At 39.8% G+C, this 121,896-nt stretch overlaps 1 protein-coding gene across 1 annotated transcript; it reads right to left on the bottom strand.

Annotated features, from left to right (window-relative positions):
* Window positions 1-369: 369 nt before the first annotated feature.
* Window positions 370-100,192, bottom strand: WARS2 (tryptophanyl tRNA synthetase 2, mitochondrial). The gene is made up of 6 exons (XM_019956719.2): window positions 100,073-100,192; window positions 55,725-55,982; window positions 26,482-26,562; window positions 22,559-22,644; window positions 8,483-8,601; window positions 370-6,318 (listed from the first exon to the last, which is right to left on the bottom strand). Exons 1-6 carry the CDS (start codon window positions 100,160-100,162, stop codon window positions 5,870-5,872), a joined length of 1,083 nt encoding a protein of 360 aa, XP_019812278.2. The 5' UTR covers window positions 100,163-100,192; the 3' UTR covers window positions 370-5,869.
* Between the last annotated feature and the right edge of the window lie 21,704 nt (window positions 100,193-121,896).

The raw sequence follows: 121,896 nt of genomic DNA, 5'->3' as shown, positions 1-121,896 counted from the left end.
CCCTTCTGCCTGGTTCATGGTGGGAACACTTCTATCCCCAGGTCTGGCTCCCATGTCACGTCTGGACAAGCCACAGAGTTAAAAAAAAAAAAAAAAAAAAAAGATCACCAGACCTCCTTTTGGGGTAGAGGCTGCTGCAAACTCAGGAAACTCTCTGGACAAACTATTTGAACTGACAGTTGCTCTCAATGAGCTTCCTCGGGGGCCAGGCTAGTGTGGGATGTGGTTGTAAATGCCAGGCCCACGCACATCTTCATCCTGTATTCACAGATAGGACCGGGGACATGGCTTTCTTCCCAGGAGGAGTCTGTACTTCAAAATCTTATTGGAAAAAAGGATTAAGTTGGATATGATGAGTAAGACAGTGACTATGTAAAATCAGATCACTTTATTCTAAATAGAGTCCTATAAAGTAACATCATCTGCTTTTTGGAAACACTTCTAGAAAATGATGACCATCAGCCTGTTTTACAGTGTATGTGGGCAGGACTGGAAAGGGAATATTTCAAAGAACTACTTTGCATTCCATAGAGCCAACATGGTTAAATATCAAATACTAAATATTCTGTCTGAGAGCCACTGAGTACAACACTTAGAAGCCATATTTCAAATAATGCCTTAGTTGATATACCCTGAAGATATACAAGACTCAGAAGACTTTGGTTCTAGTTGCTTGTCTGCCTCTCACTGGCTTTCCATGCTCATCTCCACAGAAGAAACAGGGACTCTGAGGGTAGGGATTGTGTCTCATTTCTAATTCTTGGCCTATTCTAAGCAGATAGGGCCTGAAAAACAGGCACTCCACAAAGTGCTTGTTCATTGGACACAGTGGGCAGATCCACATGCAACTTACTGCCAGTTTTGTTGGTAAAAGTAATCCAATAGTGACAGTTTCCCATGGTTCAATCTCATATTTGCATTCTCGTTTTGTTTATATACTGTATAGCGTTGCTTTTCCCTAAATGCAAATTTCATCTTTCTGGGTCATTTCCTAGTTGAGATATGAAAGTCCTTTCTCTTATCCTATATCTGTCTTATTTCTTCCCTAAACATCTTGGTAATTGTTCATTTCTATGCTCATCCAATATTTGCTAGCTAGTATCTCTGTGTGTGGGCTCAGTGGTAAAAAAAAAAAAAATCTTCCTGCAATGCAGGAGATGCAGGTTCAATCCCTGGTTTGGGAAGATCCCCTGGAGGAGGAAATGGCAACCCACTCCAGTATTCTTGCCTGGAAAATCCCATGGACAGAGGAGTTTGGTGGGCTACAGTCATAGGGTGGCAAAGAGTCAGACACGACTGAGACTGAGCCCGATATCTGTGTGTCTTCCTCTACATTATAGGCACATTGCATTTCCCCTGTGCCTTTCACAAAGCAGGCCCTACATAAACTTTTGTCATAATGTTGAATCTCATATCCGAGGATAAGTCACTAATGCTCTGAGCCAGTTTCCTTCCTGGAGAAATAAGATAATCCCAGCCTGGCCAATATAGCAGAACTGTTGAAAGTTAACATATGAGGGCTTAAATGATTAACAATAAAGCCTCCAGGTTGACTGTCTATGGGGGTGTTTGTTACATGCTAGCAATAGGCAATCTGTTTTCAGCTCAATTACAGGGAAAAGTTGACTCTTCCCAGCCAAAAAAATTTCCAAAGTCCCCTCCAGTTGACAGAGTGAAAAGAGAACATTCGTCACACAGGGAGAACACATAGTCAATGAGAACAGACACAGAGTCATCATGTTAAAGAGACCAAGTGCTGCCCCACAGTACAATCCCTTTACCTAGTAACATAGGCACACGGTGCTGGACAGAGTGGACTGCAGGGAATGAAGGTGGGGAGAAATCAGCCTAAGGAACACCCTGCGTGCACAAACTAAGACCTTTAAGGGAATTATTATAAGAGCACTTAAGGAAGAAAGGAAGCAGGGAAGGAGATGTGAAGACTAAGATAATGGGACATGCAGGAGACAAACAGAATCCAGAGTAGTCAAGAAGGGGCATGCCACTTCCTTGGGCACACTTAGAGTTAAGAGGTTCCACTGGGTTCCCAACTAGAAGAAACTACAGACTAATGGCAAATGTACAAGTCTAGCCAAGTTACTGAATCTTCCTTTACTTATTTGAAAAAGTAGCACTAATAGTTTCTGTCTTATGACATAAACAGTAAATGAGCTATTTCATATAAACACACAAAGTACCCAGCAGATAGCAAGTACGTATGTATTCTTACTATCTAAGAAACTATAAATACTAAGTTGTATCTGTATCTTCTGGGAAAGACTGAAGTCAGGAAGAGAAAGGAATGACAAGACAATGGTTGGATGGCATCACCGACTCGATGGACATGAGTTTGAACTAGGTCCAGGAGTTGGTGATGGAGAGGGAAGCCTAGCATGCTGCAGTCCATGGGGTCCCAGAGCCAGACACGACTGAGTGACTGAACTGAAGTTTGGGAAACTTATCAGGTCTGTCATTCTCACCTAATCGCTTTGCTATCTGCATGAATTCTCCAGTTGAAGAATTCTCCAGGGAGAGTCCTCAACTGTAGGTGCTTGACGTCAACTATTACAAACAAAATCAGTAAGCTGAAGCCTTAAAGCAGCAGTGTCCAAGAGACATTCCTGTGATGACTGAGATACTCTCATCTGTACTGTCCGAGATGCTAGTCACTAGTCACTGAGGCTGTTGGGCCCTCGAAAGTGCTGCAGAGGAAATGAATTTTTTATTTATTAGTTTTAATTAAATTTAGATGGACATATATATCATATTGGACAGTTCAGCCTCAGAACATGACCCCAAACACACCAGAAGACATTGTGCAGGATCCACTGTGGCCTAGCAGCACCCTGGATCAGATGACCTGACTCAACCCTTGGAAGCTGGACTCTCTTAGGCAAATTACTCAACCTCCTATGCCTCGGTTGCATCCTTAATAATATGAGACTGACAATAGTTTCATTTTATTGGTTTATGAGAGCTAAATGAGAGAATTCATATAAAAGTAGTTAATTCTAGCATACATCAGAATTCCCTAGAAGGCTGTTAAAAGGGATTGCTGGGGTCATCTTCAAAGTTTTGCTTCAGTAGATCTGGGGTAGAGCCAGAGAATCAATGGGTTCCCAGGTGATGCTCATGTTGCTGAGTCAGGGACCACATTTGGAAACATACTGTTCTAAGATGTTGAGTGCCTGATACAGAGTGAGGACTCAAGTATTAGTTCTTGTTTTATGATTAGCACTTTTATGGTCTGCATTAAGAAGGTTTCTGAAAAAAATATCCATACTTCATTAAGACTCTCTAGCCCATGTTCTGACATTATTTGGATAGATGTTTACCAGGCACCTACAAAAGGCAAGATACATCCACTGTATTCTGAATGACAGTCCCTCAACATGGATTGGAAGTAGGGCTTGGCAGGGGGCAGAGCTACAGAGCACTAAGTTACCTGAACATTATCACCATCATCTAAATATTTTTCATCATTTCAACTCTCCCCAAAACATACAGGAAAACAATTAAAATCACCTTCTGAGAGAAGCCACAAGTTGGATTTCGCTCTAATTTTTCATCTTGATAAAAAGATTATGTAGAGGCCTGTAAATGCTAAGTGGAAGGGATGTGAAAATAAATCCAGGTTCTAGCCTTGGCTCCTTTATCAACTTACTGAAATCAAGGGGTCACCTCTCTCAATCATTATGGACTTGGCTATTAGATGTGATGAGTCCTCAGGTCACTTTCAAAGAATAACAACAGGATTCTCCCGAGCCCAACCTCATCTGCACAGGGATTTGCTCCTTAAAAGTTATCACAAGTCTTCTAGTTTTTCTCCTCTGAGATTCTTTCCATGGTGCCTTTAGTTCTTTGGATAAAAGATGTGTTAAGGTGGTTAAAAAAAAAAAACAAAACACAGACAGTTTGAAAGATCCACCTTTAATTTAGTCATTTTTCAGGATTCATACTAGGATTTCTTTTAAAGGCAAAAAAAAAAAAGAGCCTTGGATAAATATGCCAGGAGGCTGTAAGACTCTAGACACCCCCTTTTCAAGTAAAGATGCAAAAAGGATCTTTTAATTCGGATTCTGGGAGGCAGTGTTAGGTTTATTAATATCTACTCTGATAAAAAGACCACTCTATTTCCTTCTCTTTAAGAAACGCGAGTAAAGATTGTTTGCCCAGCATGCTCATTTCTCATGTGTAAATGGTGATCATGGTACTCACTGACAAAAAACTTACAATCAATTTCTGTTACAAAATCAATCAGGCCCTGGTGTGGTGAATCACAATTATCATTTCCATTTTCAGATGTGGGAAAGGGAAGTGCAGAGAAGCTAGGTTTTAGAGAGACTTGCTACTACTTAGACTGAAGCAGATGTGAGATGAGAAGCTTCCACTTAATGGGAAAATCCAACTCATCGGGCCAACTACTTTTTTTTCGGTTGTGCCACATAGCACGTGGGATCTTAGTTCCCCAACCACGGATCGAAACTGTGACCCCCGCAGTGAAAGTTTGGAGTCAACCACTGGACTGCCAGGGAATTCTCAGGCCAACTGCTCTTGTAGTCAGGCAGAATATACTTTGAGGTATTTCTGAGGTAAGCATAAGGAGACAAAACTTGGGACCTGCGTTGGGGATTCTGAGCAGCAAATGTGATCAAGTTTGGCTGAATCCAGATTTAAATCTGGCAGCTATTAGTTGATTTGCTGATATAAACAGTATCAGTAGTTCAGGTCTGTATTTCCAGTTGTTGTTTATTCACTAAGTTGTGTCCAGCTCTTTTTTGACCCCAAGGACTGTAGCCCACTATGTTCCTTTTTCCATGGGATTTCCTAGACAAGAGGGTTCTTTACCACTGAGCCACCTGGGAAGTCCTATATTTCTAGTTCAGTTCAGTTCAGTTCAATCTGTACTCATCTTCAAAATAAGAATGCTTGGGGTCTCAAACATGCTGGGGTTTCAAACATGCTCTCTATGTGTTCATGAAAAAAGCACTATTTAGGAATAAGGAGTAAAGGTTTTGATCTTGGATTTGCTTCTTACTTATGGAGAGATACTGTACAAGCTAACAGTACTCTCTGAGCCTCATGTTCCTCAGATATAAAATGGCAATTCCTCTCCTATAGATTTCATGATGGGTTGATGACATTAAATTGAGGGACAAATGCAAGGAAATACATATCAAGAACATAATCCATGGACCTGGGCTTTAGTACAATAAATAAATCAGGTTGAAATAATTCAACCTTCTCAGAAGGTTATATCATGTATCTCTGAATAAAAAACATAATAATAATGCTTTCTAGAAAAATCAGTGTGGTCTCTTGGGAAATAAGCAGATTAAATACAATAAAGCAGGGATCATCTCAGTGACAAATGACTTATTTTTATGAGCTCTGATATGAGATCTGAACACAAATTGGTCCAAATGGCATCCCAAGGATTATAAGTCTAAGACTTCTACATATTACTTTTTAAAAAGGTTGGGATAGATATAGGGAGCACCTGTGATGGTAAGGACTCCAGAGAGACAAAAAATGAAACACCCATTGGCCAAATTAACTACTACTTACCTCAATCATATTTGTGTCAATAAATTAAGGCCAATGAGCATGCATCAAATAATTGAGGATTCAGATAGTTATGCCTTCTGGGTGTTATTTTATTTCATTTTTTTTTTGCTAGAGAATTTGGGGTTCGGAACACTGCTTTATTTGAAACCTACAAATCATTATTCATCAAATGAAACCAATGATCAGATGTACCAAATTATGTGTTGCTAAACTCTAATTGTTTGCTTATGAGAAAAGCTGCCTTTATCGGAGTGCACAGACCACAAGATAGAAAAGTCTTTTTGTGACTCACTGAAACTTCTTATAGAAAGCCCACCAATTTCTTCACCTCCTGGCACACGGGATATGCTAATTCTTTGGCTCTTGCCGACCCAACTTGCAAAACTTTCTCTAAGTGGTCCTTGTTCATCTTCAGTTTTTCAATCTCACTCTTAATTGGAGCAAATTTCTCAATCACAGCATCTGCCACCACCAGCTTGTAGCGAGCAGTGTCCATCCCAGCGCTGCGGCGGACCACCTCCTCCACGGGGAGCCCGGCCACCGCTGCGTGAATGGCCACCAGGTTGGACACGCCTCCTCGGCTGGCGGGCTCGTAGGTGACCTCCGAGGTGAAGTCTGTCATAGCCTTGCGGAACTTCTGCACTATCTCCTCTGGGCTGTCGGTTATTCTGACAGTGGCCAGTTTATCGGGGTCTGATTTCGACATTTTGGCAGAGGGATCACGCAGGGACTTCACCTTCTTCATTGATGCTAGGTAGAAACACCAACACACATCCCAGGGGAAAAAAAAAAGATGTAAACAAAATAACAAAACACCAATAGGAATGTCAGTGTCTACATCTTAAAAAGCAGTGAGAACATCAAATAGCTTCATTATTTTTATCTGATTAAATAAATAACAAACATTCATTGTAAAAAATTCAAGCAATTTGAGCAAGCATGAAAGTAAAGGTGTACTATAATCAGAGAAGGCAATGGCACCCCACTCCAGTACTCCTGCCTGGAAAATCCCATGGATGGAGGAGCCTGGTAGGCTGCAGTCCATGGGGTCACTATGATACAGCTTATCGTATCTGAAGTCGGACACGACTGAGCAACTTCACTTTCACTTTTCACTTTCATCCATTGGAGAAAGAAATGGCACCCCACTCCAGTGTTCTTGCCTGGAGAATCCCAGGGACGGCAGAGCCTGGTGGGCTGCCGTCTATGGGGTCGCACAGAGTCGGACACGACTGAAGTGACTTAGCAGCATGTAATAAAATGTTGATATTTTGATCATATTTTCATGCATCTTTTAATGTATATATACACATAAAAAACATATAATTTTATACAAGTGAATTTGTATCAGCTATACCGTTGTGCCATGCACAGTTTAAAAAGTATCCTGTTTCTTTCCTCTCTGCTCTTCCCTACTGGCTAATCACCCCCTGCCTACAACTCCTGCCCTTCCTACCCCCATGCCAGTTTTCACAACCTATGGCATCTTTCCATTTCTTTACCATTAATTAGGTAAGTAATTACCAACACACACACAAACACACATGCACGCGCACACACATGAGAGTGAGAGAAGTGACGTTATTGCTCTGATAGAATAAAAATGTTATGCTGTGCTTTATAAACCAGTATTATTAATAATTGCCTAATTTATGGCTATTACAGAAACATATAAAGTTTATATAGATAAAGTAAAATTGACCAAAGCATGAAAATAGTCCTTATTGCTAAAAGAAGGTTGATTTCAATGCATGGGGGGCCCTAAATATATTTGTGTGAACTGTTGGAATACCTTAGGAATTTATATCCACCTTCTGCTTCTAAATTGATCCTAGGCACATGTTATATTCTTTAAAATGAGGTCAGCTTAATAAAGAGGGGCAGAGTTTAGGTTCAGTCATCTCTGATCCTGCCATAAGTTAACACTGCTACCAAAATATTGATACCTCGATAAGATTCCAGACTAGTATAGCCTTGCAAGCCACAGGTGAGGTTTTGGACTCAGTAGGCAGAACTGTATACTCCATCTCAGTTGTGCATTGTGCATAAGAAGGCAAAGTACGAGGATCATCAGCACCTTCTTGGTTTATCTAGATTATGATCCAGTGGTTCTCACTCTTAGTACTTTTGTTCTACTGTGAACAGAGAAGGCAAGGTCAGCTGGCTTTGGAACAAGAAGAGCTTGGTGTAGGGTCCAGCTTCCCAACCAGCTAGAAACATGACTTGGGCACAAAGCCAGCCTTGCCAAACCTGTTTCCTCATCCACAAGATAGGGAAAGATACCTCTCAACCAAATAAGATGTGTTTAGAAATACATATATATGTATGTGTGTGTGGTGTGTGTGTGTGTGTGTGTGTGTGTGTATATATGTATACATATATATATATATGGCTTCCCAAGTGGTACCAGCAGTAAAGAATCTACCTGCCAATGTAGGAGATGCAAGAGACACAGGCTCAATCCCTGGGTTGGGAAGATCCCCTGGAGAAGGAAATGACAACCCACTGCAGTATTCTTGCCTGGAAAATCCTATGGACAGAAGAGCCTGGTGGGCTGTAATCCATGGGGTTGCAAAATAATCAGACACGACTGAGTACACACACACACACAGACACACACACACATATACCCATGTGTATATATACATATGCTATTTTATAATGAAAATGATTATTTGTAGTTTCTAGTTTCTCTTATGCTTTTCAAACTTTCTTGGTTATTTTATTCAATAATCCAATGAGGCCTACTAGTCCTACATTACAGAAAAAGATGGGATTCTTATTACAAATCTTGAAGTCTGTTCATGACAAAGCCAAATATAGTCCCAAAAAAGTTCCAAATCTCTTATTCCATCATCCAATCCTCTCTCTTCAAAATGCAACCTGATTTGACAATCTCATATTTGCTACTTACTCAGAATGGACTTGGGTACTGGGAAGAACTCCCCATACTTCTTGTTAAAACTTTGTGCTAGATCCTGAACTAGCTCCATGTGCTGGACTTGATCCTCCCCAACAGGAACATGTGTGGACCTTTAATAAAAGACAGACAGAAGAACTCAGCAAGGCTCCTGCTTATAATGAAATGATACTGCAAGCAGCTGCATTTCCTGTGCCTATGTCACTGTTGGTGTTCAACAAATGTTCACCAGCTACAGAGGGAATGTTGAGACCCAAGTCTTTATCTGTGTATCAGACAGATGCCAAGGAGATGTTTGTCTACTCTAGTTGTATGTCTTCCATATCTGAAGAATACAGACTTCAACACCAGCGTGATAGGATCTTGCTGGGAGGGAGGAATGGTATCCTAAAGAGCATGTGCTCCAAGCATAATTGTATTTTAAACCACTCCTCTTTCCCTCACCCAGTCAGCACATATTATCCTAGCTTTGACCAGATGCTTTTTACTTCAGGGCTTGCACTCACACTAGAAAGACACTCCACTCCACTCTTCAAATCAAAGATGGCAGAAAGTTCTTCAGGCAAGAGTTTTCCTCCCTGTCACACAGGGAGTGACTCAAAGTCTTTTTTTGGAATATTGTCTGTTTTTATGTAAATTGCAACCATAGAACAATCAACATGCTAAGGGAACTTGAATAAAATCTATTAGTACAATGTAGACGGATCTCAAAAACAATGTTGAATGAAAAAAGCAAGTCGCAGGAGACATGTACAGTACACTGACATTTATCTTAAAAGTACATATGACAATATTACGTATTGGTTATAGATGCATATATAAATATAAAAACATACTAGAAGCTTCTCCAAAGATTCATGATCATAGCTGCTTCTAAAGAAGGAAAGAGAAAGGGTCTGGGGAAAGGAACAAAGGAGATCTTGATTTTATCTGCAATATTTTATTTTTATTTATTTTTAAGAAATAATTTATTTGATTGCACCATGTTTTAGTTACAGCATGTGGGATCTTTGATCTTTGCTGCAGCATGCAGGATCTTTTTTTTTTTTTTAGTGTGACATGTGAACTCTAGGTTGTGTGTGGCATGGGAGATCTAGTTCGCTGACCAGGGATCGAACCCGGGCCCCCTGCATTGAGAGGACAGATTCCCAACCATTGGACCACCAGGGAAGTCCCTGTAATATTTTGTTTTATTAAAAAATGAAGATGGGACTTTCCCTGGAAGTCCAGTGGTTAAAATTCTGCCCTTCCAATGCAGGAGGTGCAGGTTTGATACCTGGTGGTGGAACTAAGATCCTACATGTTTCATGGTGTAGCCAAAAAAAAAAAAAAAAGAAGAGGTAAGATGAAAATTATCAACATATAAAGACATTGTTTATAATTATTTTAATCCCATATATAAAGTTTGCTGTGTTGGAACATAAGGAGGTATATCAAACAAAGAAAGATGAACCATTATAGAGAAGTCCTGACGGGGAAAACATACTGAAATATTACTAAGGAAGGAGACAGGTGATTTTAAGTATGTAGTGTTGGGCTGGGAGTTGACATTTACAGCTAATAAAGTGTTGTAGTTTCTTGATCAAGGACGTTTAATATTCTGCCTGTGGAAGCATCAGCCTTAGAGTACACTTGAATATTTAAATGACAATTGTACATATGAGTGGAAAAATAACAACTTTTCAAAACAGCCACAGAAGAGAAAAACTGCTAGAAAACTATGGTACTTTGTTACAGAGAGAATCTACTAGCCTCGTGGTTAGTTAGTGGTCCCTGAAAAACTGGAAAATTTTTTTGCGCATTACTCTCCATAGGCTACTGGTTTATTTGAAAAAACTGTCTAGAGTATGAGGAAGTGAAGGTAGTTTTGACTAGCATAAAGACTAGGTACTTTATCCCTGATGTAAAGCTATATTACAAAGCTACAGCAATCAAAACAGTATTGTACTGGCACAAAAACAGACACACAGATCAACGCAGAGCAGAGTCCAGAAATAAGCAAGTGCATGTACAGTCAACTAATCTATGACAAAGGAGGCAAGAATACACAATCGAGAAAAAACACTCTCTTCAGTAAATGGTGTTGGGGAAAACGGACAACTACATGTAAAAGAACCAAACTGGACTGGTATCTTATATCATATTCAAAAATTAACTCAAGATGGATTAAAACCTTGAATGTATGACCTGGAACCATAAAATTCCCAGAAGAAAACATAGGTGGTGATCTCCTTGACATTGGTCTTAGGGAAATTTATTTTGGATCTGACTCCACAGGGAAGGGCAGCAAGAGCAAAAATAAAGAAATGAGATGGCACCGAACTAACAGGCTTCTGTGTGAATGAATTAAAAGTAAAGTGCTGAAGGTGAGAGACAGAAGCAGAATGAAACCTGGGAGCAGGCATCCTGGTGACTGTTCTTTTTCGTGTAATACATCTGCTCAGAGAATGAAGGAGCCAGGCAGGCAATAGGAGAAAATCTATCTAAGGCATCACTACTAACCTAGTTGAGCAACACAAGCAACTGGGCTGGGGTGCAGCACACGATTCTGCCCTCCTGCTGAATTCTGAGCAGGGAATTCAACTAGCATCCTAGTAGACAGATGGCGGACACAGAGGCCTTCACAGATTTTTGTCTGCTGGCAAAACACTATTTGAATATAGTTTTCTTGTTCTGATATGGATTTTAAAAACCCAACACATAAAAATGAATCTATGAGGACTTCCCTGGTGGCCCAGTGGTTAAGAATCTGCCTGCCAATGCAGGGGACATGGGTTCGATCCCTGATCGGGGCAGATCCCACATGCTGAGGGGCAACTAAGCCCGCACACCACAACTAGAGAACTAGACTCTGCTCCCCACAACTAGAGAAAAGCCTGTGCAGCAACAAAGACCCAGTTCAGCACCCCCCAAAAGAGAAAGAAATCAGGCAATCAAACAAACAAGTGAAAGACCCCAATACAAGGCCTATGAAAAATATCATGGAACGAAGGAAAGGGAACTTTACCCTTCAGAGCCTGAGCAAGGTCAAACATTTGAAAATGAACTTTTACAAGAAACAACTGTGTGTTGTTGGTTTTTTTTTTAAAGAAAACTGCTGTGTAACCTCAATAGGATTCAGAAGGGCATAGCTGTTATTACACATGAGCAAGAAATCACAATAGAAGAAAAACAAACATAGGTGGTGACAGAAAACAATTCAATGAAGAGAAAGTAAAATGATGAAGGAAACCAAACAGATAACAGAAGAATTGGGAGCAGTAGGAGCAGAATCCTAAGGACAGGATGTATCAGTGATCTGGCAAAGAAACCTGAAGCTCTCCAAGAACTCAGAGCAAGAGGAGAAAGAGAGAAGCATGACACGCAAATGACAGGCTGGAGGGCCATCCTCTGACCTGGAATATGGTCCTCCTCAGGAGGACATCAGGACCACGTGAACAGAAGAAATAACCTAAAACAGAAGGAGAGGTTAATGAATTAAGAACAAAGAAGTAAGCAAACAAAAATGAGTATACTTACTGAAGGAACACAGCAAGTTTCAATTATATTAAAAAAAAACACCTGGGACTTCCCTGGTGGTCCAGTGGTTAAGACTCCACATTCCCAGTGCATCAGGCATGGGTTTGATCCCTGATCACAGAAGATCCCGCATGCCTGGTGCGGCAAAAAAAAAAAAAAAAAAAAAGGAAAAAAAATCCTAGAGAATCACACCAAAACACAATCCAGAAAAAAATTTTAAATTATAAACTTAAAGAAAAATCCTATAAGCCAATAGTTAGAAATAAAGAGGGACATAAGATTGATAATACAACATTGAAACCATGTTTATAGGGTTGTGAGAAAAAAGTATTAAAAAACCTAGCCAAGCTGTGTTTTATATGTGAACTATACTAATAATAATTGAAGACTTCCCTGGTGGCTCAGATGGTAAAGCATCTGCCTACAATGTGGGAGACCTGGGTTTGAGCCCTGGGTCAGGAAGATCCCCTGGAGAAGGAAATGGCAACCCACTCCAGTACTCTTGCCTGGAAAATCCCATGGATGGAGGAACCTGGTAGGCTACAGTCCATGGGGTCACAAAGAGCTGGACATGACTGAGCGACTTCATTTTCACACTAATAATTGGGTTTTCCTGGTGGCTCAGATGGTAAAGAATCTGCCTCAGTGCAAGAGACCCAGGTTCAATCCCTGGTTTGAGAAGATCCCCTGGAGAAGGGAATGGCTACCCACTCCAGTATTCTTGCCTAGAAAATCCCATGGGCAGAGGAGCCTGGTGGGCTATAGTCCATGGTGTTGCAAACAGTTGGACACAGCTCAGCAACTAACACTTTCATAATAATAATAATGATGATGATGATGGTGATAAAGTAACTGATAGCTATTGAACACTTCCTATATGCTGCACACTTTGCTAAGCACTTTTAATACATTCTTATTGTACATAAATCAATTTTACAGATGAGGTAAGCTGAACAGAAAGAAATTCTCAGGCTGGAAGAAAAATTGTAAAGGACTGGAAAAAAAGTTGAAGTAAATCTATGGACTAAAGAACTCAGAAATGGAGATGCTGAGGTATAAGGACTGGCTAAAAAAGACTAAGAACATAAAGTCTAAATTTTGGTTACAATTTGAAATAGAAAATGATGTAACCTGAAATCAAGTCATTTATGTAACAACAGTCAATTGAAAATCCCAGGTTAGTTTACAAATCAAAAGCAAGTATGAGTATAGACTCAGGATCTGCAAGTGTAATGAATAAGCCATCTTAACCACACAGTATCACATTTTTTACTTGAAAAGATCAATGAAAGAGTCAAAAATATATTTTCAAAAAGATACAAACTGGTATACAAATGGACAATGGTCAGACATTCTATAACCAAAAATCTCTGACCCAAAACCTCTGGAGCAACCAACCAAGGAAGACAAACCAGTCTCTGCAGGAATGGACCCAGCATGGTCAAGACTTGGTTAATAACTGCCAACATCCCAATTCTTCGTCCAACTTAGGACCAACCAGAGAAAGTCAAATATGTTTCCCAAACCAATCACATAAGATGCCCCATTTCCAGTTAGCCTCCAGCTTCCCCATGGCAACAATGTCTAAACAGAGCATCCCTGAAGACTTCCTTTCCTATAAAGCCTCTCTACTCCCCCACCTGGCTGCAGAACACAAGTGATGGTGGCTGAGTCTTGCTGTGGCAAGCTCTGAAAGCCTATTTGTTCTTATTTGGGTGGTTTTTGTTGAAAGATAACCACTACTAGAACTAAAACCAGAAAGAACACCTTCCAAAGCACTGGAATAGATAAAAGCAAAGAAAACACAATCTCTCTATAGAGCAAAAGGCCCAAAACAAAGAAAACATTAAAATCATTAAAAACATAAAATATTTAATGATGTGGAAAAACATAAGACCAAAAAACCCACTCAGGATGCAAAATTTTTGGAAAATATATATAATGTGCATTCAGATAAAGAAGAGGCCATAGTGGTTAGAGTGGGTGCTCTGGTGTTAGGCTGAGATCAGGTTCTTGCTCTGCCACTCAGCAGCTGGGTGTTCCCGGGTGAGTTGTTTAAACTAAATCCCTTTTTAAAAATTTTTAAAGCTGACTAATAATAGTTCCTACTCACAGAGTTGCTTGAGAAATGAGTAAAATAATGCATGCAAAGCTCATAGTTGGTGCCTGGTATGTAGTGTGCAAACAAGGAATGTCAGCTGCAAAATATGGTTTGGAGGAAATGGCATGTGTATGTGTGTGTGTGTGTGTTTGTGTGTGTGTCTGTGTGCATGTGCTCAGTCATGTCCAACTCTTTGCGACCTCATGGACTGTAGCCCGCCAGACTCCTCTTGTCCATGGAATTTTTCCAGGCAAGAATACTGGAGCAGGTCACCATTTCCTACTCCAGGGGATCTTCCTGAACCAGAGATTGAACCTGCATCTCTTGTGTCTCCTGCATTGGCAGGTGGATTCTTTACTAACACCACCTGTGGGAAATGTACCAATATGTTAAAAAGAATAGAAATAGTAGAAGTGATTTCTCACTTTTTCCTGGTTGAATATAGAATGTTTAAATTATATCAGAACATTGAAATGAATTTGTGAGAGACCTGACTCTCCTGCTACTGAACTCTATAAAGACAGAAAACAAGATGATGAATCCTGGGAAGTTTATAATTCAAATATTTAAGGCAGGGCGCTGGATCTATTGAATGTATTGCTCTTGTATTCTACTAGAATGTTCCTCCCTTAACTCTTACCGGTGCCTTGATTTCAGGTCTAAGCTTAAATATCACCTCTTTGGAGAAACCTTCCCTAACTCTACTCTCCAAAGTTAGCTTCCCTGTTATTCTTTTTCACAATATCTTATTTATTTTCTTTATAGTGTTAATCCTAGTCTAATAATTTTACTTCATTTGTTTGCTTATTTAATTGTATCTTGCTTTCTCTCCTGCTAGCAAATAAGCTTTTTGAGACCTTGTCTTGCTTTTCAATCTATTTCCAACAGTGTCAGACTTTATCTTTTTGGGCTCCAAAATCACTGCAGATGGTGACTGCAGCCATGAAATTAAAAGACGCTTACTCCTTGGAAGAAAAATTATGATCAACCTAGACAGCATATTGAAAAGTAGAGACATTACTTTGCAAACAAAGGTCCGTTTAGTCAAGGCTATGGTTTTTCCAGTGGTCATGTGTGGATGTGAGAGTTGGACTGTGAAGAAAGCTGAGCGCCGAAGAATTGATGCTTTTGAACTGTGGTGTTGGAGAAGACTCTTGAGAGTCCCTTGGACTGCAAGGAGATCCAACCAGTCCATTCTGAAGATCAGTCCTGGGTGTTCTTTGGAAGGAATGATGCTAAAGCTGAAACTCCAGTACTTTGGCCACCTCATGTGAAGAGTTGACTCATTTGAAAAGACTCTGATGCTGGGAGGGATTGGGGGCAGGAGGAGAAGGGGACGACAGAGGATGAGATGGCTGGATGGCATCACCAACTCGATGGACATGAGTCTGAGTGAACTCCAGGAGTTGGTGATGGACAGGGAGGCCTGGTGTGCTGCAATTCATGGGGTCGCAAAGAGTCGGACACGCCTGAGCAACTGAACTGAACTGAACTGAACTGAACTGAACAATCAGAATGAGTTAAAATCATAGCTCCGTTAGCTACTATTGAGTTATCATAGCCTAGTTTCTCACTGTTCTAAAGCCTCCGTTTCCTCTATAAAATGAGGATCATAATGGTGCTGACCTCTTACTGTTGTTTCAAAGATGAGATAAGCTAATCAAGCATAGTCCTTGATAGTAAGAGCTCAATATACACGGGCTATTAGTATAATGTAAACTCATTAATATCTGACAGCATGAAGGACAAAATCATACAAGAATGACAATATTGGGACTTTGATGTGTGGTACGTTTTGACTTTTTTCAAACCAGGATCGTTTTCCTTTTTGATAGCAGACTCATACCACAAACATACATATCAACATAGAATCCTTGAGACAGCCACAGACCTGGGCAGCAATCCTGATTTGGGTAGAAGACATATTACAAACTGGCAGTTCATATATCTGATTAGGTAATCCCCAAATATAAATGGTATGATATAGGACTTCTGAGGAGTCTTTTAATTTAAGGAAAATAGGGGCAGGATAATGAAGGGAAAGGGAAAATCCAGGGACCATGACAAAAGGTCAGGAAGTCATTTCTCTTCTTCGAAGGTCAGTAGATTTATTTAGGAAATTCTACAAAATCATGTCCCGTGATCTTCTTTCACAAAGCCTGGAGCAGAAAGTTACTGACTTAATGAGAAATGAAAACAAAAATCTTCTTTTTTATGTTTCCTGCAGTATCCACAACCCTGAACATGCTCCTCTCTGAGGTGTACATGTACTCACCACACCTTCCTAAATTTCTCTTCTGTGACTGGACTTTGCACTCCCGCCTTGTAATTACAGTAAGGCTGACTTGCAGAGGTCATCTTGACTGCCCCAAACCAAATTAGCCCACAGGGTAGGTTAAAAAGCAATTACAGTAGCCCATAGGAAATCACAATGGACTGCAACTAACACAGAAAAAACAATTACCATAATCAATACACTTTAAGCACATCAAAATGAATATTTCCACATGTCAAAATGGTTCCAGATTCACAAAGCAACCAAACTAAACAGAAAACACATTTAGTTTTCATAATGACTCTGCATAAGTCTTTGCCTTCTGTCGGATCCTTGCCTCTTTGCTAACAATCCTGAGAGGTTTTGCTTTTACAAAAAGGGATTAAAAATTTTTTAAATTTTTTTCACCTGGACTGATTGCTCCACTTGGCTTTTTCATCTGACTTTGGTTTGTTTGTTTCTAGTCTTTCCTCCCTCTGCTCCTGCTGCTCCTTTCACCTCCTATAATTTATCTTGGCCCTTCCTTCGCATCCATTGAGTTTACACTTTACATTAATTCAGCCTGTCTTTGATTCTGCCCACTTATGGGGCTTATTCTCTTCACATTTTCAACCTCTCTCCTCACAGTCTTCCTTTCACTTCAAATAATTTACTGCTGTTCTTTTAAAATTTATACCCTACATAATGATCTCCATATTAATGTCTTCTCTTTTTCCCCATTTTCTTTTTTTCTTACCCTGACTGTACTTTCTTAGACACAACATAAAACAAAAGTCTTTCATAATTTTGATTGTTATAACTTCTGTCACACAACAATGCGTCTGATCTTCTTTGGTGACTAAACCATGTTTCTTTTGCTTAGTTCCTTGTTGCATCTACATTCACTTGGGACCCACCCCACCCCTAAGGCAGAATTAGTGTCCAGATGAATAATCATTGCTCACAGAAATTTGTTCCTTTTTTTTTTCCCCCTACTTCTTTGGCTGTATTTGTGCATTTTCAGCGCTGCTGCCTTTAACCAACCTGGCTGGAATAGGGGTTTGGTGCTGCTTGTCCTTTTATAAGGGATGAAATCACCACCTCTGGTAATGACTCCTTAATTTAGCAATTATTTATTGAAGATCGATGATGTGCAAGGCCTGGTGTCAGGACTATGAGAGACATAAAGGTTTTAACTTCTAGGGAGTTAAAGCTTCCAAGAGAAGAGAAAACACCACATGAAGTTATAAATTCTTCTGGCTAGTCCTTCTACAGTATTCCCTATCTCAATGAATGGCAACACCATCATCAATCCTGCTGTGTAAGTCAGAAACCTGGGGACATCCCTGATGGCTTTTTCTCATACACATCCAATCCATTATAAAGTCTTAGCCATCTTACATCCTAGAATCTTTTAAATTTGTCTCTTCTCTTCATCTTCACTGCCACCTTTGTGGTCTAAACAGACTAATGAAAGAGCCTCTTAGTAGCCTACCGACCTTGGCTGAGCCCGACCTTGGCTGAGCCCCTACGACTCATCCTTTGCATATCAATCAATTCTCTTTTAAAAGTATAAATCGGATCATTTCACCCTGTTCTTAAAAGTGCACAAATACCTTCCCCCTGCTTTTAGGAGAGTATACTGAATTGTCTGGGGCTTCCCAGGTGGCTCAATGGTAAAGAATCTGCCTGCCAATGCACGGGATGAGGGTTTGATTCCTGGGTCGGGAAGATCCCATGGAGAAGGAAATGGCAACCTACTCCAGTATTCTTGCCTGGGAAATCTCACGGACAGAGGAGCCTGGAAGGCTACAGCCCATGAGGTCACAAAGAGTTGAACATGACTGAGCAACTAATACTTTCACTTCACATTCTCAAGCTTAAGATGGTCTCAAAACCTCCATTCTTGGGTTCCTTACCAAGTTCTCCCAAAACACTTACATAAATCTTTCATACAGTTATCTGGAAAACCTCTTTTCCACTGCCTTCCCTCATGTTTGTTCTCTAGCCCATCATGGGCCACTCATCCTAATGCTGATTTTGACAAAAGAAACATGAAATCTATAATAGCTCTCCACATCAACATATTATGAGGGGCCACATATAGATTTGCTTGTGAGAAAAAATATGAATTTTTTGGTATATAAATATATTTTTGTATTTATTTATATTTATAATGTATATATTCATAAACATTCTAGTTACCATATTTTTCAAAATTAAGAAATTTCTCAAAAAATACCCCAAGTGCTTGAGCTGCATTGTAGGGAAAACAATGGTACAGGCTGAAAATCAGACCTGGATGAGTTCTGCCTCTGCTACTTATTATCAAGCAATTAGGAGTTTCTAAACTTTGGAACACTACTCCAGTACTCTTGCTTGGAAAATCCCATGGATGGAGGAGCCTGGTAGGTTGCAGTCCATGGGGTCGCTAAGAATCGGACACGACTGAGCGACTTCACTTTCACTTTTCACTTTCATGCACTGGAGAAGGAAATGGCAACCCACTCCAGTGTTCTTGCCTGGAGAATCCCAGGGACGGGGGAGCCTGGTGGGCTGCCGTCTATGGGGTCGCACAGAGTCAGACATGAATGAAGCGACTTGGCAGCAGCAGCAGCAAACTTTGGAAGGAAGCACAGTAAGACAGATGAGAAATGTATGTCAGCAGAGTAAATGCTGTAGTAAACAGAGCTGAGTTTACTGTACTTGTCTGCACACTTTGCAGGGGCCCAAAGGACACACATGCCCAGGAATGGGGGATGTGCATAGTGCAGCAACAGTACTCCTGGGAATAGTCTGAAAGAAGATGGCAGGAGAAAAAAATCCAAAGGAACAGAGTCTGTGAGCTGGAGTATGCGTGGCTGGTAGCAGGATGTCTGGCCTGAGACCACACAGGACAGAAACATAGGGTTGTTTCTCATAAGAAAAGGAGCATGCAGCTCCACATCTTTGATCTGATTGTGGCGTTATAGGTAGATAGTTTGTAGGCTAAGGTAGGAGACAATCATCTTGAATATAGACAATTACTTTGGATTAAAAAATAAATTTATTTCTTTATTTTAGCTACCCTGGGTCTTAGCTGTGTCAGGCAAGATCTTCGATCTTCATTGTGACACGCGAGGTCTTTCAGTTGTGGCATGCAAACTCTTGGTTGCGGCATGTGAGTACCAGTTCCTTGACCAGGGATTGAACCCAGGCCCCCCTCAATGGGGAGCACAGAGTCTTAACCACTGGGCCACCCGGGAAGTTCCAGTTCCTAGTTTTATGGAAAAATACTTTCATTTAACAAATTAATATAGCAGAATCCTGATAGGAATAGGCAAAAATCTGCCACCATAATTTTCCTCTCAGAAAACAGGAAAAATGAAGGAATCTGATGGCATTCTTAGTGTATATTCTAACCACTAAATAGATCAGGAAGAGTTAAGGAATATTTATAGTATGGGATTTTTTTTTTTTGGCTACAGGGGAATAATTGAGGGTGGAAAAGAACTACTAATTTTTAAGTCTTAACCAACTGTGAGAACCTGCTGACGTTGGGCAGAGTGAGACAGACAGGAAGCTACCAGAAAGCTCTTGGTGTTTACCTGCCGCATCTGAAATAACTATTGTTTTATGTAAGAAAAGAGGACATTTTCAATCTCACACTTGGGTTGAAAGAAAGGTAGATGATGTGATAAATTTGAGGATGTTAAGGAGCTAATTTTGCCAATGTCAGTCTTCTAAATTGTTGTTTGTACTCTTAAAATCTCTGTTTTGAGTATATACTAGGTGATTTCAATTTACACAGAATTTAATAAGCCCCCGAGCTATGTACCATTAACCAAGAAACTATAGGATTTTTATCATTCTGCCAATTATATTTTTGGGCAACTGATGAAAACAAATTCATCATCACTTTGGTGTAGGTGATCTCATACTGCTCTGGTTATTCATGTGATGATCTTGCCTCCTAACATAACTTACGACTGGCTCCTTAAGGAGGGTGAGCACTGGCCTCAGGAGACCATGATCACACCCCGAGCCTCCTCTGTCCATTGTCTGGCTCCACAGCTTTGGACAGATTGCTTAGCCTGCCTGGGCCACATTGGTAGAGCAAGGGATTTGGAGAAGAGGCCCTTTAGAGCTCCCTCCTACTCTCTGTTCCATGGTATTACAAAAAGGTCAATCATTCTTGTTCAAGTTCGCTTTTTTTTTCATAGCCCTGAGTTCAGAGGACTCTCCCATGAGAGCTCTTGAACTACTAAAGAAATCTGCTGTGCTTGTGTGCTTCCAAATCCTGGTGCTGAAAAATCAGCCTCTGGTTCTATGTAGAAGTAGCCCTTGAAAATGGAACTAGACATAAGGCTGTGATAGTCAGAGATATCACCATCAAGCATAGACAAGGGACGTATTTCATTATAATCCTTTAGGAAGGATTTTTCTGTTCTTTACAGGTGACAAAATCAAGGTTCTTTGTAGAACCTTTCTAAGTAAATATGCTACTTCAGTGGGAAACTATATTAGTAGATCCTTCTTAGACTTTCATTTGCAGCTTCTGGAGAAAAATGTTCTAGATTTTCCAGGATAAGTCCAAAGTTACTTATTATAAATAATAAATGCTATTAGGGGCCCAGCATCCAAGTTAAAATAGCAAACAGAGACATAATCATAACGTGAATCAAACTTAAATTTAATGAAATGAAGACAGCTTATATGTACTAATGGACATTCCTTATACGTAAAGCTGAGCAACTATTTTTCTGGCTGTTTCCACCATCATTGCACAAAGGCTCTGGGGTCATGTCACAAGGAACATACACTATCATCTCCATGCTATTATCACATTTATATGCAAAGAATTCCAGTTTTCCCACAGAAGAGGCACTTTTATGGGGGTCAGGGCTTTAGGGGAAAGGAGTAAAAAACACTCATCGAATTTATCTTTTTCCTCAGAAGCTTTCACTATAACAATGCTTGGCTATGAGCACCTGCTGACTGGGAGGCTTTATCTCTAAATGGCCAAATAGGCGTCAAGGGAGGTGATGTGGGGATAGCAGGGAAGAACGGGAAGAGGAATGGGGTCAGAAGCCCTGGCCAGTCCTACAGAGAGTGCAAGGCATTGGCATCCTCTGGTTGTATAGTCTTGAGACCTGTAAGTGGCAGGAGTAGCTGATTTATAGATTGTGGGTTCAAGAAAAGTGAGGGCACCTTATAGCATGTTGAAAAACTTGCTCTCCGGTCCAATACAGTAGCCACTAGCCACAGGCAGCTCTTTAATCAACTAAAATTAAAGTTGAAATTCAGTTCCTGTCAACATTTCAGGTGTTAACAGCCACACGTGACTAGTGGCTCTGGTCTTAGAGCAGATAGAGAGCATCTGCATAGCTGCAGCAAGTGCTATGGAATAGCATTTCTTGGGAGGCTAGATTATCTGAGAAATCAATATTCAAAACTCTTGAAGTGAACACTATAACCCATACTGTTAAGAACACAGACTCTGTACGTAAACTTTATAGGCGCAAATCCTAGGTCCAGGCCTTGCTGTCACCTGACCCCAGACAAGTTACTAACCACTCTGTGCTCTGGTTTGCACATCTGTAAAATGAGGATGCTGACAGTACAGATTCTTAAGGCTGTTGTGAGGATTAAATGGGTTAATGTATGTAAATTACTTATGACTGCTTGCAATCCATAGTAAGTGCTATTTAAATGCTACTTCTTAAAATTATTGGTTTCACATTTAAACATACTTCTATTTGTTGTTGTTCAGTTGCTCAGTTGTCTCTGACTCTTTATGACCCCATGGACTGCAAAATGCCAGGCTTCTCTGTCCTTCACTATTTCCCAGAATTTGCTCAAACTTATGTCCATTGAGTTGGTGAGTTGGTGATGCCAACCGACTGTCTCATCCTCTGTCGTCCCCTTCTCCTCCTGCCCTCAATCTTTCCCAGCATCAGGATCTTTTCCAATGAGGTGGCCAAAGTATTGGAGCTTCAGTTTCAGCATCAGTCCTTCCAAAGACTATTCAGGGTTGATTTCATTTAGGACTGACTGGTTTGATTTAGCATTATTACTGGGGAATAGATGCAAATGGATTCATGTGCCTGCCCCTTGCTGTAACCATCCTTCCCCGTGGGCCAAATTTTCTAGAGTCAGGTGACACTCTCTTGTCAGCATGACTACATTTAGGGCTGGGGTGAACTCTGCTCCTTACTTGTACAGCAGAATGTCAGCTGCCTGGAGCACTGGGTATGTGAGCAGCCCCACGGTTCCATTATGCTTCTCCTTGGCAGTCTTTGCCTGTAGGGTGAAAAGAGAGGAGAGAAACAAATCTGACATGAACCTAATTATAATGCTAAATTAAGAAATCTTAAAAGCAAGCAAAGGGTGATCTGAAGCCACCTGTAACAACATCCTGACTCAGTCCCTTTTAGCAAATCTGGCCGTCTTCTGGCTGGCTTGCCTCCACAGTCCCGGCTTAGGCAGGAATAAGGTGAATCCGCTTCCCCACTGTCCCTTGAAACAATCCTGCACTGCCACTGTTTCTTTTCCATTTTATTAATATAAAAGTCTAAGATTTTCTAGACTCCAAATCAGATAAATTCCAGATTTCATGGGGAAGGTCAGAAAATATCATGACATTATATTAGTTAACATCAAACTGTTTGTGGAAACTTTCCAGAAGTCTCATACTGTGCTATTGACAAAACTGTAATGCCCCCTTAACATCACATTAAAACAAAACCCTGAAAATCATGGTGTTAAAAAACAATGAAACTAAGAGAAATTTTCATCTTACCAATTCTAATGATCTGTCATGATCTTTAGGTGGGAACGCAGTGAGAGTAAAGTGATTCCAATGAACAGTACAGGTTGTAAAAACCAAAATATTTCCTTAACAGGGAAGCTAATGGAAACACCGGAGGTGATGTTAGAAATATTTAACAACTGGTGAGTCCTGGGTGCTGACTATAATAAACTACTGGTATGCACACCCCGAACATCAGCCCTAGTGGTACTAACCCCCTTGCTACAGGAAATTTGGCTTTCTGGGTAGAGTTGCTTATTAGCAGGGACTATTGTGTGCAGTTCACTGGTAACTGCTTCCAAGGTCTAGGTATATCATACGTGTAAACTGATAAATGGGGCTTCCCATGAGGCACAGTAGTAAAGAATCTGCTGGCCAATGCAGGAGACGAGAGACATGGGTTCAATTCCTGGGTCAGGAAGATTCCCTGGAGGAGGAAATGGAAACCCACTCCAGTATTCTTGCCTGGAGAATCCCACGGACAGAGGATCCTGGTGGGCTACAGTCCATGGGGTCGCAAAGAGTTGGACACAACTAAGCATGCACGTTAAATTGATATTTTGGTGTGTAAATAAGTTTTGTTTATCTAATATGAATTACTTCTCTGAAATCCAGTGATTCCTGAATGAAATGAATAACTCAATTTATAAACTTGCATGATTCCGAGAATCAGGCTCACACATGGCCTCACAATTCGGGCTTCCTAAGCCAAAATGCAGACGTACCTTTTGAGGCTGGATCTGAAGACAATAGTTTCTCCCTTTAGTCGTCTTAATGTTCCATAATTTAGTTACAGGCTTTTCTGGTTACTTCCAGCAATTTTTGGCTTGTTTTTGTTGCTTAGTCTTTAGGTCATGTCCAACTCTTCTGCGACCCTATGGACTGTAGCCGGCCAGGCTCCTTTGTCTATGGGATTTCCATGGCAAGAATATTGGAGGGGGTTGCCATTTCCTTCTCCAGGGGACCTTCCCAACCCAGGGATCAAATCTACGTCTCCTGCATTGTCAGGAGGGTTCTTTACCACTGAACCACCAGGGAAGCCCAGTTTCTGGCTTACAGCACTATTACTGCTATAGGGCGTTCATAGGAAATTTCAAAGTTGACCATACAATTCCTTCAGTACATCTCCTTATTATAATGTCCATGATAAAGGCCAGTTTGCACTGATTATCAGGTAATTCTAACAAAAATTTAATTTGGAAACAAACAAATGAGAAAAGAACCCAACTTTTAAAAATTGCTACTGCATTAGATTTATGTCTTTTTATATTAGAATACTAGATCTTGAAACTACAAAGGAAGTGGGGAGATGTGGGAAGTTCTAATATTTATTGGGTGCCTATTATGGGCCCCAGATGCCTCACACCTGTGTTATCTCATCAATCCTCCAAATAACCTTGACCTCAGCAGCCCTGATCCTATACTTCTACCCCACTGTTTTGCCCCTCACTGCCCCAGTCAAAACCAAGCTAGGGGTTCTTAGATCTTCCCATAGAATTGGAACCTTGTCCTCTTAAAACTTTGCATACTCTGATTTTTTGTTTAACTGTGCATGCATGCTAAGTCACATCAGTCGTGTCCAACTTTGTATAACACTATGGACTGCAGCCTGCCAGGCTTTTCTCTCCATGGGATTCTCCAGGCAAGAAGACCAGAGTGGATCGTCATGTTCTCCTCCTGGGGATCTTCCTGACACAGGGATTGAACCCACATCTCTTAAGGCTCCTGCACTGACAGGCAGGTTCTTTATCACTAGTGCCACCTGGGAATCTGTTCCAAAATAGACTACAAACCTCATGAAAGGTGCTGCATCCATCCATCTTGGCGACTATGATATCTCCAGTACTTAGCGTGCTATGAGATTAGAAGAAGGCATCATCTGTATTTGTTAATCAAAGAATGACCCTCAAAGGCAGTTTCCAAGCTCCAGGATAAGACTAGCTTTGAAATTCATATTTTCCCCACAAATAAGAAATCACAGACTAGTGGAAGGCTTATTCACGTTGCCTGGTAACACTGGCAACATGTTACCAGGAGATCCTTAGACACTATTTTAAAGTGGGAGCATTTCCCATTAAATCAGTTCTTTTGGAGAAGACTCTTGAGAGTCCCTTGGACAGCAAGGAGATCCAACCAGTCCATTCTGAAGGAGATCAGCCCTAGGATTTCTTTGAAAGGAATGATGCTATAGCTGAAACTCCAGTACTTTGGCCACCTCATGTGAAAAGTTGACTCATTGGAAAAGACTCTGATGCTGGGAGGGATTGGGGGCAGGAGGAGAAGGGGACGACAGAGGATGAGATGGCTGGATGGCATCACTGACTCGATGGATGTGAGTCTGAGTGAGCTCCAGGAGTTGGTGATGGACAGGGAGGCCTGGTGTGCTGGGATTTATGGGGTCACAGTCGGACACGAGTAAGCGACTAAACTGAACCAAACTGAAAAGTATTTCAGTGTTCAGTTTAGCATTACCATATTATGATAAAATGGGAAAGTCTTGCCACAAACCAACATATGATAGAGAACATTATCAATTTTGTTTCTAACTCCTGGCAGGTAATGATTCTACAGCACCACCAGTATGCCTTATTCAGGTACTGCCAGTTTAAAGCTCTGTTTCTCTCTGTAGTGTATGTGCAGCCTTCTGAACAAGCTTTTAAGGAAATCAGTGGCCCTGAAAATATGCTACAAAGAAGCTTGAAACTAAAATTAGTGTTGATGTCCTGGAGGGCTACATACCTTCAGGTGTGATCCAATTGCAAAATTACATGGGAATACTATGAATTACCCAATTTATATTTCTCAGTTGAACTTCTTAGAAAAAGAACAGACTTAATTTTTCTGTGAGTTTGAGTTGTTGCTTAGACTCAATTTGTTTAAATATGGAATAAAATATGTAGTCTCTTCTCCCCACAATGATAACTTTCAGGCCTTAACAGCCAGTTAATTCTGGTGGAGGCAACCTCAGGGTCTAGTAATCCAGAAATGGTGATTGTTTGTTAGTTAGAATGTGGCACATTCAAAGTCTTACCAAGTCTAACTAACAGTCACTAAGGACTGACCATGCATAGATAAAATCAAATAATGAATAAGCTGGATATTTGTAACTAGTTTTTTAGTTCGAAAGAATCTTGGAGAATCCTTCTATTTTCTCTTTCATACCCTGAGGCGATGAGGTTAAAGATACTGGTCTTGCTAGCCACTGGTGCATAGCAAGCCAGAAAACTCAGGATTCCCAGAGCCTAACACAAAATAAACAGAGAGGGGAAAAACAGCTGCAGTGGGGACTGAACTTCTTTCTGTTTATTAATCAGATCAATGGCATTTACCTTCCACTGGTGTAAATGTTGTAATCGAGGTAATCTGACCATGCAGGTAAGGATCCAACTTAATTGTGTGTGCTCAGACACCTGAAGAAATAAAATAGAACATTAACAAAGGTGGTCAATATCATCTTGCATATAAGGCAAAACGAAATGGACAATAGGTATTACCTTGACTAAAATATCCCAGATCATGGTAATTTAAAAAATCAAGGGAGTTAATTCATAATGCATAGAATTTTAGATGCAGAAGACATCTTAAAAACTACCCAATACCATTACTAGTATAGTATTTCAATCTTCTTCACAACATCCCTAGCCAGCAGCTGACCAGACATTGCTTCAGCATCTTCATTGAGGGGACTTCATTATGTCCTGAGCCATTTATTTCAGCACAGGGGATCTAGTCAGGATTTTATAATAACTTTGTACGGGGTGTAATCTATAAAAATATGGAACCACTATGCTATATACCTGAAACTAATATAATAAGTCAATTATATGTAAAAAAAATAAAAGCCAAAGAGAAGATACACCCATGCATACACACAAACACGCATACACACTGGTCCAATCCTCTAAATATATGAAAGCAGCTGTAATATCTTTCATGGCAAAAAAAGGTACTGGACTGAAAATTAAAGACTGAGTCCTTTAGACCCAGAGTAGTTTGAAATTTAAGAGTCAATTTATCATCTGAAAGCGTGTTTTTATAGTTTCTATTTTTTCCTTTTTTTTTTTTTTTAAGAAGAGGTTTAATCAACAAGAAAACATAACCTTCTCCCAATTTGTTTCTGTTTTAACCAAATTAAATCAAGTCACCAAATCTGGCAACAATTGGGATGATTCTTGGGTCTGGGCCAGGTTCTAACTGGTCACCGAGAATTTAAGGCCTATGCATCCCGTTTCAGGACCCTGGGGATTCTGAGCCCTTCATCCATTGTGGCTTTGTGTGTGTGTGCCCATCTGATTTCCTTAAAAAGCAGAGACGGTTGCCAGCTCTGGAAAGTGGCCCCAAATGTGTTCTTTGTGGGTTTTGCAAATGGAACATAAAGGAATGAAGCTGAATCAGCCCAGGCCTATTTTACTAGCAAGGAATCGCCATCTGGCATAAGATAGTTTCTCTTTTTTTTTTCCCTCAAGTCATGGAGAAGGAAGAGTTGTTTTTCACATGTTTGACAAGGAATCACTTTTAAAGTTTTGCAAGTTGCTGGGCTGAATCTGTCATCTTTCTTCCAAGAGGCATTTGGGGTTCATTGAGGGCAGTGACTTTGACAGCACTGTCCATGCAAATTGCTAACTGCTGCTGTAAACAAACAGCTATCAGACAGAAACAGGAACCCTGCCTGGAAGCAAGAGGATTATAGTCGCTTCCAGTCACCAGCAAAAAACATTCCCACTTGAACTAATAAAATAAGAGCTGTTTTTTGACATGAAAAACTAGGAGAGATTTTTTTTTTCTTTACTGAATTAGGAAAGGAATAAAAACACAGAAAATAACCATGAACATGTGGAAAGAGACAAGATGATCCCTTTCCTTCAACTAGGGCTCAAGAGCTCAGCTTTTGATATGCAAACAGCTACCGTGAAGTCTCTATAAAGTCAAGTATTTTCCTTGGAGTAGCTTTATATTTGGATATATGGAATGAGACCTATTGAATATTCTGCAGAGATCTTCCTTGTGTTTCCAAATAATGTGGCATAAAATTCAATTATTCTTATATAGAAAAACAGTAACACTTTTTGGTCAAAGGCAAATAATTTTCATAATTTATCATTAATAAGTACATCAGAAGGGTACTATACTTCAGGATTTGGCTCTCTTAATTTATTCATATTCATGGCTACTGCTTGGAAGTGATCAGATTTCTATCTGGAGAAAATGAAAATGGTATTAAATATAGTACATTCTGACTTATGTTGTGAAATCACAAACAAAATAAAAATATAACCTGTTTCAGCCACAGAAAAGCAAAAACACGGAACAATAAAGTGGTCTGTTGACCATCCACAAACATGTCAGCAGTGATTTAAGATTTCTGACCTCTTAATCTTAACAAGTAAAGACATGTATTCTGCAGTTACAGTCATTTTGCCTACCCTGTCCACTGCTGTAAAACAAGAGTCTGGCACACTATAGGTGCTCAGTAAATATCTGTTGAATGTATCTGTTGAACAGTAACAAAGGCTGCAGAAAGAATGGTTGGGACCAAAAAGAATCCCTTGGTAATCCGGCCAAAAGCAATTTCAGGGGAGTGACTGGGATGAATGCTGAACTATAAAGCGGTGGTTGAAATGTGACTAGGAGGCAGCATATAAAGACAGATGTACAAGTAAAGCATTAAGTAGAGTTCCTTGTGCTGCACAGTATGCTACACAGTTTGTTATTGATTTTGTATATAGTATCAATAGTGTATATGTAAGGCAACTATATGCCAGTAAAAATTAATTTAAAAAAGAGTAACTAAACAAAATGTATGGCAAACACCTGTGAAAATATGAAATGTCAAAGTAGTATCCATTAAGTATGGAACAAGAAAAAAAAGGAAATAGAGCAGAGTTCTTAAGAGTTCTGTCTCTGAGGTTAGGCCAGGGTTTCTGAATGCTAATTCTGCCATTCATGAGATGGGTAGCCCTGTATAAATGACTTAACCTCTCTGTCCCTCAGTTTTATCATGTATACAATGAGATTAACAACCGTGTCCACCTGACGGTGCTTGGTAGAGTACCTAGCATACAGTAAGCACTCAATAAATGATTGCTGTTCTTGTTCAGTCACTAAGTGGTCTCTGACTCTTTGTGACCCCATGGACTGCAGCACACCAGGCTTTCCTGTCGTTTACCATCTTCAGAAGTTTGCTCAAATTCATGTCCATTGGTTCAGTGATGCTATCTAACCACCTCATCCTCTGTCACCCTCTTCTCCTCCTGCCCTCAATCTTTCCCAGCATCAGGGTCTTTTCCAATGAGTCAGCTTTTTGCATCAGGTGGCCAAAGTATTGGAGCTTCAGTTTCAGCATCAGTCCTTCCAATGAATATTCAGAGTTGAATTCCTTCAGGATTGACTTGTTTGATCTCCTTGCAGTCCAAGTGACTCTCAAGAGTCTTCTCTAGCACCACAATTCTAAAGCATCAATTCTTTGGTGCTCAGCCTTCTTTATGGTCCAACTCCCATGTCCTTACATGACTGCTGGAAAAACCACAGCTTTGACTATACAGACCTTTGTTAGCAAAGTGATGTCTGCTTTTTAATACACTGTCTAGGTTTGTCATAGCTTTTCTTTCAAGAAGCTGGCATCTTTTAACTTAATGGCTGCAGTCACCATCAACAGTGATTTTGGAGCCCAAGAAAATAAAATCTGTCACTGCTTTTACTTTTTCTCCTTCTATTTGCCATGAAATGATGGCACCATATGCCATGATCTTAGTTTTTTGAATGTTGAGTTTCAAACCAGTTTTTTTAGTCTCCTCTTTCACCTCATCAAGAGGCTCTTTAGTTCCTCTTCATTTTCTGTCATTAGGGTGGTGTTATCTGCATATCTGAGGTTGTTATTTCTCCCAGCAATCTTGATTTCAGCTTGCGATTCAGTCATTACAATTATAGAAATTTCAGAAAGAATCTTTTAACTTTTTAAGCTGAGATAATTATAGATTTACTTATAGTTGTAAGAAATAATACTACTGAGAGATCCAGTATACCCTTCACTCAGTTTCCCCCAAAGGCAACACCTTGCATAAATACAGTACAACCTCACAACCAGGAAACAGAATTTGATACAATCTGTCCACCCTATTGAGATTTCACCAGTACTACATGCACTCATTGTGCGGGTGTATTTAGTTCCACGCGATTTTATCTCGTGTGTAAGACATTTCTTTTTTAAGGAGGATAGAAACAAAGGTAAGTGGTAGGGACTGAGAACAAAAATTTTGTTTTTTTTTTTTTAAGGTGGGATAAACCTATATCTTCCACTGAAACATGAGGAAGAGAAATAAATACAGATGAGGATCTATTTTGTGAGATAACAGTAGAGAGCAGAAAGTGAGAGAACTTCAACTCTAACGGGCTTCTTTATCTCTGAAAACAGAAGACAGGGGGATTACAAACAAATGGGCTAAGAAATATACTCAATGGAATTGCTGGGCTTGATAGGAAGGGAAAAAAAACTATTCTGGAATAGAGCTGTATAAGACTTGATTCTCTGCTGGTGCTTTTGTGAATGAAAGAGGACAATCATCTTTAAAATACACTCATGAGGAAACACTGGTATTCAGGGTTGGCTAAAATTTTTTGCCTAAACATTTAAAAAAATTTGTAGGAAAAAAACCCAGTTGATTGCATCTTTAATTTCCTTTGATCAGTAAGAATTTTTAATAGGATCTGAAAAGCACTAAACAGCAAAAATCTTGATAATTGAAACTACATTAAAACTAATAACATATTTTTATCAAACACCACTATAAAAAGGGACTTCCCTGGTGGCTCAGATAGTAAAGATTCTGCCTTTACAACGCAGGAGACTCAGGTTTGATCACTGGGTTAGGAAGATCCCCTGGAGAAGAAAATGGCAACCCAGTCCAGTATTCTTGCCTGGAGAATTCCATGGACAGAGGAGCCTGGCGGGCTTCAGTCCATGGGGTTGCAAAGAGTCAGACACAACTGAGCAACTAATACTTTCACACTGTGTGCTTTGCTTGGGAATTCTTTTCAGGCAGTAAATTGGAGCCATTGTCTCCCATCTCTCAGGGATCACTCCCTGTCCTTCTTCACCTGATGCCAAAGTCTGCTGAACCATTAAAGAGGAAAAAAGGGACTTCCCTGGTGGTCCAGTGGTTAGGAATCAACCTGTCAATGCAGGGGACATGCAACAAGAGAAGCCACTGCAGTGAGAAGCCAGCACACTGCAAGGAAGAGCAGTGCCCACTCGCTGCAACTAGAGAAAGCCCACATGCAGCAGTGAAGACCCAGCACAGCCAAAAATAAGATAAATAAATAAAAATAATAAATAAGTAAATAAAAATTATTTTTCAAAAAGAGGGAAAAAAGGCAAGTCACAGAGTGGGAAGAGATGTTTGCAAACAGAATACATTGGTATACAGAATATGTAAAGGACGCTTACAAATTGATAAGAAAAAAGCAGTATAACCTTATGAAAACCGACCAAATGTTCTAAGTGCAAATTAGTGATACCACTACACACTCACCAGAATGATTAAGCTGAAAACCCCAAAATACTACCAAGTACGGTCAGGATATTGAGTAAACAGAACTATTATACTGTGCTGACTTGAAGTGAAAGTCGCTCAGTTGTGTTCGACTCTTTGCAACCCCATGGATTGTAGCCTGCCAGGCTCCTCAGTCCATGGGATTCTCCAGGCAGAATACTGGAGTGGGTTGCCATTCCCTTCTTCAAGGAATCTTTCGGACCCAGGGATTGAAGCCTGGTCTCCTCCATTGCAGGCATATGCTTTACCATCTGAGTCACCAAGGAAGCCCTTTATACCGTGCTGTGGGAATGTAAACATTGTCCCACCGCCTTTGAATTCTGACTGTATCCACTAATACTCAGCATTCATATAACACATGACCCAGGTATTCCATTTCTATACCTTAACAGAAATGTTTACATATGTTCACAAAAATATACGTGCAAGAATGTACTGTAATAGCCCTATATTGTAAGTAATCCAAATGTCCACTTACACAGAATGCATATATTGTGGTATACTCACTCAAGGGACTACTACAGCAATGGGGAAGACTAAATTACATTTAACAACATGAATGAATCTCATAAACATAATGTTGAATGAAAGAAGCCAGATGTAAAAGAGTATGTACTAAATTATATTCAATTTAAAAACAGGTTATCTTGGGAAAGGGATGGTTAGTAAATGGAAAGGGGAATAAAGATCAATACAAATTACCCATGTAACCTGCACATGGGTGTGTTCAGCTTGTGAAAATAGGCAAAAGGCTTGTAAATCTAACTACACTTGGTCTTGAATAAAATAAAATGAAAACTTTTCTGGTGCTTAGAAAAGGTAGAGGGACTGCTGAAACAACAGAGTAACAACCTCTGAAAATCTGCTCCTCCATAAAAACAATGAGAACACAAGCAAAAACTGTCAAAGTCAACTTTTATAAAACTCTAGAAAATTAACCAAAGGCTTGCAATCATCTGAAGAATAATTAAGAAAAACTTCACAGTCTCAGTAAGAACAGAGAGCCTGGTGGCATTTTAACTTGCCTGATCCCCATCAGTCTCTCCCCATGTCTGTATGGCCATGAAAACAGCAGCCTAGCAGCCAGTGGTAGGGAAAGTTGAGGTCTGGAGCTCCTCATAAAGACTCAACCCTAGAGAACTGTCACTACTCAATCTGACAGCTGCCCACTTGGAAAATGGGGAAAAGCCCCTCATTTGCAGGGTTGGTGATTATTAGACCTGATTTAGAGTTCACTCAGTCGGAGAAGTCCTCTCCTTAGGACATGTTTCAGAAATAATCACCAGCAATGACTTAATATTACTGCTGCCTGAGGGGCTGATACCAGGAGGAGAAAAACAAAATGCTGGCTAAAAAATCTTATGGAGAAAAGCTGGCAAATGATATGCTTATGGAAGGCTTTGAAAAGATCTGACATGTTCCTGGGCCTCTGGCAAGGCTGTGCACATGCCCAGGAAAAACGTGAGAAAACCCCAATCTCTTACCTCTGGCTCATCTTGAGGCCTTGTGTAAGCCCCTCAGCAAAGGGTTGAAATATAGGATCAAAACATTTAGACATTTCTGCTCAATCATTGGTGGGCTCAGTGGTAAAGAATCTGCCTGTCAATGAAGGAGACACAGGTTTATTCCCTGGGTTGGGAAGATCCCCTGGAGAAGGAAATGGCAACGCACTCCATCCTGGGAAGTCCCATGGACAGAGGAACCTGGCAGGCTACAGTCCATGGGGTCACAACAAGTTGGACATGACTAAAAAACAACAAGCTCAATCTTTACCTGAACATGAAGCTAACCCGGCAGAGGCTGTAAGTGACCACACAGGACTGTGAAGATGGACTTTATAGATTTGCTGCAGAAAAGTCAATAAGCAGACACAGCAACAACAAAATGAACCCTCGGTGGTGGGTAGAGAGCAGATTTCACTAGTGAATTCCTACAAACATTTAAAAAATTAATACCAATTCTTCACAATCTCTTCCAAAAAAATAAAAGAAGAGGGCACACTTCCTTACTCATTCTAGGAGGCCTGTATTACATTCAAACCAAAACCAGGCAAAGGCATCATAACAAAATAAACTATAGACCAATGACATGAATACGGATGCAAAAGCCCTCAACAAAACACTAGCAAATTAAATCCAGCAACATACATAAAGCGTTACACAACATAATTAAGTGGGATTTATTCCAGAAATGCAAGCTTGCTTTAACACCCCAAAATCAATCAATGTAGTACTATACAAATTTAGAAAATGTAGTACTGGTATAAAGATAGAACATCAGTGCAGACGGTGACTGCAGCCATGAAATTAAAAGACGCTTGCTCCTTGTAAGAAAAACTATGACCAACCTAGACAGCATATTGAACAGCAGAGACATTACTTTGCCAACAAAGGTCCGTCTAGTCAAGGCTATAGTTTTTCCAGTAGTCATGTATGGATGTGAGTGTTGGACTATAAGGAAAGCTGAGCGCTGAAGAATTGATGCTTTTGAACTATGGTGTTGGAGAAGACTTGAGAGTCCCTTGGACAGCAAGGAGATCCAACCAGTCCATCCTAAAGGAAACCAGTCCTGAGCATTCATTGGAAGGACTGATGCTGAAGCTGAAACTCTAATACTTCAGCCACCTGATGCGAAGAACTGACTCATTGGAAAAGATCCTGATGCTGGGAAAGACTGGGGGCAGGAGGAGAAGGGGATGACAGAGGATGAGATGGTTGGATGGCGTCACCGACTCGATGGACACGAGTTAGAGTGGACTCCAGGAATTGGCGATGGACACGGAGGCCTGGCATGCTGCAGTCCATGAAGTTGCAAAGAGTCGGACACGACTGAGCGACTGAACTGAATTGAACTGATAGATCAATGGAAAAGAAGTGAGAGTTCAGAAAGAATAGTCTCTTCAACAAATAATGCTAGGACAACTGAATATGTATAGACACATATCTACATGCAAAAGAACGATGCTGGGCCCCTACTTCTCACCATACATAAAAATTAACTCAAGACGGATCAGGGACCTCAGTGTAACAGCCAAAAGTATAAACTGCTTGGAAAAAAAAATAGGAGTAAATTTTCCTATTTGACCTTGTGTTAATCAGTGATTTGCTAGTCCATGACTCCAACAGCACAAATACCAAAAGAAAAAACCAAGATAAACTGGTCTTCATCAACATTTTAAAATGTTCTGTCTCAAAGGAAACATCAAGAAAGTAAAAGACAATTTACAAACAGAAGAAGTTACCTCCAAATCATGTCTGATAAGAAAGTTGTATCCAGACTACATAAAAAACTCATCCTTTAACAATGAAAAGACAGATAATCCAATGTAAAATGGGCAAAGGATTTGAAAAGACACTTCTTCAAAGAAGATACACAAATGACTAATAGGCACATGAAAAACTCTTCAACATCATTAGTCTATTCAGTTCAATTCAGTCGCTCAGTCGTGTTCGACTCTTTGCGACCCTATGAATTGCAGCTCGCCAGGCCTCCCTGTCCATCACCAACTCCCAGAGTTCACTCAAACTTATGTCCATCAAGTCGGTGATGCCATCCAGCCATCTCATCCTCTGTCGTCCCCTTCTCCTCCTGCCCCCAATCCCTCCCAGCATCAGTCTTTTCCAATGAGTCAACTCTTCGCATGAGGTGGCCAAAGTACTGGAGTTTCAGCTTTAGCATCATTCCTTCCAAAGAACACCCAGGGCTGATCTCCTTCAGAATGGACTGGTTGGGTCTCCTTGCAGTCCAAGGGATTCTCAAGAGTCTTCTCCAACACCACAGTTCAAAAGCATCAATTCTTCAGCACTCAGCTTTCTTCACAGTCCAACTCTCACATCCATACATGACCACTGGAAAAACCATAGCCTTGACTAGACGGACCTTTGTTGGCAAAGTAATGTCTCTGCTTTTGAATATGCTATCTAGGTTGGTCATAGCTTTCCTTCCACGGAGTAAGCGTCTTTTAATTTCATGGTTGCAGTCACCATCTGCAGTGATTTTGGAGCCCCCCAAAATAAAGTCTGACACTGTTTCCACTGTTTCCCCATCTATTTCCCATGAAGTGATGGGACCAGATGCCATGAACTTCGTTTTAGGAAAATGCAAATCAAAACCACGCTGAGAAAAAAATAACACATTGAGCTATCACTCTACACTCATTAGGATAGTTAAAAAAAAAAAGACTGACAACAAAAATGTTTGAAGAAATGAAGAATTTGGACTCCTTTACAGATCTTCTTCAACTTACAGTGGGGTTACTTCCTGATAAATCCATCAAGTTGAAAATATCCTAAGTTGAAAATGTATTTAATACAGCTAACAGATAGAACATCATAGCTTAGTCTAGCCTACCTCAAACATGCTCAGAACATTTCCATTAGCTATATTTGGGCAAAATTATCTAGGACAAAATCTATTTTATAATACCATGTTGAATGTTTTATGTAATTTATTGAATACTGTACTGAAAGTGAAGAACAGAATGGTTGTATAGGTACAGAATCCTAAGTGTGTCAGTTGTCTACCCCCGTGATGATGGGGCTGCCTGGAAGCTGTAGCTTGCTGCTGACGCCCAGCATCATGAGAGTTGCTAGCCTGGGGGTAAAAAAAATCAAAACTCAAAATTCAAAGTACCATTTCTGCTACAGTACTTATTGCTTTTGTACCATTGTAAAGTTGAAAAACTGTAAGTTGAACAATCCTAAGTCAGGAACCCTTTGTACATTGCTGGTAGAGCTCTCATACCAAGTAGTGTAGCCACTTTCCAAACACTTTTAACAGTTCCCCAAAATGTTAAATATAGAGTTACCGTATCACCCAGCAATCTCATTCTTAGATCTATACCAAGATAACTAAAACATACAACTATAAAAAACTTTACAGAAATTTTCTGAGTAGCATTTTTCACGTGGGAAATATCTGGAAAAGTGCATGCATGTTCTTCTGCTACCTACTCTTTTGAAACCCCAAGACTGTAGCCTCCCAGGCTCCTCTGCCTGGGATTTTCCAGGCAGGAACACCGGGTTGCCATTTCCTTCTCCAGGGGATCTTCCCAACCCGGGGATCAAACCCATATCTCCTGCATTGGCAGGTGGATTTTTACCTCTGAGCCACCAGGACACTCCCTGGAAAAGTGAAAACAAACCAAATATGAGTAATGAATTCACTGACTAATGAATGAATAAACAAAATGTGGTATATCCATACAATGGAATATTACTCAACAATAAAAACAAATGAAGTACTGATAAATATTACCAAATAGACAAACCTTAAACACGATGCTAAATAAAAGAAGCCAATCACAAAATGCACTTGTATGAAATGTTCAAAACAGGCAAACTCATAGAAAACAAAGGGAATTAGAGATTGCTATGGAGAGGGGAGAGGAGCAAAGGAAGTGATTGCTCATGGGTACTGGGTTTCATTATGGAGTGATGAAAATGTTCTAAATTTGACTGTGGTGATGGATGCACAACTCTGTGAACACTAAAAGTCATTTCACTGTACACTTTAAATGAGTGAATTGTATGGTCCTTACCATGGTCTATCATGATCATCTCTTCCTACTTAACCCTATAATGTCTAGATTCCAATCCTCCTCCGTACCCTCTTTGCTCCCCCTTCTCCAGCCTTGCTGACCTCCTTGTGTTTCCTGAATATACCAGACACACTCCCCACTTAGGGGCTTTGCACTGACTCTTCCCTGATAGCAATTCTTTTTCCCCACATACTCACCTCACTAACCCTTCACATTAAGTCTTTGCTGTAATATTATCTTATCAAGGGGGCTTACCCAGCCATGCTGTCTAAAATAACAACCTGTGTTTCCCTCAACATCACTCCCAGTTCCCCTTAGCCTTTTTCTATATAACCTATCACCTTCTAATACACTTTGTTTGGTTTATTTACTATAGTCATTATTTATGTTGTGTCATCTCAATACAATATAACTACCATGGTGGCAAAGATTTTTGTCTCTTTTCTTCATTGATATGAGTATCTGACACAGGATCTGGGACATGGTAAGTATTCAATAAATATTTGTTAAATGAATACATGAAATGAAAACATTAAAGGTTTGTCAACAGGGTGATATCTAAATAAAAGGTGGCATATTTGTATAATGGCACTCTAGCCAAATATAAAAAATTAACATGAGATCACAAAAACATACTGCTATGTGGGAAAGGAAAATTGTAAACAGATTCTACAATACAGCACCACTTGTATCTTTTTTTTTAAACCACACAATTAAAACTATTGTATATTGCTCATGGGATTGCACATGAAAACAGGTGTGACAAATTGGCTAGATTGATACAGGCCAAGTCCAAGATTTCGTTGCCTGGGATAGAGAAAAGGGATGCAGGGAGGAGGGGTGAGAGGAGTGGGCAAGGAAAGAATGAAAAGGTCCTTCAACTTTAATACAGGAGATTTAATACAGGAGATCAAGCAAATATGACAAAATGTCAACAATATTCACCCTTGGTGTTGGGAACATGAGTTCTGTTATACTATTTCCTTTGTTTTGCTGAATTTAAATTTTTTCAAAAACATTTACTTAACAAGTACAGCATAGCATGATACAAAAAAAAAAAAATACAGTTTCTAGGTATTGATCAAATCCATTCAAGCAATTAGCTAATTCAATAAATCTTAGATCAAACGTCTAAGTGTCCCTTGGGATTTTACTATTTCCCATATAAATGTTATCTTCCCAGGAATCAGGTACTTTTAAGTTTTGGTTTAGGCACTTGTAAGACTGTTCAGACACAAATTCCCATTTATCATTTTCTCTCAAAAACTAGCAATTTCATGCTGAGTTATCTTTATTAGACTCTTATCATCCCCATCACAAATCCCCTTAACAGGGGCCTTGTTTGGGGATCTGATTTTAATTAAAAGAACTCTGATTTTAATTAAAAGAAATTTTATCAATAAACTTTCATTCACTCTCTTCAACTGGTCTGCCTCCTGTTGGTACTTATGTTTGCCAACGAATATCTATCTGTAGGCATTTGGATTTTTCTATACTTTTTCTTAGTCCAATACTTCCAAAGCTAAATAAGTAGCTATTTAAGTCTACTCCAGACTGAAAAGTCACCTCCCTCTAAGTTCTATTGCTTAATTTATACATGTGTATGTGTAAACATATGTTTTGTTTTGTTTTGTTTTTTATCTATAGTAGTGAATTAGTCTGCTTTTTCTAGCTTATGTTGGGTAACAGCCCTAAATAAGCGGCTCACAGCAATGGTTTCTTTTTCATTGACTTCACATATTAGTAGCTGTAGGCTGGCGTGTGTGTGTGTGTGCGTGCGTGCTCAGTCATGTCTGACTCTTTGTGACCCTACAGACTGTAGCCCACCAGGCTCTGCCTATACGATTTTCCAGGCAAGAATACTGGAGTGGGTTGCCATCTTCTCCTTCAAGGGATCTTCCCAACCCAGGGAACAAACTCGCATCTCTTGTGTCTCCAGCTTTGGCAGGTGGATTCTTTACCACTGGTGCCACCTGGGAACCCACCTGGGAAGTTTACTCTGCTTTATTTACCTTCTCAATTTAGGACCTAAATTGAGTTAGGAGGAAGGAAAAAGAGCAAGAGAGTTAGAACAAACATGGAGTGGCTTGTAAAGGTTCTGCCTGGGCATGGTGTGTATCATGCTCACTCATTTTCCATTGGCTAAAACAAATCATGTGGACAAGCCCAACATCACTGGAGTATGACCAGATGTTTCTCCTACTGATGCACCGCCTGCTGGTCACATGGCAGTGAACGAGGACATATAATCCTCAGACAGTAGGGGTTAGCAAACTGCTGCTCATAGGCCAAATCTGTGGTTTTAGATATGTTCACATTGAGATTTTCTGACAGATCTCAAAGAGAGATGTCTAGAAGATAGCTGCTGCTGCTGCTGCTAAGTCAAGTCAGTTATGTCCAACTCTGTGCGACCCCATAGACGGCAGCCCACCAGGCTCCTGTCCCTGGGATTCTCCAGGCAAGAATACTGGAGTGGGTTGCCATTTCCTTCTCCAGTGCATGAAAGTGAAATGTGAAAGTGAAGTCACTCAGTCGTGTCCGACTCTTTGCGACCCCATGGACTGTAGCCTACCAGGCTCCTCTGTCCATGGGATTTCCCAAGCAAAAGTAGTGGAGGGGGTTGCCATTTTCTTCTCCCCTAGAAGACAGCTAGAAACACACACAAAAAATGTCTGAAGTTAGGAAGAAAGGTCAAGGATAGAAGCAAAATTTGAGAGAAAATAGCTGAAAGTTATAGAAGCAGATGAAACTTCACAAGGACAGAATATATATAATAGATTTATCTGTCTACCTACCTACCTACTTCAGGACAGAATTCTGGAGATTAAAGATGAATCAGTAAAGGAAATAAATGAACTATTAGAGTAGAAGAAAAATGAAGTTACTACCTTAACATTGGGATCAAGAGAAAATCCTAAAAGGAATGAGGGAATCAATATATCAATGAATCAGAGCAGTAAAGAAATATAAGAAGAAAAGACTAAGGACAGGGAAATTGGAGCACAAGGTGCTTCATTAAAAACCAACAAACAAACACTGAGTTGTGTTCTTTATTTTGTAATATACAACAAGTAAGTACAAGATATGTTCGTAAAAGATATCTCTCCCTACATATATTTGTTGCTGTTTTGATTAGAATAAATAATATTTAAACAAGGAAAAACATGAATTAAAAATAATTTTAAAACAAACAAAAATGATGGAAGTCTTAAATCATAAGATGATTTTCATATTCTTCTTTCAAACTCTTTTATCTCTTGACTAAAATTCCCTAAAATTCTTGGCAGAAAAGATCTCGTCAGTCTAATTCAAAGCACTATCTCAGGCAAAGCTTCTTTCTTTAATACTTTGCTTGGAGTGGACTCAACAGTTGCAACACTTGGTTTCACAGTGCTTCTTGCTGGTTTTACAAGTTTAGGGAGCATGTTACATCAACATATCAAATTATTAGTTTACTGGCTACATTTGTGAGCAGGTTGTTTTTTGGTTACATTGTGAGTGGGTGACTCGAAGCTCACATGACATTTTCATGCCATATTTACTTTGCCTTTATCATTTTACATGTCTGAAAGACAACTACTTTGAACTATCTATAAAGTTCTCACACAGTTCCATGGGTTTTTCTCTTTTTTTTCTATTCACTTATACAACATTCTAAGTGCCTACTGATTATAAAAACATTTTAATATTAATAGAGTTGGACACGACTGAGTGACTGAACTGAACTGAACTCAGTGAGGCACAATGTACAAAGAGTAAGACGGACCCATTTTAGCTGCTCAGTCTTAGGAATTCTAATAAATCCATACACATGTGTAACCACCATACCAATCAAGATACAGAGCAGTTCAATGCCACCCAAAAGTTTCTTCATACCACTTTGCAGTTAATTCTTTATCCCTTTCTCACCCTTGCTCCTGGAAACCACTGATCTGCTTTTTGTTATTATGGATTAGTTCTGCCTGTTCTACAATATCAAATAAATGTTACTATATAATATGAATTATTCTCTCATAGGCTTCTCTTGGCATAATGTTTCTGCTATTCCTTTATATTGTTACATACTCCTTTTCACTTTGAATAGCAGTCCATTGACTGAATATTCTACAATCATTTATTTGTTGATGGACATTTGTATTGTTTTTACTTTGGGACTGCTGCTGCTGCTACTGCTGCTGCTAAGTCGCTTCAGTCGTGTACGACTCTGTGCGACCCCATAGACGGCAGCCCACCAGGCTCCCCCATCCCTGAGATTCTCCAGGCAAGAACACTGGAGTGGCTTGCCATTTCCTTCTCCAGTGCATGAAAGTGAAAAGTGAAAGTGAAGTCTCTCAGTTGTGTCCGACTCCTAGCAACCCCATGGACTGCAGCCTACCAGACTCCTCTGTCCATGGGATTTTCCAGGCAAGAGTACTGGAGTGGGGCGCCATTGCCTTCTGCGAGCAAAAACATTACGAACATTTATGTGGTGGTTTAGTCACTAAGTCAAGTCCGACTCTTGTGACCCCATGGACTGTAGCTTGCCAGGCTCCTCTGTCCATGGGATTCTCTAGGCAAGAATACTGGACTGAGTTGCCATTCCCTTCTCTAGGGGATCTTTCCAACCCAGGAATTGAACCTGGGTCTTCTGTATTGCAGGCAGATTCTTTACCAACTGAGCTACATAGGAAGCACAAGTCATTTTGTAGACAATGTTTTCATTTCTCTTGGGTAAATGCCTAGGGAACTGTGGGTTTCCCTGGTGGCTCAGACGTTAAAGCATCTGCCTGCAATGCAGGAGACCTGGGTTCCATCCCTGGGTTGGGAAGATCCCCTGGAGAAGGAAATGGCAACCCACTCCAGTATTCTTGCCTGGAGAATCCCATGGACAGAGAAGCTTGGTGGGCTACAGTCCACGGGGTCACAAAGAGTCAGATACGACTGAGCAACTTCACATGATAAGTATATGTTTAATTTTATAAGAAACTGACTTTTTATACCTTAATAGCAATGTATGAGCTCACATTGCTCTACATCCTTATCAAAACTTAGCCATATCAGTATTTTTTAATTTTAGTCATTCAAATGGGTAAAATGGTTTTTAAAAAAGAGTCATGTATTTGGAAATTAAAACACCTAGTTCTAAATAAATCACAGGTCAAATAAATAACGAGCTAGAAATCATTCACAAATGAGTTATGGTGAAAATACTACATATCACAACTTTGTGGATGCTGATAAAGCAGTACTTATAAGGAAATGAATATTTAAATTTATATTAGAAAATAAGAATGGCTAAAATTAATGAGGTCCATTTAATAAAAACAACAATAAAGTAATATCAAAGACAATGGAAGCAAGAGAGGAAACAACAAAACGAAGGAAATAGAAAAGAAAGATATAACAGCGCATGCATGCATGCTAAGTTGCTTCGGTCATGTCCGACTCTTTGCAATCCTATAGAGGGTAGCCCTCCAGACTCCTTTGTCTCTGAGATTCTCCAGACAAGAATACTGGAGTGGACTGCCATGCCCTCCTCCTGGGGATCTTCCTGACCCAGGGATCAAACCCGTGTCTCTTATATCTCCTGCAATGGGAGGTAGGTTCTTTACCATTAGTCCACCTGGAAAGCCCAAGATATGATAGTCTCACAAAACCAAATCTGTGCTCCAGAAAGATTAACAGAGTAGCCTCTAGCAAAAGTCATCAAGGGAAAAAAGGGAAGATGGGAATTTCAAGGAAAACAATTCACAAAAAGTGTTGCTAATGATAAAACGTCAGATTTCAAGCAAAAATTAGAATTTTGGAAAATATGCATTCATTACATGTGCTAGACATCTTCTCAGTACTTAAAGGCACTCCTGATATGATCTGTGCTGATAATTTCAAATGTGGTTTTTAAAAAATAATGCAAATAAAATCTGTCAAAATGTGTACAATCCAAAGATGGTAAGATTTATTTGTAGATAATACTTAAATGCGAAAAGCAAAACTGTAAAACATTTAGAAAATAATCATAAAGAATAGCTGTATGACATTAGGCCAGAGAACAATTACTTGAAAAGACAAACAGAAGCACAAAACCACATAGGCAAAGGCTGAATTGACTGCATTAAAATGAACACTTCCGTATAATAAAAGACAGCATTTACAAATTTAAAAAGACAAGCCACAGACTGAAAAAAGGCAATGTAAAACAGACAAAGGATTAATATTTAGGATATGTAAAGAAATAACTTCTACAAACAATAAAAAAATACAATTTCTTTAAGTGGGAAAAAGGGGTGAATAAGTAATTCACAGAAGAAAACAAAAGGTTTTAAACATGAAAAAAAATCCTTAACCTTACCAGTAATCAGGAAAATGCAAATTAAAACAACAATGAGATAAGATATTCCATCTTTTATAATGGCAAAAATAATGTCTAATTATACTGCTGGATCATCAAAAAAGCAAGAGAGTTCCAGAAAAACATCTATTTCTGCTTTATTGACTATGCCAAAGCCTTTGACTGTGTGGATCACAATCAACTGTGGACAATTCTGAAAGAGATGGGAATACCAGACCACCTGACCTGCCTCTTGAGAAACCTGTATGCAGGTCAGGAAGCAACAGTTAGAACTGAACATGGAACAACAGACTGGTTCCAAATAGGAAAAGGAGTACATCAAGGCTGTATACTATCACCCTGCTTATTTAACTTCTATGCAGAGTACATCATGAGAAATGCTGGGCTGGAAGAAGCACAAGCTGGAGTCAAGATTGCCAGGAGAAATATCAATAACCTCAGATATGCAGATGACACCACCCTTATGGCAGAAAGTGAAGAGGAGCTAAAGAGCCTCTTGATGAAAGTGAAAGAGGAGAGTGAAAAAGTTGGCTTAAAGCTCAACATTCAGAAAACTAAGATCATGGCATCTGGTCCCATCACTTCATGGCAAATAGATGGGGAAACAGTGGAAACAGTGTCAGATTTTATGTTTTTGGGGCTCCAAAATCACTGCAGATGGTGACTGCAGCCATGAAATTAAAAGATGCTTACTCCTTGGAAGGAAAGTTATGACCAACCTAGATAGCATATTCAAAAGCAGAGACATTACTTTGCCAACAAAGGTCCGTCTAGTCAAGGCTATGGTTTTTCCAGTGGTCATGTATGGATGTAAGAGTTGGACTGTGAAGAAAGCTGAGTGCCGAAGAATTGATGCTTTTGAACTGTGGTGTTGGAGAAGACTCTTGAGAGTCCCTTGGACTGCAAGGAGATCCAACCAGTCCATTCTGAAGGAGATCAGCCCTGGGATTTCTTTGGAAGGAATGATGCTAAAGCTGAAACTCCAGTACTTTGGCCACCTCATGCAGAGTTGACTCATTGGAAAAGACTGATGCTGGGAGGGATTAGGGGCAAGAGGAGAAGGGGACGACAGAGGATGAGATGGCTGGATGGCATCACGGACTCGATGGACGTGAGTTTGAGTGAACTCTGGGAGTTGGTGATGGACAGGGAGGCCTGGTGTGCTGCAATTCATGGGGTCGCAAAGAGTCAGACATGACTGAGCAACTGAATTGAACTGAACTGAACTGATACCAAATATTGCCACAGAAAGAAAGAAAGAAAGAAAGTAAAGTTGCTCAGTCGTGTCCAACTCTTTGTGACCCCATGGACTGTAGCCTACCAGGCTTCTCTGTCCATGGGATTTTCCAAGCAAGAATACTGGAATGGGTTGCCATTTCCTTTTCCAGATCTTCCCAACCCAGGGATTGAACCCGGGTCTCCCACACTGTAGGCAGACGCTTTACCATCTGAGCCACCAGGGAAGTCCAAATATTGCCATAGACCAAAGGGAACTCTTCTTTTGGTGGAACATAAGTTGGAATGCCAGTTTGGAGAGCAATCTGGCAATACTCCTTGGAATATTTTTTCCAGTAGTCACATACAGATATGAGAGTTGGGCAACAAAGAAAGCTGAGTGCCAAAGAATTGATGCTTTTGAACTGTGGTATTGAAGAAGACTCTTGAGAGTTCCTTGGATTGCAAGGAGATCAAACCAGTCAATCCTAAAGGGAAACGGTCCTGAATATTCATTGGAAGGACTGATGCTGAAGCTGAAACTCCAATACTTTGGCCACCTGATGCTAAGAACTGACTCATTGGAAAAGACCCTGATGCTGGAAAAGATTGAAGACAGAAGGAGAAGGGGACGACAGAGGATGAGATGATTGGATGGCATCACCAACTTGATGGACATGAGTTTGAGAATCTGATGGATAAGGAAGCATGGCGTGCTGCAGTCCATGGGCCTGCAAAGAGTCGGTCACTACTGAGTGACTGAACTGAACTGAGCTGGCAATAATTCACTAACGTTGATGTCATATATCCTCATGATTCCACTCTTGGGTATGTACACCTAGAAAAGCCTTTCAGAGGTGAACAAAAAGCATATGTAAGTATGTCCACTGTAGTATTATTCACAGTAACAAAAAGTTAGAAGAAATCTTAATATCTTTTGCCAGGAAAATAACAATAGATTAAACAAATTGTGATACAGCCAGACAATGGAATATCATCCAGCCATCAAAATGATTAAATCTCAAACACATAATTAATGCTGCATACAAAAATATAGATTCAGGAAGATATGTGCAGCATAAGGCTATTTATGTAAAGTTCTAAAACATACAAAATAAATAATATGGATTGTTATGGCCAAATCATATGCAATAAAAATGTAAACAGGTACATGGGAATGATGAATATTAAATTCAGCATAGTGGTTCCCTCTGGAGAGGCTTTCAGAGGTGCACAAAAAGCATATGTAAGTGTGCCCATTGTAATAATATTCACAGTAACAAAAAGTTGGAAAAAATCTAAATATCTTTAGCCAGGCAAGCAACAATAGATAAATAAATTGTGATAGAGCCAGACAATGGAATATCATACAGCAGTCAAAATGATTAAATTTCCTGCCTGCAATGAGGGAGACCCAGGTTCAATTCCTGGGTCGGGAAGATCCCCTGGAGAAGAAAATGGCAACCCACTCCAGTATTCTTGCTTGGAGAATTCCATGGACAGAAGAGCCTGGTGGGCTACAGTCCATGGTGTCACAAAGAGTCGGACATGATCGAGTGACTAACACTTTCACACACATTTTCTGGGGAGGCAGAAAGCAGAATGAGACTAGAGAGAGCTAAAAAGTTTTGACTATACCTGTAATGTTTTACTTCTTAAAAAACAAAAACTGCATGCAAGTATGCCAAAAGGTTAGCATTCAAAGAGCAGCCATCCATACTCATACTCTTCTCAATGTTTGAAATATTTCTCGATAACAAACTCTTGTGAAAATATTTTGTCATTGGGAATGAAGAGAGGCACAGTCACTATATTTGATCTTCATCTTACAAATGCACTCCATCCTTAAATCAAGAAGCCTGGATTGGGGACAGTGTGTGTGTGGTGCGGTAAGGTGAGAGAGAAAGTTAACATCTGTCAGGAATCATATGTATACGTCATGTTATTTAAATATCCTTATTGTAGACATTATAAAGGGGGTTCAAAGAGCTTCAGTAACTTGCCTAGTATGTCACAACGAGAAGAGATCACAGTGAGATTCAAACTGTATCTGGCTTCAGAGCCCATACTCATTGCCCTGATAGTAAAAAAGCTCTTCTTGGAGGTGTAATTAAGATATGACCTAACTCTGTGCTCCAGGATGGAAGCAACACAAATACAATAGCTTCTCATCGAATCACATATGAGTATAGATCTAGGCAAGGAAGTGGTACTAGCAGAAACTTTTAGAGAAGGAAATAACATGAGGAGTTTGGGTATTTTAATAATTTTCCTAACTTCTCTTTATTATTTATTCCATGGGACATTTAGAACCTCTGCCTCTCCCTGGAAACTCTGGAAGTGATGCCAATTTTACAAATAGATTCCTCAAGACCATTAAGTTATATAGAGGTTTGTTTGCTTCCTTTATGAGTTGAACGTATACCTGTTGTCAGTAGCCTAACAACTTGAGAGTTTAACAAATATAAATACATACTTAAACACAATTCCAAAATTATGAGGATAAATGAAAACACAAGAGATTCTCGGTCCTAGTTTAGGATTTGGCTTTGTATCTTTAAGACAAGCACCATGGGTCAGGTACTTTTGTTTGTATTTACTGAGCCAAGATTCATGTAGTCAGTTCCGTTGGCCCTCATTCGGAAATGGGTTCCTTCATAGTCCCCCTTCCTGTATTACTATTATTGATTTTTGTTTCCTGGGAAACCAAACCTCGCTCTAATTAGAGAATGAGGTCACATTCTGAAGTTGCAGATTTCATTCTTTGCCCTGGACTCTTCCCTGGACTGTTTCGGACCCTCTGTAACAGGAGGTCTGATGGTCAAAGTTGTCCTTTTCTCTTAGCCTTGGCAGAAAGCCAATGCCTAAAGCTATGAACTCCAGCTTTTATCTTCCATCTGCAGGGTGACTCAATCCCAAGCAAAGTAACAACTAAAGACGTGGAGACATGCACCTCAGAGACAGCTGTGGGAATCAGATTGGATCTGCACTCAAGCCTGCTAGAAATAAAAGACCACTGACTTGGGCATTTGGATGGAAAGCTCTGCCAAGCACACACACAGGCAGGCGTCTTCTCTCTCCCTCTCTCACTCACACACACACACAAATGCATGCACATAGGCACACCTTTTAGAGGAGAGGCTCCGAAAAATTCCCCACATATGGCAAACATATTTTAGGGGAAGCACCATGACTAGAGGCCAGTGGGAAAGAAAGAAAAAGAAAATAATGAGAAAAATCTTCAATAAGTCTCAATTGTTCCAGTCAGACTGCTGAGAAAGAATGCAAAGGACTGGAGATAAAAATAATTGATAAAATCAGCATCCCAACATAGCTAAATTCTTTCGCTATTTCAAACAATTACTAGAACTTACTCTGGTAGACAACAATAGCCCGGGGAACTGGCCTCTATATTTATCCGTGAAGTACTTTGCTTAACACAGTGGATGAACATGAAAAGAACACTTACATAATGTAAAAAAAAATTTTTTCTAACTCACAATTTCAAAAATTCTTCATTTTATTTGTAAATAATTGTGTGTGTGCAAATGCAAGAATAACCAATTTTAACTAGCATCGGCTCCCAATATTTTGTTTTCTAAATTCCTATCATATTCTATGATCAACTAAATGCTTAAAAACACTTGGGAGAATGGCATTGAAATATGTATAATATCATATATGAAACGAGTCGCCAGTCCAGGTTCGATGCACAATACTGGATGCTTGGGGCTGGTGCACTGGGACGACCCAGAGGGATGGTATGGGGAGGGAGGAGGGGGGAGGGTTCAGGATGGGGAACACATGTATACCTGTGGACAATTCATTTTGATATATGGCAAAACCAATACAATATTGTAAAGTTAAATAAAATAAAATTTAAAAAAAAGAAGAAAAAAACCCTTGTTATAATTACATAACTGATCTCTAATTTATCTGTTTATAAGTTAAGAATTGATTTATCAAGTTTTCTCAAAATAAAACAAGAAAATATTTTAACTTCCGCTTTAAAGAATTCTTGATAAAAGTTAATCAGATCATTTGAACACAAAATAACTTGTGATAAAAAGTGGTGGAGTGGAAGAAACACTGACCTGATGTTCTCAGGGACTTTATGATTGAAGGGTTTTCTAGAAACTGAGTTTAGATTTTTGCCTTGAGGGTAGGAGAGAGGTGCTGGTTTATTTTAAGTAGAAAGAGCACACGGCTACAATGTGGGGAACGGACCATCGATTGGTAAGACTGAGGCAGGAGTGAAAGGGTAATTTAGTAGTCCAGGGCCTGGAGGCCAGCTCTGGCTCTGTACTGCCTCTCTGCCATCAGCTCCTGAGGCAAAGGCATGGTGGGAGACAGAATAAAGTTCTCTCTCCAAGAGTACTCAACTTACAATGGAGTCATGTCTTGATAAACACACCATTAAGTTGAAAATATCCCAAGTCGAAAATACATACAATATACCTAACCTTCCCAACACCATAGCTTAACTATGTTCAGAACACTTACATCAGCCCTGGTGGTGGTGGTGGTGGTTCAGCCACTAAGTCGTGTCCGACTCTTGTGACCCCATGGACTGTAGCCTATCAGCCTCCTCTGTCCATGCAATTTACCAAGCAAGAATACTGCAGTGAATTGCCATTTCCTTCTCCAGGGGCTCTAACACAAAGCCTATACTATAATAAAGTGTTGAATATCTCATGTAATTTATTGAGCACTGTACTCAAAGTGGAAAACAGATTGATTATGTCTTGATCATTTACCCTGGCGATCTTGTGGCTGACTTGGAGCTGCCCAGTATCATAAGAGAGTATCTTTCTACATATTATCAGCCTGGGAAAAGATCAAAATCTAAAATTCAAAGTACAGTTTCTACTGAATGTATATAGCTTTCAAAGCATCATAAGTTTAACCACTATAAGTCAGAAACTGTCTATATAACTTGCAAAAGTAGTGCCTTAAGAAGAAAATTAAGGTTCATGTTTATTCACAGAAAGGCTAATTTTCTAGTGAGTAAAAGAAAAGCTGATTAACATATTAAAGGGATAAAAAAAGTGGTAGCACAAAAACCAAAGTTTTAAATGAGGAAAGATTAACTTTACAGAAATAAAACGATCAACAAATCAAAAGGCATGAAAAATAAGAGACTTAAGATCCATAATCAAATGTTATTTGTAGACCTTGGTTGGATCATCATTTCAATATGCCAACTACAAAACACATTTTGGGAGAACCAGCATAGTTTGAACATGGACTGGGTATTAGATGATAATATGGGATTATCATTAACTTTGTTAAGTCTGATGATATTATTGTGGTTATGTAAGAAATCTTCCTGACTTTTTGGAAAGGCATGCTGAAATATTTAGGGCATGAAATGCCATGATGTGTGATATCTGCTATAAAATACTTCAACAAAGAGAACAACATGGGATCTTCCATGGTAGTCCACTGATTAGGAATCTGCCTTCCAATACAGGGGATGTGGGTTCAATCCCTGGTCCAGAAACTAAGATCCCACATGCCTCAGGGCAACTAAGCCTGCATGCAGCAACTAGAAGCCTCTGTAGGCCACAGTGAAGATCCAGCATAGCCAAATAAATAAATAAGTAAAATTGGCAAAGATAACCACGAACAAGTATATTTAAAAAAAAAAGAAAACAAAATTGGAGAGACAAATCACAAAGTGTTAATAAATGATGGGGGTAAAGTATACTATTCTCCTACTCTTCTACATATATTTCAAGTTTTCTTCACTAAATATTTTAAACAGGAAAGAAAATCTGATACAATAACCAGTCTACCCACTAAGCTGTAATAATATTGGTTGCCTGAGTTAAAGAAGGAAATGGCCCAGACCAAGCATGTCTTGAGGACAGAAAGATACCTGAGGAAGTCTTTCATACTGTCTTTGTGTGACAAATTGTGGAATATGGGCTGATGAGCACTCTTCTCAAATTTTACCTGACAAACTATCCAAATTCCCCCAAGGGAGCCGAAGTCAGGGATGGTAAGAGGGGACCTGTGAGACAGTTCAGAGGCTACCGGGGAAACAGGCAGCCCCAGCTGCCTCCACTCTCTGACCTAGACCTACAATAGTTGGGGAAACAGATAGCTCACTGTGTAACATAAAAAGCCAAAGGGAAGGTGAATTTTATTATCCCTCACTTAGAGTTCTTACAAAGCTCGCCATATTGTGGATTACTCTTTCAATTGCTATTTTGAACAATAATATACCATGTGGAAGAAGATATGTCAATAATTGCAAATTTTTATATATTTATGGAGGTCACTGCCAAAAACCCTTTACAACAGAGAACATATTTAAAATAGAGTAGTTCCTTCTGGGGCTATGAGCTCAAAGTGCAAGTAATGGATGCAGTTGTACATAAGCCTTTAATTTTAAAAGTTGCTTTAAAAGCAGTCTGACAAGTGGCTACTTTGTGGAGATTAGACATTTTCACCTAGAATAATTATGGAAATAGAATATAATTTTTAAAATTGATACAACCCACTATGGAGACCAGTATGGAGATTTCTTTCAAAAAACTAGGAATAAGACTACCATATGATCCAACAATCCTACTACTGGGCATATACCCTGAGGAAACCATAATTGAAAAGTACACATGTACCCCCATGCTCACTGCAGCACTGTTTACAATAGCTAGGACATGGAAGCAACCTCGATGTCCATTGACAGATGAATGGATAAAGAAGTTGTAGTACATATACACAGTGGAATATTACTCAGCTATAAAAAAGAGCATATTTAAATCAGGTCTAATAAGGTGGATTAAACTAGAGTCATTATACAGAGTGAAGTAAATAAGAAAGAAAAAAAATGAATGTCATATATTAACATGTATATATGGAATCTATATATACATATATTAACATGTATATATGATCTGTGTTCGTTTCCAAGGCAAACCATTCAATATCACGGTGATCCAAGTCTATGCCCTGACCACTATTGCTGAAGAAGCTGAAGTTGAATGGTTCTATGAAGACCTACAAGACCTTCTAGAACTAACACCCCAAAAAGGTGTCCTTTTCATTACCGGGGATTGGAATGCAAAAGTAGGAAGTCAAGAAACACCTGGAGTAACAGGCAAATTTGGCCTCGGAGTACAGAATGAAGCTGGGCAAAGGCTAACAGAGTGTCAAAAAGAAAACGCACTGGTGATAGCAAACACCAACTTCCAACAACACAAGAGAAGACTCTACACATGGACATCACCAGATAGTCAACACCAAAATGAGACTGATTATATTCTTTGCAGCCAAAGATGGAGAAGCTCTATACAGTCAGCAAAAACAAGACTGGGAGCTGACTGTGGCTCAGATCATGAACTCCTTATGGCCAAATTCAGACTTAAATTGAAGAAAGTAGGGAAAACCACTAGACCATTCAGGTATGACCTAAATCAAATCCCTAATGATTATACAGTGGAAGTGAAATTTAGAATTAAGGGACTAGATCTGATAGACAGAGTGCCTGATGAACTATGGATGGAGGTACGTGACATTGTACAGGAGACAGGGATCAAGACCAGCCCCAAGGAAAAGAAATGCAAAAGAGCAAAATGGCTGTCTTAGGAGGCCTTACAAATAGCTGTGAAAAGAAGAGAAGCAAAAAGCAAAGGAGAAAAGGAAAGATATAAGCATCTGAATGCAGAGTTCCAAAGAAAAGCAAGGAGACATAAGAAAGTCTTCCTCAGTGATCAATGCAAAGAAATAGAGGAAAACAACAGAATGGGAAAGAGTAGGGATCTCTTCAAGAAAATCAGAGATATCAAAGGAACATTTCATGCAAAGATGGGCACAATAAAGGACAGAGATGGTATGGACCTAACAGAAGCAGAAGATATTAAGAAGAGGTGGCAAGAATACACAGAAGAACTGTACAAAAAACATGTTTCATGACCCAGATAATCACAATGGTGTGATCACTCACCTAGAGTCAGACATCCTAGAATGTGAAGTCAAGTGGGCCTTATGAAGCATCACTACAAACAAAACTAGTGGAGGTGATGGAATTCCAGTAGAGCTACTTCAAATCCTGAAAGATGATGCTGTGAAAGTGCTGCAATCAATATGCCAGCAAATTTGGAAAACTCAGCCATGGCCACAGAACTGGAAAAGTTCAGTTTTCATTCCAATCCCAAAGAAAGGCAATGCCAAAGAATGCTCAAACTACCACACAATTGCACTCATCTCACACGCTAGAAAAGTCACGCTCAAAATTCTCCAAGCCAGGCTTCGACAGTATGTGAACTGCGAACTTTCAGATGTTCAAGCTGGTTTTAGAAAAGGCAGAGGAACCAGAGATCAAATTGCCAACATCTTTGGATCATGAAAAAAGCAAGAGAGTTCCAGAAAAACATCTATTTCTGCTTTACAGACTATCCCAAAGCCTTTGACTGTATGGATCACAACAAACTGTGGAAAATTCTGAAAGAGATGGGAATACCAGACCACCTGACCTGCCTCTTGAGAAACCTGTATGCAGGTCAGGAAGCAACAGTTAGAACTGAACATGGAACAACAGACTGGTTCCAAATAGGAAAAGGAGTACGTCAAGGCTGTATACTATCACCCTGCTTATTTAACTTCTATGCAGAGTACATCATGAGAAACGCTGGGCTGGAAGAAGCACAAGCTGGAATCAAGATTGCTGGGAGAATATCAATAACCTCAGATATGCAGATGACACCACCCTTATGGCAGAAAGTGAGGAGGAGCTAAAGAGCCTCTTGATGAAAGTGAAAGAGGAGAGTGAAAAAGTTGGCTTAAAGCTCAACATTCAGAAAACTAAGATCATGGCATCTGGTCCCATCACTTCATGACAAATAGATAGGGAAACAGTGGAAACAGTGTCAGACATTATTTTCTGGGGCTCCAAAATCACTGCAGATGGTGATTTCAGCCATGAAATTAAAAGATGCTTACTCCTTGGAAGGAAAGTTATGACCAACCTAGATAGCATATTCAAAAGCAGAGACATTACTTTGCCAACAAAGGTCCATCTAGTCAAGGCTATGGTTTTTCCAGTGGTCATGTATGGATGTGAGAGTTGGACTGTGAAGGAGGCTGAGCGCCGAAGAATTGATGTTTTTGAACTGTGGTGTTGGAGAAGACTCTTGAGAGTCCCTTGGACTGCAAGGACATCCTACCAGTCCATTCTGAAGGAGATCAGCCCTGGGTGTTCTTTGGAAGGAATGATGCTAAAGCTGAAACTCCAGTACTTTGGCCACCTCATGCAAAGAGTTGACTCATTGGAAAAGACTCTGATGCTGGGAGGGATTGGGGGCAGGAGGAGAAGGGGACGACAGAGGATGAGATGGCTGGATGGCATCACCGACTCGATGGACGTGAGTCTGAGTGAACTCCGGGAGTTGGTGAGGGACAGCGAGGCCTGGCGTGCTGCGATTCATGGGGTAGCAAAAAGTCGGACACAACTGAGCAACTGATCTGATCTGATCTGATTATTATAACGTGAGAGAGGGTGTGAAGAGTTTGGATAGACATTGTTTCATGAAATATGAGAGGCACCATCTTTTCAGAGAAAAGGTAGGAATGCTTCTGAAGTAGGACAACCAGGAGGGTGAGACATCTAAGGACAGCTAGTATGAAGAAGGTAAGTCCTATGGAACAAGGACCTGGAGGGTAAGGATGATGCACAAGCAATACCTCCAAGTATTGGAATAGCAGTCATGTGGAAGACAGAGTTTATTTATTACGTATTTTCAGAGAGAAGTTAAATGAGTGGCTGAAAATTACAGGAAGGCAGATGTTTGTTCAACATAAGCAAGTTCTTGATAACAATTATATCTGTCCAAGATTCAATCTGTAAAGTCATATGTAAAGAAAGCCTTCCTGACTTTCCCTAGTGAAAAAGGAAATTGAGGTAAACTGCCTTTAAAAGTCATGTTAATGATTAGATTCTATTATTCTTTCAGATTATCTCTAAGCTGGCAACAAGTTTAAGTTGATAACTGCATTTATTTTTTTGAAGATAGTCTTCTCATTCATTACATATTTTTAAATGGTTACTGTGTGTGAATCATTACATTAAGTTCTGTGGGTGATTAAGTATGCATAAAAATAATGAGTGTCAGAAGTTTATGATCAAGAAAGGAGGTGTACACATGTATGACACGTACCACACTTGCATACATGTTAAATTTTGCCAAAACATGTATAACATACTATTCCTTGTCTGGGGCTCGTCATCAGGTTAAAGACAACATGTAATGTAAAGCATGATTCAGATAAAACTCTCATCTTCTTTGCTAGGGAGTCTCTTAAGTGCTCTGTCTCTAGGCCAGGTTATCTGCCTGTCCAAGAGCAAACTGACTCATCCATAGTAAAGATATGAGTCAAATATTCTGGCTTTGTTCTGAGGCCTTTCTTGGCTTGGACTCAATACACTGGACATCGTCTTCCAATTTCCTAGCTAGCTCTTTCAAATCTTCTCAAAAGTTATTATACAAAGAATGAACAACAGGAATTATCCAACAGACCTTCCAAATGCAATACCCAGCAAAGCAACATTGGAGTTACGTAAAACCATCAGTTGCTAAATTCTATCCCTCATCACCAGGAAACTAGTCAACAGCATGAATTCATCAGTTTGAATGCAACCCAATATAGAAAAACAATTCTTGAGTTAGAAGTAATAATAGGATAAAATTTTTTGGTATATGAAGCATTATAAACTTACCAAGTACAGTTCAGGAAATAGCTAAAGATATTATTGCATTATAATAATACTCAATGATATGAATACAGGGAAAAATGAAAATGAGACAGTTACATTTGATGAAGTCACCTTTGAAAGGTCAAAAAAAAATCACAAGCAGGAGCTATATAAACCACTGAATTTTTTCCTCAAGTAATCTGAAAATAAAAGTTTTCTCAGTTCTAATCTGAGAAGCTGACCTGAGATTGCTGGAAAAGGATGCTCTTCTCTGGGTTGATGCCACAAGCAAGAAGAGCAGCAGTCATGTCCAAGATGCTCTGCCGGAGGATGGTTGGGTCCTGGGGGACAGTGATGGAATGCAGGTCAACAATACTGTACAGCACGGAGTCATGCTCGTCCTGTAACCTCACCCAGCTCTCAATGGCTCCCAGATAGTTGCCGAGGTGGGGGATTCCTGTAGGCTGAATGCCCGAGAATATTCGCTTCACGGCATCTTTCTGGAACAAAGGAGAACAAACAAAATTGTTTTTGAAGCCGAATCCATGAATCTGATGCCCATGGTACCACAGCTATGATGGCTACTCCTATTTTTCTTTTTTAATGAAATCTGACACTCATCATCCTTATGCATTTATTTTGTTCCTACTTGGTGCAAACGCTATGTTAGGTGCTATTAGGGGACAGAAGATGATAATATATATTTTTTTCTTTTTGCACCCAAAACCTTACAAATGCAAAGACATGTAAGGAAAGGTCTGCATCTCCAATCTAACTGGAGATAGAAGATACGCTTATGGAAATAAAAGGAACAATACAACATGACAACACAGTCATAACCCGTTTGGAAAGATAAATAGTGGGGTACAGGCAGGAATGCCCAAGAGCAAAAGATGACTGTGGTTCTGGTGGTCATTACAAAGACTTCAGACATAGAAGTGAAATTTCACTGCAGGTTAAAGGGGCTCCAAGGGTTTGTCATGACATGATTCACTCATTGTGCAGGTAAGGCAATGAAGGCCACAGCATTAGGGCTAAAGGTTACTACTACTTAATTCAGTTTTCTTTAAAAATAATTGCTGATATAATTCAATGTGCAGAATCATGGGTTAAAATTTAGGAAACCTATACTTCATTTCTGATATTACTTCTTGATAAAGTTATTTAACATTTTCACGTTTTAGTTTCCTTTGACTTTTGATAAAATCATACTTGTTTTTTTTTTATTTCTTCAAAAGAAGTTTTTAATTTTGCATAATTTTTAAATTATAAAATCATTTTTGACATGCTTTCCTACTGACCTAATTTGCTGTTATTGAAGTCATAAAAGGAAGTGGGGAAAAAATGTGCCTCTGTATTTGAAAGATTTTGAATGCAAAAAAAAATTTTTTGCCATACCATGTGGCTTGTGGGATCTTAGTTCCCCAACCAGGGATTGAACCTGTGCCTCCTGTGGTGGAAGCATGGAATCCTAACCACTGGACTGCCAGGGAATTTCCCTGCAAATTTTTTTCAAAATATATTTTCTGTCCCTAATACAGAGTGAAAAAATGTCATGTTTCCTTTTAATCATTTTGCATTGTATAGTGAAAAACCAAAAATGAATGTATATCAATAAATGTGCTATAACTAAAAGGCTTTGAAAAAATAAAATGCATCCTTATCATTTTTAACAATAGTAAAAATATTACTAATAATAGCCGCAATTTACTGGACAACTACTATGTTGCTGATATTTATGCTCAATGCTTTATATGTATTAATGCATTTATCCCTTATAATACACAATATGGTAGGCATATGATTACCTCCAATTTGCAGACAAGAAAACTGAGGTTCAGAGATATTAAGATATTGACCATGGTCACACAACTCATACATGAGACTGCAATTTCAAGCCAAGTATCACTGACTTCAGAGCTCATGGATGCTCCTTCCACTGGCTATCATGTTTTGCTTAGCCACCAAGTATTCAAACTTTTTACATTCATTGTATTATTTTGCAACTTCTCTGTCGCCAAAAAAAAAAAGTTATGGGTGAAAAAGAATATTCTTATGTTTACTTGTGTACAAGTTTCTCTAGTGTACATAGTTAGCAGGTGAATTGCTGGGTCATATGGCTCAGCCAGTAAAGAATCTGTCTGCAGTGCAGGAGACCTGGGTTCGATCCCTGGATTGGGAAGATCCCCTGGAGAAGGGAAAGGCTACCCAACTCCAGTATCCTGGCCTGGAGAATTCCATGGATTGTATAGTCCACGGGGTCGCAAAGAGTCAGACACGACTGAGCGACTTTCACTTCACTTCAATTCAAGGTATGCATTCAGTTCAGTTCAGTCGCTCAGCTGTGTTGGACTCTTTTTGCGACCCCATGGACTGCAGCACGCCAGGCTTCCCTGTCCATCACCAACTCCTGGAGCTTATTCAAACTCATGTCCATCGAGTCAGTGATGTCATCCAACCATCTCATGCTCTGTCGTCCCCTTCTCCTCCCGCCTTCAATCTTTCCCAGCAGCAAGGGTCTTTTCTAGTGAGTCAGTTCTTCAAGGTATGCATATGTATTTTCAATTGTACTACAGTGTGCTGAACTGTTCCTAAGTATGCAGCTTCTACCACCAATTTCTGTTGGTCCACATCCTCACCAACACTTTGCCAGTAGTTTTAATTTTAGCTAACTGGTGATATAAGGTAGAATCTCATTACAGTTTAATTGCATTTCTTTGATTATTTATTACAGAAGCTGAGAACTCTTATGGTTATTGCTATTTTAATACCCATATTGCTCTCCCCTGTGGAGAGCCTATTCAGGTTATTTTGCCTATTTTTCTGAAGTTGGAAAATGTTTTTATTGATTTAGGACTTTTTGTATATTCTGGATCCTACTATTTTGTTAGTTACATGTGTGGCCAATATATTCTCTCCTTGTGTGGCTATTTGCTTTTTTGTTATCTTTTGATAAAGAGATGGTCCTAATTTTACCAAATATGTAATCTTGATTACAGATTTTTATGTCATAGAACAAATCTTCCAACATTCCAAGTTTATGAAGATATGTGTATACATATATAAAACATATATGTATGTGCATGCTTTAAGGTTTTATCTTTCACATTTAAGCCTGTATCAATTTGGAGATTTCTACATATGGTGTGAGGCAAGCATCTGCTTTATTTTCTCTCCTTTTAATTTTTCCCTATGTGGATACCTAATTGTTCTAGCACCATTTATTGCAAAGATTGTCTTTCCCACTGCTGTAGAATTCCACTTCAGCATAAATCAAATATCTCTATATGTCTGAGTCTGTATCTGGTCTTTCTGTTCTGTCTCATTGGTTCACTGGTCCTTTTGTCTATTTCTGCACCAGTATTACAGTTGTCTTTTTAGTAAGTCTTGGGACCTGGTGGAGCAAGGCTTTCTGCCTTATTCTTCAATAGTATCTAACTCACCCTTGGTCTTTTACACTTCTCAATGCATTTTATTTATTTATTTTTTTCTCAATGCATTTTAGAATCATCTTGTCAAGTTCCAAGAGAAAAAAAACCTGTTGGGATTTTTGATTAGGATTACATTGAGTCCATAGATTGCTTTGGGGAGAACCAACATCTTTATAATACTGGGTCCTCCAATCTTGAAAACCATATAGCAAAAGAGAATTAATGCAGAACATGATGACTATAGTTGATAACACTGTGTTGTATAATTGAAATTTTCTAACCGAGTAGAACTTAAATGTTCTCCCTCTCACACACACAAATATGTAAGGTGTTGGTTGTGGTAATAATGAGCTTGATGGGGGATCTTTTTTTCCTTAATTTATTTACTTTTACTTGAAGAATAATTATAATATTGTGTTGGTTTCTGCCATATATCAACATGGATCAGCCATGGCTATACATATGTCCCCTCCCTCATGAGCCTCCTTCCCATCTCCCACCCCATCCCACTCCTCCAGATTATCACAAAGCCAGAAAGGGGGATCTGTGCACAATATATATCAGATTACCAAGGTATATGTGCACTTTAAGTATCTTACAATTTATTTGTTGATATATATCAACAAAGCTGAAATTTTTTAAAAAAGAATGTAACATTTACCACAGACTTTATATATAATATTAGCTCCTAAGAGCTAATCTACTTCAGATATGTGAGTGCTAAGACTACTTAAATTTTGCCTTTTCCTATTCCCTAAAATTTAAAATCCTACAAATACAGTCTATTTTCCCCATATCTGCTTATTTTCCTCTTTATTCTTCAGATGACAGCTATAAAATAGAATGTTACATCATAGTTCCATGATCCAGAATTGTGCTTGATCCAAGCACTCAGGAGACCTAAAAGATTTGTGGCTCTGAGAATATGAAAAATACCTTTTAAGTAACCGAGAACAAATATGATTTGCACTTAGAATCATACACATGTACACACACACACACACATACACAATGCCCTCAATGACTAACTCCTGAAATCATAATTTAGAGATATTATTTTAAAAATAGTTGGTAGATGAGAACTGAGGCTGAGGGACAGAGGTGGGGGCTGGAGAGGAAGAAGGGGAGAAAGAAAAGAAAGGGAGAGAGAGAGTTAGCATAGAATAAGTACGTATCAGTGAGGCTTTCTCTAGTACCTTAGACCATAGTAAGCCCTGGGTTCCTGATATGGGAATAAGTAAAGGAGCTTTCAGTGAGGTTAAAAATGATTAATGGGCTTTAGGGACTGATTGATGAAGAGACAAAGCAAAGCAGAAAAACAAGCTCTGAACTTAATAAATGGAAAGGAAAAAAAAAAATACCATCCAGAAACGCTTGAACTAGGATGAAAGGGGACTGTTTATGGTCATGTAAAAGATTGTAAGGACCAGGACTATCAAGCTGGGGGAAAAAAAAGAATATTTCCATACAAATTCCTCCATGTTCAGGAATTATCCCGCAGGACAAATGGAGACACTAATTCTTGAGAAAACTAGAAGAGAAAAGCACTAGAGGACAGACTGTGGGAAAAAAAGAATTGTGACCAGTGGGAATGAACTAGACATGATCTAATACATCTTTTTCATTCTCTAGTTTCTGTGCTTCTATACATCCAGGCAGAGGGAATGATGTTATCAAGAAGTAAGAGCAACAAGAAATGGTTTGTTCAATTTTCAAGGAGCTATTAAGAAAATACAGGCTCTAAATGAGAACTGGATTCCTGGCCTTAAAAATATACAGAGAGTGTCTTGCTCTTCGGTGGTGAGTTTATGTTCCCGTCTGTTCCCCCTGCAAGAGTCAGCAGGCAGCCTGACGGCATGGCAGGGGAGATACGCCTGGTACCATGAAATCATGGGGCTGGAATGTGGCGTTTGGGTGGTGGGAGGATGGGGGTTCTGTGTTCAAAAGCAGGAGAGCTGGAAAAGAATGAAAATGAAAGGAGCATGGGCTTCCCAGTGGATGGGAGGCAAACCACAAAGAAAACAGCTTCAAGACCAGCCCACAGGCATTTACTCCTCAGGCAGGCTGGAGCATCAACCTTCGATTCCTTTGCTGTGCACAGAGACTAAAAAGAAGGTCCGTTTTACAAAATAGGTCTTCATTTTTATTTCAGATGTATTTCTTTAACAAAGGCCACTTCCAGTCAATGCAGGCCTTGGCTCATTTTGTAACAGAATTAGTATCACCAATGGGTAGCTTCAACGCTGAGATTTGATATATTCCAGAAGAGAGGATGGGAGTTTGAATTTGAATCAGAGGGAGAACAAATTTATCAATCTGACAGACGTAGCTCAAATCATTCCTGTTATAAGGGACTGAGCACATTCCAAATTCGTAATTATCATAACTTCAGTGATTGCATCCAAAAGCAGTTGAAAAATCCCAAGCTGCTAATTATAGCAAAAGATAATTTTTCTAATCAACTAAAGAGAGCTTCTGATTTTATTCCCAAGTGCATAATATACATCCAAAAAAGCCTGCCTACAAGCTTAGAAACACTTTCAACTTTGGTATGGAGGTGGCAACCAAAGACTTCAACTAAAGATTTCAAGATTCTTATTACAAACTCCTGCTTGTGTCCAGCTGGGGCATCGATTGTGTATGCATCATACCTGTTTTAACTATAGTCGATGGTAGGCCAAAAACTTGGCGGAACAACCATCGTGTCTACCTGGTTCCATGAAAAGCATGTTATCACAGACTGTGATTAGAAAGGAATCAGCATTATCAACTAATTAGGTTTCAAATCTCTTTTTGTAAGTCTTTATTTTGCTAAATAAAAAATACAGCTTAAGCAGCTCTCTGTTAGGGATTCTCAATTCTATCATGTATATCACCCTATCACATATATCTAGGCCCCTTGCATATAATTTTCAACACTTCCTTGAAAATGTCTCTACCATCAACTAGTGATTTAAGAGCTGAAACATAGGAGACCCAGCATAGAAAAATAGCACTTCCATCCTGGCTGGGAGGATCCAGGTGCTTCTCTGAAGCTTTCTTTGGCCACGGCTCAGCATTGTTCTGCCACAGTCAGCGCTTTCTTTCAGAAGCACAGAGAGCCAGGAGTCTGGTGAGAAAATGCTGACTCAGCACCAAGTGAAAAAAAAAGGAAAAAAAAAAAAAGAAAGGGTTCGTTTCTGCTTAGAAATGAAACCAGATGCTCAGACCTGGGAATCAATATAGTAAATATTAATTCAATATAAGAGAAAGCAGGTCTTATGTCACCCTCAAACCAGAAGGAATATGTAGGCCAGCAATTAAACCTGTAGGAAAAAATCATTATCAAAAAGATAAAAAGAGGAGTGACTAATCCATTAGACTGCGAGTTCCATAAGGGCACAGACGAGACGCAGTGACCACATATTGTTAGGCCAGGGAAGCAGTGAAAGGAATAAACTTGAGTTTTTAAAACAGTTTTCTATAAACTTTTTTAAGCCACCTCCAAATTTTAAGAGCTGTGCATCTGTCTCCCACCCCACGCACTGTGCTGTCCTTCCATCACACAGCAGAATGCTTTCACAGATGTATTTTTCATTCTTGTGCTGGACTCAAGCAATCAGAAAGATTCCCTGGCACTTGCATGGGCTTCACTGCATGTGACAGAGGCAGGAATTACTGGCCTTACTTTCCAGGAAGGACACTGGAAGGCTAAGTAACCTGCACAAGATCACAGGCAGGTGGTCAGATCTGAATCTCAGCTCTCAGAACTGGACTCGCCCACCTTCTCACTGGTCTGCGTCAGGTTAGAATTTCTTGACTTCAAGGTTGGCCTGAACTTTAACTACCTTCACTCCCACCCACAACTCCCCTCTCCACACACATGCTTCTCCAAAAGGGAAGGTGTGCTTCTCAGAAAGGGAAGGAGATGTTTCCTGAGAGGCCCAGGTAACAGCTGGTGGCACAGCTGGGCCCAGAATCCAGACCTCCGGAGCTAGGCTCACCAGACCACCTGATGCTTTTGTATTCATATTTATCACATTCTTTTCTCCTGCAGCTATTTCTTTTGTAGCTCAGCATATCTTTGGGCTTATTTTCCTCACGCCTTTCTTTTCTGTTTTCTTTCTTACACATCAGTGAATAGTACCTCAGTCAATGTCTCCCCATCAGATGATGAAATATAAAATCTAGGGACTCTGGCTCCTAGGAGAGAATGCACTGTCACCCAAGGGAAGCTAAGCTATGTTGAAATGCAAAGCTTATATGTAGGTATGGAATAATCTGGCAAGTCCTTTTAGTTTTTATTGGAAGAGTGACTCAAATATATTATCTAAACACAACATAAATAATTATAACATGATATGTAGTGAGAAACACTTTTAATTTCTAACAATAATACTGCTTCCTAAACCAAATGAGCCAGGGTCAAATTCTTGACATAAACATCTTAACCACCACTACATAATTTATTTTTACATTGAATGGAACAGTAAATACAGGCAAGAGATCAAGAATACTAAAAATTTTTAAGTATAAAGAATGATCTGAAATGCTTAAGAAAATATTAGTTTCTCCCCATAAGAAAATTTGAACATTGATCTCAAAGTGTTAGAGAAATCATTGCCTAGAAAGATACAAGAGGTTTTTTTTTATCATTGCCTTTTTTGGTAAAATACAGGCTTATGCGTGTATGCTTGGCCATGTTCAATTCTTTGTGACCCTATGGACTGTAGCCCACCAAGCTCTTCCATCCATGGGATTTTCCAGGCAAGAATACTGAAGTGGGTTGCCATTTCCTCCTTAAGGGGATCTTCCTGACCCAGGGATAGAACCCGAGTCTCATTTTCAAATGTAATATTCTTACTAGATATGCCCAACATGTAGAAAAGTCCAAAGAAAAGCTTGGTGTATAGACAACAGTAGAGTCAGTGAAGGAGCCCCGGTGGGCTCTTCTGCCTTCACTCCAGCCAGCCTCATGAGGAGCTTCCTAGAGCACAGGTTTGCAAACAACTTGATTCAGTATATTTTCGAAATATTAATATGTTGTTGGAAAAAATATTCCTCCTTAGGGTAACAGGAAATATACAGAAAAGAGAGTTTTCACACAAAAAAGGCTGGGACAAAAATGTAAATACCACATACACAGACTTAGCTGTATGTATACATCTTTTCCTTTCTTCCTCTGGGATAAGGCTCGGACATTATGTGACCACTAATCCCTTTCCCAGTCGTCCTCCATTATCTTCCATGAGCAGCTGACCTAGTTACTTGCCACTCTTGTATTGCTCGTTCCCCTCTGCCCTTAGACTCTTCCCTCAGCCTGGATATCCTTCGTCCTCGTCTCTGCCTGGAGAACCCCTCCATAGTCTTCAAGGCCAAACAATCTTTCCCTGATTTTAAACTTGCTAAATATACCTTCTCCCTACCAAACACACACACACGCAGTCACTCTCTCCAAGAAGAACAGATCCTTCTTTCATCAGCTCTTCATTATTGCACATATCAGCCTGGTAACTTGGTAAATATTTTCTTATTTGCTTAGTAAATATTTTCCCACCTAGAATATGAGCTCTCCAGGGCTGGGGCTGTCTTTTTCATCTTATATCCCTAGTACATAGCAGTGCCAGGCACATTGTGAGCATCTACTAAGTGTTAGTGGAATAAATGACAAATCTCCCACTCCTACCCCTGACTCTGGCTCCATGTAAAGGGCAAAATAACTACACACAGAATGAACCGAATGTTCCAGTTATAGGTAGTTCCTAAACAAATTACGTTCATGTTTGAAAACTGGTTTTCTGAAACTCAGAAACTCAATTCTTTAAAAGGCAGTTAAACTCCTGGAAGGCAGCCCATGGAAGCCTCATTGAACCCACAGTACTCCTGAAGGATGGTTTTAACAACAGTATTTCAGCTGCACCTAAACACCATTCATAAAATTGTTTCTGTGGGAAAGTGAAATCCAAGTTCTATTTTGGGACACACGAGAACTACCTACCCAGTGGTGGCTCTGACTTCAGAGCAGAAAGCACTTAAGAGGAACAATCTGGTAGGAAGAGCAGGCTGTATTTGCATACGGACTTTTGAGATTAGATTTACGATTATTTGGAGGAGAAGGGGACGACAGAGGATGAAATGGTTGGATGGCATCACTGACTCAATGGACATAAGTTTGAGTAAACTCCGGGAGTTGGCAATGAACAGGGAGGCCTGGCATGCTGCAGCCCATGGGGTGACAAAGAGTCGGACACAACTGAGCGACTGAACTGAACCGAACTGGAGGTGGAGCAACATGTGGGAGCTTCCTTCAGCATTATCAGCTTACCTAACACTGATATTGTGCCTATATGGTCTGTCCTGGAGGTGGCTGCCCTGGCTGCCACTGCTGAGAAGAAAGTTCAGAAGGTGGAAGGCAGGTGCTGGAGCAGAGGTTCCCACCCTATGTCTCTGTACCTGCAATATCACCTGAATAGGGACCTTTTAGGAATGCAGATACCTGGGCTCCAATCCAGAACTACCAATAAGCCCAGATACCTGGGCTTATTCCAGAAGAAAACTTAAAGAGTTATGCAAGCTGTGCCTTGACAAGCCTTCCAGGTGACTCTGATGCCCTCATTTGAGAGGGGCTTTGGGGGCACTCATATGTAGTCTTAAAATTCACTTCAACTACATAAAATGAGGTACAAATGAAAACATTTGAATAAAAGACAGAAGATACATTTTTAAGCTACCAGTTCTCAATCTTGTCTACACAGTGATCACCTGGGAGCTTTGAAAAATACCAGTGCCTGGGTCCCATCCTCAGAGATTTTGATTTAATCAGTTTGAGATTTGGCATGAGCATAGGGAATTTTTAAAAGTTCCCTGTGTGATTCTAATGTGTGTCCAAGATTGAAAAACCACTATTCCTACCAACTACTACATAATTACTCTCTAAAACTGCCGACCTGATTGGAAACATAGAAATACACGCACACAAACACATACACACACATGAGCATACAAATGGACTACAAAAATGCGAAAAGTTCACTTGCTTATAATTTACATTTCAAGGTAATAAAATCCCTGAGCATTTATGCATTAATCCACAGTCAAGGATCCCTTTGGCTTCAGGCAGAAGTTCAGCAAATTATGGTCAACAGATTATGAAGGTGTGGCTAGAGTCCCTACATTGGTGAGAAAAGATCAAGTAAGCACACTACCTTCCACCATTAGGTAAACTTACTTGATAATGCCCAGTCTCATAAATCCTTATGGCTCAGGGATTCAAGAAGCTTCCCAGCTGGCACTTGTGGTAAAGAACCCACCTGCCAATGCAGGAGACATGAGATGCGGGTTCAATCCCTGGGTCGGATCCCCTGGAGGAGGGCACGACAACCCACTCCAGTATTCTTGTCTGGAGCATCCCATGGACAGAGGAGCCTGGCGGGCTACAGTCCATAGGGTCATAAAGAGTCAGACACGACTCAAGTGACTTAGCAAGCAGGGATTCAAGAAGCACGTAGAGCCCAGACATTGACAAGAAAATAATCCCACTAAGATTTTGATATCAGAATTGTAATGGATAGAATACAAAATTATCACTGTATAGAATGCTTTTTTCTACCTATTTCCCTGTGTGAAAAATTCTCTAACTTCCTCTAACCCCTACAGAGTCTGAATTCAAAACTCAGGCAGTTGTAGCTGGGTTTCATGGTCAGCTCAGTCAGTTGAGGAAAACCTGAACTAACCACTGGTGGCCTTGGATAAGTGAAACCAAGATGCCAGAAATTCTTATATCCAACAAATGAAGGAACTCCATGACCTCGGTGTTCTGAAACTTTGAGAGACAGCATGAATATCTTGCAGGGTTCCCTAGTGATTCAAACAGTAAAAAATCTGTCTGCAATGCAGGAGACCCAAGTTTGATCCCAGGGTCAGGAAGATCCCCTGGAGAAGGAAATGGCTGCCCACTCCAGTATTTTTGCCTGGAGAATTCCATGGACAGAGGAGCCTGGCAGACTTCAGTCCATGGGATCGCAAAGAGGCGGACACGACTGAGCAGCTGAGCACACACATACACACAATACTACAAACAGAGAAAAAAAAAATTCTAAAGTTATTTTCTCGGTATAAAAATATTTCACCAAAAAAACTCTTCGACTATCCTAAATACTACTGGGTGAAAAAAGTTATTTTGCAGGACCCATGGCCCCCTTTCTCATCATCCAACCTGTGCTACTGCTGCTAAGTCACTTCAGTCGTGTCTGACTCTGTGCGACCCCATAGACGGCAGCCCACCAGGCTCCCCCGTCCCTGGGATTCTCCAGGAAAGAACACTGGAGTGGGTTGCCATTGCCTTCTCCAAGGCATGAAAGTGAAAAATGAAAGTGAAGTCACTCAGTTGTGTCCGACCCTCAGCGACCCCATGGACTGCAGCCTACCAGGCTCCTCCGTCCATGGGATTTTCCAGGCAAGAGTACTGGAGCGGGGTGCCATTGCCTTCTCCCATCCAACCTGTAGACTGATACAATTCCCAGGGTTGTTTGAATAGTATTTGTTTCAGTTCAGACCCTTCTGTCAGCTCATTCTGTTAACTTTAGAATAAGTTAGAAAAATGGCAAACTCAAGCAGTAAAATATGATGACTGTGATAACTTGTCTGGTTATTTATCGTGGTTAAGCAGTAGGCTTTAGCACCACACTGCCTGGGCTGAGTCCTGGCTCTATGACTTATATGGTCTTAAACACCTACAAAATGGGATAATAATATACCAGACTCACAGGGTAGATGACTTTATTAGTGATGAGTTTTTTAGTGTAAAGTGCTTAGTGCCTGGCATGGAGTAAGCTCTCCAGAAAATATCTGATCATTGATGGAGGTCAAATTTTTAAGTGTTTAAAGATTTTCACCCAACCATCCAACAGTAGGGCTTCCCAGGTGGTGCTAGTGGTAAAGAACACATCTGCTAATGCAGGAGACACAAGAGCAACAGGTTCTATCCCTGGGTCGGGAAGATCCCCTGGAGGAGGGCACAGCAACCCACTCCAGTATTCCTGCCTGGAGAATCCCATGGGCAGAGGAGCCTGGCGGGCTTCAGTCCATAGGGTCACTAAGAGTTGGACACGACTGAAGTGATTTAGCATGCACATACTCGTCCAACATACAGAAATGTGTCCTACAGAAATACTCATATTAGAATGTAAGTCTACCTGGCATTCCCTATATGAGTAATGACAAAAGGACTACAAGCAACTAAATGTCCATTAGGGAACATACTAAATAAACAGTAGTTTTATTTTTAAATGATGGAGTAGCATGCAACAGATAAGAAGAACATAAGTACTAAGAGCACAGAGTGGAGGTCAGCCCAACTCTGGAGTCAAAGGGCCAAATCCAATACCAGCTCTGTACACACTAGCTGTGTTTCCTTGTGCAAGTCACCGAACTTTCTCATCTGTAAAATGGGTGTAATAATAGCACCCTCCTCAAGGCCTGAGAACAATGCATAGCCCACAGAAGTTCTATATGCTATGCTAAGTCACTTCAGTCGTGTCCGACTCTGTGCGACCCCATAGACGGCAGCCCACCAGGCTCCCCCGTCCCTGGGATTCTCCAGGCAAGAACACTGGAGTGGGTTGCCATTTCCTTCTCCAATGCATGAAAGTGAAAAGTGAAAGTTAAGTTGCTCAGTCATGTCCAACTCTTAGCGACCCCATGGATTGCAGCCTAACAGGCTCCTCCGTCCATGGGATTTTCCAAGCAAGGGTACTGGAGTGGGGTGCCATTGCCTTTGACAAGGAAGGTGAATACACATTTAACTTAACAGTGGTTATCTCAAAGAGTGGGAATAAGCAATGATTACTTTTTTGACACTCTTGTATTTATTTAACTCTTTTTAAGGGCATGAACATTTTTTGTAGCCAAATTAAAAAAAATAAATGCCTGGTTTTACTGCATATGGCCCAATGATGATTAATTTACATATAATTACAAGAGTCTCATACCAACAGGAATGTCAGGTATTATCATTTTCATTTTACATAATGGGAAATAAAGACATGAATAAAGTGAAGTGATTGATTAAGCTCACACATGAGGTTATTTGTAAGATGGAACTAGAACAGAACAACATAATGTAATAGAAAACAGATTTGGGGGATCAGACAGTCCTGTAGCAGGCTCAATTGCTTCTGCATATCCCAGCACTCTGTACAAATTCTTTAATCTCTCTGAACTTCAGTTTGATAATCTGAACAATGAGGTTAATAATAATAATGGCTAATATTTGTTGAGTGCTTACTATGTACAAATACTCTAGCAAGAGCTATGAATGCATTATCTCATTTAATCCTTACAAAAAGCCTTATGAGGTAGGTAGTATTATCAACTCTGTTTTATAGGTGAGGAAACTGAGGCACAGAGGGGTTCAGTGAGCAGTGAATGTCTAATAAATAGTGGAGTCAGGGCCTGAACAGAAGCAGATCAAATTCAGCTATACATGCTTCACTTAGTCCAGAGACTTGGTGCATACACATGAAGGGGAGGGACCCACTGCAGGACAGAGTGGACTCCTGGAACCACCAGCAAGCCTCCCTGTGAGACTAGACTCTCTGTAGATACTTCAGAAGGAGTGTATGAGAATACAACAAAGCACTCAATAAATTATTTGCTTTTATCCCTCTGCTTCAATAAATGATGCTACCTCCTAGACTGTACAACCTCCAATCTGCTGTAATTTTATGTTCACATAATGAACTTCTGTGGGGATGTGTGATTCTCTCTCTTGCACTGCACACAGTAAAGATAATTGCCCTGTGTACTTTTTGTTTTCCTTTAGAAGTGGTGGCCAGTACAGGGCAGGTGACAGGGACAGTGGTTCTTATTCATCTGGGCAGCAGCTTCGGTGCTAATTCTAAACACAGGTGGTGAGAGAGACAGCCAACAGGAAGGGGGAAGGAATCACTGCTGACATGTGCAACTGGCAAGATTGATGGTTTCCCTCTCTCTTTCTCCCCAGTGCGTCGGCCTGGGGGCAGAGATGCAGGAGCTGCTGTGCTGGGGACAGTAAAATACACAGCGCAACGTCTACCTTGTGGCCACGCTGATTAATGAGACTGAAATGACACAGAAAACAGGCGGTGCTTCGGAAGGAGAATTCACAGGCCTTTCTTTCTTTAATGATTTCAACAAAAGCAGTTCCCATAAACAGCTGGGTTTGAACTGGAATACCCCGCGGTTACAGCAAGGCAGGGGTGTATTTGGTGGAATGTGTGGAGCAAAGGGTGAGGGTATAAGGGGAGTTTGTAATGAATTAAATTCATTTGTGATCACTGGGTACAAATCATAATGAATGAATTCCTTTCCTCTGTCTGTTTAGCTGAAAAATGTCATAAAGTCTGGGTAAGATATTTACTTACCTAACCATGTAAAGAGGACATAGGAATATACCCACAAAGACTTTTTGCCCCAATGAAGGCACTCATTTAGTTTTTTAGAGCTGAGAGATGGTATCATCAATTTGTCGTGTTTTACCACAGCTGCATAATGTATGTATTAAAACACAGTACTCTCTTTTTGAGAAAAGATGAATTTGAATACCAAATATTATTTCTAGTACTTAGTATCAACTATTTACAAGGTATATTCATTAGGATTTCCCACCAACAGCTCTTCAAACTTAATATGATATCCAAAATTAAATCTACTGGCTCATAACCTTCCAGTAAACTGCCCACAAACCTGCTCTTCTGTATTTTCAATCGTGGCTAATGACAGAACCATCCACTCAGTCTCCCAAAGGTAGCAGCCAACCAGATTCTTTCGTTTCCTTCATCAGATTCTGTGGGTTAAAATCCTGACTCCTTCAATCGCTAGATATGTGATCTTTGGCAAGTACTGGGTTGACCAAAAAATTCACTTGTGTTTTTCTGGAACAGTGTATAGAAAAACCCTAATGAACTTTTTTGGCCAACCAACCCAATATTTGTGACTCAGTTTCTTCCTCTGAACCAACATTTTAATGGTATTAATACTACTTCATAGGGTTATTATAAGAATTAAATATATTAGTACATAAAAAGTGCTTAGAATAGTGCCTGGCACAAAGAACGTACTCAATAAATGTTAGCAATGATTGATCTTAAATGTGCTCACTGCATTTATATACATAAAATTACATTAGGTGATGGATGTGTTAACTAACTTCACTGCAGCAACCACTTCACAATAATATGGGTAACAAACCATCTTGTTGTTCACCTTAAACATACAATATGTCAAATATATCTTAAGCTGGAAAAAATCAGCTGTTATTATTAACATTACCTAACCAATTGCTAAATCTTCAGGGACAGTTTCCAACACAATTTCACTACTCCCTCTCCATCAACAGTCTAATCTCCAATCACTTCACCTGTGCTGTTTCAGTGGCTTCTATCTAGCATCTATATCCACCATATCACTATCTGAACTATCTTTTTAAAAGAGTGACTCTCCACTGGTTTGTCCTTTTCTACAGAGTCAAGTCCAAACCCCTCAAGTTAGTGTATAAAATCCTTCATAATCTGACTTCACACACATACAGATAACAGACCTGGCAGGGGCAAGTAGCTCCCTGAATGAACCCTAATTAAGCAACTGAGAAGTCTCATTAGAAACTCCAGGTTAATGATTTATAGTTAATATTTTATAACATGCTATTTTTCATTTATCATCCTTAGCATCAGAGCCAATATTGTATTCAATTAAAACCACAAGAGCAATCTTCAGGATCTATAATTTAAAACCCAAATGTACAAAATATTTATATGCCAGCTGATATTATTCTAGGTCAGATTAAATTTAGAGCATTTCCATTGCTGAGTATGCCCCTCCACCAAATTCATTCTATTTAGAACTTCAGAATGTGACCTTACAGGGAAGTAGGGTCTTTGCAGATGTAATTAACTAAGACGAGGTCATACCAGATCAGAGTGGGACCTAAATCCAATGACTACTGTCCTTATAAGGAGAGGAGACAACACATAAAGATATAGAGGGGAAAGGTCATGCACCAAAGGAGACAGAGATGGCAGTGATGTAGCTGCTAGTCAAACGCCCGTGTTTGCAACAAGTCACCAGAATCTAGAAAAGAGTCCAGGAAGGATTCTTCCCTAAAGCCCCTGCAGAACAGCATGGCCCTGCTGACACCTTGATTTCAGACTCTGAGCCACCAGGCATGTGACACGATACATTTCTGTTGTTTTAAGCCATCTGGTTTGTGACACAGTTAACGCAGCCTTAAAGAATAATACACTTGGATAATGTGGTAAACTAATACGATGAGTCTTTCAGGGCCAGTCTGTTAGGACACTGAGCTTCTTCTCCAGAGCTGCCCAAGCCCATGATGGGGCCAGGCAGACTAGAACATGAGCATTCTGCATTAGCTATCGTGACTGGCCAGACCACAACCACACATACGCAGGTAGTGGTGCTGAGGTCAGGAAGCATTTTTATTAGGTTCAGTTCAGTTCAGTTCAGTCACTCAGTCGTGTCCGACTCTTTGCGATTCCATGAATCACAGCACGCCAGGCCTCCCTGTCCATCACCAACTCCCACAGTCTACCCAAACCCATGTCCATCGAGTTGGTGATCCCATCCAGCCTACATCAAATAAACAAATAGCTAAAATCAATGACAGGGATGTAATGAGTTGCTGTTACTTTGTTTTGGGAAAAATCAAAGGTCTAGGATCATATTTGCATGCTTCTACAAAATTACTGTATATAGTTAGCTTTGCTCCATTTATTCTGTCCATTTAAACAGCAGATCTGAAATTTCCTCACACTATAATAACTCAGAAAATGAAAACTTACTCTTAGCAAATACTGTTTCCTTTGGTCCAAAAAATATTGATTGTGCACCTCTTCTGATGAAGCAGTATGATATGTACTATTTGAAGAAAAGCTATGACAAACCTAGACAGCATGTAAAAAAAGCAGAGACGTCATGTTGCAAACAAAGGTCCATATAGTCAAAGCTATGATTCTCCCAGTAGTCATGTATGGATGTGAGAGTTGGACTATAAAGAAGGCTGAGGGCTGAAGATTTGGTACCTTAGAACTGTGGTGCTGGAGAAGACTTTCGAGACTCCCTTGGACAACAAGGAGATCAAACTAATCAATCCTAAAGGAAATCAACCCTGAATATTCATTGGAAGGACTGATGCTGAAGCTGAAGCTCCAATACTTTGGCCACCTGATACAAACAGCCAACTCTTTGGAAAAGACCCTGATGCTGGAAAGATTGAGGGCAAGAGGAGAAAGGAAAAAGAGGATGAGATGGATAGATGGCATCACTGACTCAATGGGCATGAGTTTGAGGAAACTCAGGGAGATAGTGAAGGACAGGGAAGCCTGGTGTGCTACAGTTCATGGGGTTGCAAAGAATCAGACATGACTTGGAGACTGAACAACAATAACAAACACTGCTGTTCTCCCCTGAAAGGGTTTTTTTTTTCTTTGAAACCTTAGAGATTATTTTTTGGCATAATGACCCCAGCCCAAATCATTTTGAGATACAGGTTTTCTTAGATAATAAACAGTGAACTATTTCTCTTAAAAACTAAGAAAACACATCTATAATCTTTCTTTGAAGCTCTTCAGAAAGATTTTTTTTTTTGGCTGTGCCATGTGGCTTGTGGGATCTTAGTTCCCCAACCAGGAATTGAACCTGGGCTTCAGCAGTGAATATGTGGAGCCCTAACCATCGAACCACTAGGGAATTTCCTAGAAAGAATTCTTATAAAGCTTTGTATGAAATAAACTTGGGGGGGGAAAGGGTAAAATTCACATTTGGAAACCAGTGTCAGCTGATCATTAATTCACCATCCCTCTTTATATTTGAAAGATCTCAGGAAGTTATCAATGATAGCCCATAATGTTGAAGAACAAATAATCCAACATATTTTCAGCATGCCACAGAGTTTCCTGCTTGTCACATTGTTGAGCCTCTTATATAAAAGTTCTGAAAAATCTGGCAACTTATGCAGATCTAGAGGCTCTGTTGTCAAAGAAGTGTCAGCATAGAGGTCATTTCAGAGTTTCCAATTCTTTATACTTATTAATGCGTGTCTGACTTTTCTGCAACTGCATGGACCATAGCCCGCCAGGTTCCTCTGTCCATGGGATTTCCCAGGTAAGAATACTGGAGTGAGTAGCCGTTTCCTTCTCCAGAAGAATCTTCCTGACCCAGAAATCGAACTCACATCTCCTGTATTGCAGGCAGATTCTTTACCACTGAGCCATCAGAGAAGCCCCACTCTTGTTAATAAACCTTAGAATTTTTCACAGTTGAGTTTTTAGCCCTTCCTCTAAAACTTCACCACCCCACATTCAATTTTCTATTTATGTTTAATGGAAATGTCATAGTTCTGATTTGCACTCACTGTGTGTGTACATGTGCAAAATAACTCTGCATTCCTTAGTCAGTTGTCTCATTGTGCCTAATGAAATTCAAGAATATTTCTTTAATTAAGGGAGACTTGTTTTTTCTGATTGTTTATACAAATTGATGACATTTTTTCATTCTACTTTAAATTGTCTCATCATTTATCATTGACTAAGCTTAAGAAACATTTATCTCATTTATAAAGTAATGCAGTATCATAGTTTCATTTCTCTGATTCCAATTATTTTATTTGGAATTTGTACATTTTGGTGCTGATCAAGTTGTAAAATAGAAACCAAAATAATTATTCTCCTTTACATTTTAGTTTGACTTTCAATTCCCAAAACCTACCTTTATTCATCAATGAATATTTATCATGTCCCTTTTGAAGTAAACACTGTTTTCCAATAAATTTCCAAATCTGACTATTTTTACATAGTTTATGTATCTGTATGAGCATATTCTATTTTTATAAACATACTTTGAGTCAAAAATGAAAAATTTTCAACAACTTCACCACACAGCAGCACTCACATTCAAATTGTAATGATTTTAAATACAATTTCCCTTGGCATTTTTGAGACTCTTTCCTCTTCAATTGGAAATTTTTTTTTGTTGCACATAATTCTGTTTTATGACTAAATATTAGTAAGTAAAATAATTAGTGTAAGTAACAGAATATTCCCATCTTCAACAGTTTCAATCAGATGGCTTGAAAGTACATCTTGAAAGTAGTCTTATTTTTCAACTACTTAGATGAAAAATTACTATATACTGAATAATGATTAATGATGAAATACTTGGTACCACAAACGACACTGGTGCTTACCTCAGTTCTTGGACATTTTTGTGAAAAATAACACTAACTTATTTTGTATATTACTATTAAATAATCATAGTTATTGAGAAAGTAACTGCAGATGTTTGTGTCATAACCATCAAATAATGAAGAGCGAGAAATGTATGTACAAAGTAAAACAAAGCTGTTTTGTGAGGACAGGCAGAACCCCAGCTGTGTAAAAATGATGCTATTGAAATGTCATCAGTTGAGTTATACCAAAGTATAATATATAGATGATTTTCTTTTTTAATTTTCCATCTTGGTGACAATTTTTTTTAAAAAAAGCACTTTTGGAGAATAAATAGCCCAATGACCTATTAGAAGAATTACGTAACAAAGTATTTTGCAAGTTCTCTTGTGTTTCTAGCAATTTTGCTGGTTTCTATCCCACCAGCACTGATGAGTTAAGAAGACCCAAGAAGACTTAAGAAGTTAAGTGTATTTTTTTCAGCCTTTTTTTTCTCACTGCTTTACTCCATGAATTGTCTACTTCTTTTAGTTACCTGAAGAAGCCATATTCTTTCCAAAATTGAACCCTTTGCACATTCACTTCTCTCTGCCTGGTGTGCCTTTCACCTGCCAGATTTCAATTTATCTTTTAAGACTCAGTTCAGTTGTCACCACATTTATGAAGTCTTCCCCAGCTTCCCTAGGTTTAAGTTGAGTTACTTGCTCCTTTAAGTACCCACAATGCTTTGTTCTCCCTCTAGTACAGCATTTGATTGGGCTGTAATTTACTTTTCCAGCAAGTCTGCTACCCTCACCAGCCAGTGAAATTCTCACGGGCAAGATTCATGTTTCTTAACATTCTTAACATCAACAGAGTGGAGGTTTAAAATATGTACCTAAGTGAGGTAGGAATGCATACTAACCGTATGACACTTCCACAGTGCAGGAGCTGGAAGTCTGGTCTTATCTTACTCAGCATCCCCAGGGAAGAGAATGAGGGAAGGATATTCACAAGACTAGAAGGACATTTTCAAATTATCCTTTGCCGGGTTACCTTCGCATCTTTTATCAACAACACCTACAACTATCAGAACACCTTTCCAAATTCTTAATGTATGGCAATCTTTTTAAGATTTTTTTGATTCTTTAATTTGTTACATTCTTGTTTCTGTTTTCTGGCCCCAGGGCATATGGGATCTTCACTCCTTGACCAGGAATCGAACCTGTACCCCCTGCACTGGAAGGCAAAGTCTTAGCCTCTGGACTGCCAAGGAAGTCCCTGTATTGCAATCTTAGCTGAATCTATAACAACACACTATTAGAATAAAATGTGCTGAAAAAACTATTTTTACGAACCCTTGATAAAGTTGTTCAACTCTGCTCAGAATGTAAGCAATTTTACTTTAAGGTTCAGGATGGATTTTATGTGATAATTTCCTGATTTTATTTTAACTAGGTACAGTTAGAAGGCAATTTGCAAGCATACAAAGAGCTTGTAGTGTAAACTCAATTTGACTTTTGACTAGTTCTGCCCTTAGGTAGAGTGTGTCTACCGTACAATACAGCACTATTTCCTTTTTCTGGAAGACGCAGCGTGCACTGCTCCCACCCCCAACCCCCTGCCCCCGCCCCTGCCCCGCCCCCAAGGAACCCGGGAGCAGCCTAAGCCAGCAAGGGCAGAAGCACAACAGAACACTGCAGGTCAGGATGTTTTGAGTTGAGTGAGGGGATGGGATTTATGGGAAAACTGAGTGGAAATGTGTTTATGTTTTTTAATCTGAATGCTTAAAAAGGATACATTAACAATCTCAAAATCAACATCAGATGTTGTGTGATGACTTCAACATAACAAATAACCTCTTAAAACAAAATATTTTGAAATCCAGTTCCTCCTTTGCTCACCTGCTGTTGCTCTGGTTCAAGGGGCCAGGGCTTCCACTGTGACATTTCCAAACAACCAAAAGCAACCTGGAGAAAAATGCTTTGGTCCTACTAGTGTCCCTGGTGGTAATGAAACAGCAAACTCCTGACATTAACTGGCAAGTTGAGCAGAATGTATGTTTTAGTATCAGAATTATTTCAACTTCCCCTCACTAGGAAATAACTGATTTGGAATATCAGTTCACTGATTTAAAATAAAAACAAGCCCATGCTATTTTTTAAATAAAGGACAATAAAACAGTCTTCCCAGTGAAAAAGTTACACTTTACTAGTCTCATGCTTCTGTATACCACAGGTATTCTAACTATAATTACTGACTAAAGGAGAGTGTCATCACCAGTTTCTTCTCTTAGAAAAATGAAAGACTAGAAGTCTTTTTCCTTTTCTTTTTCAAGCACTGTCTGTCCTTACCTTCCTTTCCCTTCCATCTTTTACTTTTTACTTGTAAAACAAACCATTAAATCTGAAATCTGGATCTTCACTTATTACATCTGATACAGAATTCCTAACATGGATTCCAAGTCTAACACACAAGCCAGTCATTCAGCTTTAAGTAAGGACATCTAAATTATCTAAGTTACCAGAATTTAGTAACTCAGATGAGGAGGCAAAAGCAGGAAGGTACAGGTTCTTTGGGGGACCCTGAAATTGCAAATAGGGGCCCAAAAATGACATTTCTGAACCTGGGCCAGAAGCTATAAGCAGCAGAATAATGTGTGCCAGATCTAACGACGCAATCAGCCAGCACTGACAAAATACCACTGCCGTTCCGCATCCTAAGGAAAGTGAACAAAAACTGAGGGTTTAGACAAAAGGTGTCATATATTAAGTCCTGTTTCCAAACTGCAAACTGTTAAGGGCTTAGTCTAATGACTATACTTGATTTCACCTAGGCCCTCATTTAGGGTCAAGAATAGTTTAATTCAATTAAAATAAACTTTCAATACACACATGTAGGTAACAGACCATCCAACCATCCACCAATCCTGCTTTCCTTCCTTCCTTCCTCCCTTCCTTTCTTCTTTCCTTTCTCTCGTCCATTTATCCATCCATCCACCCATCCTTCCACCCATCCATTCAAATACTTATTGAGGACTAACCATGGTACAAACACTGTGTTCTTGTATCAGTGGGGACACAAGAGCAATACATGATCCCTGCCCTTGAGAATTCTGTAGCTCAATGACTATTGTGCCATGCCTAGCAATTCACTGGTCCGTTTTATTTATAGCTAATTTAAAATCTCTAGTCTACTTAAGACCCAGGAGCTCCCCTCTTATTAGATGACCCTAGTCCATTTTTACTGAGTTCAATATGTAGCATCAGCTTCCCTACTCTGTACTGCCAAATATTTCCATGTAGATAACCATCTTCTTTCCTCTTCTGTTTTAGAGAGGAAAATCCCTCTAAGATTAATCTTTTCCCACGGTGCTACCGATTTTATATCTTCTTGTGTTCTTAAGAATATTTCTCCATCAAGTTTTCTTTTGCTTTTTTCCATCTTAAATCTTACATCTTTCTACATTCTTTCCCATTGTGTAGAAGTACAGAAAGAGGTCTAGCCCTATATGGAGTTATTTCTTCCTTTTCTACTCTTCCCCAAAATTACCATGAGAAGAACCCTGTACTTGCCACCACCACTCTTAACTCCCCGTAAACTGGTTTCTCAACCACCAACTTACTACAGCTTTTCTAAATTAATAATGGTTCCTTAATCCTTCACTCCAACAGCCTCATCTGCCTTGTTGTTCTTCAAAGACCTCTTTGAATCTAACAACTGACACTCTTTATTATCATACTTCAAAACCCTCTCCTTGATTTCCACAAAACTACACTGTGTTGCTTGTATTTCTGTCTACCTGGTATCTTCAATTTTGTCTCTGTTGGTTCCCGATTTTCCATTCTTACTTGCTAAATGGGGTCCTACGCCACAGCAGCTGTTTTTACCTTTGTTCTTCTATGACAGATAAAGCTCACTGAAGGAAGAGACTCCCTTCTTCGCCTTCTCTTGCTCCCCACTTGGGTCAAAGAATGACTTATTGAATTGATCAGTTTCAAGGACCACGCATGGGTCCTGTTTGTTACCAGGTGAATCCTGCCCTTTCTGCCATCCCTATGACCCTGCCTGGAGCCAGGCTCCCTAAGACTCCCCTCTTCCCCAATTAAGAGGTCAAGTTGATCTCTTGCACCCTCTATCTCAGGCTGCTGGTAATTCACATCCCAACATTTGGGTCTGGGTTTAGGTAAAGAGTCTCTGGCCTAATCAAGTTTATCAGAGCTACACATTTAGGGTATCAGGCCCATGCTAAGTTGATGATAAAACAGTGTTTTAATTCTCATAGGCCACCGTACCCAGCAAAGCTCAGAGGGGATGCTTTAAAACTAAGAAGGGGTCCAGACAGATAATGGCACTAAATAAAATTTTCTTTAAAGGACAAAAGTAAATAAATATCTTTTAAAAACAGACTCCCTGGTGGTCCAGTGGTTAAGAATCCCCTTGCAATGCAGGGGACTTGGGTTTGATCCCTACTCAGGGAACTAAGATCCCACATGCAGTGGAAGATCCTGAGTGCTGCAGCTGGGACCCAACACTGCCAAATAAATAAGTATATTAAAAAAAAATCATCACAGGAGTCTGTGAGGGGCTGAGCTGAGATCAGGCTCAGTTCTAGACACTGGTAAAACAAAGGTGAAGGAAAAGATGTAATCCCTGCATTCCTGGAGCTTATCTTCCAGTGAGCTGAGCATGCATGCTAAGCTGCTTCAGCTGTGTCTGGCTCTTTGCAACCCTATGGACTACAGCCCGCCAGGCCCCTTTGTCCATGGAATCTTCCAGGCAAGAAGACTGGAGTGGGTTGCCATTTCGTCCTCCAGGGACCTTCCCAGCAAAGGGCCTGAACCTGTGACTCCTGCATTGCAGGCAGATTCTTTCCCACTGAGCCCCAGGACAAGCCCCCAGCTATAGCTATAGGGACTTCATGTAAGGGATGGGGCCACTCAGCTCCTCCAACTCACTGTGTTCTGCTGCAGCTTCAGAGCCAGCAGGGCAATAGTGTGATCTGAAGGACTGCCCTTGCTCAATCTTTCCTGCTTGTGCATCCCTGAAATTCTTTCAGCAGAATTCAAAATCTTTTTCATGTTCAATGAATAATAAAGGGTTCAAAATGCTAAATATTTGGTTGAAGTGAAAATAATGAAATCCATTCATATTAAAGTACATCAAATAATAACAACAGTAGCAAATATATATTGAGCACTGTGGTATGCCAGGCTCTTTCTTCACATTGCTGCTCAACTGTTGGAACAAACCTATAACAAAACAGTAGGTGCTACAACTAGTCCCATGTCACAGGTAAGGTGACTAAGGCACAGACAGGGTAAGTCCCTTGGGAAGGAGGTGGCTGGGCCAGGAAGTCTGGCTCTAATAATGACTTGACATCACCATCTTCCCTTTATTTTTAAGCCAGGGAGGGGATCTGAGAGCAGGTAGAAACTATAGAAAAAACAACGCGCCAACTACAGAAAGGGTTAGTCCAGCCTGCATGAGTGTGTGCGTGCTTAGTCATATCTGACTCTTGCGATCCTTTGGATTGTAGCCTGCCAGGCTCCTCTGTCCATTCTCCAGGCAAGAATACTGGAGTGGGTTGCCATATTCATTCTCTGGGGAATCTTCCCGACACAGGGATTGAACCCGAGTCTCCTGTGTCTCCTCCACTGTATGCGGATTCTTTACCCACCGAACCACCAGGGAAGCCCCCAGTCTATCCTGGTAATAACCAAACAGAAGCTGTGAGCATGTGCACAGAGCTTAGTGGGGATAATGCTGCTTTACTTGATGTATGGTTTGGAGATTTCACTTGTGTTTCTTCATGGAGGAGGAGTATTTGTTGTTTTCAATGCAGTATCTAAATGGAAAAGAACAGGAAGATTCTGAGAATAAAGTCCTAAACAATGAGAGTGTGGACGGTACCATTTTGGAGCAGAATAATAGCTCAGTAAAGAATCTGCCTGCACTGCAGGAGACCCAGATTTGATTCCTGGGTTGGGAAGATCCCCTGGAGAAGGAAAGGGCAACCCACTCCGATATTCTTGCCTGGTGGATCCCATGGACAGAGGAGCCTCACAGGCTACAGTCCATGGGGTCCCAAGTACAGACATGACTTAGCGACTAAACCACCACCACCATCTACTGGATAACCTGAACAAGGCACACAACCAGAGTACTACTGTCCATGACACCCCTTTCAGTAAGCTGGCCAGAACCCAGCCAGGATTTCTCCAGCTTCCGAGGTCAGCATGGGAGACTTGCGAGTTCCTTGGCAACCATGCTTGTCCACAAAGAAAAGTAATGTCCATGATTAGGGCTTGGCAACTCTTCCTGCTACCCCCTACCAGCATAAGAGACAGAACAGCAACCGCCCTATGATTATACCTATTGCAGAAGCTATAAATTAATCCCTAAATACAATCTGCAAAGACCCAAACTAAACTTGCTTTATCAGAGCTTAGAGTTAGATGGCCTCCAGCTACCTTAAAACACAGCCATATGCCCCTGATAATACAGGACCTATTATGCAAGGCTCCTCCCAATCCCAGAGGATACCAAATGACATGCCATTGCTTGCTGTTGCTTCCTATCCACATTTTTAAATAACAGAATAGAACGGAAAAAAAAAAAAAAAAAAAATCCAGCCACAATTGGCTCCAGTTGGTGTGAATAATGAGATGTGGTTGTCAGAATCCTGGAAAGCTGCCAGCTTGGTCATTAGCTGTCCAGATACTGGGCCCACTTATAAAGAGAGTAAGGAATACAACTTTAAATGAGGTCAGTTTTAAGGAGACTTTAAAAATATGGCATTTGGATGTGAGATGAAACAATCTTAGGAATTAAAATCCTTCTTGTATTAAGTGCTCTCCTTAAGAAAGGGTACAGGTTGTGATGAGATGAAGCTTCCTCAGTTTTGGGAGTCAAGCTTTGCCCAATTAAAATCTGGCCGCTTTTTTTGAAGTGTATGATGGAAGAATCCTAGCTTTGACAAGTTGGCAGTAATCCTTGTGATCTATTTTACTGGGATATATATTGTCACTGCAAAAATAAAACATACTACAAAACTGGAGAGCAGACCCTGCCTGTGATCATTAGACAGACTGGACCAAGTGCCTCAAGCCTTTGATGCCCCTGACATATTATTTTCTGGATGGTGTCCAGCAACCCAATGCAGAATAGCTTTTTCTCTACTGTATCCAGATGGCAAATGGAAGAGATCAAATTCAACAGTTTCAGAGCTAACCTTAATGGATGTGAAAGGCTGGCTTCTCTACCAGCTTTTCAGGGATCTACAATACAAAAAAGGCCTTTGAACAAAGAGACAAATAATTGACTTTATTTTCCCCCCTCTCTCTTCAAAACTAAACGATGGATGTAGTAATATGGTTCAAATCCATCTTCTGGTTGAAAAGGACAGCCAAATATCTGATCAGTTCTAATCACTGGCACTCTCATGACACTTTCTGTGAAGTTCAGATGGGTGTTGCTCTTAATATTCTGGATAGCTTTTTTTTTCACCTTTTAAGCAAATATTTTCAATCTTCCTCTGTTTCCTCCAAACTTTAATAATATATATATATATATATATATATATATTCTTAAATGTTTAGGCAGCAGCATTTTATAGTAAGATTCACACACCACTTACTAAAGGCTGAATTTCAGAATTGGTGAGCATGAGCCTTGCACATTTGTGTTATTGTATACGCACACACTAGAACTTCACTGAGTCCTTTTGAAGGCATATGGTATGACAGTCTACCTCCTTCTTCGGACAAAAGATTTCACTCATTGAAGTGCCAGGACTACTTCATTATTAAATAATTTCACATAAAAATCCTATGGTGTAGCTCATAAGACCAGCTTTGTAAGTAGTAAGTGGTACAGGAGACAACAATAAAGGGGGCTTTCAAAGAAAGGAATAAGTTTACCTTCCACGAGCCAACAAAACAGAAAGGTAAACTTCAAGTAGTTCTTAAGCTGGATTCATGGACTTGTAAAACTGTACACAAAATTTTGAGAGTTTATGTACATATTTTTCTAGGTAGAAGGTCCATATTTTAGGAAATAGTGACACGCCCCCCACCCCCCAAAGTATAACTCTGAGGACAAGACTTAATGGAAACAAGATGAGGTACATTAACATATCTAAGGAAAGAATATGCCTCCTGGAGGGGTGGAAGCTTAGAAAAAGCAGCTCCTTTGGGAAAACTCTGGCCATCTGTTTTAAAGCCACGTCCAAGGGAAATAGTGCTATGACACCAGTCAGGAATATGTTGTCCAAGAAGCATGTATGCTCCAAAGTGAGGGCGGCGTTTTGGGTTATCAGAGCTTAATTACAGTCACCAGTGAGGTAACCCAAAGACCACCCCCCACCACACACACACACCTTGTTCTGATTCCACACCCATCAAGCTACCTTATTTAATCACCTGGTTTCCCAATTAATTTTTCCTACAAGTAGAGAAATTAAATTTTCCTGCAAGTAATCCATAAAGAAAAGTAACTGGTACCCCTGATCATTCTGTCTTCATATAGGATATGTTGTGTGCACGTATGCATGTGCAAAAACTTGTGTGTGTGCCTGTGTGTGTGTACTGCGCAAATGCACAGATGCACGTGAACTGGATTCCTACCTACCTGGCTACTACTATCTTGGCTAGTTCTTCTCATCATTCCAATCTCTTAAAGTTGAAATGCTCACACAGCTTCAGTACTTAGACCTCTTCTCTTTCTAAAAACACTGCCTAAATGATCACACCCAATCTCATAGCTTTAAGCACAGTATATGCTGAAGACTTACAAATTAATGCCTGCATTTAGATGTCTCTCTTGAAGTTGGGTCTCATATATTCAACTGTCTACCTGACATCTCCATTCAAATGTTAACTAGTCATCTAAACTCCTGATCTAAACTATTCATCTAAACTCCTAATGTCTAAAACTCAACTCCTGATCTTCAACCCAATCCCCAAAGTCTTATTCCTCTTGCTGTCTTTACCATCTTAGCAAGTGGCAAATTCATTCCTATAGTTGCTCTAGCCAAAAACCTTGGAATCAATCTTGATTCCTTCTTCCCCTTGCACTGATCAGATAATCAGTAAAAAACAAACAAACAAAAAAACCTTGTTGACTGTACATTCTTTAAAATAAATATCAAGAATCTGACCACTTCTCATCTTTGATGAAATCTTCTTACTGAGCTCTGGTGGCTCAGATGGTAAAGAAGCCACCTGCAATGCAGGAGACCCAGGTTTGATCTCTGGGTCAGGAAGATCACTAGAGAAGGGAATGGCTATCCACTCCAGTATTTTTGCCTGGGAAATCCCATGGACAGAGGAGCCTGGTGGGTTACAATCCATGGGGTTGCAAAGAGTTGGACACGACTAAGTGACTAAACACACAAGCACATTTCTATTACATCCTTGTCCAAGCCACTGTCATCCCTTATGCAGATCTTGTACTGGCCTCTGATTGGTCTTACTTTCATCTTGCTCTTCTATTTTTAACATAACAGCCAGGGTAAGTTTAAAAACCTGTGTCAGCCTTCCTTCCTCCAAACAAAGCCTTCCAATGGCTTTGCAACTCAATCCTAATAAAAGACAAAGTCTTTATAATTGCTTCTAAGATACAATTGTCTTCCCCACGTCCACCTTCCTGTTAGCCATCTGATTTCGTATCTCCATTATGTCCTGACAGCCATGCAGAAACTCCAATCCTGGGTCAAGGCTAAAAAGCTCATTCTTCACTTACATATTTTGGTAGCTGAGCACTTTTGGTGAGAAATCTTAAAACAATGTAGAATCTACCCATAAATTTAAGTTATAGTTTCTTAGGCCCTAGATTCTCAACACTGCTTAATGAACCATTTTTAAAAACGTACGTAGTATTAACGATGTGCCTGGTACTGCTCCAGACACATAAACATTAACTCACTTAATCCTCACAGTAATTCTGGGAGGTAGACATTTTTATTGTCTCCATTTTACAGATGAAGAAGTTGAAGTATAGAAAAGTTAAACAATTTGCCAAGTACGTATTGCTAGCTGGAAGGAGAGCTTACTATTTCCAAACTGGCAGTCTGCCTATGGAGTTCAAGCTTTTAACTCATCTTGCAGATGAGGAAAATGAGGAATAGATGTCAGTAACTTGCCCAAGGACTTCCAATTACCGAATAGAACTTGACTTTGAACCCAGGCAGTCTGACTTTCAGTGCTTATCCGCTAAACCACTATCTGATTCCATTATCTCAGGACTGAAGCTCCCTGAGTGAATTTATACCCCTCAGGTTTTAGGGTTCCTGAATTTCCCACCCCAAACTCATCTAGACCCACAGTCATCTCTACCCCCTTTCTCCCAGCCTCAGAGTTTATCTGTTTCTCCTGATGTTCAATCATTTGCTCTGGAGTGCATTTCTTTCCATCTCTTTCCTGTATCTGCAATCTCTCCATCTTTACTGGCTCCTGCAATCATGCTCAAGTCTCCACCATCCCCAAAGACCTTACCTCCAAACAATCTTCTTGGTCAGATCATTCTTTAAAGCTCTGTTCTCCCTCTCTGGCACGTCATTCTCATTTAGGCTCCTCACAAGAGCAGTCCCAACTTCCTCACCTCTCATCTCATTAATTTGCACCAATGACTTCTAAAGCTGTTGTTGTTGCTAATATCATTAGTGATACACCAGTTATAAACCCTGAGAGGTAATTTTTAGTTTGTATCATATACTATAGCACTATTTTGCTCTTCATTTTTCCTTTGAAATTCTCTACACTCTTGGAATCCTTTGACCCACAATTTAGTGATTCTTCTCTCATCTCTCTGTTGGATTTTTCAACTCTGGTCTCTCTCTCTCAGTTTAACACTATGAAGGGTTAAAAACTGCTAATTTTTGAAAATTATTTTTCCTACTTTATGTGCTTTTCTTGATGATCTCTCTAAACACATAATTTAAAGTGCTACTCAGCTGACAGCTATCTTGTCAGGGATCTTGGCTTTGTTATTTTTTTTTTTTTTTGGAAGAGTCCCTTCTTTCTCTCCCCCTTCCTTCTTACATGTGGTCCACATGGAAGCTGGATGACCCTCTCTCCACAGTCAGTGTGAAGGCAGGCATTTGACTTTCAGGAAGACAGGAGTCACGGAACACTGACCAAAAGTCTGCTATTTAAACAGAAAAATAAGATGAGGGGAAAGCTGTGTCTCTGTTTGAGTCATAGATATGTTAATATATTCCCAATCAAAATTAAGGACACATGGTCTGCTAAAGAATTTCTGTTCTATTTTAGAATGTGAAAAACAATGTGGGAGATGTCATGTGGATGCTGAAACATTGGAATTTCCAAGACATTTTAAAGATTGATGGGTACAACTCATCCTGGGTTTAACAAGATGTTTGGCCATTGTAGTCACGAACTTATCAGGAAGATGCTGCAACTAAACCCCATCTAACAGACAAGACATCCTATCATAAAACAGTTCTGTGATTATGCTAGGTTGATTTGGGGTTTTATTAAACATGTAAATGATAAATTGGTAAGGAAGTATAACAATAAACTTTCCTTAACAACTACTAAAATGTCAATAGGCCATTTTAAAAGAAGAAAATGTAAGTTCTTTGTAATGTAGATATAAATTCTTCTTGAATCATACTACTGTACTCGTGTGTGTGTGTGTGTGTGTGTGTGTGTGTGTGCGTGCTCAGTCACTCAGTTGTGTCTGACTCTTTGTGACCCCATGGTCTATAGTCCACCAGTTTCCTCTGTCCATGGGATTCCCCAGGCAAGAATACTAGAGTGGATTACCATTCACTTCTCCAGGGGATCTTCCCAACCCAGGGATCAAACCCAAGTTTCCTGCATTGGCAGGCAGATTCTTTACCACTGAGCCACCTGGGAAGCCCCACTGTACTCTATCATGGTCCAAAGGAAAATGGAGTAGCACTGGATGGGAAGCTTGTTACTGTTGTTTAGTCACTTAAGTCATGCCTGCTTTTTGCAACCCCATGGACTGTAACCTGCACTCCTCTATCCATGGGATTTCCCAGCAGGATTCCTGGTGTGGGCTGCCATTTCCTCCTCCAGGTGGGACACTTACAAATGGCCTTATTGTCTACACAGTGTAACAGTACAATGAGACTTAGGGCTGTTTTCTATATCTCTGCAGAGCATACCAAGATCTGTAGAGCAAAGGTCCTAAGGCATGCCTTCACAGGTTGCTTTAAAGGAACTTACAATGAACGATTAAGAAAAATTGTATTGTATCAATGCTGACATAATAAATGAACATTATACTTCCTTCAGGAGTTGAAAGCATACTTTTAATACTACAAAGCGTGATGTCATTTGTTGTATAGATAATATGCATGTTTATTGAACTAGACAGTCTCTTGAGGCAAAACTACACTCAAAACCTTCTCATCTTTTTTTTTTTTTAAACCTTCTCATCTTAATTCTCAGTTTGTCTATGCTTTTCTATATACAAAGGTAACAAACTTTAGTATAATTTACAGAGGTAGCAAACCCCAGTATAATTAGATACAGTTATGAAAAACGGAAGCTGCACCTGTGAAACAATGTATATATCATAAACTGTTTCCTGGTGGAGTGTTCACAAAAAAGTCTGAATAAAAAACAACCCCTTCTCCAAATCAAGCTTTCCATCTGTCTTAAAGCAAATGTCCATAAGAAGAGAGAGTATATAAGGAAGGATTTGTTAATTTCTATAAGAAAGGTACAAAGTCCTATAAAATTTCAAAATGGGAGCAATCATTTCCAGCTAAAGGACAGTTTTCCATACATGAGTTATGTTTTTGTTGTTTGCTTGTCTTTTATTTTAAAGAATCACCACTCTTTAAAGATTGATGGTACATACAAATTTAAATGGGAAGAAAGGTTTTTACAAGGAGAGATAGTAACATTAACAAAGAAGTCAAAGGAAATAGCTCTGAGCAAACTTGGAAATTCTATTAACTCCAGGGCAGAGGATCCATGTAGGTAGGACAGCAATGACCTAGAGAAGTGTTTTGGATCTGGACTGTGAAAGGAAGGTCGGAATGAGGGGTTATAAGGAGTCTAAACTTTATGAGAAGCCCTCAAAGATTTCTGAACAAGGGAACAACATCATTAGCACACTGCTTTGGGGAGGTTAATCTAGTCAGATTGACCCTTATGGCAGAAAGTGAAGAGGAACTAAAAAGACTCTTGATGAAGGTGAAAGAGGAGAGTGAAAAAGTTGGCTTAAAGCTCAACATTCAGAAAACTAAGATCATGGCATCTGGTCCCATCACTTAATGGGAAATAGATGGGGAAACAGTGGAAACAGTGTCAGACTTTATTTTCTGGGGCTCCAAAATCACTGCATATGGTGATTGCAGCCATGAAATTAAAAGACGCTTACTCCTTGGAAGGAAAGTTATGTCCAACCTAGATAGCACATTCAAAAGCAGAGACATTACTTTGCCAACAAAGGTCTGTCTAGTCAAGGCTATGGTTTTTCCAGTGGTCATGTATGGATGTGAGAGTTGGACTGTGAAGAAGGCTGAGCGCCGAAGAATTGATGCTTTTGAACTGTGGTGTTTGAGAAGACTCTTGAGAGTCCCTTGGACTGCAAGCAGATCCAACTAGTCCATTCTAAAGGAGATCAGCCCTGGATGTTCTTTGGAAGGAATGATGCTAAAGCTGAAACTCCAATACTTTGGCCACCTCATGCGAAGAGTTGACTCATTGGAAAAGACTCTGATGCTGGGAGGGATTGGGGGCAGGAGGAGAAGGGGATGACAGAGGATGAGATGGCTGGATGGCATCACCGACTCGATGGACGTGAGTCTGGGTGAACTCCGCGAGTTGGTGATGGACAGGGAGGCCTGGCGTGCCGCGATTCATGGGGTCGCAAAGAGTTGGACACGACTGAGCGACTGAACTGAACTGAACTGAAGGGGAAGGATAGTGTGGAAATGAGAAGGATCACAAGGTTCTTAAGATTGGTAAGAGGTAAAGGAGAGCAAAGTAGGTGAGAAGAATTATATATTATTGAAGACATAACCATCATAAAGCACAGAGGACCCACCAGGTGTTGTGCATTGGCCAAGGGACTTTACACATATGATAGAATTTTGAATCCACATAAAAGTTTTACCATGTGAGTATTACTATTAATACTTTGCAGATGAGGAAACTGAGGTATAGTGAGGTTGCATAACTTGCCTGACATCACACAGTTAGCATGTAATCTGACGGATCCTGAAAGTCGTGTCCCTTCTGCTTTACCACACTTCCTCTTCGTGAGAGGTCAGTCAAGTTTAAGATGACAAGTGTAATGTTTGTATGGCTGTTGAGTCTCTAGACACTGGCTTCTCTGGGTTACTGAGTTTCACAGCTTGGCAGCATGGGGGTGCCTGGAAACTTGCCAGCCATGGGAGAAGCCAATATTGCCTGCACAGAAGGAATTTCCTTCCCAACCAAGATGGCCAGGTAACCAGTATCCACGGAGGGCCAACCTGGCTCTCTCCCCAGAATTGGCAAGGGCTCCACATCATCTGGCCCTTAATATCTCCCTTGGGACTCCACCTTCACGCTGCACACTTACCCCCAACCCAAGAGGCTCTTTTTCTCTTCCAGTAAATTTATGAACTGGCTGCTCAGACCATTCTACCCCTGGGAGGACAGGAATCCAAATCAGGGATTTAAGTAAACAGCTCCATTTCCCTTCACAATTACATTCTCCTGCTCCCCAAAAGGGGCTCAAACTATTAGAGTAAAGAGTGAGGCTGAATGAATATAAAATAGAATGGTCCATGCAAAGTCTCTGTTTGTGGGAGTTATAAGGAAAGGTTCATGAGAAGCCCTTTGTCTGGTGTGTAAAATAAATTCTATTCAATGTTGCTAATTGTGAAGCCTCAACAGCATCCCAACTAATATACTAATTAGTAATAACACTTCAACTTATAATAGACTCTAAGAACTTTTTGGAATGAGAATCTTTTAGAATCAAATTCTTACTCATTCCTTGTAGAAATGCCCCACAACACTAATTACTTTAATCTTTCCCATCTTCTCACTTTGCACCTCTGTTATTTTTGAAGAAAGTATTCTAGCCATAAATCCCAACTAGACCCTAGATAGTGGTCCCCTGGCCATCCATAAGCTTCAGCACTCACCACCTCCCCTCTGCCTGCAGGGCTGTGCACAGGTTGACCTTGCAGCTATAGACTGTGTATAAACACAACTTCCTACATGCACCTAGGGACTTATGTGTTAAAAGCCCTTATTTTACACAGGGTAATCCTAGTGGCAGTAGCCAAAGAGAGACACGGAGATAAATTTATAAGACAGCTTTGCTCCTTTCTCATAACTCATTGAGCCAAACAAGACTGTAAGTTCAGCAACAACAGAGGATGATTTATAATTTCTACTCTGCATGTTATCATGGCAAGATATATAAGTGACTTTCACAGAACAGATTTAAAAGTTTGCATGGCAGTTATCAGCGTATTAACACGGGTAATTTGCTTCAGAATTTAACGTCGTTTAATACATTTAGTACACAGAATTTGGAATCAGTACTGCCTAGGGTTGCCATCTTGGGTCTGATACTTGCTATGTGACCTTGGGTGAGCTACTTAACCTCTCAGTAGCTTCATCTGTAAAATGGGGCTAATATTAACAATGACCTCATTGCATTGTTAGGATTAAACAAGCTAATGCGTGTCAAGTGCTTCAAACAATGTATGGTACATGGTAAACACTCAATAAAAGTGTGCTGGTATCATTTCCCTTCTCATCATATTCCATAATAACTGAAATGGTCACAGTCCCATCAGACCAGGGTCCCAAAATGAATTAAACATTGAATTAATTTTAGTACAAATAAGAAAATAATACCTCTTGAACTAAACCTTTAAAGGATACTGACATTTACTTATTTAATTCATCATAGTTACAGAACTGGTAAAAAATAAATAAAATTCTTCGAGGGCCAAGCACAATTCTGAACATTCTTTGCTCTAGAAACATGTATATCTAGAGTGAACAAAGTCTTTCCAAGAAGAAACAAAGGACAAGCATAGAAGAGCTGTGTGGCTTTTAATAGCCTACTGCTCAGGAGTTCCCTGTGCTTCAGCTCAAAGTCGGGCCCGGCTGGTTGAGAGCTCCAGAGAATGGCCAGGTCCCCTCTGTGTCCTCAGCCTGAGCCTCAGGTCAAAGGTGACTCCATCCTGTGTCTCAGTTTATCTTTTTTAGCAATGTCCTAATACTGAATATGTAAACAGTTCCAAGAAACCCCCGCTGCTGGGAAGTGAAAATTTCATCATTGAAACTGTCAATATCACCAGGCTTCTTTTCTGGGAATTGTTACATTCAACCTCAGGACAGCTTCATATTGTGCTGATTTGGTTCCAGTTATTTTTATCATCCTAAATTGAGCATGCACTGATGCTCAATTTATTATGCTCAATATATTAGTACATACTAATATATGTACTATTAGTTACTAAAGAACACATTTGTAAAGTCATACCCTCCTTTGGATATATATTACAAGGAAACACACTTGAAGCTTGCCTCCACAATTCCAAGATTTTGGATAACTGAAAGAACATGGATACTTTTGTTTTAAAAAGTTTTCCTACCTGCTGAAATACATGTAGAACTGACTGTTTAAAAAGGCCATGTGTTGTTCCATAGAAGCTAATTTTTTGTCTTATTTTTTACAGAAAGGCAAATAAATATACAGTGGATTCTTCTAACAATAAATGATGATAATAAAAAAATAGGAAGATACAATGAAAATTTAATCAATAAGTAAAAATTTTAGATAACTAAATAACAAAACATTGCATGTTGTCCTCAAGATTAAAGGAGAATATGGGAAGCATTCTGAAAACTACAAAGTGTTATATTAGAGCAGAATATTATTAATGAAAATAACAGATTCCATTTGAAAATTGTTATTTGTGATATGCTATGTTATATTATGTTTCTGAAAGCACTGATGAAAAATCTACAATCATTATCCCAAGAACCTTAAACAAGAAGCAGTGTAACCAAGGTCATTAGGGGCTCCATCCACAGTGGAGTTACCTGGGACTGAAGAATTTCACTAAAACACCAGGACAGGAATGCAAAGGAGAAACTGACATCTCTGTCTGTCCACTGGTTGGTGTCCCAGCCTAGAGGGCAGGGAATGTAAAAGTGGAAATTGAGAGAACCTCTGTGGGTTAGAAATCAGGGTGGTCAACTGTGCTTTTGAAGAGACAAAAGCAAAGTCGACAATGCAGTTCTTAGCCAACCAGAAGTAGGCTCAATGCGAGGAAGACTGTGCCAAAGAAAAAACAGAGCTGTAGATGAATTTTGGTAAATGATTACAAGACCATAAACAGTCAGATGATGGGGTGGGATGAACCTAGATATGACCCTGCTTTGCTCAGTAAGCAGGGTAGTTAAGAAAAAGTGTAAGCTTCTGACTGGGAATAAGAGGTAGGGTATGACTTCCCTGGTGGCTGAGACGGTAAAGCATCTGCCTATAATGCGGGAGACCTGGGTTTGATCCCTGGATTGGGAAGATCCCCTGGAGAAGGAAATGGCAACCCACTCCAGTACTCTTGCCTAGAAAATTCCGTGGACAGAGGAGCCTGGTAGGCTACAGTTCATGGGGTTGCAAAGAGTCGGACACTTCACTTTCACTGCTAAGAAATGATACAGACAGAAAACTGTTAATGCCTGAGCAGGGTTAAAGTCAGTCATGCTGGAGTCAGTGTATCACCTCTGTGCCTATAAATTATCTTTCTGTATCTAGTGCCTCACATGGGCAGAGCAGCTTCTATCGTAAGCCTGTACATTTATCCTGTGGAAATTCAGGAGGAAGGCTTAGGCCTCATGCTGATAGAAGAGAGATTCCTGAACCCCTGATAGGTGGTGGTAAAACAGGATCAAGAGCAGAGCTGAAGAAAGTACTCTTTGGGAGATGGCTAGAGGCCAGGTGAGTGGTGAACAACTTGCCTGCCAGTGCAGGAGACATAAGAGATCTGGGCTCGATTCCTGGGTGGGGAAGATCTCCTGGAGGAAGGCATGGCAACCCACTCCAGTATTCTTGCCTGGAGAATCCCATGGACAGAGGAGCCTGGCAGGCTACAATCCATAGGCTCACAAAGAGTCAGACACAGCTGAAGCAACGTAGCACGCATGCACAGAGGCTAGGCTGTGCATAAGCACCTGCATATTATGCAGAAGCAAACTGTGTTTGGATGAAAGAAGCTAGAAAAGAAAGAAGAAAGGAAAGAAAACTGACTGCTATTATCTCAAATACTCTAGCTTAAGATAAATGGAAAAAGGTTGCATTTTATTAATAAAATACATACATATAAACTCATTTATAGAGCAGCCCCTTAAAAATCCATCCATCATATGTGGTCCTAAGCCAACAAACCCACTTGGATATTTAAGGAAGATGAAGTATTTTTCAAACTTTATCTTAAGAAATCCAAGACACCATGGTACCGTCTTAGCAGTCCCTGGTTGTGTGTGGAGGGAAGGAGGGGCCAAGCAAGTGGGGCCATAGCTACTTTAGTATTTCTTAAGTCAGAAAAGTTCTTTTCATTTTTAATTGGAGCATAATTGCTTTACAATGTTTTGCTAGTTTTTGCCATATGACAACATGACTCAGTCATAAGTATACATATGTACCCTCCCTCTTGAATCTTCTTCCTACTCTCCTAGGTTGTCACAGAGCACTGGGTTGAGTTCCCTGTGTTATAAGAGCAACTTCCCACTGGCTATCTATTTCACACATGGTAATGTATATGTTCCAAAGCTACTATCTCAATTTGTCCAACCCTCTGTGTCCTCTGCTCTCTGTCTCTATTTCTGCCCTTTAGACAGGTTCATCATTACCATTTTCCCTAGATTCCGTATATATTCACTAAGACAGTATTTTTCTCTTTCTGATTCACGTCACTCTGTATAACAGGCTCTAGGTTCATCCACCTCACTGGAACTGACTCTAATTCATCCCTTTTTATGTCCGAGTAATATTCCATTGTACATATGTACCCCAATTTCTTTATCCATTCATTTGTCGATGGGTACCTAGATTGCTTCCATGTCCTAGCTGCTGCAAATAGTAAGTAGTGCTGCAATGAACACTGTGGTACATGTGTCTTTTTGAATTATGGCTTTCTCTGGGTATATGCCAAGTTGTGGGACTGCTGGGTCATATGGTAGTTTTATTCCTATATTTTTTAAAGAAATCTCCATACTATTCTCCACTGTGGTTTTATCAGTTTACATTTCCACCAACTGTGCAAGACGGTTCCCTTTTCTCCACATCCTCTTCAGCATTTATTGCTTGTACATTTTTTGATGATGTCTGTTCTGACTGGTAGGAGGTGATACCTCATTGTAGTTTTGATTTGCATTTCTCTAATAATGAGCAATGTTGAGCATTGTTTGTGTTTATTGGCCATCTGAATGTCTTCTTTGGAGAAATGTCTGTTTAGGTCTTCTCCCATTTTTGATTGCGTTGTTTTTCTGATATTGAGCTGCATGAGCTGCTTGTAGTAATATATTTTGGAGATTAGTCCTTTGTCAATTGCTTCATTTGCAATTATTTTCACCCATTCTGAGAAAAATGCTCTACTTTTATCTGCTTTATCTAAGAGGGATTCATATAGGATTTTATTTGATAAGAGATCACTGGTCAAGTGGGAAGAGCTCAGGAAAGGCTGAGTGGGAATCCTGGCACTGCCATTTACCAACTCTCTGATGGGAATATTTCCTAACCTCTTTAAACCTTAGTTTCCAGTTTTACAAAATGGATAGAATAATATTTACAGGATTTTTGTGAGAAGTAAATAAGATAAAGCTGTATAGTACATAGCAAGAAGGCTTAGCACATAACAAGCCTTAGCTAAATGTTAGTTCCCTCTCTGAAAGTTAGGATATGCATACATACATGCTTAAATATACAAATAGATATATTATATGTGTGTGTGTATAGATATATATAGAAAGAGACTTCCCAGTTGGCATTAGTGGTAAAGAACCTGCCTGCCAATGCAGGAGATGTAAGAGATGCAGGTTTGATCCCTGGGTTGAGAAGATCCCCTGGAGGAGGGCATGGCAACCAATTCCAGTACTCTTGCCTGGAGAATCCAATGGACAGAGGAGCCTGACAGGCTACAATCCATAGGGTTGCAAAGAGTTGGACACCACTGAAGCAACTTAGCATGCACGTGCTCTCTCACACACACACACATTTGCATAAGCCTCCACAGACAGTTCTGTAACCTGTAGACATGCAATAGGTATACTGAGAAAGATGCTGGCAGTCAGCAGCCTCACCTTTTTCAGCATTTCCTGACTGTGGCTGCTAGCATAAATGCTCAGCACTGATTCATACTTTCTCTCTGTATTTTCAGCAGTTACCCTCAGTTTTCATCAGCTACACAAAGAGATTTTAAAAGATTTTTAAATACTATTGTTTTGAATAAGCTAAGTCAGTTCACGAGGAAAATTAACCTAGATAGCATTTTAAACAAATGGACTCGGAACTTCCCTGGTGGTCCAGTGGTTAAGAATCTGCCTGTCAATGCAGGGGATACAGGTTTGACCCTTGGTCCAGGAGGATTCCACATGGTGCAGGGTAACTAAACCCATGCATCCAGAGCCCCATCCTCTGCATCAAGAGAAGCCACGGGCAGCACAGAGAAGAGGAGCCTCTGCTCACCGCAGCTAGAGAAAAGCCCACGTGTAATTAATGAAGACCCACCACAGCCAAAAAAAAAAAAACCAAATGGACTCATAGACTGAGCTTAAAAGGAACTTTAGAGTGCATCCACGCAACATCCTTATTTAAGAAAAGCACAGAGAGGAGGTAGCCAAATCAAACTGGCACAGTGAGCAGCTAGCACAATTTCCAGAGGGTCATAGCAGTCCTGACAGCTTTCCAGGCTGATTAGTTCATGCTGCCGGTTGGACAGACAATGGACAAGGCAGAGAAAAGCTAAAGGGAAGAGTCACTGGGAACACTATCCCAATTTAATGCCATTAAGATCACAGAAATCTCTAACAACAAATACTAATTGCAAAATATGAAATGAAATGCTAACAGTCAATTTTACCATCCTAATTCCATAATTAATTAGCTTTGTGACATTAGGCAAGTTACTTAACTAAAGTCTACTTCTGGATGCTTAAAATAAGGTGTTAATACCTATCTTAAAGCCTTGTTAGGAAGTATTCTAGAGGATTCTTGTCTAACCTCAGTCTAATGAGAAAAATATCAGACAAACTCAAACTGAGAGACATTCTACAAAATAATCAACCAATTCTCTTCAAAAAGGCCAAGGTCATGAAAGACTGAGGAAGTGCCATTGACTGGGGGAGGCATGACAACTAAATGCAGTATGGGATCCCGGATTTGATCCTAAGCCAGGAGACTAGTGGAAAAATCGGTGAAATTTGAAATTGTCCCATGTTAATTTCTTGGCTTTGGTAAGTATATTATGCAAGATGAAGCTGCTTGGTGAAGCATATACAGGAATGCTCTGTACTCATTTTGCGACTCTTTATCCCAAATGATTTTTTTTAATGCTTTTTAAAAAAGAGCGATTTTAAAAAAAGACTTGTTGTAAGAACTAAACACAAGATCTAAAATCTAATACATTGCCTATTTTTTGGCAGGCATGATTCCTTCATTGAATAACCATAGGTCACATTTAGTGACCATAAACAGTAGAAACAGTATGTTAATACTGGGCCAAATCCAGGATGGGACAGCTAATAAGAAGTGTGTTGTTCAACAGTGATAAAATGTGGACATTTTATACTTCACCTGAATGATCACAAATATTCTTGCAAAAGTCTACTAACCATCAATATTTCACTCTTTGCACAATACAATCATAAGTTAGTGCTTAAGTAAGTGTGGATTCTTGGTTTGGTCAAAGATGACAGGCTTAAATTTACCTAATGCCATCAGTGTTTAAACATAAAATGTCAGATCTTCATTCCTCTGACTCTGTGACTACTCTCATCTTGTCAGACTTCACTGGTTTCCTGTCAGGTAACACCTGGCAAAATAAACCGCTTTCATATAAATTGTAGACATTCATAATGAGTAAGGCTTGATACACTATTATTTCTGTTTTCTCTCTAGCTTTCATTTTAAACTTGATTCTACATTTAGCCTTGAAGGGCAAAAGCCTCCTCTTGAGATAACTGAAGGTCCCCAATGCCATGGTTATTAACCAAGATTTTGCTTTCATAGGAAATCATTAAAACAACCTATGAATCTCAATACTCTGGCAAAGTACTGCCATGGTTCATCCACTTTTGCTTCTCACCTCAGGAAGTGACTGTACAGCCAAAACTAATAAGAAGCAAATTGCTATTTCTTACTTGTTGATAGAATCATTCCTGTGATAAATACACATTTCTTTCCATTATATTATAGCCCTGCAAAATAATTTTTGTTTTCTACAAAGGTTATGAGATATCATAAAAGTGTCTAATGCATCTGGTTTAAGAATCCAATTCTTCCTTCACATATTTCTGCATCTGTTCACAAAATCTCTTTGACTTCAAAGGAAGCTTTTCAAGTGAAAAAGAAGATACATACGGGAAAAATGGCCATAAATTTTTCATTTTCTAAAGCCATTTTAATAACTTTTCTAAGGCCATTTTAAATAACAGCACTGTGGGACAAGTGCTGTCCCACAAACTCTCCCTCAGAGATCTACAACAGCACAGATGATATAATGGCTACGCATTCATCTGAAGATTTATGTTTTAAGGCTTTTTTCTGGGTCTGAGAGTGGTATCTCTTCAACTTAGAACATGTGAAAACTACAGAAAGCTTAAAGAAGAACACTTAAATCACTTTTAATCCATTACTTAGGAAGACCAAAGAGAAAGCAAAAAAAGTTAAGAACAGTTGTTTCCTTCTAGTCCTTTTTCCTGTACATAGATACTTACATAAATATTTATTTGCAAATATAATATTATGACACTGTGAATGTAATTTTGTACCTTTTCTCAATTGGTCTTTCAAAAGACTGCACTAGTCCTTCAAACCATCATTTTTAATGACTGAAAATTACAGGAGGCAGTGGAGGACTAAATTAGGAATTTGGAATTAGCAAATACAGACTACTATATATAAAACACATAAACAACACGGTCCTACTGTATAGCACAGGGAACTACATCCCATATGCAGCAATAAGCCATAATGGAAAAGAATCTGAAAAAGAATTTTAAAATTTACATGTAGAATTATGCTTTAAGAAGTGCTCTTTCGTATATTTAATTTGTATTCTACCAAAAGCTAAATTAAAGGTTTGAGAACACTATTTTGGAGAATCTACATCTTGAAACAATCTAAATTAACAGTTGATTAAGATAACTGTATTCAAAATGCCACTGAAGCAATAGTAGAGATTTCAAATTCTATTCTTTAGCGTTTATAATGATTTAATGCCCTAAACTTCCTGGGACAAGCATTAGCAGACTGTAGTTTGATTTCCTTTTCTCTTTGATTCTGTTTCTCATGACATTCACAACTCTTGAGTTTGTTATGAGAGGGAATTTGAGTCTAAGATTTAGTAACTTTGGATTCACAGGTTTTATTATGCTATTACCTAGAAATATAGTATATAACTATAGTAATCAACCAAATCTCCCCGCCCACTCAGCTTGTGGGATCTTAGTTCTCCCACCAGGGATTGAACCCACACCCTCAGCAGTGAAACCTCAGAGTCCTAACCACTGGACCGCCAAGAATTCCCAGAAATCAACCAATTCTGGTACTACAGAATCAAATCTCCAAACTTCAAAGAGAGGGATATTTGCTGTATTTATCTAAGTAGCAATCAATTCTTACTTAACTATGCCACCTGAAATTTAAAACAACATTTAAATAACTGTTTTGATAAATAACTTTCCAGTGTAATATCCTCTGTTCTTAGAAGAATCTGGTTAGGCCAGTATCTATGAAGAACACTTAAGCACAGAAAGTTAAGTAATTATGGGATGATTAGAAAACCAAGTTGAATTTATATCTGGGTTTTGATAATTAATATCACTGCTTTGCTTTGGCTTCATTATCGTGGAGCCACTCATTTTTCAAAGCGTGAAGTAACACTGTCATCAGTCTAACCCTTCTTCCACCCATTTTGCTGAAGAAAGGAAGTCCAGAGAGAGAAAATGATTTGTCATGTCACACTTCCTTGGTGGCTCAGATGGTAAAGAATCCGCCTGCAATGCGGGAGCCTTGGGTTCAGTTCCTAGGTTGTGAAGATACCCTGGAGGAGGGCATGGCAACCCACTCCAATATTCTTGCCTAGAGAATTCCATGGACAGAGGAGCCTGGTAACAGCAGTGCTACCAGACAGGACCACACCTTTGGAAAGCTTGCTTAAATTCCTTCATAGAACCTTCTAGATACAGGTCTGCTTCCTGACAATGGGGAGAAATAGAGTGGAAGGTACACTGACACTGTTCAAGTATCGCACTGCCAGAGAGAGGATGCCATGAGGGTGCACCTCCTTAAACATTCTAATTACTAATGAGGTGTCTTCTCCAATTTCTCCGCCAGGTCCCTTGGCTTACTGTTAGGGAAAGGAAAGTAAAAACAGCAACATCAGGACGAGGGCAGTGCCGGATGGACTCGCTCTCTGGTGTCTGACAACTTCACACAGGGAAGAGCTTCCCGGGTTGCCCGGCAACAGTGGAGCTACGGCGCCCAGAGACTAAGGTACTAAGGCCAAGTGGGCAAGCGGCGGCGCGCACCACCCACCAGGGGCGCGGTACGTCACGCGTATCCTTGCAACGTCCTCACGCTCCGAGTAGGAAGGCACTCTTAGGTGAATCAACCTTAGGAACGGAAGAGCTCGGTACTCTCCAGAGAAAACTGGGAGGGTGAAGCAAAAGGAGGGAGGAAAGGGGCGAGAAGGACCTAGCGAGATGGGAAACCGGCGGAAGAAGGGCGAGCATTGGTTACCTGGGGAACGGGAGCAGCGTCGGGTCCTTGATGAAGTGCCCGGATGAAGTTCCAGCACTCACGCGCTTTCCGCATTGAGCGCAGCGCCATCTTGAAAAGGGCGGAGCCGTCTTGTCTTGAGTGACATCTGGTCAGAGGAAATCCCAGATTCTCAGCGCGATTACTTGCTGCGCATGCGCCCTTGCTCTCGGGGCGGTCCTCTGAGCTGGTGTGTGGTAGGAGTCCGGCATTCGCAGAGCAGCTGTGGATTAGGATCCGGATGTGTCTTGACTTTAGTATATGCCATGGAGACCTAGTATTTGCGCAGGTTTCTTGAAGGACGGGATATTAGTAACAGTTTTAAACTGGAAGAAAGTCAAAAAGCCTTTCGGATCCTAACCGTCCTGAGGCAAGCATTTAAGAAGTTTCTCTTGCAGTGGGACCTCCCTAATCCTCTTAGAGGGCAGCAGGTGGTTTTTTGAGAGCTATGTGGCCTTGTTAATGCAGGTGATCTGCAAACGTTTGCTGAACCCGGCCGTCTGCTAGGTATTGAAAGTGCAAAGACACATCTTGCCTTCAAGTAGTGTATGGGGTAGCAGATAAATGATGCACTGTTTTAGGTGTTAAAGAAGTAAATGCCAACATTGGGAAAGTGGGATGGTAAAGACTGTGGTGCTTCAGCCTCCCCTAAAGAAGACTTCAGAAGGAAGGAGATACTTGATAGAAGAAAGGGTTTTGAGTTTTAGCTTAAATTATGAGAAGGGTTAACAGGGTACTCCTACCTCTGTTAATGTACCCAAAAATCTGTCAGTAAAAATATTGGGAAAGATTCGTTAGAATTCATTTATGTGTTTTATTGTATTTATTCATTAGGGAGAGGTAGGAGATAAATGCAGGACATAAAAAGATACCGATACACTTAATGGAACTGAAATTAACAAAGACAAAACTATTCAACTAAAACCCTTCAATAAAAATTTCGTAAGAGAGGTACAGAGTACTGGTGAAGTTCAAGCATAATTGATGTAATTCAGAAGTAAGCAGAGAAGGAATCATAGGAATGAGGGCAAAAAGAACAAACAAAAACACTAAGGAAATCAAGTCTCATTCTTCGACAGAACTAATCTGTTTGGTTGTCTCTGTTAAATATGAGGTGCTTGTAGTACTTGAAAATATGGCACCAATTAGATAGATAGGTCTGGACCTCAGGAAAGAGGTCTGAGCTACAAAACAGATGGTAATTGAATCCAAGAAAACCTTTGAGACTAGGAGGTAGAGTTTGTAGAGTAAAAGTAGTCAGATGATAGAAATTGAAGGGGGTTGCCAAAATATGTTTAAAAATCCCCCAAATGTGATATTACTGAAACCCAGGAAAGAGACCTTGCCAGCAGAAGTGATGATTGATCTTTATAAAGATGTGAACTTATAAACATGCAGTTTTATAAATGCCTTTGTTTTATACTCATGTGTACAGTAAAGCATTAACATTATAAAACATGGTTTTTTTTTTTACTGGTATATTATTAATTAGATTTAATGACCCTAGGAATTAGTAAAATTGAACTTCTAACATCCTCAGCCATCTGGATTATAAGATAAAGCCTAACAGTTGAAGAGGAGGGTTTTGGCAGAAAGCTGTCACAGGATCTGCCCACTCTACTTCCTCCAACAGTTAAGTTTAGTCTTTTATCTCTGGAGACTCAACATGACTGATGATATTTTCATGGGACATATTTCCAAGACATGCTTCCATTGAAGAAGGTCTGTCAGGACAGCAGCAGTGTAATCACTTCAGTATATATTTTTTAAAAGTAAGTTCTTTTCTTAAAGACCTACTGTATAGCACAGGGTGCTGAATCTTTTGTAATAACTACAAGGGGGAAAAAATCTTCTAAAAAATGTGTGTGTGTGTGTGTGTGTGTGTGTGTGTGTGTGTATAGGGGCTTCCCAGGTAGCTCAGATGGTAAAGAATCTGCCTGCAATGCAGGAGACCTGGCTTCAATCCCTGAGTTGGGAAGATCCCTTGGAGAAGGGAATGGCAACCCACTCCAGTTATTCTTGCCTGGAGAATTCCATGGACAGAGAAGCCTAGCAGACTACAGTCCATGGGGTTGCAATGAGTCAGACACAACTGAGCAACTAGTATACATATACATATATATATATATATATCATATATGCATGTGCATAGAATATATACACACATATATATATATCCCAACCATTTTGCTGTACTCCTGAAATTAACATAAATCAGCTATACCTCAAAAAATAAAAGTTCTTTTCAAACATAGAATAAATTGTGTTTCCCACCAGAGTGGTGATCTGGTAACTCAGGTCACTCAACCAGCATGGTGATTCCTTTTGTATTTCTTAAATTTCCTTAGCATCTAGTATGTAATACCTTGCACAGAGTAGGCACACATTTTAAATATAAATTTTAGTTTGACAAAGGAGGCAAGCAAATAATTGATAGGTTGATACACTTTTATACAGAAGGGACAACTGACAGCAGAAAAGACACTATTGAAAGCAAGCTAATTTTGTCTGCTTTTACACTTTTTCACAATGACATTCTGAAACCTTTTGGTGTTGGTGAAAGTGTCACCAGAAAGCTCACCATCTTCTGCTCTTCTAAGAAGTGCAGTATATTCAGCATATTTTAATAAGTATTTTAAACCTTAATCCTGAATCTTCAGGGAAAGATTTGTTATTCAGTGTCTCTTTTAAAAAAAAATTTGTAACTTTTGGACAAGTTTCTCTGTAAAATGGTTAACATTTTAAAGGTTTGTATAAGGCAGGGTTAGTTTGATTACATGGGAAGTTCTCTTACAGAGTATTTCATTGTACAACAGTGTTTTTTAAATGAGGTGCCACTGTATTTATTGGCATTATTTTACCATGGTTATCGTTTGGTAAGCCAAAGAGCTTTAGTAAAATGAGATATAAATGTATTAAAAGCAGACTTTAGATATACTTACAATTAAAACCTTTTATTGTCTAACACTTGTAGCGTGCACTGTACGTCTACATATGTTCATGCTTACACTTTTGAATGCTTGTTTAAAATTTGATTTCTCATCAACACTTTTATAGTAAGTTCTGGTAATTTTGCTCTTTCCTTAACATTCCCCGCAAATCCCATCTTGCTTGAAACAATAGATTAAAACCAGACTGGCAGTTGGGGAAGGCTTTCTATTGCAACCATGTGTGTCAGAAGAAAGGATTAGGTTTCCTTGTCCAAGAACATCAAGGGGAAACCTCCACCTCTGTAGACACACCTCTATTCCTCAGTAAAGGAGAGTTTATATCTTGTTAGATTTAAATGGGATAAGGAAAGAGTTTAAGTCCAGTCTTAGCTCTTGTAGTGTAATAAGCCCTCAAGTCTCAAAGTATCCAATTTTGTTTTCTCTAATTTAATTCTAAGTGTCAGGTTGGTATTAGATGCTGATCAAGGTAATGGAGAGTTACCCTACACATTTATTCACTTAAAGAAGAATTTTGCAGAATGCAAAGACTAGATGGCATCTATGTTCAAAACTTACTTGAAGCACAGTCCATTCACCTCTGACCTTTCATTTATATGGAATATGTTTTTCAAATACAAAGGAAGAGATTGCACAATGAAGGCAAACCTTTTTCTTCGTAATCTGGAGAGACAACCACAGTTCTCTGGCCATACCATCTTTTACTGGACTCATTTTATTATGATCTAAATTGAATTGAGGCAGAGTCTGCCTTAGAGTGAGATAGCTTCCAAGAGTCACTAAAATACGTGGGAAATAATAACAGTGATTTGGACAATGTTCTTTTATACTTTTGGTTTAATTCTAGTTCTGTACCTCATTTTATATCTAATGAAACTGGTCCGGAGATACTCAGTACCTTGCTGAAAATCACACAACAGATAAGAGCAGAAATAGGAAGAATTTGTTCTCCAGTTGAATGCTCTAGTTTAAGTGACACCACTGTGAAGCTAAGGGAGCTAAGACTGATGCTGGTCCAAGCAGGGGACAGTTTTACCTAAGGGCACATCCTTGTCATACTTCAAACTCAGAGTAAATAAATGGCTGAATCTTAGAGGGTTGATGGGCTCATCTTTTCTTCCCTAACATTCAAAGATGCTGTTTTTCCCTAGTAGTTTTTTGGGGAAAGTGCAGGTTGTAGCATCTTCTTTGAGTGAAGGTAGTAATTAGGAGGCTTATCTGGTCTTTAGGAAAGCTAGGGTTTTAAGGGTGCAGTACTATCACTTTTTTCCTGAAAGATATCATCTAGTAAAAATCAAGGGAGAGGCTAGGTAATGTGGATTGGAAAGTAGAATTTTTCTCAAAGTATCTTTTTCTTAAGTTTAAGGATCAAGGATATAGTCTTTTTCAGATTCAACTTCTTACCTTAAGGACTCTTTCTTAGTGTACAACAGTGAAGACATTTTGAGCAGGTTTGGGAGAAGGTGGTAAGGATGGGAAAGCCAGAGTAGACATAAGTGATTGATTTATTGATCTTTGGACAACTGACTGCATTACCTGTAGAATTCTTTGTGTGCAATATTGGAAGACTCTTTATATGAGGGTGTTACAGGCCCTGGGATTCCTGTTTGTTTTCTATATTTTCTCTCCATATTCTTTTTCAAACTGCCTTTTCAATATTAGAATACAGATTTTCAGAGAAGATAGAGAATTGCTTCCTTAATTTCCTTAATTAAGTGGGTTGAGAATGGTGAGAATAATTTTGGAGAAATGTAAGATTTTTTTCAATGTTTCCCACCCCTACTGTTTACCCACAATTGTAGGACATACGTTCCTTACAGGAAATGGAGCTTAGAAATGAGAAAATTAAAGTTTTGAAGGAACATCTTACTTTGCTGTCTGTTTTTGCATGTCGTATCTTTTCCAAGTGGTGTGGCCCTAAAGACAAGCTCTATATGTAATATGTACAGTCATTCTTTCTTTAAATTGCCACTCTTTGCTCTTAGCTACTTCATCACTGGGGTGAATAGGCTTCCTTCTTCTAAATTTATGTTTTACAAAAAGAACTATAGCAAGGCCTCCAAAAAGCTTCCTGGAGTGTCTTTAGATAGGTTCTTTTCTATTTTGTCTGTGTAATCAAACTACATCATATTCTTTCCCACACTGTACCTATCTGGTGTGATTCCAGGATCCTAGCTGTGAGCACAGAAAGTTAGACATAACTCTTAGGTTTTGATCTTTCTAAAAACAACCTCAAAAGATACCCAAATTTCTCTAAAAATCAGCTATTTTTTTTTCACTTTTTGTCCTTAATAAGTAGAACTGAGCATGAATTTGGAGAAAATTTGCATGGCAGTTCCATTACTGATCTCAGTGAACCATTTAATCATCACGTCCCTCTTTTTCCTTAAGTAAAATGAGTAAAAAAAAAAAAATAGGAGGGCTAAATGACTCACATTGTAACTCTTGGAATTCTAGGAACTGGTTTCTGTCAGAGAATCTAATTGTCCCAGATCAGATACAGTCAGGATCTGCATTTCAGAGCATATGCCCTGACCCATATCCATGGATGATACTGAGATACAGATATTGAGAACAGGCCTCAAAACTTTTTCAGGACTGTGCCCCAGGCAGTTACTCTCACCCAAATAAAATTGGGCCTACTTGTCGTCCTGGTTTGGGAGGGTTATCTTTATGAAAAACAGAGAATATGAAACTTTTCACACCCAACTGTGAACATGAAGTGGCTTTGCAAAGATCTCTTTTCAGAGGGTAGGCGGGCAGAATATCTTGATCTGTGACTTTAGGTAGCAGTTCACTTAGCTCCCAACTACATCGCTTTTTGATATTGCTCAGAACTATATTTATGTCAGTGATTTATAGGATAGCTGCTAATCCAAGAGTTTTAGGAAAGGGTTACCTAGCAAGTGCTGTGATCTTTAGGAGAGGGATGTAGCCACTGTACACCCACAGCTTAGCAGGTGTGGGGAATGAGAAGAGCCTTGCCTGTCTCTCCTCCCACATTCTTATCTTCTCATCTCTGGGTTTCTGTCATTCTCCGAACTCCAAGGCAAAAGGACACGAAGGTCCCTACTCCCCAAGAAGCACAGAACATGTTGCAGAATGGTACAATATAGATCTGGAGGGCCAAATGAAATGCTCGATACAGAACAATCCATTTATACAACTAGAAATATAACTTTAAAAAGTGAAAAAAAAAATCCCAGTCTTCTTAAGATAACATTTAATCGGGCATTAAACTTGAGGGAAAGCCATGTTTTCATCTCTAATACCTGGGACATCAGAGAACGGTTCCATAAATATTGGCAGATTAATTAAATGAATAAATGAACACTTGTGAGAAGGAGGAGGGGGAGTGTCCAGTGGGATAGTTTAAAGAGACAGTGCAGGGAATTGGGGGAAAAAATGTAAAGCCTAAAATAAGTCCTGGAAACATTTTTTAAATCTCTAATATATACTTTCTTTCTTGTGGTTCGCTTTTTCCACTAAAAGGCAGAATGCATAAAATATTCTGATTAGTTGAGGCTTATTACTCAGGTTCCAACTAATGTTTTATATATAAATCTCAATTACTTCTTTTCCTCCATTCTGCTTCTCTTTCTGTTTGGTCAGATCCCTGTGGGATGGAGTAACATTCCTGCGGTGGGTAAAATAATTTCTATGGAAATTATTCAGAATGCAATTTCAGTAAACACTATGTGAAGATATGATTTATTTCTGGATTCAGCTCTTGTGCTTGCATCATCTCCCTATTTATCATCAAGTTCTCTGTTTGCCAGCATCTCTTTTTAAGGATTTGTTCATATCAGTTTTGCATCTTAGAGGATAAACTTCCATCAGAAGGGTTGAAGCAATGAGAAGCAAGAGAGGAGAGACTGTATGAGAAGAGACTGTTCCAGGAAGTGATGAGAGTACTGAATGGATTTTATTACCAGTCCCAACTCTGCCATAACTAGCATAGTGACATTAGAAAGTCCTTAACCTCTCAGCTTGCTTTTTATTTGAAAAAAATGGGAGTGGTTGAATCAGATCATGTTCAAAACTCCTTCCAGCCCTTAATTATATAAGCTTATACTCATGCAGGTGTTACATGTTCAACCCAGAGGTCTCCTGCTAAGTCACTTCAGTCGTGTCCAACTCTGTGCGACCCCATAGACAGCAGCCCACCAGGCTTCCTCGTCCCTGGGATTCTCCAGGAAAGAACACTGGAGTGGGTTGCCATTTCCTTCTCCAATGCATGAAAGTGAAAAGTGAATGTGAAGTCGCTCAGTCGTGTCCGACTCTTCACGACCCCATGGACTGCTGCCTACCAGGCTCCTCTGTCCATGGGATTTTCCAGGCAAGAGTACTGGAGTGGGGTGCCATTGCCTTCTCCTCAGAGGTCTCCTAGTGCTTTGCAAATACATCTACAGGCCAGTAGGCTGAACTGTCTTCCCATTTTGACAGATAGTCCCACTGGGACGTCAGTGACTCTATAATCATTTCATTGTAAGTCTATGAAAGATCTAGGAACTGTGTTTTGAGTACTGTGTTGGAGGCATCGAACCAAGTTGTGACTAACTTGAGGAGAGTGTTGGCAGTGAGAACATCATTAGATAATAAATTAAAAACAAAGTCTTCTAATATTTTCTAACAAATATTTTCTAATATTTTTGCCTAATATCTTCTAACAAACCAGTCTTCTAATATTATCACATGCACTGGGTTAGGGGGAGGTGGTGTTTGGGAGCTGGTGCCAGGGAGAGAGCCTGGAGGCAGAGTAAGAACTGGAGGAGATAGGAGAACCATTTAGCTGTAAAGTTGTTTGACAAATGCACTATTACTTTTATTGATTCATACTATTCATGCCTTCAAAAATCATTTAATATGTGCTTACTGCATACATACTCCATAAAACTAAAGTACTAAGAACATAATCTTTCTGTCCCTACAAGTACCATGTGATACTTCTTTTATTTTATCATATGTATCACCTCCTTTGTTTGGCTCTAGTTTTCTGGTTCCCACTCTGAAACCTCAGAAACAAAAGGAATTGGAAAGCCAGCATTCTTTCTTGCCTCTCTCCCATCCTTCCTTCCTACTTCCTTGTCATAGTTGTTGACCACCTACTGTTAACCTGAGACTGTCTGAAGCGCTGGGGATCTGCAGAGTATCAGGACATGGATTCCACCATGGAGAAGCTGAGTATTACAGGGAAGACAACTTATAAACTTGTTAAAATACAGTAGCATAGGCACCATTCTCAGATATCCCAATTTCTAAAATATTAGCAACCAGATCACTAAATATGAGTCCCCAAAGCCCTTGACAGAACAAGGATGCACTTCTTGGGACATCTCTCCTGGTCGACACGCACAGCCCTTATGCCAGCCCCAGCTACACTGATCAATTCTCTTATCACTGTAGTCGGGAGATGGTGAAGGACAGGGAAGGCTAGGGTGCTGCAGTTCATGGAGTGGTAAAGAGTCAGACACGACTGAGAAGTGTAGTTGTAGTAGACTGACAACTACAAACATCTAAATAAAAACAAACTCCACATGCCTAAGGCACAGAAGATCTGTGGGTTCTCCTCAAAGACTAACACTCCATTAGAGCTTACTTTATTACTGCTTATTTTATTCCTGTTGTCTTAGAACCACTTGGGAATCAAGGAGGGAAGGTAAAGAAATCTGATCTTTACTGTGTCAGGAAGATCCTGCCCCAATCCTGTTGCAGCTCCACTTGTTAAATAATAAGGCCCCTTTTCCTAGAACACTCAATCTAGGTCTAAGAGATTCTTAGACCTTTAAATTTGTCTGACAGTTAATGCCAGGAGACGGCGGGGTGAAATTTGACAACATGATGCTAAAACACATTCTTCAGGGTTTGACATTCTGTTACTTATTCATCTAGCAAAAACTTACTGGGTGTCTAGCCTATGCCAGCCACCATGCTAAGCAGTAAGTACACAAAAATGAAAAAGATAGTGTCGATGCTCTTCCAGTTCATAGTTTAATGAGGGAAACTGCAAACACAAGCAACTTCAGGGAAAATATCTTTGCATCAAGAAGATCTTTAAATTTTCTTTAGAGACAGTCCTGGGTCCACTACCTATTATTTGTTATAACCTTGGACAGGCAGCCTCAGGGTATTTACCCCACTCTCTTCACCCAAAAATAATGAGTTCCTGAGTGCCCTTATAGCTCTGAGTGCTGAGCTGGCTCATGAAGGAGAACTAAGTGGAATTTCAAATTGGAAAAAGGAGCTGGATGCCTTTAGGAGGGATAACCACATGATGGAAGCATGGATATGCAAATGAAGGACAGGGAAGGTGTCCTTCATGTAAAGATGAACAGAGGAGTGAAGATAGGAGAATAAGGTACTAACATGTCTCCCTGCATCCATTCTTGTCCTCTTCAGTTTATTCTCAACCAGCAGCCAGAGTAAGCCTTTAAAATTGTGTTTGATCATGGCCACTTGTTCAAAACCCTCCAGTAGCTTCTCATGTCATTTGGAAAGAACCCAAGGCCCTGCCAAGACCTATAAGGCCCCCATGGTCCACTTTCTCCCTCCCAGCCTCCCTTTCTGGCCTCTGGGCCCATTGCCTTCCTTTCACCTGGCTCTACCCTGGACACGCTGGTCTCCTCAACAGGCCTCAGTGTGTATCACCATCTAACATATTTTAGTTTACTTTCTCATTCTTTAGAATGCAAGCATCATAAGAGCTGGGACTTTTGTCTGTTTTATTCTATATCTAAAATTTAGAAAGTGTGTGGCTAGCAACACACTTATTATATGAATTTCTCTATTTATGGATTAAGAAATTAAGATCAAAAGAGGGAAAGTATGTGAGGTCAGAGTGCTCCTTAGAAGGAGAGGCTGGACACAGTAAGACTTAAATCTTCTGTCTGTCTGCCCCCTAGGCTCTATGGTAGACAGAATAATAGACGCCAGAGACGTCTACACCCTAAAGCCAAGAAATGTGGCAAAAGGGCCTTTACAGATGTGATGAAATTAAGGATCTTGAGATGGGGAGATGATCCTTTGGATTGTTGGCTTAACTTCTGACATTCCTTCCCTCAGGTTCTTCCACTCTATTAGATTTATTTATTCACTCAACCAACATTTACTATATATATATAGATAGATAGATAGATAGATAAATCTATTTTAGCAAAAGAAAAAAGAAGGATATGAAAAGGGAATTTTTAGATCTCTATGTAATTTTTTTTTTTGAGCTGTGGGATTAAGTATGTGTGTTTGTTCTGCTTCAATTTGTGGATTCCTAGTGTTTTTTAACTTAAAAGATTATTGTTTTCGTTGTTTAGTCATATCCAACTCTTTTGTGACCCCCCATGGACTGTAGCCACCAGGGTCCTCTGTTCATGAGACTGCCGGGCAAGAATACTGGAGTGGGTTGCCATTTCCTTCTCCAGGGAATCTTCCCGATCCAGTAATTGAACCCACGTCTCCTGCACTGACAGGCAGATTCTTTACCACTGAGCTACCAGGGAAGCTCATAAAAATAATTAATTTTCCGAGAGGTACTCTGAGCCACATACTATGGTAGATCCTAGAGATAAAATAAAATTCTTGAACTACATACACTTAGAGCTTTCTAGGGGTAACAAATGAACAGAGAATCAGATTGTCCCTCCTCGAGCAAGTGTCACCAGGGAGGAAAGCAGACTTTTGGTGGAGGCTCAGAGAGGGAAATCTAACCCTGCCTGGAGGAAAGCACTGGAATGGAGGGGTAGCTATTGGAGAATCCCAAAAGTAATATCTCAATTCAGCGGTCTGATCCTTATCAAGTTTGCCTGTCCCTGGCCTCGGGTGTTTTGCTAACCAGAGTCAGCTGTTTTGTGGGTGCCTTCTCCCCGCTGTCTGACTGTCCCTCCTCGGTCCCTCCACTCCCTGCCTCCCATTCCCTGGCGCGACACAGACATTTTCAGGCCCTATTCCCGGGAATTTATTTACAGCCAGCACCCTGTGCGGCTCAAAAGGAACTACAGCTCATGATGAGATATGGGAGGGATTTGGGAAAAAAACATGAGGAACATGGACAAAGTCAAGGGGGAAATATGCATGTTTTCATTTGCTTTCGCCAAACAGGATGCTTTCATACCATTTCCCATAATCCAAGCAGTATGTTTCTCCTTAACATACCGTGAAGATGTGGTGACCATCTATTTTAAAGCCCCATGAGACATGTTTTCCTCCCAAAGGTGGGGTTAGCATGCCAGCTGGTGCTCCCTTCAGTGCCCTATGCTCCCATATCTTAGAGGGCCACTCACACTCTGTCTCAACACAATGACTGTCTGTGTTCTCCGTGGACTCCCAAGATCTTTCTAGAGCAGCCACCAGTTTTCCTGAGGTTGTACAGCACAGGCCTTGCATGCAGGCAGTGCTCAGTAAATGATTGCTTAGTTGCATTAAATACTATAAAACAACGTAGATGCTAATTTTGAAACATCTGAAGTCAAATTCTCATTTTGGATGGCTGACAAATCACTTTCAATTTTAATTTATTATTTTTGTGTGCTCAGTTATGTCCAACTCTTCAAGACCTCATGGACTGTTAGCCTACCAGGCTCCTCTGTCCATGGAACTCTCCAGGCAAGAATACTAGAGTAGATTGCCATTTCCTTCTCCAGGGGATCTTTCTCACCCAGGGATCGAACCTGTGTGTCTTGCACCTCCTGCATGGGCAGGTGGATTCTTTACCACCATGCTATTTGGGAAGCCCTTATTATTTCTAAGGAAACATAAAAATGTTCACCTAACTCTCAAGTTAATATGGATTGATGACATTTTCAGCCTGATTTGAGAGACTGAGGAGGAAAGGTCGGTTGCACACGTGATAGAAAATTATATTTTAATTTCCCTCTAATTTGTGATTGTATGTAAAGAAGGAACACAGGATATATGAGGGGAAAATGCTTTGAGAACTCTCAAGTGGGCTGCAGACTTTGGTTTCTGTTTCACACAACTGAAACAAACTGCCTCTGTGCGCTCATTCCCTTGCAGACTGAAGCAGACATCAGTGTTTGGATGGGATACAGGAATGGTGGGAGGAATGGATACTTTCTGCACAGAGAATTCAATTGTTCTGGGCTTAGCCAGAATGCAGATGGTTTTCCATTGCTGGAATTGGTGGGGGAAGCTCTTAGGCTGTGCTTTCACTGAATTGGCAATGCAGGCTTTTAAGAAATCTTTGAACAATAACACTGTTCAGGTAACTACTTGGAAAGGTCAACTGCTCGATTCATTTTTTTTTTTTAATTCCAATCAAACAAGTGAGGGTGACATGTCTTGGTGCCATTTCATACCATCCCTGACTTCTCAGAAGCAGTTGGCACCAGTTGTCTTCCCTGGCAGGGATCGCTAGCCCTGGCTTTGCAACAGTCCAGAGAGACTGCAGTTCTCCAGGGGAATTGCAAAATACTTTTAAATATTCTAGAAGTGAAATTAAATATTCATTTTATTTTAATTTACATATGCCATCCAGTACTTTTAGAAGATGTCAGTACTGTGGAATGACATGGCCAGCCAGTGTATGTTTCAATTCTGACATACAGCTATGAGTCCTCAGAATAAGATGCTGATAGTCCTCTGGTACAGCGTTGATTTTCACCTTGGCCAGCTGTGAGGTTTAGCCAATATTTATCTTTCTGTGGGGCTGTAAAAAAATTTTGTAGTTTCAAGATGGTCAGATCTATTTCATAAAGTCTTATTCTAATGAGTTCTAGCAGTTCTTAATCTTTCTCAAATAAATACTGGTCAGATATTTTCCAATAACAAAATAACTAAGCATCCACATTTTACAGCTGTAATGTAATTTTAGTATGAGAAAACTATTTCCTGGTCTCCAAGATCTAGTTAGTAAACATTTAACAAATAATTAGGAATCTTAGAATTATGGTTGGGGAAGCAGATGTTCTGTGTATCTCCATCCCAAGCTCTCCACCTCAAATTTCTTGTTCTCTTTATTTAAGCATATCTTGATGTGTTGCCTGGGAGTTTAGACGTGTTATTATAACACAGAAAAGAATTATGTAAGACAAAACCCAACTTGCTTTTCTTTCCCCTTCCACTCCTACTATATCTTACACAAAACTCAACCATTTTCTAACATTATGTAGAATGGCTACTGAAAAGGAAGGCTGTAGGAAAAAAAAAAAAAGCTTTCAGGGAAAAATGAGAAACAAATGCATTATGATTTACTTAACTTGGGACTGTGAGTAAGAGGCATGCCCAAGAAGATGGAAATGGCTTCTTGAATAATTCAAATTGTAAGAAAAATACAAAACAAGAGCAAAAAGTTCTCTTTTCCAAAATCCTGTCTGAGATCCTGAATCCTGCTGCCCAAAGAAGTATTAGCCATTTGTCATGCATCCTTCTGAAAATATTCTATGCAAAGGATAGAGATGTCACAACACCCACGTGTTTTCTTTCCCTACAAGCTCCACAACTTCATCTTTTCCCTTATTGTGTCACAAGCATCTTCACATATCAGTAAACACTTATAACTCAGTTTTAACGAAAACGACATGCTTCATAGTTTTCCTTTGAATGAGAGTTATCTTTATTTGTTTATACAATCTCTTTTTGGTAGACATTTGGATTGCTTTTAGATTGTTACTATTGCAAACAGTGATTCAGTGAACACCTTTATAAATACATGTTTGTACATATAAAAAATAAATCTAATATCTACAAGGTGAATTTCAAAAACTGAAATGACTAATTCTGAAGTTATGTGTATTTGCATCTTGAAGACTATCTCATTTGTCTCCAAAGATGGTAACCTAGGTGTACATCCAGCAACAGGGCATGAAAGTATGTTTCCTGCCTGCTCTCATCACTAAAAATTTGTTTTTATAAATGACAACATATAAACACTCTCATGGGTTACACCTTCTGCTTTCATACATGTCTGTACTATATTTGATACAGCGACAATGTTTTATTTTGTAATTAAAAAGGATTAAAGTTTCCAAATACTTGTATATAACCGTTTAGGGATAAGATTTCACTTGTAAAGCCCAGACTATGAGACCATTCTCAAAAGAAGACTTTTGGGAGGGAGAAGTCGGAGGCAGAATTTTGTCTAATACATTTAGGCTGAAGGGGGGGGAAAGGAATACACCTTATAGGCTACTCACCTGTGAGAACTGGAGGAGATAACCTGTGGTACCCAGATGCAGGAGCCCAGAGATAGCTGTAAATCTCTTGCAGTGTTGCTCTTTTCCCATGAGGTCGTTATCCATAGAATAGGGCTTACTGTAAAAATTTTTATAAGCTACAAGTAAAATGCAAAGGACAAGCTTAAGGACAGTACAATCTATGTTTCTTATTTTAAGTTCTTTGGGAATAAATTCTGCTCAGTTCCTTTTCCCTCACATAGGCTGGAAAACTTGGATCTATCCCCAGCTTTATACATTTTCTTTAGTTGAGAAAACCCACATGTCCTACTCTTAGAATCACTACTGTAGTAGAAGAGGTTTTTTTTTTCAGGGCAAGAATTCTTTGTAAAACAATATCCAAATTCAGGATAAAACGTCTGTGTCGTAACAGTTTAAAGTCCAATCTGGTCTGCTACAAAAGATGTTTCTACAATGTCAGGTATCTCATATGCAATTGGTAAATAAGAAAATAACTTGGGATTAGTGGAACTGAAACTTGACTTTCCTAGATAAGGAGAGCTAGAGTAGCTGGAAGAAAATTGTAACCTTCAGTATGAAAGGAAAACACTTTAGTGTGGCTACGGCTAAGCAATAGTTCTTTCAGCTGTACTTTAAGAAATTTAAAAATAAGTGCTTGATTGCTGGTGGTAGCGCAAATTGTATAAACTGATGAAGTGGAATTTAACAGTACCTAGCATTGATTTCCACAGTTTATTGTGATCCACACAGTCAAAGGCTTTGGCATAGTCAATAAAGCAGAAATAGATGTTTTTCTGGAACTCTCTTGCTTTTTCCATGACCCAGCAGATGTTGGCAATTTGATCTCTGGTTCCTCTGCCTTTTCTAAAACCAGCTTGAACATCTGGAAGTTCATAGTTCACGTATTGCTAAAGCCTATCTTGGAGAATTTTGAGCATTACTTTACTAGCATGTGAGATGAGTGCAATTGTGCAGTAGTTTGAGCATTTTTTGGCATTGCCTTTCTTTGGGATTGGAATGAAAAATGACCTTTTCCAGTCCTGTGGCCACTGCTGAGATTTCCAAATTTGCTGGCATATTGAGTGCAGCACTTGCACAGCATCATCTTTCAGGATTTGAAATAGCTCAACTGGAATTCCATCACCTCCACTAGCTTTGTTCGTAGTGATGCTTTCTAAGGCCCACTTGACTTCACATTCCAGGATGTCTGGCTCTAGGTGAGTGATCATACCATCGTGATTATCTTGGTCGTGAAGCTCTTTTTTGTACAGTTCTTCTGTGTATTTTTGCCACCTCCTCTTAACATTTTCTGCTTCTGTTAGGTCCATACCATTTCTGTCCTTTATCGAGCCCATCTTTGCATGAAATTTTCCCTTGGTATCTCTAATTTTCTTGAAGAGATCTCTAGTCTTTCCCATTCTGTTGTTTCCTCTATTTCTTTGCATTGATCACTGAGGAAGGCTTTCTTATCTCTTCTTGCTAAACTGTGGAAAATTCTTAAAGAGATGGGAACACCAGACCACCTGACCTGCCTCTTGAGAAACCTATATGCAAGTCAGGAAGCAACAGTCAGAACTGGACATGGAACAACAGACTGGTTCCAAATAGGAAAAGGAGTACGTCAAGGCTGTATATTGTCACCCTGCTTATTTAACTTCTATGCAGAGTACATCACGAGAAACGCTGGACTGAAAGAAGCACAAGCTGGAATCAAGATTGCTGGAAGAAATATCAATAACCTCAGATATGTAGATAACACCACTTATGGCAGAAAGTGAAGAGGAACTAAAAAGCCTCTTGATGAAGGTAAAAGAGGAGAGTGACAAAGTTGGCTTAAAGATCAACATTCAGAAAGTTATCATGGCATCCCGTCCCATCACTTCATGTGAAATAGATAGGGAAACAGTGTCAGACTATTTTTTTTGGCTCCAAAATCACTGCAGATGGTGACTGCAGCCATGAAATTAAAAGATGCTTACTCCTTGGAAGGAAAGTTATGACCAACCTAGATAGCATATTCAAAAGCAGAGACATTACTTTGCCAACAAAGGTCCGTCTAGTCAAGGCTATGGTTTTTCCTGTGGTCATGTATGGATGTGAAAGTTGGACTGTGAAGAAGGCTGAGCGCCGAAGAATTGATACTTTTGAACTGTGGTGTTGGAGAAGACTCTTTAGAGTCCCTTGGACTGCAAGGAGATCCAACCAGTCCATTCTGCAGGAGATCAGCCCTGGGATTTCTTTGGAAGGAATGATGCTAAAGCTGAAACTCCAGTACTTTGGCCACCTCATGTGACTCCATGTTGACTCATTGGAAAAAAACTCTGATGCTGGGAGGGATTGGGGGCAGGAGGAGAAGGGGATGACAGAGGATGAGATGGCTGGATGGCATCACTGACTCGATGGATGTGAGTCTCAGTGAACTCCGGGAGTTGGTGATGGACAGGGAGGCCTGGCATGCTGCGATTCATGGGGTCGCAAAGAGTCAGACATGACTGAGTGACTGAACTGAACTGACTGAGCATTGATTTGGGGCCAGAAACTGTCCCTTTCTGGATTCATATATTTGAATTCTTACCCCCAGTACTTCAGAATTTGACTGTGTTTGCAAATAAGATCTTTAAAGAAATAATTAAGGCAAATGAGGTTAGGTTATATAGGTGCTACCTGGGCTTCCCAGGTGGTTCAGTGGTAAAGAATCCGCTTGCAATGCAGGAGACGCAGGAGACATGGGTTTGATCCCTGGGGTGGGAAGATCCCCTGGAGAAGGAAATGGCAACCCACTCCAGCATTCTTGCCTGGAGAATCCCATGGAGAGAGGAGCCTGGTGGGCTACAGTCCCTGGGATCACAGAGAGCTGGACACAACTTAGCAACTGAACAACAACAAGGTAGACCCTAATCCAGTGCAACTGGTATCCATGTAAGGAGATCCTAGGACACAGACAACAGACAGAAAGAGGGAAGACCGTGTGAGCACGCAGCAAGAAGGTGGCCGTCTGCAAGCCAAGGAGAGGCCTCAGAAGAAATCAAACTCACCAACACCTCAAGCTTGGATTTCCAGCCCCCACAACTGTGAAAAAATTAATTTCTGTTGTTTAAGCTACCTAGTCAGTAGTATTTTTTAATGGCAGCCCTAGCTGACTAATACACTCTTGGATACATACATATATACTCAGTATATTTCTGCCACAAAAAATGAAACAATATATAATTAAAATTGTTCATTGTGATAATATTTGTGATAGCAAAAAAGCAGAAACATTATAATTTCCTTCCACAAGAGATTGGTAAGCTATGGTATATCCTCTCAATGGAGTTTGATGCAGCCATGATGGACAGTGAGGAAGACCTCTGTGAACTGCTATGAAATGATTTCCAGGACATCCTGTTATGAGAAAAAAAACAAAACAAACACAAAAAAGAGCAAGATGCTACAAAGTATATGTAGTATACTATGTTTTGTGTTAGAAGGAAGGAAAAATAAAAACATGTGTGTCTTTGCTTATTTTTGCACAAAATAGACACAGAGAGTAAAAATAAAAAATGACAGTGGTACTCGATATAAGGTAAGGGGTAGGTAATGAGCTCATTAAGATAGGGATGGGAGTGTGGTTTCCCTTAGTGTAGTCTTGGCCTAATTAATTAATTTATTTTGGGCTGCACTGGGTCTTTCCTGCTGTGGGTGGGCTTTCTGTAGTGGCGGCGAGCGTGGACTACTCTCTCGTTAGGGTGCGTGGGCTTTTCATTGCGATGCCTTCCTTGTTGCAGGGCATAGGCTCTAGGGCATTCAGACTTCAGTAGTTGTGGAGCATGGGCTTCGTTGCCCTGTGCCATGTGGGATCTTCCTGGACCAGGAATTAAACCTGTATTCCCTGCATTGGCAGGCAGATTCTTAACCACTCTACCACCAGCGAAGTTTGTAATGTAGTTTGGATTTTTGAATATACATTGATGTTTTACAAATTCAAAAATAAATTAATTTGAAAAGACTGAAAGTAGCAAACCCCCAAATTGAATACAATCAGAAAAAATAAACCTTACCCTTTATCAAGTTGATAACCATGCAGCTAAAAAGAATTAAGGTAACTTTTGAACACTGTAACCTGAGTGGTTTATTTTTCTCTTGTTCTTTTCTTTTAAAAAATTCTGTGCTTCATTTTATCGATAGATAGTTACTATTGGTGTGTCTCCAAATTCACCTACTTTTCTTCCATGATACCTAATATGCTGTTAATCCTGTCTAGGGTATTTCTTATTTTAGACATTTTAGTTTTCATTTATAGAGGTTCAGCTAAAAAAATGTTCCCTGTCTTTACTTGTTCAATCTTTCTTTTGGTTTTTATTGAACAATGGAATAGAGTTATCATAAATGTTTTACTGTCCTTTATTAGTGCTATCATCTATGTAATTGTTAGTACATTTTGATTGGTTGGTTTTCCCTCTTCATTATGGGTTTTATTTTTCTAATTTTTTTTTTTTTTTGGGTATTTGGGCATTTTTTATTAGATGCCCAACATTATGAATTTTATCTTGTGGGAAGTCAGACATTTTTGTATTCTTAAAAATATCATCCCACTTTGTTCTGAGATGTGGTTAAACTATTTGGAAACGGTTTGATACTTTTGGGTCTTGCTTCTAGGCTTTGTTTAGTGGGACCAGAACAATATTTAGCCTTGGGTTACTTTTTCCCCACTACTGAGGCAAGAAACTTCTTGTTACTAATCTCAGCCTCAGGAATTAAGAAATTTTCCATGCTGGCTGATGGGAACGGCCACTTTCCTGTCTCTGTGTGAACCCCTGAATAGTTTGCTCTTACTCCATAAGGCGGGTTCACTACCTAGTCTCAGGTAGTTTGCTCATTGACATGCTTAATCAGCTACCTACTGAAAGTTTGAAAGGGAATCTCAGCAGTTCTCAGTTCTCCGTGCAGTTCTCTCCTCTCTTGTTCTCTGTCTGAGAATTCCAGCCTTGTCAGCTTACCAGGACTCCCAAATTCATCTCCTCAACTCTTCTCTCTGTCACCCGACTGGAAACTCTTCAGACAGTAAGCTAGGCAACCCTAAGGCTCACTCAGAGATCATTAGTCTTCACTGCTTATTTCCAATATCTTGAGAGCTGTTGTTTGATTCATATATTTGTCTAAGCTTTTTGTTGCTATTGTTCTTCTTCTTCTTTTTTTAAACACAGCAAAGTAAATCTAGTCACTGATAATTTACTCACATTTTCAAAACTGAAAGTAAATGGTCAAATTTTTGAGGATAGGTTTCATTTTGTAAGTCATTTTATTTCCTCCTTTGTAGTGCCCAGCACGTAGATTCTCAAAATAATTTATTGATTTGTTATAATAGATTTGTGGGTAGTCCAGGAATATATTATTGTCTTCACTAATATGACGATGACTAGCTATGATGTATGACTGTTTATGTTAGGCACTCTACCAGGCACTTTATAAAGTATCTCATTCAGTCTCCACTATTGCTCTATGATATAGAGATTTTTAGTCCCTTTTTATAGACAAAAAAGGGCTTCCCTGGTGGCTCAGTGGTAAAGATTCTGCCTGCAGTGCAGGAGATGCAGGTTCGATCCCTGGGTGGAGAAGATCCTCTGAAAAAGGGTATGGCAACTCACTTTAGTATTCTCACCTGGCTAAACCCATGGACAGAGGAACCTGGTGGGCTACACACTCCATGGAGTTGCAAAGAGTCAGACAGGACTGAAGCAACTGAGCACAATAGACAAGGAAATGGATTCAGGGGAGTTAAATAAACTTTATTAAAGGTCCCACATCTAGTAACTGATCCTGTTTAGATTCCAAACTCAATTCTATCTGATTCCAAATCCCAAGCTTCTTGTACTGCATTGTCCCATTCCATAATGCATAACGAAGCTTAGTGGTTCTTTTCTCGAAAAGGGAAAGAACTTAACAGGTTCTTTTCTTTTATTTTTCTTTCATCCTGTTAAAGAAGGGAATAAAAAAAAAGTCATTTTAGGACAAGGCAGTTTGAGTAAATATGCATCTTGAGTTTTCTGGATTTCTCAGGGATTAGATTCGAGTCCTGGGTGATTTCATGTGGCTGTTTTATCCCTGAAGACCAGGGAGAGATTATGTTATTAAACATGATAAACTAAGAAATGCCAGAATCCCTCGTTCCCTTTTAAAATAACTTTTGCAGTTTCTATCAATAGAGATGTATTTACTCTTCAAGCACACCCCAGTTCTTTCGGTCATGACAGGAAACATTATTTCACTTGGAGACTCTTTGCAGAGTTACGCAAAAGCTTCTCTCGGGAAGGGCTTGCACTAGATGAAAAATTGAGTTCTGATCTCAAATAGTTTTCCTAATAATGTTGTGGTATGGACTGAGCAGGCATGTTCCCTGAGAAAGAGAGGATAAAATTATATTGACCTCACGATGGTGCATTTTACAGTTCCCCACATTTTGCTTCTCCACAACCAGGAAGCAAGATTTCAGGTTACTTGGGGGGTTGAGTTTGAGCGTGGTAGGGCCTCTTTGTGAAGGAAGTCAAGGAACATGAGCCCCGATTGTCTTCACAAGGGGAAAAGGAACCCAGATTCATGGACAGAGCCCAAGGTTTATCTGAATTGCCTTCAATCTTGGTCAAGGTTTAGCATCATGTCATTGGTGCCTATCACTGTGGCAATGAAGGATTATTTTTATTAAGCATTTTGTGTTTGTCCAAGAGCTTTCGGTCATTAATCATTTAACTCTTATTCCCCATGAGACTTTTGTGAAGTAAATGGGAAAGAAATAACAAAATTCTTATTTTACAGAGAGAAAAACTGAAGCATTTTTGTTTGCCGCTATTACACCCTGAAAGAGCTAAAGCCACATATTAGAATTTGGGAAAACCAGACTAGGAGTTTGATGGACTTTTGTTCTACCATAGAAGTGAGGTTTTCTGTTTTTACATAAAATGAATTTTCATGTTTTTCAATTTGAAAGCAACATGATGGATACTGAGGAATGCCAAAGACAAAAGTCGGCTTTATTTCCTTACCTAATATATTGTGAAAATTTGACTAAGTTCCCACAGAAAAATTGGGATCCAAATATGCATTTAAGTTTAAGTTTGTAAGGCATCATTAATCTTGAGTTTTCTAGTAAGAAAAGATATAAGCAAACACATCTAGTATGGTTCCATATAGCCAATAATAAATTATAAAGGGACCGTGAAAGGTCAGCAGGGGGATTTTGCTGCCTGGAATTAATCTAGTGGGCTTCCTGGAGGGGGTGTGTTTTGAATTTCAATTAAAAAAATTTCAAAGATGGTCTGTCCTTCAGCCCAGATGCTTTGAAATATCTTTCTTATTTCTTTCCATGAAGTGTAAACACTACCAAAAATTGTCAAATATCACAAGAAGGAGAAATCAACCAAGGGGTCCACTAGGGCACATTTCAGAGTAATGGAAAGGAAATGAAGAAACGTTTTTCCGACAGTGAGATCCTTCATATTTGTTAACAATGAGGTGGTTCAGAGGGCAGATGGATTGGGGTGGCAGGGTATCAGTACAATCCATTTAAACCAGACTAGATAAAACAAAGAGTGGTGACTTCAGGAAGCAGGGTGTCCTGGGGTGGGGGAAATGGTTAGAAATAGCACTTATTTACTTCCTTTGGCATAAGACAGACTGGATTCAAATCTATATAGAAACTACACGACTAAAAATCTCAGGTTCCTCCTTTTCAAAATGG

The sequence above is a fragment of the Bos indicus genome, chromosome 3 (genome assembly GCF_029378745.1).
Source record: "Bos indicus isolate NIAB-ARS_2022 breed Sahiwal x Tharparkar chromosome 3, NIAB-ARS_B.indTharparkar_mat_pri_1.0, whole genome shotgun sequence".
Taxonomy (NCBI): Eukaryota; Metazoa; Chordata; class Mammalia; order Artiodactyla; family Bovidae; genus Bos; species Bos indicus.
Note: the sequence above shows the minus strand (reverse complement) of the source record. Positions and strands in the feature narration are given on the sequence as shown.

Bases quoted from the DNA above. Each gene is read 5' to 3' on its own strand.
- WARS2 (XM_019956719.2), bottom strand. From the start codon at position 100,162: ATGGCGCTGCGCTCAATGCGGAAAGCGCGTGAGTGCTGGAACTTCATC. The intron at 22,645-26,481 runs GTAAATGCCATT...TTCACCCTACAG, and splicing joins AACATTTACACCAGTGGAAG to GCAAAGACTGCCAAGGAGAA. The intron at 8,602-22,558 runs GTAAGGAGCAGA...CTTTTATTAAAG, and splicing joins GCTGACATTCTGCTGTACAA to GTCCACACATGTTCCTGTTG.